We start from the raw sequence: 123,901 nt of genomic DNA, 5'->3' as shown, positions 1-123,901 counted from the left end.
AAACTAGCTGAATTGCCTTCCCTTGCCCTTTTTTTAGAAGGAGTGGTCTACCAGAAAATAGATCAGCATCTTTCCTCTTTCCCAAACTAGTCTGCCATGCTAGCCTTCTTCAATACAAGGCCTCTAAAGCCTACACTACCTCTATCACTTTTTAGGTTGTTTTAAACTACAGTACAATGAGTTATATTTCAAATCCTATCATAAATTATCACGTAACTTCTCTATCATATGTTTTTCTATGGGGACATAATATGGCGCAAACATAAAACGGTCATGGAATCTCGTCTCATAATCAAGTATAGTCATCTCGCCTTGTCTCAAAGCTAGGAACTCAAGTTTTGTCACCCTATAATGGTATGTGGAAAAAAATTGATTCTTAAACTCTGTTTTAAAAGAACCCTATATCCATAACTTTATGTCTCTCCTCAACTGTATCATCTCCCACCAAGATAATGCCTTGTCTAATAATAACTAAGTGGCACACTTTCACATCCTCTGGTACCATGAGATGACTTGAAGTATTTTCCACCTTCTTAATCCATTTTCCAACAACTTTTACATTTGTTTTCCCCAATATAGGCCCACAACCTCTCTCTCTCTCTCTCTCTCTCTCTCTCTCTCACACACACACACACACACACACATACTTTACATAATCCATACAAAGGCAACTATATTATCTATGGGTGTCATGATTGATGGGGTTGTAGGCACTACTGGAGCTATCAGGGCTACTAGGGTTACTGCACTAAACATTCCCTTAATTACATAGCCTGTCTAGAACTGGTGTCTTACTAGTGTCCAGATGACTCCCCAAGTCTTGACTGGTGAGAAACTACTGATACATGAAAGGCAGTATCCTTTAAGGGATCTTCTTTTGCCTCTCCTCAGATCTTATATATTCAATCCATCCTTGTGCTCGAGAGGGATTTGTCATATACCCTTCATTATATGAATCATCTTGAAATAATTCATCATATATTAATTTCCATCACAATTCCTAAACTTATACCAGGGCTCTGATACCAACTATAACAAACTTAATTTTTAGATGTAAATTTCTTTATAATTTCCTTTTCAATAATGTAAAAAACAAGATAATTTTTATTTACAATACACTGTCAATTTAATGGTTGACCGAATTAATTTGATCCAAAAATTTTATTAACCAACTTCTCTAATAGTTCTTAAATTTTTCTTACCGACTAATCAATAAGTGAACTTGTTCCATCGATTGATATAGACAGTAGATTTTAATTGTTCATTCCATCAAACAATCGATTAGATCAATTGGTAAATAAATTGGTCAACTAGTTTGAGCAGAATCATACATTTTCATTATTTTATCTTTTGAAATGTATTGTCTACTGAAATTTCAAAAGAGTTTACCTATAAGTTCAAGATACCAAATTATTGACATTGTGACCTGTAATACTACACTCAAAATTCACAAACAAAGTCCAACCATCTTAGACCTTCTCTTTTTATTCGACCAAAATTAACCACATATCATTTTTCATTCACATCACTATAATCAAAAGTATAATATAATGGAAGAAATAATTTGAATTATATTAAAGTATCATGCACCATCATGTAATTAAAAAGAAATAAAAAAAATAAGGAAATACATTTAATAACTAAAGACTTACTAATATTCCTAAACTTCCAACTTAATCAAACAAAGGTGAGATTAAGCTACATCTTAAAATCTTGCATTTATACAAATATCGTCCTAATACAAACAAAATAAAATAATAAGTTAAATTAAAAAAATTCCTTAAATACATTAATCCTCACTAAACAAAGAGGACACTAAGCATAGTTCTTTCTTCACTCTGGTTCATGAAAGACTTGACAATTTAAACCATTCATTACATTAGAAAATTTAAACAATAACTAGAATGAGTTCAAATACAAATTCATTATTTAATTTCTCATAAAAATCAACTTTGAAAATTTTACAAATCACATACTTATTCTCAAAAACACGAAAAGATTTAATATCCCGGTCATCAGGTGCTATGATGCTACTAATCCTTTTTTGGTCGACTAGTCTAAACAACTATTCTGGTCATCTTTCACACAGATGCCACTAGTCTCATTTATCCCAAACAAATATCTAGATCGTCTAAACATAGATGCCACTAGTCTTAGCAAGTCTAAACAATTTTCTCAATCGTTTAAAAATAGATGCCACTAGCCTCAGCTAGTCTAAGAGATTTTCCTAATCGTTTAAACATAGACGCCACTAGCCTAGCTAGTATAAACAATTTTCTTGGTTGTCTATACAAAAATGCCATTATTCCTTTTATTTATGAAAATGCCATTAATGAGTTCTTATCTAAGTTTTCTACCCAACTATTACAACCAAAACAGGTGCGTAACTGGCATATTCAGCTACTCCTATTAGAGGCACCCATCGTCTTTTCCTCCAACTGATCAAGCAATATGTTGCTCTCATCCATAGGGTTTTCCACTTCACTTCTCCTTGCAAGATTCCTTGCAATTTCACTTTTTATTTTTCCTCGCTCAGGTCCTTTCACTCCTCTTCTTTAGCTATCTCCAATGGTCTTTGACTAAACCACTAGAAGTTGTTAAATACCGACTTCTTGGTTTTTATATGGCTAATCAGTCATATATACAACAGTTATTCACAACATCTCATTGATCCCTTGCTAACCCTCCTACAATGGTTGAGCAAGATAGTTTCTACTAGAATCACTATAGTGAGATGTATCTGAGTGTTTTTATATGCGATAAAAGTTGCAGCCGCCTCTAAACTAATTATTCCAGTGAGGTTTGGAAATAATACCAACGTGAATATTCCTAAAGCAAATGTTTTGCTCTTTTTTTTAACAAATCTAGAGTAATTCTTCCTCCTTTCGAATACCTCTTCGATCATCTTCCATTTTAGGCAAGTAGCACTTTTCTCCAATATCTTATGGAGATCTGGAACTTTGATCAATCCAGCCAATTTAGTTAACACTTTGTCACGTCTTTGGTAGAAGTAAACTTCGTATAGATTTCGAGGGAATTCAGTAAGTAAACCATACTCTTCCAAATTAGGACACATGTCTATATTTTTAAAAGTGAAGCACCCATACTCGGGTTCCTAAAAATGCATCAAGGCTTTAATTGTTGAACTCTACACAGACATCTTTGTGATTTCCACTATCCTCCCATATTTCTTCAAAAACTCATCCTCGCAGATGCTATTCATGTGTGAGATAAGCTTCTTCAAGTCGTTTCTGGAGCAACTTATATTTTTTATGGGTAATATGGGTCTCTTGTTGTCCCATTTATTACCTTTATAAAGGTAATATGAGGCCTTAGTAGGTAGTGGGATGGTACGCATACCAATCATTATCAGTTCAAGCACTCAACAAAGTGTCAGATGGTTTCACGAACTTAAACCCTAAATGAAAGTCATATGGTAAGCCATTACTCCCCCACCTAACCTGAAGTTCCCATGTGCATTCCGAAGCGATATGTCATAAATAAACTAGTGATGCATAAAAACATTAATCCATATCCAACATATATACATGAGTGGGAAAAAACATGATAAAACATAAATAGGTAAAAAAAAGCAAGCCAAATACAAAAATTTAAACACATCAAATCATATAAACCGCATAAAACACACAAATCCTAGTCCAAAACTGTTAAAAACAGAAAATCACCAGTGGAGTCACCATTCTGTCGCACCTATGTGTGCAACTTTGTGATGTCGGGATCAAGGAGTCGCCACCTAGTTATTTGGTTCAGGGTCACTAAGAGACTAGGGTAGACTCGTCTTATATGAAATTCTAGAGTAAGGGATTGATTGTGACTAGGGAAGGTATTAGCACCCCTAGCGCTCCTTACCTAAGGTAAACTGCATTGTGTGGTCTAAATATGGGTTAAAGGTATTGATGGGTTCCTAATCGATTGTCTGTCTATGGCTTAGAATAAATATTATTCTCATAAATAAATCTGGCGTTTTGAATTCATTATGGACTCATATGCCCAAATAAATTCTTATGCGAAGAATCCATGTAAGTGTCCTAATAGCATAGTTTTGAAACCCGGACCGGCCCGGCGGGCCGACTAGGGACCTGGCCGACCCGGGCCCAGGACCGATCCGGGTCTAAGTAAAAACCCGCTGGGGAGTGGCCCGACAAAACCCGGTCGACCCGGGTAAACCTGGCTGAGACCCGACCTCTCTCTCTTTTTTTTTAATATATATGGACGTGAAACCACGTCGTTTTGGATTCTCATTTCCTATTTCTACATTTTTTTCATAAACCAAACTGAGGATATCAAAGAGCAGAGGATTTCAAAGTAAATCAAGAAACATTTAAGTACTAATCATTTAATAAAAAGATATCTTCGCACCAACAGAAAGAAATTGTAAAGCTCTTAAATTTCAATTCAAAGAAAATGAAAAGAAGAAAAAATCATAATTTTAAACAGGCATGAAAAACATATAAAATCTCTTCTTGAGCATCAAAAACTCTGTTTCGATGATCTCATGAAACATCAAAAGACTAGGATGATCATCATAATATTTTGAGACCCTTTCGATGCTCTTTTCCTTAATATTTTCTCAAGAAACAAACGGAACCCAGATGAGAACACCAATTTACCTTCAAGTCCAGGCGCTTTTCCCATCCACTTGGCACTTGCAAAACGAGGTCCAATTCTTAAGATTCGCTCTCTACAGAATCACCACAACGTTCCTACCATCCATGTATCCACCCAAAGCCTTACCAGAGAGCTCACCTCAGCTGCCATATTCACACAAAAAAGAGCTCCTTTTCTTCTTCTTCACAACAGCAGCAGCAGGGCACCCTTGCCTGAAAACGCGCTCTAGCAGCTTCTCCATCAAATGTGCCCTAATCTCGACCCTTATCCTTTCTTGGGGCTTGGGGTCTTTTGAATTCTTGTGGAGGATTTTGTCGAGGCTTCCATTGGAGCTAAAGAGACAGAGGGAGAGTGGGTGATTTGTGTTAAAATTTAACACCTGTTAATGTATATGATAGGGGAGTTAGAATATAAATAGAGGGATAGATATATGCCACGTTATGATAGGAAAAAAGCGCCTCTGTCTCTGACTCTCTCTTGCTCCTTTTTTTTTTGTTGACCCGGGTTAACCTGGGTCAACCCATCTGACCCGTGACCCGATCATTAGACTGGGTCGACCACCGAGTCGGGTTTCAAAACTATGCCTAATAGGGTTCACCTATCCTAGAAGGCGAAAGAGTTTTCCCAACTTGTATGTTGTGGTAAAAATTACTCTCAATTAAAATTCATGAATACTCAAAATAATTTTGAGAATTGTCAAGTTAACTGTTGGTATTTAAATGGCAGCCTACTTGCAGGGCCAACATTTATACCATATTATTGACCATTAATTCTCATGAATTAAAATTTTTAGGGGTTATTGAAATAATGGTCAAGTTCCTATAGATTCAATAAACTAGTTATTAAATCCAAAAATACATACAAAGATATTTTTTGAATTTTTATATACATATAAAAAATATTAAATCATACCATATGTTCATATATATATATATATATATATATATATATATATATATATATATATATAAACAAAATATGATTTTTATCTTTTGAGAGGCTTGGCCAAATGCACACCAAATAAAATACATTTTTGTATTTTTGAAATGAGAAATTGTTTTTAGGAATTTTTTAAATTTTTAAGATTTTGACGAAAAGCAGGTATTTTAATATCAGGTCAGTATCTTACATCATAAGTCTACAACCCCGATATTAAATAAAATTGCTAGAAAAATGTTTGAGGGACCCACAAAGAATTTTAAATTGGTCCTTGAATTTTTTTTAGAATTTTAGGAATTTATTTAGGGCGTGTTTGGAAAAAAAAACCATTTTTATTCAAAACAAAACTGTCAAAATAGGCCTAAAGGTGTGTTTGTCAAACAACCCTTTAGGTTAAAAATTCCGCAAAGAAAGCTACCTAACTCAAAACAAAATCAATCAAGTTGACTCGAAAACACTAGTTCAACCTTGAACTGAATTGAAAATCATTGTTTGACTAGAAATTAAAGCAAAACAAACAATTAAACCAAAAACATATCAAAACTCAAAAAAATACAAAAGCATAATTTTTTTTAATCTAAATGTATAAATATGTGTTACTAAAGCGTTTTAACCCTAAATTATTTGCTAAAATGACAAGCTAGCATGCTCATGCCAAGAATTAACCCAAAACAAGAGTCTAAGGCAAAGTTCATGCGAAGAACACGAACCTAAAATCTAGAAAATTTCCTGAAATTGAAGAACTACTGTCAAAACCCAGATTTGGCCTTCTAGACCTTTAAATGCACTGCTTTTGGTCCTTACAAACCACATTACCAATACCAAATATAGTTGAATTCAAATAACTAACAAATAACATAAAATCATCAATAACATGTATGAAGTTTTAATTCCTAAAACCACCAATCTTATCCAACCTACATATCTATGCAATTTGGATTCAAAATTAGTTTCCTAAACATATTTTGGTCAAGAACAAGCCATGTAAACCCAAGATAAACAATATTGCTTCAAAATGCATTAATCAAACAAAACAAAACAAACAAACATTGTTTTATCAAAACTAACCTAACTAGAAAGCTTTTGTTATATTAAAAACATCAAACACACCCTAAAAACAAACATCAAATTGTAGAATCAAAATCAATGCAACAACAAAAACAAAAACACAACCCTTACTCTTTAAGCATCACCCTATTTGCAAACATAAGTGTAGAACAATTGATAACCAAAATCTCCTTAAGCAAACCACATGAACACCACTTGTAGGTTAGAAAATATACCTTCAAAACCCTATAACAACTACTACTTTGAAAGGTTTTGCTTCAACAAACTTAGTGCCCTTTCAAAATTAAATAAATCTTTGTGCTAGGCTTATAAATCCTTACAACTAGGTTTTTTTCTCAATATTTGTTTCTCTTTTTTTTTCCTTTTCCTCAACTCTGATTTTCAGGGGTTACCCAACCAGCCAACCAAAATTTCCAAGAAAAAAGATGAACAATGGGTGAATGACATGTTGTCTAGGTTAAACCCTAGAAATTAGGGTTTTTTAATTTAGGATTTGGTCAAATTCAATTTGGTCCCTACTCTTCTAATTCCTTTTAATTGCACTAGTAATTGTCTCCTAACTTTTAATTGAATACAATTGCATCCCTGTCAAATTCAAATATCAGCCTCAAAGTTCAATGTCTTTTACAAATGAGTCCTTGGTTTTCAATTTTTTTTAATTTCATCTTTAATTGACCACCAAAATTTCATTTCCTTTTCAATATTGCCCTTGTTTTCACCAATTTCTACCCCCAAAATTATGCACCACTTACAAGTTGGTTTTTGGTCTTGGGAATCTGCAATTAAGTCCATAAATGGCCTCTAAACTTTAATGTTTTTCACAATTAAGCCTTTGATCTAACCAGTTAAACCTCTCAAAGTCTAATTTCAATCCCGAAACTTTAATTTCTTCTGATTAACACCCAAATTGACTCCAAAAACTGATTTTTCTTGCAATTAAGTCATCAATAAAATTAATTAAGCCTTCCAAAATTCTCACTGAGTTCTTACCCACCCAAATTTGTGTTTCTTTACCCCATATAAAAACATATTTTCACCATAGGGCTTTTGTTAATCAAAATTGGATTGCTAATTTTACCAATCTTATACATTTTAGTCCTCTAACTTTTTCATTTGTCATCTTAGTCCTCCACCACCAATCTTGGGCAATATTCTAGGCTTTATTAATGTATATCCTCTTGTATGTTTTAATTTTATATTATTTTTTATGTGTGGTTAAAAATGGGTAACAACTAATATATGTCTAATTGATTGCATAATCAGGGGTCTTATTTATGATTTCTAAATAATATTTTCGTATTACCTCTCCATTATATGCATACATTTAAAGGAAGAAATTTTATTTTCTTAATGCATAAGTTATTAATAAAGCGTGCTAATTATTTACATTGCTTAAAATGTGCTAAAATTTCTATATATTGCATTGCAAAAGATAGGGGGAGATATATTTTAATATCTAAGCAATCTATTTATTGTTATCATAAAAAAAAGGGAGAGATTGTTGACCTTTATAGGCACACATTCATGTTTTTTTATATTTTGATGATAACAATAAAATAGAAAAAATAATAATAATATGTTTGATTAAGAATATGCTTTAAACATGTTTTGTACGAAGAACATATCAACAAGCATGATAGATTTCATAAATAAATCAATCATAAAGTTTAAGAAAGAAGCAAAGTGAATACTTAGATTAAGTATTCATTTTAGTACTCAAATATAAATCTTTACATCTTACTTGATAACACAATTAAAATGAACTCACACATTTCACTCTACATGCATTAAAAGATTGATAATAAAATGTAAGATAGATGGTTCTTAAAATTTACCTAGGTTAAACTAATAAATCTGGAATTCTACATGAACCGGTCGACTGTTTGGTGTGACCAAATGAATCGATCAACCGTATGAAACGGTCAGTTGTTTACTCATTAGTGATGAACACTTGAAAATTTCACAAGACCCAATTGACCAATTGGCTTGACTAATCTGAACCAGTCGACCATTTTAGTTGTCAGTGAGATTATAACGGCTATAAACAACTAGTTATTCTTTGGAAAACACACACACACACACACACACACACACACACACACACACACACACATATATATATATATATATATATATATATAGTTTTTCTAATTGCAAAATTTAAAGGAGGATTCAAACATATATCATATTCAAACTATTCTAATAGCAAAAAAAAAAAACTACAAAATCATTGATCATTGATCATACTTTAATTTGTGCTATTAAACCTTCATATTCTAGCACAAGAGTATTCAATCTCATTCGCGCAACACTTAAATACCTTCAAATTCTATAAGTGCTATCTTGTGAGTTATATAGATATTAGAACTTAAATTGTATTATCCACTCTACAAAGAGAGTTGTTAAGAAAAACAAAATCATTTGTTTAAACCTTTAAGAGTTAGTAAAAAGTCTTGGTATTGGTGAGGAAATTTCACTAAAGAAAAAATCTTGAAGAAGACATTTCTTCAAGTGGAAAAAATCTTGAAGAAATGATCTCTTCAAGTGGTGTATAAAACTTGGTTTGGATTCATCAAGTGGTTATCATACTCTTAAACTTGGACTAGTGAAGGAATACAATACTCAAGTATGGTTTGGTACTTGAGGTGTGGATGTAGGCTTGCCAAACCACATTGAAAAAAATTTCGCAAATTCTCTCTCTTATCTCTTTACTTTAAGTACTTTAATTATATTGTTGGTTATTGTGTTTACTTGATGTAATTTGCATTAATTATCAAATTTAATGATACACCTAATTCACCTCCCCTCTTAAGTGTTCAGTTGCCATAATCCTAGAAAAACAATCTGGCCTGCACCATGCTTATTTGTTTTTAATGCATATATTAGTCGGATTACAGAAACCCGATGGATTTTCAAAACTTGATCAGGTCGGGTTTGAGTAACAAAAATAAATACCCGTTCAGGTTTGAGTTAGGTTCGGGTAGAATTTTTAGGTTCAAGTTGGATATGGATAGTACAAAACTAGACTAATAGATACTCATTATCATCCCTAGGAACACTTGTCAATATAATAAGAAAATGTTATGATCTTAGTAAAAAAAATTGAAAATTCAATGGTATTTAAAAAAAAATATCTCAAATTTATTTTTAACCAATCTATTTTAATGGATTGAAATAAAGATTAGGAAAAAAACATGTCAAGTGCACAACATGCATGCTTGGTCCATAAAGAAGAAGGTCTTGCTCACGCGTTAAACCTCCCTGTTTTTTTAACGTTAAAGTGTGGATGACATGTCATCCACTCTTATTTAAAAAAAAAATATAGACGATGCACCATCTTCTAGTTTAGATTTCAATTACTGAAGAGATCGCTGAAAGTTATTGCAATGATTTGTTTATCCAAAAACTCATTTTCAACCTATTTTTACCTAAAAAGACCCTTAGAACCTCAATAAATTAACCCTTCAACCCAAAACATCTCTAAAATAGTTTAAAAAATTAAATCAAGAATTTTTTTTCTTTCACAACCCAAAATTACTTTCTCTAAAAAATAAAGGGTAAGAAACAACTCAATGAAACTCCTCATCGAATGAAACTCGTAAACACCAAGAACGTATTATTTATCATTATAATTTAGATAACCAATGACTTTCTCTCTTCTCTTTTATTTTTCTAGTGACTCTCTTTGCTCCCTCAAACCTAAGGATCTAATCATAAATAAAATGAAGTTTTTGATCAAAATATATAATTTTCAAATTAAAGAGATCAAAATAGAAATTAAGAAAATAACCAATAGCTTTTTTTCCTAAAACAACGTTGATTGAACAACGCTAGGCCAAAAAGAGGATTCATTTTTCTCCCACTCTCAATTCTAATCCCCTCATTTTCAAATTTTATCAACAATAAAATCAAATTGTTTTCACAAAATCAAGCACCAAATAAGTGGCAAGATTTTTTTTATGGCATGAAAACTTGATATAAAGTAAAACAAAATAATTATCAAGCCTGGACCCTAACTAACATAACATATAAAGAAATTAAAAAAAAAAGGCGTTGTTGTTAACTATAATGTTTTCACTTAAATGCTATAGTGAAAACACTGCCACATGTTTTAGCTTTTGTTTTTTAATTTAATAATATAATATAATGGTTGGGCCTTCACAAAAATAAGATAGGACATTCCATGTTGGAACTGACAGTGAAAATAGTGGGAAAATTATAAGTTTATCCTTACTTAAATCAGTATGCACAAAAGATTTGAAGTGTATTTTATATCTTAGAAAAATGCACATGATACTAACATGTTGAAAGAGTAAATCCGTTAGTAATTCCATATATATGAAAGTAGTCTGTTAAATGATGATGATGATGATTAGAAAATATTACTTTAAAAATAGGTTTCAGAGTTAAAATGATAATAATAATGATAACAGTCACTACCAGAAAATCTACGAATACAAATGAAATCATCAACAAAAACATTTCGTCGGTATTTTGGGGTGATATTTACCGACCGATTTTATTCCATCGCTAACTCCATCGGTATTTACCGACAGAAATATTCCATCGATAAATACCGAAGGAATTACAATCAGAATAAAAAGAATTTTAAAAAACCAAAAATTAAGATGACGTGTATTTTTTTATGGATGCTTTTACCGATGGAATTACAGTTGGATTCAAACAGGGAAAGTCATACAATGACGTGTCACTTTTACCGACAGACTTGCTAATGGATTGACAGACAAAACCATTTTGTCGGTAAATCCATCAGTAATAGTTAATATATGAATTAGCCATTGACACTCCCCTTTCCTATTTCTCCTTCTTCCCCTCTGCAACAAAACAAACCCCCCCCCCAAAAAAAAAAATCTACAACTAACAGCCCTCCCACACCCCCCACATCACCCGCCATCCTTTCTTGACTTTTCCAATCACATCAGTAATTTTATTGTGAATTTTCTATTTTAAGTAAGTAAATTGACCATTTTTTTAATTTGAAAACAATTTTGAAATGTCAATTTTTTTGTTGCATATTTTTTTTAGTATATGTATTTTGATTTGATGGTTACTTGTTTTATTGTTTTTTCTCAAACAAACTTGATGTATAGATACATGGTTTTGTATATGTTATGGTTTGTTTTATATTTTGTAAAATTGTATTTATTTGTAAATTGTTGAAACGTATATCGAATTTCCGACTTAGGTGTGTTGCGATAATATAAATAATGGCTTGTTTAACGAGTTCGTTTTATATTTTGTCAATTTTATTGTTGAGTTGTAATTTTTGTAAATTAATACATACAAATTTGTATGTACGTAGATAATTGATAATGAATTAAGAGAAGTATGAAAGTAGGTTGATTATTTACTTAACATAGTTAATTAATACATATTGTCATCATTATTTGATATATATATATATATATATATATATATATATGTGTGTGTGTGTGTGTGTGTGTGTGTGTGTGTGTGTGTGTGTGTGTGTTCAATAGAAGTCATGAATGATCATTCAAGGATGTACAAGGATTCATCCCAAGGATTATAGAGGATGGATTATTGTAATGGAGTTCAGAGTTTTATTAATTACGCAACATTTATTCCGAGAAATATTAGTGTTCAATAGAAGTCATGAATGATCGTTCAAGGATGTACAAGGATTCATCCCAAGGATTATAGAGGATGGATTATTGTAATGGAGTTCGGAGTTTTATTAATTATGCAACATTTATTCCGAGAAATATTAGTGAAGGGGGTATTAGGTGTTCATGCAAGAGGTGTCAAAATAAAAAGTTTCTCCATCCAGATGTTGTAACGATGCATCTTCTACACAAAGAATTCATGGAGGAATACATATGTTGGTATGCAAATGGAGAACCATTTGTTCCTCACAAGACCATGGTAGAAAGGATGATTGGGTCAATTTCTAGTGCTAACAACGTGCATGGAGTTGAAACTGACAACAGTAATCCTTATAGGACTATGGTTATGGATGCGATGAAAATGAATCAAGGTCATGTAAATCAATATTGAATCATAGATGAAGAACCTAATGCATACTCGGCTAGGTTTTTTGATTTTTTGAAAGATATTGAAAAACCATTATGGGATGACTACACAAATCATAGTAAATTATCGGTCGTTGCACTGGTGTTTACCATCAAGTTGGATTTTGGGTTAAGTGAGGCCGATTGTGACAGAATCGTCGAATGGGCAAGAAGTATTTTACTTGAAGGGAACAGGATGAAAGAGAACTTCTATGTTGCTAAGTCCATGATGAAACCCCTCGGTTTAGGATACTAGAAAATTGACATGTGTCCAAACTTCTGTAAGATGTACTACCTTGAAAATGTTGAGCTGACTGAGTCCAGGACATGTGGGCATTCCTGTTATAAACCAAGAACTGGCAGGGGAAAGACTCTTATAGCACATAAAAAACTTAGATACTTCTCAATCACACATAGACTGCAGAGGTTATTCATGTCACCAAAGACTGCTGAGCACATGACATGGCACCAATCACATGATGCGGTTGATGGAGTGATGGTGCACCTTTACAACAATGAAGCATGGAAACACTTTAATAGTGTGCATCTTTACTTTTCACCTGAATCAAGAAACATTCGTCTTGGGCTATGTACAGACAGATTCAATCCATTCGGGTCATTTGTTGCTCCTTATTCTTGATGACCGATTATACTAACGGTTTTCAACTTGCCACCGGGGATGTGTATGAGGCCAAAGTTCATGTTTTTATCTACGGTCATACCCGATTCTAATAGTTTGGGCCAGAATATAGATGTTTGTCTTTGATCGTTGATTGATGAGTTGACGCAGTTGTGGTCCTCTTACGCGTTGACTTATGATGTATCGATAAAACATAATTTTCTTATGAGGGCAACTTTGATGTGGATTATCAATGATTTTCCAGCTTATAGAATGGTTTCTGGTTGGAGCACGCATGGAAAACTAGCATGTCCATACTACATGGAAAATAACAAGGCATTCACGCTAACAAATGGGGATAAAACATCTTTTTTTACTGTCACCGGCGTTTCTTGCCAACGGATCACAGGTACAGAAAGAACATAAAGGATTTTTTTATTGGCAAAGTTGAAAAGGATGTTGCACCCCCGTGTCTTTCTGGTGAAGAATTGTATGACGTGGTGTCTGAGTACGGTGACATTATGTTTGGTTTCCAATCCGGTAAGTAAAAGTTTCCTAGTTTTGGTTTGACCCACAACTAGGTAAAGCGAAGTATTTTCTGGGAGCTTCCTTATTGGAAGGCTAATCTCCTCCGCCATAACCTTGACATCATGCACATAGAAAAGAACATGTTTAAGAAAATTTTCAACACAGTCATGGATGTGAAAGGGAAGACAAAGGATAACATCAAGGGCTATAATGGATATAGCATTGTTTTGTCACCATAAAAATATAGAGTTAGTTTATACTAGGTCATGGGTCGCAAAGCCTAAAGCAACCTTTGCCTTAGACAAGAATGCATAACTATTAGTGTATTAATAGTTGAAGAGTCTGTGTTTTCCCAATGGACATGCCTCAAACATATCAAGGTTGGTTAATTTGGAGGATTGCAGATTGTATGGAATGAAGAACCATGACTACCATGTGTTTATGCAAACACTCATTCCATTAGCTTATCGTGATTTATTGTCAAAGGGGATATGGAATGCACTCATATAGATCAGTCATTTCTTTAGAGATATATGCTCCAGTAAGTTGCAGACACGGCATATTGAGAGGCTTGAAACAAATATCGTTGAGACAATATGCAAACTTGAGATGATATTCCCTCCATCATTTTTTAACTCTATAGAGCATCTACCCATACATTTACCGTATGAGGCAAAAGTTGGAGGCCCAATCTAGTATAGATAGATGTATACATTTGAGAGGTTAAAGATTACATATGCAATGTAATCTTCGATATTATTTTCATTGTTTTTTTAATTGAAAATATTCGTTTTAATCCATATAGGTACTTGTTCAACCTTAAGAAAAAGGTAAAAAAAAAACAAGGTGCATGTTGAGATATCGATATGTGAGGCCTGTATTTTTTAGGAGATATCAATATTTATCTCGTACTATTTCGAGCCTCATTTGAGAACAAGAATCAATCACGTACCAAGGCATAACAATGGTAGTGAAGTGCCTTCAGGTGGGAACTTGTCAATATTCTCTAAACTTGGACGACCCGTACCAAAAAATGTTGTCAAAGAAAGATATTTGTCAGAAATAGAATTCAGACAAGCACATAATTATGTGATGTTTAACTGCGATGAAATGAGACCTTTTATTCAATAAGTATACTACTTAAACTTTGTTATTAATGGACTGTTTCTTTCATGTAATATCACAAACTTATACATTGTTGAATACCTCGTAGGCAACATCATCAATATTTACTGTCTAATAACTCACAGCTGATCAAATCTCAAATCTTTCAATTACAAGATGAACAATTTACGACGTGGTTCATAACACATGTAAGTACTATCACATACTCATTATCTATTGGGATACTTAATTTTGTTACAGAATTCTCAATCACTATTCATTGTTGTACTTTATGTACAAGGTTTATAAAATGGGAATGAATGCTAGCGTTACATTGTCTCTACTAAGTCTGGGTCCTGAAAGAAAAGTGAAGTGCTACAACAAGTATTTTGTTAATGGGTATGTATTTTATATTGAAGAATATAAGCAGGGTAGAAAGATATATAACAATGGGGTTTGTGTTAAGGGATCAATTTCGAGTAAGTTTGAAGTTGACTATTATGGAAAATTAGAAGAGATAATTGAACTGTAATAATATAGCAAGCATAATAGAGTCTTTTTATTCAAATGTTATTGATATGACACCACTAACAGAGAAATTAGAGTAGATCTTCATCATGGTTTGGTCAAAATTAACTCAAAAGCTAGACTCCGCAATATTAACGATGTATTTGTTTTTGCCAAGCAATGCCAGCAAGTTTATTACACATACACCCCTTCCTATAGAAAGGATCGTTCAAGAGTTGATTGGTTATCCATATTGAAAACCAAACCCAGGGGTCGTGTCGAGGTTGTTCAGGATGAGAACGATGACTCAAATATCAGAGATTATGTATTTCAAGTAAGTTAGTTGGTTGAACCATATCGAGTTGATCTATCGATTGACTTGGAAGAAAATTCAAATTTTCATGTCTTTGATAATATTTTTATTAATGTTCACGTTGATGTGTTGTTCTAAAGTCCAGCGGATACAAGTCAATGAAGATGATGATAGCAATGTAGAAGATTGCGTTGGAGCTGACGACGAGTCAATTGAAGAAGAAGAAGACAATTTTGACTAATTATGAAAACACGAAAGTACTGTAATGCCACAAACGATAATGTAATATATAGTTATCGATGAAATTCTCAACAAATAAGTATTTATTTTATAATTGTTATATGAACTGATGTTATTGTGTTGTGCGTGCAGTTTTCAATTTAAGTATCTGTAGGATGGATAAATAGGGACTGCAAATACAATCTATCATTCAATATGCAAAACATCGATGGAAACACCTACGGTTTTTGTTTGTCGGTGTATTCCAGAGGCGAGAGGAACTATTCCCCTCTTCCAAGCACTGTTCACTGTGTAGTACACCGATGGAACACCGACGAACTCAAACCGTCAGTGTGTTCCAAAGGCGAGGGTAACTGTTCCCCACCCCAGACACTGTTCAATATGCAGTACACCGTTAGAAACACCGACGGTCTGTCTCATACCGTTAGTGTATTCCAAAGGCGAGGGGAACTGTTCCCCTCTTCCAGGAACTGTTCACTATGTAGTACACTGATGGAAACACTGACAGACTCAAACTGTTAGTGTATTTCAGAGGCGAGGGGAACTATTCCACACCCCAGACACTGTTCACTATGTAGTACACCGATAGAAACACCGACAGTCTAAAACCGTCGGTGTATTCCAGAGGCAAGGGGTACTATTCCCCTCCCCTAGGCATTGTTTATTATGCAGTACACCAATGAAAACACCGAAAGACTCAAACCTTTGGTGTATTCCAGAGGTGAGGGGAATTGTTCCCATTCTCATATCGATGATGGCAATTACTAAGTGCCAGGTTCCCAAGAGAATTACCGACGGAATGTGAATTTCAATGCCCTATTAATTAATGCATCTCTGACTGTGTACTGTTCATATTTTTTACTGATGGAATTGCGAACGGACCGCCAAAAATCTGAAGGGGTTTTTGAACATTTTAGTGCGAAATGAAAATTTCAAGGTGAATTTACAGAGGGAATCACCGATGGATTAATTTAAAATAATATTATTTAATATTTTGTCGGTGATTCCCTCAATAAATACGCAATATAAAACCCAGCAAGGTCGCTAGAAGTTCATTTTTTTTCTCTCATTTTCTCTCTTCTCTTGCACTCAAATCCTCTCTTAATAGTAATAGAACTTAAGGTTTTTACCATCAACACGATTAAAAGGTATGTGTGGTGAATCTTTTGAGTTATTTTCTTCTTATTTTTCTTGTTTTCTTTAGTTTGTTAACAATGTATTTTTGTTTTTTTATCACACGTAGATAAACTCTAAAATTAAAAACGTCATTAAGGTAAGCATTTTTCATTCCTAAAGCTTATATTTGCTTTCGTATTTTTTTTCTATTTTATTGTCTACATTGCAATAATGTTTTATTATGTTTGTTGAATTTTAATTGTTATTGTTAAATTTGTGGTATAAATGTTAATTGAATTTATAGGATTAAATTTTATTGTCTACATTGCAATAATGTTTTATTGTTTTGTTGAATTTTAATTGTTATTGTCAAATTTGTAGTATAAATGTTAGTTGAATATATAGGATTAAATTTAATTAAAAAAACATTCTTGTCAATTTAGGATTAAAAACATTATCACGTTGGTAGACATAAATTAAAATCAACTGGTTTGTGGCATATATTTTGTCTATTTGCTGGATTAAAAATTCTGGGTAGTCTCTAGTATAGAGGAGGTGCTGCCAAATGTTTTTAAAAATAATCGAACTTGATTGTGCAAATATTCATCAAATTGATGTAGATGCATAGGAAAAAATGAGCACATGATTGCAGCTAGTTGTTCTAGCAGCAATGATGACAACAACGTGTCATTGGATGCCGATTAAGAAGAGGCACCGACGTCGACTCACGACGCTGCCTCTTCTAGTGTTGTTCCACAACATAGAGGCGGTGTCCCTTTACAGAAGGATCCATTCACCCACAAGTACGAGGTGTATTGGAAGGACAACCTTTCAATGTAAGTTTGTTTTGCTTTGAGTTTGTTTGTGTTTAACAATTTATGAACAACTGGTATTTCATTAATTTTATCGATTTTTAGGTTCACAAACATTGAGGCCGCCCGGGTAATGACATTGATGTTTAAATCATCGATGGAGATTTCATTGTTTCAATGGAGTTAGGTTTCCAAACATCTTGATTGAAAACCTCATGTCGATGCATGGTTTTCAAAATTTAATGTTAGTGTTAACTTATAATTTTAACAATTTTTTATGAAAATTCATTTACTTTATTTAGAATATTGATTTATTTTTCAGAAATTATTAATGCAAGGGTAAATTTGAATAGGATAGAGAAAATAACAATGTTGCGAGAAGGGTTTGGGAGAATCACGCTGCAACTAGGTAACAACAAAAACAATATGATAATTATTTTTTATTTTAATTATTAAAATTTCATTTGTCATTAACTCATAGAATATGTTTGTATCATATAAGTTGCATGATTTTTCAAAAATGCTAAAAAATATGCCAGGGAAAACGCTCTGCCAGGTTGGAATGACGTGGCGGTTTGGAAGGATTTCAGACCGCCATACATCCTGGAGGATACATGGGCGGAATATATTCATGGGGTGATGTCCAAGCATTTCACACGATGCTCGTAGTTCGGTGCGGGGAACCAGAGCTGGCAAATTCACAGCTCAATTACCATGTGCATTGGCGGCTCCATTTCTTTTGTTTCGCATGTAAAATTAATTTTAATCACATCTATCTTTAATTAATTTGTTGTTATTTATAAATATATTTAACTTGCAACATTTTTTTCTTACAGGCTACGACTCTTGGACGTGAGCCGAGCCCAATGGAGCTTCTTGTGGAGACACATGTGCAGAGTGAAGACTGCCAAAAGAGTGTGCAACAGTTCATCGACAACCGCGCTCAACACTTTGTGGTATGTTTGTTTAACCATTTTCTTTCATAAGTTATTATTTTCTTGAATTTCATTTGATGTTTTTAGTTTTTATTTCCAGGAGACATATAACAACCAGTTGAGGGAGAGATACGAGGACGATCCTTCGACCCAACCAGATTTTGACCCAGATTCGTAGATGGAGACAGGATCATCTGGTGTACCTGATAGAAATCGGGTGTACGTACTCTGCAACACTACGGTCAAGAACTTGCGGATGACCCATAGTATCTCAATCGTTAGGAGCTCGCAATCAGTATCGAGCACCTAGTCTTAGGAGTTTGTGGCCTTGCAACAACATACGGCTCATCTCACCAAAAAATATGAGCAACTCTCAGCGGATTATGAACAATTCTGTCAAATAGTCATGGACATGAGATCATAGATGAGTAGTGCGTGTGTGCTCCCTTTTTGGCCATATAGTCCCGGGAACGACTAGCCTCCTCCTCCTCCTCCTCCAGCGCTGTCATTCTTCTAGTTTAATTTTTATTTGATCATATAAATTTGTAATGAATATTTGGATTTTATATTATTCAAATTTGTTTTTACATATTTCAATTTTATATCATTTTATTTTTTTTAATTATTTTCTTTTTTTTGGTTCAAAAAATTTTAAAAAATATATTTTTTAATTATTACAGACGGATATACTGATGGACACAATTCGTCGGTATATTCCAGAGAGTTTGAAACAATTTACTTCATATGCCACAACAACACTGTTACATCACCGACGGAATTATTCCGTCGGTATTTTATAGAGGGTTGGAATAAAATTACAATAAATGCCACTACAAATCACCGACGGAATAATCTCGTCAGTGTATTAAAGCGGGTAATTTTTTTTTGCACGTATTTTTCATCTATAAAATCATTGGTGTTTTTTTTTTTTGACAAAAATGACATTACCGACGAACGGTTTCCGTCTGTAAATCTGTCAGTAAAACTTTTGTCGACAGAATTTTAGTGTAAATACCAACATAAAAATTTATCGATAAACCTATTAAATCTAGTAGTGATTAATTAATTCTGATTGATAGAAAATATAGGAAAAGTTAAACGAAAAGGGCTTGAGAAAACACTAGACAGCCTAGATAATCTCCTACATGAAAAAAAGATAATAATCTTTTTATTAAAATTTTGATCAAAGTCTATCAAAAAAAATTAAACAATTCTGTTTATATTTAATCATATATATATCTAAATATTAATTTAAAGAAAAAAATCCTAACTTTAGGATTCCTCAATTGAATAGGAAAAAATAAAATTATTAACTTGATAAAAAAAAATATATTTATTTTAAAAAAACGAGATATCTCGAGTAATAAAAAAAAAAACCATTGTTGAATTTGGAGTAAGTGGGGATAGGATTTGGTGAGAGGGCTGGTAGTTCATAAAAGTTTCTAGGTTTAGTTCTTTGCAAGATTAGAGTTGTTACGAAAGGAGTGTCCATTGCAAGTCCTTAATTATATCACAAGTCTCCATCACCATCACAATTCACAAACGCGTATTGATTCTTAAATGGGATCCAAATTCCATCTCCTAAATAATGCATTAATGTTGTCGATTGCCTAGTCTTTTATCGTATATATCCCTATGAAACATCACTTACATTGTTGGCCCACGTATTGAGATAATGTTTTGTGGAGTTGTTTTTAAAATACTTTTTTATGTTTTAAAAATTATTTTTAAAATAATATATTTCTTTTATCGTTTATATCCCTATATTTTTTTATTTTTAAAACAATCTTAATAAAATAATTTTAAATAAAATAACTCAAATTTTTAACAAACATGCTGCCAGCCAAAGAGTTTCTAGACAAGAGGATTACTAGTAATATATAGACTCACAAATACGATGAGAAACTCTTAAATAATTAATTAATATTATCTTATTAAACACGAGACGATACGTTTCCTATATCACATGCTTGATTACACACAACTTCATTAATTGCTTCTGAAGCAAAGGTGATTCACTCGCCCTTCTTGTTGTTCCTTGTCGTCGAACTTATTCGCTACGCAAGTCAAAGGATCCATGCTCGAGCAAATTAAGTGTAATTTCCATAAAATGCTTTAAGCTCACCTTTCTATATTATTACATTGGACATGGAGGGGTTAGAAAGCGTACCTAAACCTAATTGTGGGGTTTCGCATATCTAAAATATAAATGAAAATATTTTGTAAATAATTAGGCAACTCTGTCGGCATGTTGGCCTAGCTAGACCCCCCCAAAAATAGGAAAAAATAACACAAGTGAAAGGGCCTTGAAAGGCACTCCTACCCTTTGTGACAAACACTAGCACTAACACCACCACCACCACCAAACTGCCATTATCGAAAAAGCAGCCTTAAAAGCTGGCCTTGCAATCGTTCTCTTCACAAAAATTTGTTTCTCATAAACATCTAAACACCATATCTTCAAGGATTCTTAGCATCAAAACTACCGATAATTAAGATGTGGCACAAGCTGGCCAGATTGAGGAGGAACGTGCAAAATATTAGGAAAAGCCCACGAGTAGCCGATGAGAGCATGTTTGGAGGCATGAATGGAGCCGAGTTTCCAATCCTTGTGCGTGATATGAACAGAGCACAAAGGTGGAATAGTCTTTCTGCTCTATTCAGAATTGTTCTTGCACCATTTTCAATTCTTTCTTGCTCCTCACAACCTCATGTCAATGGCGCTGATGGTCTTTGGGTGACTGGTGAGTTTGCTCAACTATCAGAGATGAATCACCTCATGGTAAATGACAGCATGCGCTATGCAATCTTGATGTAGACATGTAAGTTGGCATTATTTAATTAGTTGGCTTAGAGGGATTGTATATATGGAATGCAAATTTTGTCCACGTGCAGTTCTTGGCTTGGATTTTTAACAAAGTTTTTTTATATAGAGAATGTGATCCATGTAATTTTATTTTTATTTTGTCTTTTAATATGCTAATAGATATTGCTTGTTAGAGGAGAAGTACAGCTATGTATCCTTGTATGAATAATGTTATCAGCTGGTCTTGCCATGGCTTCCAGATCAAGTTTTGAGAAGCAATGAGAATCACAAATCCATTGATTAACTCATTATATGGAGTTTTTGTTTATTTGAATAAAACCAGTCATTTTGCAAACGGGCCATTAATTCAAGTACTTTAATTTGTCTAAATTAACCATAAGAATTTTAAAGTGGATTTTTTTAAGAAAAAAATAAATGAAACTGGTAGCTAGTGGAGTTTTGGTATAGTATCTTATAATAAACAAAAAACTTAGTAGTACTGATCCTCTTTTGACAGTCCTTGATTGTGCTTGTTGCGTTAATATTGTATAAGCTGGAATTGTGCTTGCCATCTGGGAAGTAGAAACATAATAGAGATTAGTCTAGCCACATTAATATATATATATATATATTCCCTCTCGGAGAAAATCATGCTTTAGGCCAATATACTAGATTGATTTGATGATTATAACTTCTGGGCGTTTAGGTCATGTCAATAGCGAAGGGAAAAGTATGATTCTTGGCTCTAACCTTAATTGCTTATCAGAGATATGGGAATAGGTTCCACGGAATACAACTTCCAAGCCACTACTTTATCCGAACCAGTAGTTATGGCCTTTACAACTTCATGGATTCCATGACACCAAGGTTGATAACTACTAAAGATATATAGCAGAAATTGGAGTGATTTTATGGCAGACAATATTATCCTGTCCCTTTCTTGAATGAAACATTGTTTCCACGTCTAAAAAGGAAAAATACATTGTACTCACTGCACAATATGGGTCCTCTCTTTAATTAAAACAGTTTTAACAGTTTTCCTGCCCATTTATCTCTTCTTCGAATAATAATAATATTGGTTGTCGTCTTCAAAACATGAAAATGTAATGCTTTTGGAGCAATCATGAGAGGAGCCTAGTGGGATTGTTGGAGTTACGACTTAGCCAAGTTTGTGTCCATGATTTAGTGCGACTTAAGAGCAAAATAAACAAGTCAACCTCTCCAACTTGTTGATAATTTTCATAATGGAAACACAGATGGTCATGAGCACTAGTGGTGGAGAGAGTGGGTGCGTAGAGAAACCACTAAAAGTGGTGGATGAAAATGAAATATTAAATATCTAAAACCAATTTGAAACAATAGTAAATTAATTGTACGGGTGGAGTACAAATGATTGGTTTACGTTATCTACAATAGTGTTTGTTTATCTCGGTCAAACTTTTAAGATAAAAAAACCACTTCATTTCAATAATTTAATTTGTTAGATAAAATTTCAGGATATAATATATATTATTTTTTAATATATTTTTTTAAGTAAAAGTTTTTTAAACTTGAAACTTATATAAACTCATATTACTTTATGTTTGATTTTTTATCAAATAAATAGAGATTGTGATATTCGAACCCGTGACCGCTTGATCATAAAACTCTGATATCATATTAAAGAACCATCTCAATCCAATAACTTAAACTAAATAAAATTTCAAAATATAATTTATATTATTATGTAACATCTTACCTTTATCTTATTATCATCACTCTTGACGTTTAATCTCAGTTTTTCTTGTGTAAAAATTCTTATACGCTCGTAATAGGGAGTTATAATTTGTATAGAGGTTGCATTTTGACTTCAGAAAAAAAAATAAAAAAATAAAAAGAAGCCTGACCGCCCTGCAGCCACACTAGGTAGTGAAACAAACAACAAATCCTAATTACAATATGGTTGTGGCAAAAACTATATACCGAATGGCTGTTTTTTTGTTTTTTCATAGCTCAGAAGATACAAAAAGAACACCATGGGAACAGTGGAGTAACCCATGCGAGAGAAAACCATGAGCTCAAGGGATAAGAACTAGGGGTGATCATTTCGGTTCGGTTCGGTTTTTACCTATAAAAAACAACCAAACCAGAAAAGAAAAAAAAAACTGAAACTGAACCGAAACCGGTCCAAACCGACCGGTTTCGGTTCAGTTTGGGTTCGGTTTTTTATGTCCAAAACAGAAAAAACCTATGTTCTTTTTTCAGGCTTTTCTTGGCTTTGTAATGGGTTTTTAATGGGCTTTGTAATGCGTTTTTAGTGTATTTCTGATGGGCTTATAATTGATGTTAATAATATCTAATTTTCTTAGAAGATTCCAAAGTATATTTAATTTTTTTGCCACTAAATATTCATTTGTATTAAGTTGTTATTGTCAATCTTGTGTTCAATATATTTTTTACCTTCCTAATTTTTTTTCTCCTGCTTCAAAAAAGTTTAAATAACACACAGTCACACACCAATAAGTTAAAATTCAAATTAATCCAAGTTACAAACTATTGCCTTCAAAGGGCTTAAAGAAAAAACAACAAATAACATTATCATAAAACACTCTAAGCCAAAAAAATAAATCTTCATTTGCACATCGTCTCAACAAAAAAGCACATCAAGAACATTGCACTTTGATACTTGAAATTCAAAATCTAGAATTATAATATGATAAATTAAATTAGAAGATATAAAAATAAAAAATAGTATTTTTACCATATGTTTTCAATAAATGCATCAATTTGTGAACTAATTATCATCCGTTGCTAGATGCAACTTTCTACCGAATTCTACAAATTAAAAAATTAAACATGTTAGAATAAAAATGCGTTAATTAATAAATCATAAAATAAAATGTGTAAGTTTATAAGAAAAATTATCTGATTCAAGGTTTTCGTAGGTTTCAAAATCATTCATCAAGGTTCTATTATCAGTTGGAATTGGTTCATGATGCAACCAATCTTAACAACAAATAAGTGCTTGAACTGTTGCTGAAGATAGAGAACTTTGAAATTGGTCGAGTATACGACCGCCTGTGCTAAAGGTTCATTCAGAAGCCACTGTGGATATAGGAATAGCCAGAACATGTTGTGCAACTTTTGAAAGTATCTTATATTTTGAAGCATTAATCTTCCACCAACCCACAATATCTAATTTATCATCATTAGGATCCTCACAACCATCAACCAAATACCTCTCAACATCATTTCTATTTTTTACACTATCTTCCCCTTGTAAGTGCCTTTTGAATTGAGCTAAAGTATTAACATCTACCTCTATGTCATCAATAGCATCATTAACATCTTGTTTATGACTATTATCATCCATCACTTCATCGGCTTTCAAATAAAACTCATACAAGCTCACCAAATTATCTTTCACCTTCTGTGTTAGCAATTGTGCTTTGTCATAATCATACAACTCACCAAAATAAAATTTCACATATTTCAACTGAAGACGTGGATCCAAAACATTAGCCACATACAATAAAAAAATTCTGATTTGCTTCACAACCCTAATACTTCTCAAACTTTAACATCATGTTCATCGTCATTCCACTTAAAATATCATCTCTACTTTTACACAATTGTAACAAGTTTGTATGCATGTAAATTAATTTTTTGAAGAAAGAATTTGATGTGAAATGCAATGAGCCAGAAAATCTCAATGTAACCATGTAAAATATCTTTAAAAACTTCAGCAAAGTTCTAGCATTTTCCCAATCCTCCAAACTAGGTGGCCCTATGTTTTTTTTATTCCCTTTTGAATCAACCTCCAAAAAGTAACTCATATACCTATATTCACTTTCACCTAACCTCACAAACACCTTTTCAAACTTTTCAGTAACTTCTAACATAAGATAAGTTGAATTCCATCGCGTTGCAATATCCAAACACAATGATTTCTTACACTCTATATGCAATTTTTCTGCACACTTTTTAAATGCAAGTTGCCTAGAAAGTGAAGATCTCACAAACCTAATTGCATTTCGAACTTAACAACCGAAACATTAATCTCTTTCAAGCCATCACACACAATGAGGTTTACAATATGTGCACAACATCTAACATGCAAATGCTTATTTGACAATATATTAGTTGGCCAATCTTTCATCACATTCTTTAAATATGAAATAGTAACACTATTAGAGCTTGCATTGTCTACTGTAACAGTTAAAAGTTTATCAATCCCCCAATCTAACAAACAATTCTCAATAACATAACCAATTGTCTCACTCATATGATTGGAAACTTGACAAAAATTCAGAATTCTTTTATGCAAATTCCACTCATTATCAATCCAATGAGCTGTTAAGGACATATAGTTAATGTTTTGGATTGATGTTCATGTATATGTTGTTAAGCATAATTGTTGACCCTTAAGAGCTCCCTTTAATCTTTCCTTCTCTTCAACATAAAGTTTCAAACAATCTCTCATAACAGTGAAACTAGAAGGAATGTCAAATCTAGATTGTACGGTCCTAGAAAATAATTTAAATCTTTTACCCTCCACAAAATTAAAAGGCAACTCATCAATTATAACCATTTTGACTAGTGTTTGTCTACATTCATCATAATCATAACATATTGCCTTGAGAGTTCTCACACTTCGATCTCCTGATTCACCCCCTGCTTTATTAGGTTCTAATACCAAAAATTTTCACTTCTTATCAACCACAAAAGGAAACTTTTTGTATATTCTTAAATAACTCCACATATTACTTGTCCCATAAATAATAGTATGACAAGCATAATCCTTTCCACAATAATTACAATAAGCTCTAAGGGTTGTTGGATCACCATCAAGTTTTGTAAAATGATCCCAAATTTGTGACTTTTTTTATCATCAACATTTCTTTTCCTTGATGTAAGGACTTGAAGTTGTTTACCTTTATTATCTGTGGTGAATCCTGCAGTAGTTGATGTTGGGTTAGTGTTTGAAGCTGGGGTATTGGTTGATGTTGGGGTAGTGCTAGTGGATGAAACATTTTGATTTTGAAGGTTTTCCATATGTAATTAACAATTGAAAACATGTTAATATTTATGCATGTTGAACTAAAAACAACAGCCAACAACAATGAAGAACTCAAAAGAACAATTAATTGCAATGCCATGATGCAACAGCCAACCACATGATGCAACAGTCATCAACAATGAAGAACTCAAAAGAACAATTAATGGCAATGCCATGATGCAACAGCCAACAACTTTGGGTAAAAGAACCCAAAAAATAGCAAAGCAATCAATTAGAAACATTCAAGGAAGAAAATAACAGACTTAAAAACCAAACTAAAAAGTCTGAAATTAAGACTGCACAAACCAAAAGAACATGAAAAAAAGGATTTAAACAATGAATCACATAAACAACAATGAATCTCGACAATGAAACACAACGAAACATACTTAACCACCCCATCTCTCATACAACGAAACAGACTTGACCAGAGCATGAAAAAAAGGATTTTAACAGCAACCCAATGCATGAAATCAGAGCAGGTTTTAACAGTCATCAAAGTAACAAATTGCTCTATATGTCCCCACTGATAATAAAGGTAAATTAAGTGAATGAGGATTGTTGATGTTTTAACAGTCATCTGTTTTAACAGTGTTAAGTTTTAACACAAATAGGTTAGAAGAATTTCTTGTTTTTTCAATCATTAAACTGTGTACAAGCTGTGTGAAATGTGAATACATATAACATCCGTGAGTAACTGAGAGCTATACAAAATTTTAAACCATGCTGACGTGTGTAACAGAAGCAGCAGAAAAAGATCTAAGATTATTAATTTGGCCTGATATTAAAAACTAAAAAGATCCTGAAACAGGAAGTACTGCAGAGAAAAAAATCGATAGGTACAACGAAACAGACTTACCCATAACATAATAATTTATATTATTATGTAACATCTTACCTTTATCTTATTATCATCACTCTTGACGTTTAATCTTAGTTTTTCTTGTGTAAAAATTCTTATACGCTAGTAACAGGTAGTTATAACTTGTACGGAGCATAGTTTTGAAACCCGGCCCGGCCCGGCGGGTCGACCCAAGACCCGGCCGACCCGGGGCTGGAATCAGGCCAGGTTGAAGAAACAACGGGGGGAAAAAAACGACGTCGTTTTGATTTTTTTTAAAAAAAAAAGAACTGACCCGGTCAAAACCTGGAACCCGGGTCTTGGACCGGGCCGGCCACCTGGACGGGTCTTAAAAGTACTATGGTACGAAGGTTGCATTTTGACTTCAGAAAAAGAAAAAATAAATAAAAAGAAGCCTGACCGCCCTGCTGCAGCCACGCTGGGTAGTGAAACAAACAACAAATCCTAATTACAATATGGTTGTAGCAAAAACTATATACCGAATGGCTGTTTTTTGTTTTTTCATAGCTTAGAAGATACAAAAAGAACACCACGGGAACAGAGGAGTCACCCGTGCAAGAGAAAAACTATGTAGCTCAAGGGATAAGAGCCTCAAAAGCATAGTTTTGAAACCCGACCCAATCATCGACCCGGTTAAGTGATCGGGTCACGGGTCAGATGGGTTGACCCAGGTCAACCCAAAAAAAAAACACATACCTAGTTACAATGCAACACTTACATAAACCAAATTTAAATTATAAACCAACAACATAAATTTAATTCAATATCCAAAATACAAACCAAATATAATTCTAAAATATTTAAAACAAAACATCCAACCACATAAATTCTAAAATATTTAAAACAAAACATCCAACAACATAAATTCTAAATCAACAACACATTCACTTTTGTTGAATGAACACATTAAGTTTTTCTGTGTCAATAGGAGCAAAATTTGGATCAAATATCGATGGAATTAAGCCAATCTCGTCAACACCTAATAAATCATCAGCATGCTCCTTTGAAACTTCATCGTCACAATCATCTTCAATATCATTAACATTTATGACATCTACATTTCAAACACAATTAATAAATAATTATTATGTGTTAAATAATAAAAAATAATCTAAAAATAATCAGTTTAATATATTTTTAAATAAAAACCTATTTTGATAAACATCTTTTACTGCAATTACACACGTTTTAAAACATATAAAGAGCCATGATTGTTTTTCAAAAAACAATTCGCTTGTAAATGTATTGAAATAATATTATTTTTAACTTTTTTTCACTCCAGAATATAAAAATATAAAAACATCAATAAAAATTAATTTAAAATAAAAAAATATTTTTTTTAAATAGTTTTAAAATATAAAAATAAACATGCTTGAAATAAATAGTGTTTTCTTGAATGACAGATAAATCAAGTGTGTGTTGAAGGATTGTTGATGATGGTGGGTGCGTGGATAACAAAGTTGTAAACAAGGACATGTGGCTGACATGGAAGTGCAACAACTAAACGAGCCATGACAACACAGCAGCAGACATAATCATCTTTAGGTTTTTGGCATTTTAGAAAGATAAAAACGACGTCGTTTAATGACAGTCAAAATAAAAAAAAATTGACCGAGTCTCACCTGGGTTTGACTGAGTGGACTGGGTCCCGGGTCGACCCGCCGGGTCGACTGGGTTTTCCCGGGCCAATTTCCGAGCGGGTTTTTGCCTCCACCCAGGCCGGGTCCCGGGTCGGCCCGCCAGGCTGGTCCGGGTTTTAAAACTCTACTCAAAAGTAAATGAAAGTAACCAAGCAAAAGGGACTCCAGCGAACAGACTGCCAAAGAACTGAAACAAATATTGCGAGGTTCACATCCGTGCTGTAAAGTTAGAAGAACGTCTTACTCCCTGCTTAGCCAGCAGGTTTGCCATGCTATTAGTGTTGGTGGGAGAGACAACCGGTAGGTTTTCAAACACTAAGGATAAATAAAATAATTTGTTTTATTCCATAAATAACAAACTTATATAAATTATAAATTCTTAAACTTACCTTTTTTTTCTTCTTTAGTGTTTCTCTATTTTATTTTCTATAATCAATAATATAAATTTAACTGTCTATTTATACACATAATAAAAACATGAAAAATCAAAGTTCCATGTGTGAAAGATAATGGCAAGTGGCAATGTGGAAACGGCTAGTGGTTGTGGTTGGTAACTGTCATCTTTGATCTTCTAGATTGAGTTTGCTACAACAAATTCCCCTTTTAAACTCAATCAAGGGATGTCCCAAGTATGATGAATTTTAATTTGATAAATGTCTCTCCCTCTAATAGCTTTGTAAAGATATTTGCAACTTGATCATTTGTTTTGCAAGATATCACTTCAACTTCTTTGTTCTTCACATGCTCTTGGATAAAGTGATGACGTGTTTACTTCTTTCATAACACACTGGGTTCTTTGCTAATGCAATCGCTGATCGATTATCAATATAATTCTTTATAGGATTTTCTTAAGGAAATCTTAAATGCTTCAACATTTTCCTTAACCATATTAAATGGCATAGAGTTGAGTTGGCAGCAACATACTCGGCTTCACAATTTGATAAACATTACTATCGATTGCTTCTTAGATGACCATGTGAAAGATATATCTCCCATAAAAATAAAAATAAAAATAAAAAGATAAATCTTATTGTGTTTTTCCTTTAATCCAGGTCTCTTCCCCAATCATTATCTAAGTATCTAACAAGATTGAGGTTTTTACTTGAAGTATAGAACATACCTCCAGTCATTGTTCCTTTCATATAGTGGAGAATTCTCTTGGCTGCATTCAAGTGAGACTGATCTAATGTCTCCATATATCTACTGATAAATTATACTCCATAGAGTATACCTGGTCTGGTACATGTCAAGATCAACATTTTCTACTTTACTCTTTCTCAATTTGACTCCATTTTCAACTACAGTTGATACCAAATTGCAGCTTTCCATCTTGAACTTTTCAAGAATATATTTGGCATAACCTTTTTAGGATATAAAAATTCTCTCTTCTTTTTGTATTACTTTTAGGCCAAGAAAGTGTGTCATTAGACTAATGTGTATCATCTCAAACTCTTGCACCATGCTTTTCTTGAAATCCCCAAATATGGTAGGATTGTTGCTGGTAAAAATCAGATCATCAACATATAAGCATGTAAATAGTGTGCTTTCATCATCTTCTTTCATTACATATATTGCATGTTCATGTGGATATTTTTCAAATCTATTTTCTTGAAAATACCTGTCAATTCTGGTATTCCAAGCATGTGGAGCTTGCTTCAAACCATAAAGGGCTTTCTTCAACTTGTATACTTTGTCATGATTATTAGCTTCAACATATCCAAGTGGTTGCTCAACACAGATCTTTTTTTTTAGAAAGTCATAAAGAAATGATGACTTCACTTCAAGTTGATAGATCTCTCATCTATGTTGTGCAGCTAGTGAGATCATTAGTCTAATTATCTCTAGCCAGGCTGCAGAAGCAAATACTTCTCCATAGTAAATGCCTTTTCTCTTATTGTAGCCTTTTGCAACTAATCTTCCTTTATATCTTTGTACTTTATCTTTTGTATTCTTTTTTGTCTTATAGACCTATTTGACACCAATTGTCTTTCTTATCAGTTTTCAGGTATCATTGTTTTCAATAGTATATATTTCTTCATCCATTGCTTCTATCCATTTCTCTTTTATTACAGTTTCATTGAAGCTAAGTGGGTCACTATCTACGAAGAAACAAAATAAACTTACATCTTCCATGACTTGAGTGGCATCATACAAATCTTCTAAATTTCTCATCCTTCTTGGTTCTTCTAATGAGGATGGTGATGGTGATGATGATGATGATCCTAATGTTGGTATGTTTCTCTTGATGAATACAGGGAATCTATGTACCAGAGTTTGTGGCTCATCTGCTTATATTATTGGACCTTCTGTAAGTACTATTAATACTTCCATTTCATCTTCAATGATCAAATCAATACTAATCCATTTAACTTTTTTTGGGTCCTTAATTCATTGTCAAGTTTTATCTTTTTCAAAGATAACATCTCTACTCATAATCACCTTCTTTATGATGGGATTATACAACTTGTATCTCATCCTTCTATCACCATATCCAATAAAGATGCATTTCTCACTTTTATCATTGAGTTTGGTCCTTCTTGTATCTAGGATTTTTGTATAGCCCACACAACCAAGGACTCGAAGATGAGTAACACTTGGTTTGTGACCACTTCATGCTTCTTCAGAAGTGATAGCTTGCAGACTTTTAGTTGGGCAACGATTTAGTAGACATATTGCACGTGACACAGCTTCAGCCTGGTATTGTTTGGGCAACTTCTTTGCTCTAAGAAGACTACTTGTCATATCAAGAATAGTTTGATTCTTCCTCTTAGCTACATCATTCAACTGTGGTGTATAAGATGGTGTTATGTGATGCCTAATGCCTTGTTGTGTACAAAAGGCTTTAAAGTCATTTGATGTATATTTTCTACCTTGATCATATCTTAGAGTTCTAATGTTATATCCATTTTGTTTTTCAACAGTTGCTTTAAAATCTTTAAAGCAATTAAATACTTATGATTTCCTTTTCAAAAAATATATTCATGTCTTTCTACTATAATCATCAAATAAAGTAAAGAAATACCTATTATGTATAGTTGACATTGGCTTTACAAGACCAGTCATGTTGGTGTGCACTAACTCAAGTGGCTTCTTTATTTTCCAGTTGACCTTTTTAGCAAAACTATCTCTATGGTTCTTGTTGAGGACACAGCTCTCACAAACTTCATCTAAATGATCAATATAAGGCATACCGTTGACCATCTTCTTGCTTACTAGAATTATTAGACTTGTGAAATTCAATGTTCAAACCTTAGGTGCCAAAGCCACTCTTCATTGTTGGTGATGGCACTCAAACACTTTGCTACATCATATTGAATGTTTAAAGGAAACATCATATTCTTGGACATTTTTACAAAGGCAATTAATCTCTCATTATAGTCCTTGACTATAAGATGACAATCCTTCATTAAAAGAGTATAACCTTTCTTTATAAGTTGGCCTACACTCAACATGTTGTGCTTTATGACTGGAATATAGTAAGCATCTATGATGTAGCTATGATCTTTATTTTTCAACCTGATTGGGATGTTGCCTTTACCTTATACCAGAACTTTTTAGGTATCTCTAAAAGTGACTTGTCCTTGTATAGTCTCATCTAAATCACCAAACATATCACATTGTCCACACATGTGGTTGTTGGCTCTAGAATCTAGATACCAAACATTCTCATTATTCTCGCCTAGTCCTTGTTGGACAAATAATGCAGCTAATCCTCTTATGATGGTATCTTCTTCTGCATAGTTGGCTTGTTCATGTACCTTTGATGGTTGACATTCAGTGCTATAGTGCCCAAACTAATTATAGTTATAACACTGGATATCCCTCTTGTCATAATTATTGTAACCGCCTCATCTTTCTCTTGGGGTAAATGTTTGTTGTCCTCGTCCTCCTTTAGTATTATTTCTAACACCTTTGCCTTTGAATCTTATATTCCAAGATCCTCTTCTTTAAAATTATTGAAATCTTCCTCGTCTTTGTTAACTTCTTCCTCGAGTGGTATATTCATTTGTTGAAGTCCCTCCTTATTCATATTTGTCTTCTTTGAGGGAAAATTTTGATTGCAAGGCATGTTTTATTTCCTTATCTCCATTTCTTTTCACAATGTTTTGTTCATGAGCTTATAAAAAACCCTATAAACTAATCCACCATCAACTTGTCTACTTATTTGGACTCTTCAATAGTGACAACAATAAAATCAAATCTTGGATCTAGGGATCTCAAAATTTCTCAGTATTCCAAGCATTTGTGAGGGCTTCTCTATTTCTTCTCATCTAATTAACTGTCACCATAATTCTTGTGTGATAATCAAAAATAAATTCTGAAGACTTCATTTTTAATGATTCAAATTCATCTCCCACATATTAGAGATGAATCTTCTTAATTCTGTCAGCATCTTTGTATTTTTATTGTAGAGCCTCTCATATTTCCTTTAAAAAAAATTTGGAAGCGATGATCTCAAATGTGGCTTCATCGAGACCTTGATAAATAATGGTCTTAGCTTTGTTGTCTTTCTTTTTATTGGCTTTGAGGACTTACTTATGTGCCTCTTGTAGAGAATCTTCTACTTCTTTGGAATATGGCTCATCATAACCATATTCCACGATCTCTATACACTTTTGTGAGCCAAAAAATGCCTTCGGTAAAATACACCAATTATCATAATTATCTTTGGTCAGCTTCGGGATGTGTGTTTGTACATTTTTTTTAATAGTCATTTTATTCTTTAAATGACTATATCACCTTTTGGGAGTTGAATTTGACAAAACAAACACTTCAAATGAATCCAAAATGGTCAAAATATTAGGGAATCGGTCTAACTTGGTTGAAAATGAGTCAAAAATAGGTTGAATTGGTCAAAAAACAATTCTAGATGTCAGTCGGTTTGTTGGGGTTGAATTAAGAATATTCTTCAACTGTTGGCTTGATGGCTCAGCTCGGTGCAGATCATAGCTCGGCTACATAGCTTGGAGTCTCAGCTTATGGCTTAGCTTAAATATGGTGTGCATGCACGTTAGTCGTCTTCTTCCTCTATGCGCGTGGGTTACGCGTGGTTGACAGGGGCAATGGCTTCAAGCAACACGTGTAGTGCACCCCTTGCTCCAATGAGTTTGATTTTTGCAGTGTTGAGTTCGTATTGAATAACCCTACATTATGGAATGATCAAAATGTATTTTTGACAACTTTGCAAATTCATAAATATCTTAAAGATCTTTAAAAATTGTGAGCTTGGAAGGTATAAAACATTCACTTATCTTGGTAGATGATGTCCATGAGGAATATCTCTAGCTTGTTCTTTCATGTTTTATGGTGTTTTTGAACATTTATTGCATTATATTGCTTTTAGCTTTGATTTTGAATGCACAAAATGTCGTTTCTTTTTCTTGTTTGATCCTGTTTAGAGTCGTCTGTTAATGTTGTTGGATGTTTAGAATATACTTGGATGTTTAGATTAAATGAAATAAAGTGATTTGGAAATTTGGCAGTAGGGTTATTGATGTTTTTTTCTTAGTTTGTTATTGTGTGTTCTTGGTTCCTAGGCATGGTTTGGGTTCCAAGTGTTTAAAGAGTTAGTTTTGATTTGAAATTTGATGTTTTTCGTAGGCTGTCATTGGGGATGCAGTTATGAAGTTGAAATTTAATGCATATTTGTGATGATTTGATATTGTTTGTTAGTTCTAAGGATTCAATTATGCTAGGTATTGGTAATGTGGTTTGTGAGGACCAAAAGCAATGTGTTTAGAGGCTTAAAAGGTCAAATCTAGGTTTTGGTATTAGTTCTTCAATTTCTAAAAAAAGTTTCAGATTCTGGGTTCATGTTCTTTGCATGAAATTTGCCTTAGCCTCTTGTTTTTTAGTTGTTTTGGGTTAATTATTAGCACAGACATATTAACTTGTCATCTTTAACAAATAATCTAAGGTTAAAATGTATCAATAACACGTATTCATGCATTAAGATTCTAGGGTTTTTTCAACTGTCCAAACACATATTGATCAAATCATGACTTTTAAGTGTTAATTGAATAAAATGGATGCTTAATTCTTAATCTATGCATGATTATGAATAAAACATTGACATTGATTGCAAAAAAACTTGTTTCGTTTGTGATTTGTACTTGCTGGGTTTCGGTTTGAATGTTCATTGTGTTCTTCATATTCTTAATGTTTGATCTGTTTTTATTAAAAAAAAAAATTAATGTTGTGTTTTTTTTAGTTTTGATTTGTTTTTAATTTAATTGATTGTTTTGCTTTAGTTTCGAGTCAAACCATGGTTTTCAATTCAATTCAGGGTTAAACCAGTATTTTCGAGTCAAACCGATTGGTTTTGTTTGGGGTCAGGTACTAAAGTTTTGTTTGGTTGATTACTTTTTTTGTTGAGGAATTTTTTGCCTAAGGGGTTCTTTGGCAAACACATCATTAGATCTATTTTGACAGTTTTGTTTTGAATAAAAATGTTTTTTTTTGCCTAACAAGCCCTAAATAAATTCCAAACAAATTCTAAAACATTTCAATGACCAATTTACAATTATTTGTGTCCTTTGCTTGTTTTTTCAGCAATTTTATTTAATATCCGGGTTATAGACTTATACTGTAAGATACTGACCTGGTATTAAAATACCAGTTTTTTGTCGAAATCTCAAAATTTTCCACAATTTCTAAAAAAAATTCTCTTTTCAAAAAAATACAAAAAAAATTATGTTTTATTTGGTGTGCTTACGGCCAAGTCTTCAAAAAATTAAAAAATAAACATAATTTAGCTTCAAAAAATAAAATATAAAAAATACATGGTATGATTTAGCATTTTTTTTATATATATACACAAGTTTTATTGAATCCATGAGAACTTAGCCAATATTTTGAAAACCTTAATTTTTTTCTGAGAATTAGTTGTCAACATTTTAATATAAATATAGGACCTATAAGTAGGCTAGTATTTAAATATTAGGAGTTGACTAGAAAAATCTCATAATTATTTTGAATATTCACCAATTTTAATTGGGAATATTTTTCACCATGATATACGAGTTGTGGAAAACTCTTTCACTTTTCAAGATAGGTGAATCCTGTCAGGGCACCTACATGTATTTTTTCCCACAAGATTTATTTGGGTATACGAGCCCATAATAAATTTAAAATACTAGATTTATTCATGAGCATAAATCTTTGTTTTAAACCATAGATAGACCATCAATTAAGAACCCATCAATACCTTTAAGCTACATTTAGACCATACAATTCAGATTACATTAGGTAAGGTGCGTTAGGGGTGTCAATACCTTCCCTAGCCACCACAAGTCTTTTATCCTTGAATTTCATATAAGACCAATCCATCTGGATCTCCTAGTAATTCTAAACCAAAAAACTAAGTGGTGACTCCTTGACCCTGACATCCCGCCACGCCACCCGCGCACGTGCAACATGTATTGTTAAAAGGGTTCTAGAAAAACAAATCAAATTCTTCTTTCAATGGACCAAACAAACTAATCGGTTGAAAGAAATAATTTTTCATAGAGAAGGCCCAAGTCTGAATTTCAGTTGACAAAAATTAATCTTTGGTCGCTCAAAATATTAATTTATAATGAACTCAAACCCAAAACTAGGCCCATGTCCGGCCTGAAACCTGAGCATGAGTTGGGTCAGGTCTGACCAACACGCTCATGTGAAAGGGTTTAAAAACAAAGTCCAATTTGCTTAAGACATTTCCCCTCTAAAAGTTTGGTTATTATTTGGGCCCAATTTTAACTTCTTAACTTTCCATTTTATAAACACCAAGAAAATTTTGTTTCTTTTTATGTGGGATAAAATTCATATGGAGAGTTTTGGGTTTCACCAAAGTATACCAACCAAGCATTCTTAGAGATCAGTTTCTTATTCACCCATAATTTTTTTAAAATCATATTAATGTTCCATATTAAAAAGTTTATGCTAAAGATTAAATTTCAATAAAGTTTTAACCCAAAAAGTGAGTAGAGCTCACTTTTAATTTGGCCTCAAATGTACCCATTAACCATGTTTTTTAATAAATTTTCTAAAAATCCCCCCACATGAATGTAAATTGTCTAACCAATTTAAAAACGACTTAAAGATATACTAATTTGGTAGATCACTACATCAAAAGAAATAGCTTTTGACTTTGAACATTCCTTATTGAAATACTATCAGATTTGCTTGCTAGATAATGAACGCAATGTCTTGAATTATTTAACTTTTATGTAAAACAAAACAATAGTACTCATATAGTTCTCTACATAGAGAATTTCTTTGGTTCTCACTATTATGTTTATTTTGGCCATAAACAACTCTCATATTTATATGTGCTTTAAAAATTCAACCTTTTTAAAATTCTCAAAGAAATGATCACATTTCTCACTCATATAGATGATCTTTTATTAAGACTATTATGTTATACTCTAATTGGTATACTAAGATATCAAAATCATTAAGATTATTTCTCACTCTTTATCATGTTGCATTTAGCACTTATTTCATCATAGAAATAAGCAGGAAATGAAAATTTTCAGGTACTACTAAAAATGTTATATGACTTAGTTTTTCATTTGAACTTAGAACTTGGGATCTCCAATCAACTAAGTGTGGTTACCATAATTACAATCTTTCATATTTAAAGGTTTTAAGTTCATTCTCCTCGATGAATTATACACAAACTCTCTTGATAAATCTTTGATTAGCATATCTGTAATAATTTCATTTTAACAACTCTCATATTTATATGTGCTTTAAAAATTCAACCTTTTTAAAATTCTCAAAGAAATGATCACATTTCTCACTCATATAGATGATCTTTTATTAAGACTATTATATTATACTCTAATTGGTATACTAAGAGATCAAAATCATTAAGATAATTTCTCACTCTTTATCATGTTGCAGTTAGCACTTATTTCATCATAGAAATAAGCAGGAAATGAAAATTTTCAGGTACTACTAAAAATGTTATATGACTTAGTTTTATTTGAACTTAGAACTTGGGATCTCCAATCAACTAAGTGTGGTTACCATGATTACAATCTTTCATATTTAAAGGTTTTAAGTTCATTCTCCTCGATGAATTATACACAAACTCTCTTGATAAATCTTTGATTAGCAGATCCGTAATAATTTCCTTTGACTTTACATATTCAATAAAAATAATTTCATTCAAGAACAAGTGTTTAACGATATTATATATATGATGTATATGTTTAAAACTATCATTATACTTATTACTTTATGTCAATCTCATTGTTGACTGATTGTTGTAATGGATACAAATAGCTCACATTGATTTTGGCCAACAAGAAATATCATATAAGAAATTTCAAAGTCATTCGGCTTCCTTTCCATTTTTATCAAGAGCAAAAAACTTTAATTACATCATGGATCTTGCAATACACATTTGTTTAGAGAGTTTTCATGACACAAATGCTCCACCAAGTATGAGGATATATCTACTTATAGATTTTGAATTCTTCATATTGGATATCTAATTAGCATATCATTATACCCTTCAAGTATCAACGAGTAACCAATATAGTGTATCTCATACTCTAGGGTGTACCTCAAATATTTAAGTATCCTTCATATTGCTTTCCAATGATCCACACTCGGATTACAAGTAAATCTAACCAGTTTGCTAACCGGCTAAGTAATATCAGGTATTGTGTAGGCATAACTACATCAAAGTTCCTGTTATCCAAGAATATTTCAATTGGTCTATTCCCTCCCGTGGAGGAAAAGGCCTTTCCAGACATTCTTGAAATCTACACACACGCCTTTATTTTTTTATAGATAGATATTTATGCTCATTGGTGTTTCCACAACGTTATTCTCACCTTTAGAAAGATTTTTAAGCATTTTCTCAACATAATAAGATTGAGACAATACCAATCCATCAGATATCTTAGAAATTTTTATTTATAGTATGACATCTACAACATCTAAATCTTTCATGTCAAACTTGTTAGTTAACATTTTCTTAGTAGATTGATCGTGTGATCATTACTGCCCAAAATTAGCATATCATCCATGTAGAGACGTACAATGACATGACCATTATTTATGCTTTTCACATAGACACATTTATAAACTTTGTTGATTTAAACTCATTTGACAACATAACCTTGTCAAATTTGTCATGCCATTGTTCAGGTGTTTATTTTACACTATTTGATGATTTGACAAGCTTACAGACTTTTGTTTTCCATTGACAACAAACCCCTTGGATTGTTCCATGTAAACCTTCTTATCAAGGTCACCATTTAAAAAAGTTGTTTTTACATCCATATTATGTATTTCAAGTTTGTTAATAGTTGATATGACTATTAACATTCTAATGAAAGTTATTCTTGATACTGATGAATATATGTTAAAATAGTCAACACCTTCTTATTGTCTAAAACATTTAACAAGTCTAGCTTTATATTTATCAATAGTGCCATCAATTTTCATCTTCTTTTTAAAGATTTATTTATGGCCTAATAGTTTACTTTTGAGAGGGAGATCCATCAGTTTTCATGTATGATTATTCATCAAAGATTCAATTTTACTATTGACTACCTATTTCCAATAGAAAGCTTTCGGACATGACATTGCCTTGGAGTAGGTTTGAGGTTCATTTTCTAATAAGTATGTTAGAAAATCAAGACCAAATATTTTGGTCATTTTTTTCCCTTTTAGTCCTTCTAAGCTTAACTTTATTGTTTTCTTATTGATGATGATTACATAAGTTATCCTTAATTGTTCTCTTAAGTGAACGATTTTCTCGTGCTTCCTTTCATAGAAACACATCTTCAAAGAATGTAACATTTCCCGATTCCATAATAAAATTATGATAAATATCTTTAATACTTGACTTCTGTATAAAAAATCGATATGCACTATTATTGTATGCATATTTGATAAATACACAATCTGTACAAAAAAATCAATATGCATTGTTATTGTATGCATATTTGATAAATACACAATCTATAGTTTTAAGTCCTATCACTTTTTTAGGATCAAGTGCTGCTACCTTTGCAAAACACCCCTACACTTTGAGGTATTTGTAAAAAGGTATTCTACTTTTTTATAATTCATATGGTGTTTTTTCTAACTTTTTATGGGGTGCTTTATTAAGTATATAATTGGAAGTTAGAATTGTCTCCCCTCCAAGTTATAAGATGTGCTCAAACCTTTTAACATGGCATTCATTATTTTTTTTAATATTCAATTCTTATGTTCCATAAGGTCATTTTGCAAGTTGAGTAAAGAGCTATAGTTTGGTAGATAATACTATTTTAGTATCATAATTAACCTAATGATGTTTTGTATTCTCCATCTCTATCACTTCTTATTACCTTTATTTTCTTATCAAGTTGATTTTCAACTTTATTCTTATAATATTTAAGCATTTCAAGAGCCTCATCTTTGCTTCTAAGCAAATAGATATAATAATACCTTGTGTAATCATTCATAAAAATAATGTAATTCTTTTTTTCACCTCTAGTTTGCATAAATTTTAAATCACAAATATCTGAGTGAATTAATTATAGAGGTTCAGTACTTCTTTTAATTAAATTAAAAAAAAAGTTTTTATGAATTTTGATTCTACACAAACTCACATTTATGATTTTTCTCAAAATCATAGTTGGTAATAAATTAAGATTTATAGAGTTATATTCACATGGCATAACATGTCATACCACATGTCACAAGACTCAAATAAATAAGAAAATAAGACATTATTATTACTCTTCTCAACCATGGTTTCAATGGTTATTATATTCATTTTAAAGAAACCATCACTAACAGACCCCTCTCCTATCAACATTTGATTTTTAGAGAGTACAAATTTGTCACTCTCAAAGACAGTTTAAAACCATTTTTTTCTCAATAATGAACCGTACATTAAGTTTATCTTGATATTAATAACACAAAGCATATTGTTGAGGGTCTGGAATTTTTTGAAAGTCATCTTCAATATGACCTTCACAACACCTAGTACCTTGAAGGTTGATGAATTCCTCATGTACAAGTGTCCATCAACCACTTCTTTGTAAGTGGAGAAGATTATTTTTTTGATGCATATATGTCTTGTTGCACCAATGTCAACCCTTCATTACTCATGATTTTTTATCAGGTTGACTTCAAAAACAACAACAATATTTTTGAAACTTCATCAATGAGATCATCAATCTTGTTGATATAGGCTTCAACAATTATTCCTTCTATTGGGTTACTCTGTTAAGCCCTATTTATACAACCTTTGGATAGGTGTCCTGTTTTGTTGTGAAAAAATGTTTTCCATTAAATATTTTATCAATATTTATCCCCTTCATAACAAGTTTTTTCTTGGGGACTATATCAAAAGAGATAGCTCTTTTTTAGATAACTTGTTTTCCTTTTCTACCCTTAGCCTTAAAACGAGGTCTTCAACTCCTGTTTTCTTACTCTTATGCTTAAAGTAATTCTTGAATTCTTTCCAAGATGGTGGCAATTTTCCAATAATTGCAACCATTTGGAAAGATGTTATAATCATATCTTTAGCATAACTATAATGAAAGGTGAGTTGAAACTCTTGAATTTGACTCATAATAATTATTGAATGAACTTTTTTAAAATCTAAGAATTTGTCAATTATAAACTTTTTCATAACAACAACGTCAACCTTGAACTTTTTATTCAAAGCTTTCCAAAGTGCTTTTGAGTCCATATATCCAAAGTTACCATAATAATGGAATCGAATTTATTATTTGACAAGAACTTAGCCAAGTTTAAGGTGGTTATATAAAGTAATATTTTATGTTGTCACCTCTTAAAGTTCAATCCATTAAACCTTTTAGATTTCTTATCATTCACCATAAAAAATAATGGTAGAATCTTCTCTATCAAAGTAGTAGTTGCCAAAGCAACATTAATTGGAACAACCAATTCTCAAGATAACATCATGATAAATAAATTTGAAATAATTTCCAAAATTATATAATAAAATTGGTTTCTCAACAAGTATAAAAAGATCAAACACAAAATTTTAACAAACCAAAATTTGATAAAATGTTATCACAAAACAAAAGCTAAACTTATATAATTTATTCAACCAAGCAAGATATTAAAAGCTATGTTGTTGTTGTTGTTGTGTAAATATACCAAAAATTTAACAAACCAACATTTGATTAAAAACAAACTACAACAACTATAAAAAGTTCAAATAAATACATTAACAAGGCAAGATCATAAAAACATGTTATGATAGATTGAGACATATAACATGCTTCAAACCAATAAATATTTGTATAACCAAAAACTAATAAGCCATGAACACAACATACAAGATTGCAATGAAATATATAAACTAAACAAAAAACATGCACATAGAAAACATAAAGCCTTAAGATTGTTGCCCAAAATTAACAAATAAAATTAAACAAGTGAGGAAAATATGTTTAGTATATAGACATGCAATATAATCATAATATGGCCATTTACAATCATAAAAGAAATACTTTATATAAAGATTCTAGCATGCAAACTAAGCATATATCAAACTTGCAATTGATATCAAAAAAGATGTTAGCATGCATACTAATCACACTATATATCTTTGTATAAATTAAAACAAAATCAAAGAAAGGTACTTACTTGTTGAAAGATTTTAAAATTAATCAAGCTTTGTTATTAACAAGGATCGATCCTTTATTCATAAAGCTTTATTGCTCTCCACTTCGTGTATAAGGACTTTCTTCAATAAATCTTTCAAGATTCCAACAACACCACCTTGTTTAGGTATACTCTTAAATAAAATCCAACAAACTAGTGAAATATTACTCAATGATCCATCTATAAAGAATGAACTTAAGCTCTAGATAATGAGAAAGTTTAGAGAGAAAACAAATGTTTAAAAACAAAAGAGCAATGGTAGAAAATTAGGTGAAGAAAAGTGTCAAATTCTGTCAAAATAATGTAGAACTAATCAACCCTAAATTTTAGCCCTTTTTATAGAGAATTTTAGCACCAAAAGCTGGTGGACTTCCTTTGGTCACAACTTTCATTACCCACCATAAAACCAGTATTAAACATGAACACTTTAGTATTTAAATCATTTGACTTTTGAGTTAATAAATTTATTCATGTACTCTTGAAAGAGTTCTAGAAAAAACTGATCATATTTTTTCTTCAATGGACTAGACAAATCAATAGGTTGAAAGAAATATTTTTTTTTATGGACAAGGCCCAAGTTCGAATATCAATTGGCAAAAAATAATCTCTTATGACCCAGAATATTTTTTTACAATAAACTCAAACTCATGCCCAAGCCTAGCTATAAGCCAGAGCATGAGTCGAGTCGGTGTGCATGTGTATGAATTTAAGTCTGAAGCTCACTTTGCTTAAGATCTCTCCCTTCTAAAAGTTTGGATGCCCTTTTGGATCCAATTTTAACTTCTCAACTACTTTATAAACACTAAAATAGTTTTGTTTCTTTTCAATATGGGATAAAGTTCTTTTAGAGAGTTTTGGGTTTCATCAAAATATATCAACTAAAGGTTCTTTGAAATTAATTTCTCATTCACTGATAATTTATTTAAATCATATTAATGTTTAATGTTAAAGAGCATATGTTAGAGATTAAATTTCTATAAAGTTTTAACCCAAAAAATAAGTGAATATGACTTTGAATTTGACCTTAAATATATCAATTAATCATGTTCTCAAACAAATTTTACAACATCAATTAGGCTGAAAACTTATTATGCATATAATACTCGTACGTAACAATTTGTTCTCATTTACGAGGATGTAATTAGGGATGAATTAGTTAAAATGCAAAGATGCATGAAAGATTTTACTATAAATAAGTAGGATAGTTAATATTTGGTGATCACTTAATTAATTACCATGTATAGCTATAAAATAATTAAATTAATTAATTATTACTGTGTAATGATAATTATTAGAAAACTTTTACCATTAAAATAGGCTAATAGGAATAGTACATGTTAGCTTAAGTTGAGCTTTCTAATTTAGTTTCCTTGTAAAATAGAAATTGATGTTAAACTAACTATTTCTAATTTAGAATTTTTTAATGTAACTAAGTAACTACTATATTGTAACAATATAAGATGTAAGTCCCTATATTAAGCTGCGTATTGTGCAATTGTATTTTATATTCTTAATTCTTTTTTATTTCAAAATTTAACATTATAGCAAGTTTGTTATTATGTTTTCAGGGTATGTTTGGGAACACGGTTGAAATCGTGTTTCTCAAAAATTTAAAATTTATTTTTGTTTAAAATTATTTTTTATATACTTTCAGATCATTTTGATATACTGATGTCAAAAATAATTTTAAAAAAATAAAATAATATTATTTTAATATATTTTAAAAAAAAACACTTTAAGCCAAATCTACTAATATATTCTAAAAGACACTTGTTTTTAACATTATATATATAGAAAACGGCAGCTGATGCTCCTATCTTGTTTGTCCCAGCCATGGCCACCGGTATGGTTTGTTGCAAGACTCTTCAAGGACACATTGGCAAGGTGTGTTCGTTGGATTGGCCCCCGAAAAGGAATATAATATTAAGTGTTTCTCAAGATGGGCGATGATTAGGCCTTTTAAATGAGCCATCAAGGCTAATTGAGAGCATGGTGGTAATTGGTCTTCATTCTAATTGTGATCTTCAGGCGTTTTAGAGGCAATATGGTCCCAGAAAGTCCGAAGGTTTTGAGATGTTGCAAGGCGCACTTGGTTGTCAAGATCAATCACATATAGAATATCCATTCTTGAGCCCTAGGTTTTGCTTGTTTATCCTTTAGAAAAATAGTTGCCACTTGAATACAAAGATCTTTGATCATTTTTCTTGCTGGAGGCCAAGAGGATCATCCAGTCGAGAGAACTTCCTCTGGGTAGGAGCACCTTCAACAAAGTGACCTGTCACTTATATTTCGATATTGCAGGTTGTTGATGATTCAACGTTGTACAAGTGTTGCTTGTTTTGTTAGTGCAACAGAGTATCTGGTGTGGTTTTCGCTGGTTGTTGTGTTTGCTACATTATTTTTTACCATATTGCAAGATTGTTATAGTCTAGCAAAATGATCCTGATTTGTAATTGTTGCCGCTGCATTTTGCTGTATTTTTTTTTTTTTTTTTTTTGGTTTAGCAATTTATCCCTAGACTATTGTTGTCCAATATGCCATTATTGATGTTTCCTTTTATGGGATGAGATCTTTAAAACTAGTTGATTGTTGTCGTGTTAAAAAACTAATTTAATTTGAAAATTTAAGTTGTTAGGTAATGTTTCAAGATATAATTTATATTATTCTCTAACACATTCTATCAAATAAAAGTCTTTGAACTTGAAACTTACACAGACTCATATTACCTTATACTTAATTTTTATCAAATAAATAAGAATACTGGGATTCAAACTCGTGACTGTTTGGTTATCAAGATTTTAATATCATATCAAGAATAATTTCAATCTAAAAATTTAAATTATTACATGTGTGTGTGTTATTACAACATGATTTAACTAACCTTGTAGAAATTGATCGCAATTTCATATATATGAGTATGTGAAAATTATAAAATATTTGGCTAATATTCTAACCAAGATTGTTGCTAGTGGAGCCTTGAGGGGGAGTGTTGACGTGATCTATTTAATATCCTTGTTAATAGGAATTTATGTTAAATCAACTATTTTATATTGTAGCTAAGTAACTATTATATTATAACAATATAAGAATAAATACAATAAGATATGTTCTGTGTATTTGCAACTTTATTTTCTATTGTTAATTTTTTTTTATTATTATTTTATTGTTATTTATCTTTAAATTATGACGGTGGTTGTTTTTTAAAGTATTTTTTACTTAAAAATACATTAAAATAAATATTTTTATTTTTAAAAAAATATTTTTAATATCAGTATATTAAAATAATTTAAAAATACTAAAACAAATTAATTTAAAAAAAAAAACACAAAAATAAAACTTGCTCAAGTAAATATATTGCTGCAAGGAGAGAATTGTCCTCTGACATTCTTAAAATAACAAAGCAGCCCTTCTGTCATGTGATGCAAAAAAAGAGTTTAGCAACCAAAGAAAACCTATATATATACACACACACACTATCTATCCTCATCCCAATTTCTTCTCCTCTTAGAACCCTGATCATCATCGTCATCATCAAATACAGGAAATTCTATAATTAACTGACGAAAGATCTACATCCATAATAATAAAAACTTGATTTCTGCAATATTGTAGCTGAATGTGTACCGAGCCATGAAGGGACTTTTCAAGCCAAAACCCCGGACGCCTGCGGAGCTTGTGCTCCAAGCACGGGACCTTCTCAAGTTTCTCGACCAGAATACCGAGACTCGCGAACGCAAACGCGAGGAAAAGGTGCGTACGTTTATATAAGCACCAGATGTTTTCTATATTGATTTATTGCAAGTATATATAATGCATGGGATATTAATTAATTGCAGATGTCTGAGCTGAGTAAAGTAATTCTGGAGATAAGGGTAGTTTTATTTGGGAATGGACAAGCAGAGCCGAATCCTGATGCTTGTGCACATTTGGCTCAGGACTTCTTTAAGCATGACACTTTCCGCCTTCTCATTCTTTCTCTCCCAAAACTCGACTTGGGGGTAACCTACCCCATCAACCAAATTTATGCTTTCTTTTTTTATGATTCAATTTTATTTTTATTTTTTGATTTTCATGACATCTTGCCCACCCTTTATTGATCCCAGGCACGTCAAAATGCTACTCATGTTATAGCAAATTTGCAGAGGCAACGAGTTAGCGGGCGCTTGATTGCTTCCGAGTATCTGGAAAATAATTTAGACCTTATGGATATTCTGCTGCCTGGGTTAGTAAATAAAATGAGTTTTTGCTGTCAAGAAGTCAGATTTCAGATTTATTTTTCTTTCTAATTTCCTGGTAATATGGTTAGTTATGAAGACGGTGAGATTGCTATAACATATGGTGCAATTTTGAGGGAGTGCATACGCCATCAGATTGTGGCAAGGTAATCATTACTAAGCTTTATATGATCTGGGAATTGCTTCTTTGACTCCGTAAAAGCATATCAGCAATTGTTAATCAATGATCATTAACCGTGTGTTTACTGCCTAAGGTTCAGATTTTGTTCCTGATCAGTGTATTCGGGGACAACGGTGGAAGGTTTATAGTTGAAATGAACGCAGGATTAATTCTTTGCTGTAGAGAACTTGAGTGCTAGTCTTGTTGTTGATTATTTTAAAAAGTATGACTGCGAGTTTCTGAGTTCCTAGGCATACTTGGCCCTCCTAAACGCATATTATCGTTTGGATTAAAATTCAAACTAGTAATTAGTATGTGGTTTTGTCTTACAATCATGCATATAAAAAACTTGGTTAAGAAAGCTCATGAAGATATGCAATGTCTCCAACATCGAACAGTAGGAGTTGCAGAACCTAGGAGGTAATTAATCACTAGCTTTTCTTACAGCATATATGTTTTACCAGTTGGAAAACTTGTACCAAAAGATTATGCTATGCATTTTGTGCGTCTTCCCTCAAATAGAGAAAGTTAAATAAATTTAAGATATCATAGGTGAATGCCAAGGTTGGATTTTCGTTTTTGCGTTTATATTGTGTATATAGCCAAACCAAGCTGGCTTCAGAATAGTCTAAAATGGCTTCCTGCATTAGCACAAATAACGTGATAGATCTTAATAACCTTTATTGATTTCTCAGGTATGTATTGGAAACAGAGCACCTGAAGAAAGTTTTAACTTATGTACAGATTCCAAATTTTGACATAGCGTCAGATGCTCTGGCAACTTTTAAAGTTAAGTATGTTTAATATCTCATTTTATTATTTATGTTCTTGCATCTAAAATTGATGTGCGTATCCTGCAGGCACACAACTCCTGCTTGAATTCTTCATAGGCTTAAGAAATTACCTATTTGCTGTGACATTTGATCCAGTAATGCATATTTGCTAATCCTTCTTGGAAGCCTTTGCTGCTACAGCTCTTACCAAAATAGTATTCACGTAGAAGATAAATTTGCAGGATTGGCAACTTCAGGATAAGTTTGTTTCAGGAACATGATTTCTACAATTGTTGATTGAGACCTGAGTAGGCAAAAAAAAAAACCTTAGATCTCCATAATAATCAATGTTTCTTCATTGTTTTAGTACTGTCTTCACTAGCTTCTTCCTGTGGGGTTGGGTTCATGCTTCTAGCTCAAATGTCCTACCATTTATCTATCCACCATCCTATGGCCTTGTCAGGTTTAACCAGAATAGTTTGTGTTTGGATCTCTAGACGTACACAATAACTTCTTTATCTACAATGCACACTCTAATTAAGATTTAGTATGCCAGTGCTATCATTGATATATCGTTATATTTTCCTAATGCTGTGCATGGAGCTTGTACTTTTGGTACTATTACGATATACATGTATTCTAAAGTTATCCTTCTTGTATCCATGTCATCCTTCGCTTTATGTTTCTAATTTTAAGAGTATTTTTACTGACCCACTGCCACATTTATACAGGAGCTCCTGACAAGGCATAAATCAACTGTTGCCGAATTTCTTTCTGTAAATTATGACTGGGTAAGTGGTGTCATCAGTATCTGCTTTCTAGTCCTGCATGGTTTTACCTACTTCCATATATTACAGCAACTCGTAATGTTTACTCTAAGAACATGAATAGTGGATGATGCAATACAGCTGACTGTAAGCTAGTTTTATCTTTAGAATCAACAGCATTATTTAAGGCATTGAACTGGAGGTAGATGCAAGAGATATATCATCATTATCGTCATTCATCCCTTGCATGTCCATAATAATGATCTTTTTAAACAATATTGTTCCTAGGATTAGAGGAACTTCATTAACAACTGATGTAAGCTTGTTAATTTTTATTTTTTTTTTCCTCTGGATTAGAAAGATATCCCTTCAACAATAATGGACCCAGCTAAAATTTTAACTGATAGAGTTAGTCAGCAAGAGCTTTTTAAGATTTCCATATGAAAAGGATGGCATCGTAGAAAGGAGGCTGCTGACTGCCAAGAACAGACTGTGCTTGATGCATTGGACTAGGCAGTTGTTGTAGTTCTATCATTCATCCCTATAGTAAATAGAGTAATGATTTGTAAAACAATTTTTTTAACGAAAACTCACATGAAAATAAATGATCAGAAAGTTGAGACTCAGAGTATCCCTGTTGCCACTGTCTGTGTTCGTAATGTTTTTGTTACAAAGATTTCATTGTGCTGAACATTATCGGTATACTATTGTTGCTAGGATCAATGGAACTTCATTAATAGCATCTGTAAAATTGTTTACTATTTATTTGTGGATCAAAGATCACCATTCTACAATTAAAAGTTCAACTGATTGAGTTATGTAGATGAGCTTCTTAAGTTCACTCATCTGAAAAAGGATGAAACTGTGAAAAAGAGGCTGCTGATTACTCACAACCGCGAGCATTAACAACAACTATGGGCATTGTTATAATTTATACTTGCAAAATACCTGTTTGAAGTGGTATCAATCAATCTGTAGAACAAGACCATTGTTGTTGGCATGTCACTTGGTGGTGATACTTATTCTGTGATATCGGTACATCTCCATGTTGATGGTGTGATTAAATATATCAACACTAAACACTAGGGGAATAGCTTTGATACTTAGTTACTTTCTTACATTTTTCTTTCCATTTTTGAATTACTACCAATATCTAATGTGCCTCCAAAATTTTCCCTTGTTCCAGTTTTTCCAAGAATACAATTCACAATTGCTTGAGTCTCCCAGTTACATAACCAGACGGCATGCTGTCAAGGTAATATAAATTTCACAGGAACAATCTACTCCTTGCATTATTTATTGTAGTTTTTCATTTGATAAAATCATCCTTTTTCCAAGTGTATTTATATACATTTTCTGTAAAAATGTTAAAAGTTGTAAATGCCTAAATCTCATTACTGGGAATTAATAAGTGCAACTGCTAGCACAAAAAGGTAAAATAAAGTGAAAGTAGGGAACTCCTTTATCAATTTTTCTTTTCTCTGAAGGGTTTTGCTTTATTTCTTCTCTCAAAAAATCAGAGATATTTGTTAAGGAGAAATAGAATACAATATATTTTCTGACAGCATATAATCTGCTTCAGCTATTGGGAAACATGCTACTTGACCGCTCAAACTCTGCTGTGATGGTTCGGTATGTGAGTTCATTGGACAACATGAGGATCTTGATGAATCTTTTCAGGGTCTCTCTCTCTCTCTCTCTCTCTGATTTACTATATTTGCTCACAGCATTTCCATGTGTTCTTATAAAAATCTTTTGTACTTGTATTCCACTATAAATTTTGGTTCATCCATTTCAGGATCCAAATAAGACAATGCAGCTGGAAACCTTTCATGTGTTCAAGGTAGGTAGTGTAGTAAGATATTTGGACATTTTTCTTCTTTTATTAATCTGTCTAATTTTAATCAACTTCTATTTTCCCTTAATTGGTAGTTATTTGTAGCAAATCAAAATAAACCTCCTGAGATCATCAGTGTACTGGTTACAAATAGAAGCAAGCTTCTTAGGTTTCTAGGCGACTTCAGCATTGATAAAGGTAAAAATGATATAATTAGACAGTGAAATTCTTGAGATTTTAGCCCTCATTGCTTTTATACTAGATTGCTAATGATATGCTGCTTCATTAATTTCAGGGGATGAACAATTTGAAGCTGACAAAGCTCAAGTCATCAAAGAGATTGCCACTCTAGAAATCAATGATCGTTCATGCACAGATGCACATGATTGCGAGGTTGAATCTTAAATTTCCCTTTGATTTACAACAGTTTTGCATTTGAAAACTGTTTAGAATCTAGTTTATGTTTATCAATGGTCTTTGTTATATCTGCTTGGAATTGTACAAGAGTTTTCCTATTTCATATCGATATACGTTGGTTCTGTTTAGATATAAAACGTCTTCCAAGTATTGCTCCTCAAGTCAGACTGCATTTCAGGTGCTATTGCTCTGTTTCTCCCCCTCGTTAAGTAACATGAAAAGATTGTAGCAAATGCCTTGGTCTGCATTTGGATGCATGAAGTTATATTGAGCTTACTGGCTTCTTGCTGTTTTTTATCATGTTCTTGTCAAATTGGTTTTCATGATGTTTTTCAATAACTAACTGGTTTTCCGAAATAAGTTTTACGGCATTTTTCAAAACGAAATTTGTTTTTTCACAGCTTTCGACCTTGTGCTTCAAATTTTGTTTGAAACTTTCTTCTATGCCGGCATGATAGTGCCCCGATCATAGCCAGATTTTCCATTGCATGACCCAGAGAATGACAAATGGCATCTAGAGCTCCTCTGGAGGAGGCCCTCTAAAAGGAGATACTCTTGCTCTTACAATTCATTCACTTGCTATTCGGCCATGGTGGACTTCGTTTTTAGGGCCATGACTAGGCCTACTAATTTTACATTCCCTGTACAGATATTACCTACAAAGCCCGGCATATCAATGGTTGCTTTTTGTTTACAAATATTTTAAAAAATTAATTTAAAAAAAATATTTTTTTAATAATGTTTTTCTACCACACAAAAGTAAATTGTGTGTTTTCGGATCAGTGATAAGTTTGATAATGAGTTGAGACAACCCAGGTATACAAATAATTCAAGTATTTCTCGAAAAAAGACTAACAGTAAGACTATTATAGTTGTAAAACACGACCAAATAACAGAAGTACAAGCATATATATATATATATATATATGTGAGATCGAAAACAACTAGCATCAATCATCGTATAACAAAATGCCAAAAGAATGAAAATAACAAGAAAAGCTCACTAATGGACATCTAACTATGTGTATAACATACAACACAGAGCCTGTCAATGCTAGATCATCAGCTACGCAGTCTGCTGTACCCTGGAACCATATCCATTAACTCCATTAACATGCTTATCAGAACTTGCTGTTTTCTTTCTCTTGATGACTATCAGCCAAGTAACTGCTTCCAATACAACAGCAACAGATCCAAGAAATATGAGAACACCAATATAGGCCTTTTTCCAGTTCTTCTCGCGGTCCAAAGCTTCAAATCCCTCAAAGATGTTAACAATGCTCAGAATCACGGTAGTATATCCAATGGTGTGGTGGTATATGTTCCAATACAGTCTGTATTTGTGGTCTGGCTTGGGCCTCAAAAGCAAGGCCAACACCTGCAAACAGGGCATTGCATTATTTGTTAGAAGACTTTTCACATTACTTGTCTAGAGATCACATCAGTTTTTGTGGTCGAGGAGAGAGCTAGAAAAAAATAATCTTTTTCGATTCAGTTTTTTGTCTTTTGAAAAGACTGCGAGGCTGGACGGTTCGAGTGACGATGAAGGGAAGAAAGAACTTGCAAACAGGTTCCCTTCTAGATGCCGCCCGCAGTTGATGACTTGGAAAGATCCCACATTAAAAGAATTGCGTGTGCTCGATAACAAAATCAAGATTCAACGGGACACAAATGCTGACTTTTTAGGCATTAAAGACTTTCCTTAGGCATCCTTTGATGTGGAAAGAAATCTAAGAATCCCATGGCAGCAAAAAAATCCAAGGGTTTTTAATGATGGTTTTTCAGGTCTCTCTTATTCGAAGTCAAATGAAGAACTGTGTGGTGACATTTTAACTACTGTTTCGAAATCAAAAGTTTTCTGGGCTTTTGAATATATTACACAAGGCAATTATATTCTCAAAAATGAATACTTTTTTCAACAAATATGAAAAAGAGTCACCAACTAACAATCAAGACCCAATTAATTGCTGTTTAGGTAAATAAAAAGTGAAAATACCTGAAGGGTTCCAAGGGCAAAGATGGTTATGCCAAGCTTTCTATGGGTGTTGTAGGTGATTCCAGGACTATCGCTGCCCAGTTTAATACCAGTTGCCCATCCAGCAACCCCAACTGCGTAACCAGAAGTTTGGCAAATAGCATGCAGGTAAAACCATGCTGGGCCTGCTGACTTGAACACCTTAAGGTACCTAGCTATAATGATTCCCACGGGCATAAGGATTCCCCAACTCACTGCGTTTAACACTCCATGAACCTGAAAAAATCAATTTCATTCACCTTTAGAATAATTATTTAAGCTGAATTCATGTCTAGCAAGCATCCTATACCAACAAATACTGCATAATTAATTGACCATCCACTTACATTTCTCTTGCGGGCTTTTGAGCTAGTTCCTCCTCCAGTTGAAGTTGCTGTTCCAGAAACAAAATTCACAGTCCCCACTGATTGCATATTTGGTCCAGTGGTAGAATGTGGACTAGGACTACCTCCACTCAGAGGACCTTCTTGCCAAACTTGGTTGGTCGACACCAAGCTAGCAGAAAGCTGAAGTGTTGCAAAAATTATCATATCCCGTCCTGTGTACTCTGCACTAATATTGCGAACCCCAAAACTCAAGCTAGCAGGTTGCATACTTCCGGATGCATCTACTTGGGTTGTGTAAAAACGCATGGTGCTATTGGATTGTTGGTAAGCTACAAGAGCCTGTGAACCAGCCATTCCTTGCCTAGTGGGATTTAGAGCCCATGCAATCCAATTAGTTGTTGATGCTCCAGTTTTGCGAAATGCAATATCAGCTGTCATGTTTGATGGGTGGTAGGTCCAGTGAAGGGAACAGTTCAATTGAGAAAGGTCATTACAGGCGCTGTATTCTTGGCTGTTAGAGAAAGAGTAGTTACCGCAACTTTGAGCTAAAGATGAGACAGGCAAGGAGATCAACAGGAAGCAAGAAAACAACAAAGTTGTTGTTAAGGATTTATCCATGATTGTTTGCTTGGTACTTGTAGAAGCAGGGATGATGAGATATGACTATAGAGAAATTATGAGCCCTTTTTCTTTCCTTCTTTCAAGGACAAGCAAGTTCTCAGTGTTTGGCTATGGCGCACCAAAAATAGCACAAAGTACTGAAACTGTTTCCCCTGATGAGGTTCTGGTTTCTCTGAAAGGGTTGCACAGAGTTTTAGATCCAGAAACTTGAGATTTATAGGATTCTTCTTGTAAGAAGAGAGAGAGGTCCTTCGAGGAACTGTCAACAAGGGGGAGTGGGCCCCCTTACACATTGTTGGATTTTGGAATGGTCGAGGTTTCTTGACTAATTCTTCCAAGAATAGTTCTGTATATTGTTTTAAACTCTTAACATGTGTGAACATAAAATAAAAATCTCCTAAGAACAAAATGAGAATCAAGTCAAAAGAATAGAAAAGGTCTCGGAAAAAACCTCAATTTAATCCCTAATGTATTATTTATTATCAAGATTAGCATCAAAACTTTTGATTTCATCAATCTTACCCTAAACATATTTGATATTTTAGATGATGTCACCTCTAAGTCCCAAAAAATTTAAATTTTTTTTTTTTTTGCTAAAATTTAATATGGTTTGCATGTTTTGGATTGTTTTGATGTGCTGATGTCAAAAATAATTTTTAAAAAATAAAAAAATATCATTGGCATGTATTTCGGCACAAAAGGTTATTTGAAAAGCAACCGCTACCACACTGCCAAGCACCCTCTAAATCCATCTACGATCGGTTATAGTTAAATACTAGCTTATTAGTCCGCGCTACACAATGGATCGTAATAAAAAAATATCAAGTATATTTAAGTGTTAGACACCGTTTGTTTTGTATATGTTTTCGATCGTTTTGATGTGCTGATATCAAAAATAATTTTTAAAAAATGAAAAAAATCATTGGCATGCATTTCGGCACGAAAAGATATTTGAAAAGCAACCGCAACCGCAACCACACTGCCAAACTGGCTTTTAGTAAAGTATTTTCTAAATAAAATAAATTGTAGCCATGAATCGAATCATACTTCAATCTAATACTGAGATGGAAACAAATTGAAAAACTTAATCATAAATTAACTGAATATTAAAATATCAAATTAGAAAATTTTAAGAACTTGACTATTTCAATCTATAATAATTTATGAACAGTAAAAACGATGCCGTCCTTGGATGTATAACAAATTGCGCCACATGCTGCTTTGGTTAGGAGGGTGTGTTGTATATTTCAAACTCTTGGAAGTTTCTTCCAACTACTCTCCATGTTCACACGCGCTTTTCTGGACCCATAAACTTCCAAGAAGCTTGCAGGAAGCCCTCGTAATTATTTGCAAAGTCAATTCCAAGTTCTCAACATTTCACCAACCTTCCGTGGAAAAATTCCATTAAAAACAAAAGACGAAAGAGCATAGACCGCGCCAATTTTTTTTTAGGTTAGTCTGATTACGGTTACTTTTTAAATTTTTGTAAAATATTTTTTATTTAAAAATATATTAAAATAATAATTTTTATCTTTTAAAATTTTACATATATAAATATATAAAAAATTAATATGAAAACATAAAAAATATTTTAAATTAAAAAATTAAAAAATATTTTAAAAAGATACTTTTAAAATATAAAAATAATCACTCTCAGTTGTCTTCACATGGGATTTTCTTTTTCTTTTTCTTTTTTGAATTATAAACAAAACTCTCCGTCATTCGCCGGCTTGCGATGAAGTTACATCATCTATGACCTCAAAATGTACGACTACTTTGTGATATAATGAACAATGCATGTTCAAAGACATTTTAGACCCACAAATACAGGATCTCGATTTTTATAATAATGATTTAATGATTTCTATGTGATTTTAATTTGGATTTTTCATTGTTTTTTATTTTTTTAAGAGACACGTGTCAGATTTATATTGGTTTAGTTCCTGATAAAATAAAAACAATTAAGATTCCGAGATTATAAAAACAAAAAAAATATATTAAGAAGTATTTGCCATTTTTTTATTTATTTACCACTAGCAAAATATATATATTATTAAGAAGTCAAGACTCAAATAAAAAAATGAATATTTTCCTATTTATTTTTGTTATCACCAACTAGGTAGCGAATACTATAATAATTATTTGGGCCTTGTAAATCAATAGAAGTTCTAGTAATCAAATCTAGCATGAATGAATGAAAAGTTAGCTAGAAAAAATGAAAATTGTTATAAAAAAAAATAGAAAAAAAAATTAAGGATGAATAAGTTAATTATTAGCCAAAACATTAATCATTTTTTTATTTTATTTTTTTAAATAAAGAAAAAAACTATATATGTAAATAAAAATTAAAAAAAAAACTCTAGTTATGTACAATTAAAAATATAGAAGCATTTGGTGAATTATTTTTTCAGTTTTTTTATATTCTTACAAATTTTTTTTTGAGATTTTAATTAGTTTATGTTTTTTTTTAAATTGATCTAATAGTAATAGAACTCTTACACTTTTCCCTCCTCTCATTTTAAAAGTCAAAATTAATGGAAAATCAGCTTAATTCACTCTGGATAAAAAGGTCTTTACTGTCCAACAAATCAAACCAAAAAAATGTGATTGTTCGAATTAAGATCAAAGAGGTGTTTTATATATAAAAAATAAAAAAGAAATTTCTAGTAACATCAATAAACCCTTAATAAAAAAACAATTTTTAAAAAAACAGCTAGCTGATACAAAATCTACGGGAATTTTTTTTTATTTTTTTGGAATAATCATATATAGAACCTCAAGTATGTAATAGTTGTCAATCCTTGCATTCACAAGGACAGTGCTAGGAATTATTTTTTATTTGATTTGGTTTTTATTAAAAAAAATAATCAAATCAAAATTAAAAAAAAAAAATTTGAAACCGGTTCAAACCGACCAGTTTCGGTTCGGTTCTGTTTTTTAGAAGAAAAATCGGTTCAAACCGGTTTGGCTCGGTTTTTTTCGGTTCGGTTCGGTTTTTTCGGTTTCAGTCTTATAAAACCGAAACCAAACTGATCGGTATTTTCAAAATTTTAATCCGGTTTTTTTCACGGTTTGGTTTTTTTTATTATTTATTTTTCTAGTTTTCTCGGTTTAATCAATTTTTTGGTTTTTTTCTCCCTCCTAACATAAACTAACTTAAATATCTATATTAATAAATAAATAAATAAATAAATAAATAAAAAACAAGCAAGTTACATCCAAGCCACGTTCACATTCATGCAAAGAAGATAAGCAAGATTAGGGTCCATGAAAACACAAACCGACTTAAATATCTATATTAATAAATAAATAAATAAAAAGCAAGCAATTTCCATCCAAGCCACGTTCACATGCCCACCTGCCCCAGGATAAGGCGACGTGGGCATGTGTTGCTGTTAAAAGTTAGAAGAATAGAAAAATATATAAAAAATGTTGCTGACATCTTGTTTTATTTATGTTGACTTGAAATGAAAAAAGAAAATCCGTTGATTTTTTAGATCGATTGGAGTCTATTAGTGTTTAATATTATGCATGCGTTCCTAGCTAGAGCAAATGTTAATATGTTTTTTTAATATATTTTATTTTCTATAATTAAATGCGTTTAAAAAGAAAGTGTCAAACAATTGACCAATACATAAGATTTGATTAGTGATTAATCATGTTTTGACTACCATAATAAAAATTATTGAGTCTAATGATATTTTCATAAGCATATATATCTTCATAAAAATAATATATATATATATATATATATATATATATATATAATATGATTATGGCATTTCATTGTGTGATAATAATGGGCATTTAACCTTGTTACAAAGTATTCATGATAATAAATATATAAATAATTTATTTTTCTAGGACTTCTAAATCAAAACAAAAACAAATGTGTGATAATTTATTAAATGAATATGACAATTCTAATTAATTTACAATATTAGTGTCAAATTTTTTTATTTTTTCATTCAAAATATTGTATTTATTTTAATTAAATATACACACGTGTTTAGTAAAAAGTTAAATATATTCATTAAATTTCTAAGTATTATTTATTATTTAAATTTAAAATAAGAGAATAAAAACTATATGGTTGTATAGCTTTGAATTCTCACATCATGACTTTTGAACAAAACAAATAAAAATGTGGTGGAAAATGTGACAATTTGTGAACAATCGTTTGCCCCACCGAACCTCGTGTTTCCGGTGACGTTGCGTGAGGTTGGTGGGTTGACCATGAAAGATTCAAACTTGCCGTGTGGTCCGGCTTTCCCGAGCATAAGCATGACTCGGATCTTACGGCATCGTCCACGCGCGGCCGTACAAGGCAACTCCGGTCGACATCTAGGATCTACAAAGTACAAACCATCACCCATCCGGATATGCAATAACTTCTATTTCGCATGGAAAATATAAAATGAAAACAGACGAGCCGAAATCATGCACGTAGAAAGGTTGCAGAAACACCAAGCTTTAGAAAATCTTACATTGTAGTCCTAAAATCTTTAAATCTTTCTGTTTCACCCTTCGATTTAAAGTTTCTTTTATATTTAATACATGTTTTGCACAAAAAATATATTATTTGTCGTAACTCATTTTCAACCTCCATTTTCCAACATATTTTAAAAAATACAAAGATTTCCAAAATATTTCTTTTCTATGCAATTAAATCAATTTATGGTATTTTTGGCACTTTTGCTTATTTTATCATGTGACAATCTTTTTATAACATGGAATAAAAAATCAGATACTCTTGCAAAAAGTCTACTCAGCTAAAAACCTAGCAAACAAAAAAAAAGACAAGAAGAGAAGATTAAGAAAAAAAAATCTAGACATCAAAGTCTTCAAGTTGCCAATCTCCACCTTAGCAACTACACCACCACTACCCTCGACCGATGGCCACCCACTTTAATCGTCCCACTCCTAACCGCATCTGCAAGCCAGCCGTTCGTGGTAGATCTAACAAATTGTTTGATTTAGAAAATGCAATAGAAGACCAGTTTTTATAATAACAAAATCCATCTTTCTCGTTCTAATCTCTCTACATAGTTAGAGGTAGTCGACACCTCTCGCATCAAAAGGGAAGAGGAAGGAGTTATTCACTTGATAGAGTGGCCCGTGCACCTTTGCCACTCATTGGAGCATTAAATGATGCCCTGCAAATTGATTAGTTCTTCATCGTGTGAACTGTATGCACCGCCACTATATGTCCAAGTTCCAACAGTCTCTTATCGACTTCAACAGTTCTTAAATGTCGCCTCTAAACCCTAACACCTTTATTTTGTTTACTTTTTAAATGATTTGTAAAATTGTTTATTTTTTTAATATTGGTAAATAATTGAGTTATGGTTACACGGCGACCTCGAGGATATGAAGCCACCGGGGAATTGATATTTTGGTTGAGGTGGAATAAGGATGGGTTTGAATTAATCCATTATTATGTGTTAGATTTTTCTTGTATGTTTGTAGTGTATATTCACTTAAACAAGGATTAGGCTACTTATTATTAATTTTTTATCCGTGGATGTTGACTATGAGGTAATAGAATTGATTGGTATGCATTCATATATTATTTCAATATTTTTGTTTTTTTTTTATGTGCATGTGATGTCATATATGTTAAGAGCTTAACCTAGGGTTAGATGACTTATTCCCGACTTATATTTTTGAAGGTTGACTATTAGATATTTGAAATGGCAACTAACTCAGCCCAAGATTAGGTTACCTTTTCTTGGCCACTGTCATTGGGTGTTGATTATTAGGTAATGAAATTGATGGGTGCATTTTCATGTTTCTTAGTATATTATTTTGATATTTTTATTTATTGCGGCGTGTTAGCCGTCATATATACCCAAAGCTTATCTCAAGATTAGATGACACATTCTCAACTTCTATCTTTGAAGGTTGATTATCAAATATTTAAATTAGAAACTACAAGTTTATGGTAGGTCCAATGCCTCTCTTTTAACAAAGTGTAGATTAGGTCATCTTCGGGTCCAAATCCAAAACCACTCTTTAATTTAAATTTATAAGAAAGATGTTAGGTTTTGGTGATATCTAAGCATAACAAACACATGCCATTTTAAAATAAATAATTATGTAGCTTATCTTAAGTAGGATAAATATGGTGATTATATCTTCCCTATTACATAACCAACCCTTTACTCAAAACTTTTGAAAGACTAGTTAGGGTTTCTAGTTATCATAAAACTATGTGGCAACTCTTATTTTAAATTCTACCCTTAATTCACTGAGATTTCTTTTACAATAATATTAACCAAGTGGATTTTTTTTGTTATCTTATTTTTAACTTTCCCTTTATTTTCTCATTTTAACCCTTTAATCCTTTAATTTCTTATTTTATCTCTAAATAAAGGGTAAGATTGATAAATAGAGCACAAGATAAATATGATATAAATAGATTAAAAGACATTGTTGGTAGAGATCTTGATATTTGGATGATAGTGACAATTGGTATAATTGTTTTCTTAATTTGATTAAAAAGGCAAATTTTATAGAGAGAATGTGTCTGATAGGAAAAATAACACTTTTAGAATTATTCATTTGATGTTATAAAATTAAGTGTTAGAGTACTTTAAAAAAGTTGGGGGCACTTTAATAAAAATATTTAGAGCATGGACACTTAAATCGATAAAAATAAATATAAATAATAATTTTGTAGTTACCTATAAAAGTACACTAAGAAAAATAACAAATATTTAAAATTTGAGGAGCACATACATTTGATCCTTCATTATCTTTTTATAACATTTGGTCAAAGGCTATTTTCTTTATTTCATATAATTTTAATTTGATTTATGTTATTATGATTTGAATATGTTAATGTCTAAATCAATTCAACTACAATCTTTACTTTGATTAGACTTTAGATTACTAGGTTTCCACATCAACATACCAACTTGGCTAGTTATGGTCTGAACTACAAAACTTGGTACCTCTAGGTTCATTGTTTAATCTTCAATACATTAGGTATGTCATCTTATTTATATCTAAAATAAATAGCACATGTCAATCATAGAGAACAATGGTTGTTTATCATATAATAGGGAAAAGAGTTGACATTGATCATGAATCAAAAGAATTAACTTGGTTGAAAGAATCCTTGATCAACCAGAATAGTTGAAGAAGCAATTGACTAAGTGACTAGAAGTCACAATTGGCTAAAAGAAAGTAATCAACCAATAAAGTTTGAATGGGCATCGATAACCAGAAGATATAGTCATATTTAGAATGGCAGTTCTTAATAGAATGGATGATCAAAAGTTATAGATTAGTCCAAGATTCAAGTGTGTATCAATAAAAGAGAAATTTAGTTTGTATTAAGATTTAATAAACATTTTTATCTTATATCAATATTTGTATAGGATTAGAATTATCTATCTAAATAGGATTCAAACTTTGTAACAGTATAAATAGGACAAATACTACTATAAACGATACTAGCTCCATATATTTTCTTGTAATTTAATCTTTTTTTCCCTTGTAGGGTTTTATTGTTTTTTTTCTTTCTTGCTTGCTTTTATTCACAACATTCCTATATAGATTCATGTAGTTTCTGACTCTTTAAAATCATGTCATTTTCTGCACGGTGGTGTTTCTTAGAACAAATATGTATTTTTTAATATAGGATTGGAAATGCATGGACCTGCACATATAAAAAGCATATCCCATGAAATTTTACAATAACAAGCACTCCAATAAGGGTGTTTGAAACAAGAATGTCTAATATTGGAGGGTATTTCCTAGTGTATCAGACATAATAACAAACACAACCTAATTGAGCGTGATATCCCTTAAAATATTATTCTTTCTTTATGAATAAATACAACCACATGCCAACTATTTAGCCTTAAAAAACTTTTATCCCACTCCACAACCTACTACTAGGTAATTATATACCATATAGATTGTGACACAACAAGGAAATCTCAAGCCCCTTGCATAACAATTCTTTCTTATTAACTAGCAATAGAAGGGAGGAATGATAGAGTTGAACTAGCCCAATACTTAAGATAGATTAGGCTAAAAGTAGGACAAACAATAAGACTTGCTTACAATTGTCATAACTCAAAATAGATTTATAAGTTGCACGTGATCTTTAGAAGAATAAAAATTACTGATTTGAAGTAATTTTTTGATGAGGATAACCAATTAATAAGGGAACATATTGCCAAGTTTACTAATTAATATGGTAATGGTAGAACCACTTCTTTCATAAATTAAGGTTGTTTGGTTCATCATTAGCTAAAACAGCTTTCCACTAGTTCTCCACATTGCCATCCCAGCTCAATCGATACTTGGAAACAGATGGAAACTCATTTTCATGAACACTTTTACATGACATAACTAGAGTTCGCATTGGTTGACTTAGCTAGAGTACTCTAAGATCTAGGTGAGGCTATAAAAAGTCATGACATAAGGTTTAGGACAATGAAAACTAAGTTTACTATAGTTATAATTGAGTAGAAGTGCTTAAATTTAATGTTATAGGGAATGTAGTGGAACATAAAAAAGAGGTATGTGAGAACAATTACTAAGAGATCTACACCCTTACTAATAATGTTGCTCATAATAAAAAGATACTAGCAAAATAGGTAAACAAAAAAGCTATTAAAGGGAGCATATCTTGTTGTGTATTAAATAATATGTTAATGCACACTCATTGACTGATTTAGATTTTGATAAGGAATTTGACGAGGTCTAATATAGCTTATATTGGTCATAGAAATTATAGATATAAGACTATTTGAGATCATGGTATTAAAAAACACAAAGAGGATACTAAACCAAGTAACAAAAATGTAAATGTTATCAAAATAGTCTAAGATAGAAAGTATTCTATTAACATCAAAATAGTGGAAGAAATATTAGACTAGTTGATGCATATAAGGCAAATTAAGCTCTTTGACAATTACATTATCCATATTGTTGATAAAAATTAAAAGATATAAATATTGTAAGTGTATGAATCTTGGAAACATGATATTAATAGTTGTGTAGTTTTCAAAAACCAAATCTAGAAAGCTTTAAAATGTAGATGCATCTATTTTTTGGACAAGAAGATAAAAGTGGATGATGATCCATTTCTAAAAATCATTGCAGCAATAGTTACCCAAAAAGCTTGTTGGGCAACTTTAAAATTGAGAGTTATATAAGATAAAGGTTGATCAACCATAACAAAAGTTTGATCTAGTCACATATGCTAGTACTTTCAAAAAGTATATAGATCATGAAAAAGCTAAAGGGATGGTTCAACAAGCCCAAGATATACCTTATAGTGAGGTGTATAGGTGCCCCACTTACCTATGATTTTTTTCAAAAGATGAAGACTTTAAGGGATAATATTGAACAAGTAATGCCTCAATGATGGACTAAAACATTCAGGACTAAAAGACCATATGATGGCACAAATATGAATCATAATATAAATTATTCAATCCTAATGATAAGGAGGATGATGAATTGTTTTAGCTATCATCAATACCTTCTAGATATAGAAAGGAGATTGAGATAGAAAATAGTTATACAAAGCCTGATTTAAAAGAATGTAATGCCTAAATATCTTGGTAAGGGGAGAGGATACATAGTCATACACCTTACCTAAAAAACAAGTTTTTGATGTTGTACAGACCAACAAGGTGATTAATAGCAAATAGTCTCAAACACCAATTATGTTTTTTATAAAAGGTATATTAGAATGATCAATATTGGATAGGATCTCACCTACTCTTATTTAAAATAGCAATATTGATCATAAGTTGATCTCTGTTAAGGATAAAATTACTAAATAGCAATAAACCTTAGTAAAAAAAAAAAGGTGAAAAGAGTTTGCGTCTCTGTACCACCATCATCTTAAAAGATTGAAATAAACCATGATCTCTAAAAGATAAATATAACTAAAGAAATCTCTAAAAATACATAAAGTTATCACTAAGATGGTGAAAAAAAGTATGAAAAGTAGTTAACCTCAAACTTAAAAGGCAACATATGCTATTAAGATAAAGATAAAGATCAATCAACAACCATAATGACATGACTAACTTATCTAAAATGTTAGGCTAACACCCTTAAAGATTGAATAAAAAAAGAAAAGCATCATAAGATTGGTACAAATCATTAATTATTATGCAACAAGAGAATAAGATAACATTAGCTCTTAAACAAAAGAAATAAGAAAATGCTATCAAAAAATTCACTCCAATAAAAGAAAAACATATACCTTTTACATAAAAGATAACACCGATAATGCTCAAAAATAGCAAAATTATCCAAACTCTAAATAAGTCCATGAGCTATAAAGAGACTTTAATAGATGACCTCGTCTAAATATAAGACTAATTAGATAAATAAAATGATTTATAATGGATTCCTAGATGATAGCATGATGGATGAAGGTTTAGAAACTCTTTATGATGACAATACATGATAGGACGAGGCAGAACAACCATAATTCTCAGTCCTAATGAAACATATAGGTGAACAAAGTGCTTTAAATGATGAGGAACTGAAAAAACCTTCTAATACAAAAGTGGTCAACCATCAGAAAATCATATCAATCAACATGGTGTTCACACTTCTATATTCCTTTAAAACCAAGACTGTCAATAACCTTTTTTGGATAATGATTATGAAGACAATGTAGAAAAAAAAAATATTATTATGGTTAACTAGTCAGAGCCAAATCTTTGAGCAAGATTCATAAATCATATTTCCTAAGCCAACATTGGCTATAAGTCGCCATTTGAAACCCATGTACATCATTAATAACTTTAACGATGTATAGAGGGTCTTCATCAATAATAGTGTCTCACTCAATATTAGGGGTGTTCACGGTCCGGTTCGGTCCGGTTTTAACATAAAAATTCAACCGAACCGGAAAATACTATTCCTTGTTAATATAACCCGAACCGAACCGAGAACCGGTTCAAACCGAACCGGTTTTTTTCGGTTCGAGTCGATTTTTTAGCCTTATAAACCAGAAAAACCGAAACCAATTAAATAAGAGAAAACTTGGCCGAATCACAATCACTTGACAAACTTGGCTGAATCACATTCAAAAAAATCATTGTTGAAAACTTTGAATCCAAGCCCTTCGGTTGAGATCTGAAAGACGAATCACAATCAGTAGATCTATCCAAGCAAGCACAACTACATGTTAACAAAGATTTCAATAGCATCCCGCAAACTACCGAGACCTCGCTAACACAACTACATGTTAATAAAACCAGAAACAAGGATTTTATCCAAGTTTTCTGCCATAAAGTACAACAAAGAGTAGAAAGGCAACAATATGAGAGAAAATTAGTTGCTTTAAGCCTTTCTTGTGTACAGAGGAGAGAGAGAGAGAGGGAAGGGTGGGGTGACTGGAAAGGGAGAAAGGGGAAGGGAGGAGAGAGAGAGCGGGGAGGGAGGGATAGGTGGGGTGGCTGCCTGGCTGGAATGGAAAGGGGGAAAAGGGAAAGGGAAGGGGGGGAGCAGGGAGGGGGGGATAGGTGGGGTGGCTGGAATGGAAAGGGGGAAAAGGGAAAGGGAAGGGGGGGCGGCTGGAAAGGTGGGGGGTTGGAAATGTAGGGTTAGGTTAGGGTATTTATTATTTAGGTTTAGGATGTTTCCTTTTATATTTTTTTTTAGATTCAAATAAATCGGTTCGGTTTGGTCTGGTTTAAGCCTTTTTAAACCGGAACCGAACCGGACCAGGTGATTTTTATTTTTTTTAATCAGTTTATTCGGTTTTTTCTATCGATTCGGTTTTTTCGGTAAATTTTTTCTTAGTTTTTTCGGTTTAATCAGTTGGTCGGTTTTTTTGAACACCCCTACTCAATATTATGCCCCAGTATTTGATCACTAAGGTTGGTCATAACAAGGCTGATATGACCTCGTTAAAAATGGTTATGTTAGATTTTATAGGTGTATAAGAGATATTATGTAGGTATTTCCAAGAAAACCTAATTATTGGGTCTAAAACCTTTAGTACAACTTTTTCTATGGTAGAAACAAGGTCAAACTACAATGTTTTTCTTAGACGAGACTGGATAGATGATAACATGTGTATGTCATCTTTTTTACACTAAGCTTTGATAATTTCACTACTAAATAGATCAATCAAAATAGTTAAAGCAGATAATAAACCATTTGTGGTTAATTCAATGATGAAAGTTGTATGGTTAGACAACAATGATATCGATCTAATCTAGTTCATGAGCATTGATAACATGGGTCCCATTAACTTCTTAGTTAGTAAAAATATAGCATGAATAGAACAACTCAAAACAACTTTTAATAGGCCAAATAACTCATAATAAAAGGAAAATGACCAAGAATTTAAAACATGAGATTAGATGAGTTATTATGACCTAATAGTATGTTTTGAGGCTTTTAATGAAGCCTGTCATTATATGGGGTACCATAATAGAATTTATTTAATAGAATCAATCAAGATGTAAAATTAATCTTGATCGATATGATAAGTCTTGCTTCAGCACCAGCAAAGATGGATGATAGATATGCTGAAGTCCAAGACATGTTAATTGAAGACAAGCCTAAACTAACCTTTATAAGTGTAAATATATAAAAGAAGTTCAAAGTGAAATGATAGTATTGTTACACATTTATAAAGACTATTTTACGTAAGATTATGATGAAATATCTAGTTTAGACAAAGTTTTGGTAAAAGGATCCTCTACCAATCGAGCCTATGTTTAAGCCACACAAATAACCTTCACGAAGAATGGCTCTAAACACGATCGATAATGTGAAGGAAGAAGTTAAACAACTCCTAGAAGCTAGATTTATTAAGTCAATAAGAATGGCAAATTAAAGGTATACATAGATTTCAAATATTTAAATCATACAACTTTAAAAGATATTATCTAATGTCAATGGTTAATATGCTAACCAATAAAGCATTTATTAATAAAATACTTAGCTTCATGAATGGCAACTCTAGTTACAACTAAATTTTTATTATATAAGAAGATGTTTTCGAGATTGTATTCAGATGTCTTAGTTCTTATACCAAAGAGCAATTGACTTAATCTTCTATAATATTGATCATATTGTGATAAAGTCAAAATCAAAATATACTTACCTAGATAAACTGCATCCTACCTTTAAATGAATGAGGATGCATGACATAATAATAAGCCATTTAAAATGTACATATGGAGTGTAAGCATGTAATTTTCTAGGATATTTATTGCATTAACAAGGCTTAGAGATTAAAAAAATAAAGCACAAGCAATCATAAAAGCACAACCTTCTCATAATAAGAAGGAACTTCAAAGCCTTATTGGCATGATTGATTTTGTAGGGAGGTTCATTTCAGATATTGTAGGGAGTATTAGACCCTTTACTGAGTTAATGAAAGGGAAAAGCTCTGATAAGTTTTAACAAACTGAAAGCAACAATTTCATTTGAAGTCGTAAAAGCTTATTTAGTTAAATCTCCATTATTGACCCTATCAAGGCTTGGGAAGCCTTTAACACTATATATTTCAATAGTGGAAGGACCGGTTGGCAGCATGCTAGCATAAGAAACAACTCTGAACATGAACATGTTGTGTATTATCTTAGTTGTGCACTCATAGTCAGAGTTTTGAAACCCGGCCCGGCGGGTCGACCCGAGGCTGAAACCGAGCCAAGTTTAAGAAAAAATAAGGAAAAGCAAAACCCGGGGTGACCCAGCGATCTGGCAAGCCCCGATCAAAAACTCGGTTGCAATCATTTGACTTTTATTTTTTTTACTAAAACGAAGTCGTTTTGATTTTCAAAAAAAAAAAAGAATTGACCTGGGCGACCCGGTGACCCAGTCAAAACTCGGAACCCAGGCCTTGGACCGGGCCGGCCACCAGGCCGGGTTTAAAAATTATGCTCATAGTGGTTAAAAAAATACATTGATAGAGAAATTGTGTATATCTTTGATTTCATCTTTGTTAAATTACCTTAGTATATATTACTAGTTATCATAATTGTAAAACAAATTTAATTAAATATATGCTATCAAAATATTTTTTAAGAGGTCATATTGATAAATGGACATTGGCATCGTTTAAATTTAATTTACATTATATGTCATAAAAGGTAGCTAGAGGTTAAGCTTTGGTTGATTTCTTAGTTGATCACACGTGCATCGGTATCGATCATGAATTTAAATAGGATATCAACATTATTATAGCAGAACATGTTCCATGACCATTATGGTTTGATGCATCCAAGACCAGGAACAAAGTCAGCACATATGTAGTTATAATGTTGATGTCTCTAATAAGTCATAAAATGACATTATCCATTTAGCTTGATTTTTGTTTCACAAACAATCAAGCTAAATATGAGGTTTTAATTATATGTCTAGAAATGTTCTTGGAGTTAGGAGAGATTCATTACTTATTATAAACCAGTTATTTGAAGAATATAAGTGTGAGCACTCAACTCTAACTCTATACCATACTATATCCATAAACCTTATTAAATGGTCTTCTTATTTTATTTTTGTTTTTTCAGTGAGAGGAAATAATATTGAAGCCAATAACTTAGTTCAACATGGAACAAGATACAAGATGGTCTTTAATAACCTTGGAATAATCTCTGTTAAAATCATTGATTGATCAGTCATGGCTGGCTAATATCCAACAAGAATGTCATTACAAACCATGCAATGCAGATTTCATGGTCGAAATTGCAAAAGTTAATTTTTCTTCCAAGTTTATATAATCTATTTATTCCTAAAATTAATTAAGTAATTTAATTCATTATTTTATATACTAATCCATATTATTTTTCTCGATTTGGCATGGATCCAAATTGTACATCAAATGGAGTGGTGATAGGCTTCATCTAGCACTATAGGCTCTATGCAAGGATGGACATAGCCTAGGTATTGTGACGTGGACAATGTCCAGGTTTTATCTTTGAGATATATATTAAGGAAATTGACTTGGTGGGCTTGGAGCTAAAGAAGGCTCAATTGTTACCTTCTTTATTTTTTGCTTGTAAGCTGAAGTAGTTTAGCTAAAAGACACTCTTTTTTTTCCTCTTGTACAGTCCAAGCATGGATTATGTTATGCAGTTTCAATAGCCAAGACCACCCTCCTTCCCGTATAAATAGCAGCCTCATAACATTATGAGAGGATTTACAATCTTCCATCTTTTTGACATTTTTGAAGTCTTTGATCTCTTGCTATCCAAAACTCTCACGCCATGCAGTTTTCAAAGCTTCTTCAGTCTCTAGATTTTGATCCTTTGCCCGGCATGCCATTCACTTGTTGTTGCTAGGACTACCAGCTCTTTCTCCCTACTTGTTTCCATCTTTCTTGATTGATAGACCGTTGATCACAGCATTAATTAATTAGTTCTCGATATCTTAACCGGCCTGCTGACAAATCATTTGGCATATTCTCAAGAACCTTCACACACACGCCACGATGAATTATAATTTAAGACTTTTAGTATTTGAGCACGCTTCATCTCTCTTGAAAAGAAAAGTTGTGATGATTAAAGATGAAAAACTCGTGCTGATCGAATTAGGATGAATTAAGTGATTCAACACGCTAATTGTATCAGTAAAATTTAAAGGGCTGCCGGCGCTCCATGCCGAACTTGCACTACGCGTCTTTGTTTCTGATCAATCTTGTGTTTCTTTCATTTGCTCTTCTATGTAAAGTAAAAGCAGACAAGGATATTAAGGAATCCAATGGCTTTTCAGTCCACCTTCGAGGACTTGTTGACCCTTTTGTGTAAAAGAAATCTCCTCGTTTTATAATTAGTTAGATAAGCTTGGGTGATGGATGCCATTAAACATTAAACAAAGCAATCAAGACCTCTTGTTCTAAATTAAACTCCATGAGTAAGTGGCAGTTCACCGACCTCCACCTTGTATATAACCAACCAGGAGGCCGGAAGTATGTCAGAAAAATCTTGATCATTCTTAGAGGAATCCCAACGTCCCAGTTCAAGGAATTAGATGAGACGACTATAATCTTCCATGCATGATCTCAGATGAGAGGAATTAGATGACCATATCGGCAGTCTTTCTAGACTTTTAGTTGATGACACGCTTTACTTGATCGATTTTTTGTTAACTCCATCCATGACACAAGACTCTGCCGTGAGTGATAAAATTATCTTACTGGATATAATAAATAATAAATAATAAAAATTCAAGTATACCCGCCCACCTACTTTACTTTTTTCTGCTGACCTAACCTTTCCAGCCATTATATTTTCTTGACAGAAAACATCATCTGATGACTTCCTCCTCGTATGCAGGTATTAATCGAAACACCAGGTCTCTCCTTGTACGAACCTACTCTCTTTTGATCTCTTCCAAGCTTCTAGCTCTCCACATAATGCTAGTTTTAAATCACTAAGCCCCATACACTTCTAGCTTCCTTGGCAAATTAGCTAAGAACAAGTCAACTTTGATTTATGGTGGAGAGGAGAATTGTTTTTCCAATGATGGCTGATCCATTCAGGAAACTCTCTTCAAGTCTGTGATGTTCCTCCCTTGCACATACTCTCTTTTAAGCCATGCATTTATAGCTCTTTTTGGTACTCGGCAACAGTTTTCCTGTTAATTTCTGGTAGGTTTATTGCTACGGCTTATTGAGTTAGTACTCGCCATTAATTGGGTTGGAAATTGAACTGTTACAGAACAGAAGCAAGGAGATATTATCATGCAAGAAGAAATAATATCTTTGAAATTCTTTTGAGGGTATTGAAATGGAATTCAAATTATAAAAAATAAAGACGAGTAAATCAGAGAGCAGAGACCCTCTGATTTGCAAATCAATTACTCTTTGAAATAGCACTGAAAATACGATTTCAAAAATACCCAATCCCATCTTCTTCTGTCCCAACATTGTAAGCGCGCGGCTCGAGAAACTCCATTCCTGTGAGAATCTCTGTTGTTCCATGCATAACATGCTTGACAGGTTGTTGACGCTGTGCAAATTCTTGGGATCAAACACAAGGTAAGAATATTCAACTTCAGGATTTGGCTTCCCCGGCCTCCATCAAAGCTTCCACGGTCCTAGTTAATGCCAGCTGTCTATCATAGCCCTCGTTAATAACTTTCCTTTCCAGTACTGTTGAATTAAATTAAATTATGATATAGAATTAAATTTCATTCCACATATAATTTGATTCCAAACAAGCTGTTAGTCCTCTCAAGATTTGTTTGATGTTTGATAATAAGGGGAAGATGGACGGATAAACTCAATATCCATATTAATATCAATGATATTAATAAATAATAAGAGTTAAAAAGGATGTCCATGTCGATCATTCATGGATTTGAACCTAGACAGACAGGTAATAATTAACATGACTTGCCAGGTTTGATGTGTTGGTTTTCGAACTTGAATAAAGATAAAGAAGCAAAGTCAAATTCGGCAGTCCAAGTTTAACCTAAGCTCATGAATTGATCTAAGGGATATTACAATTATCTTGAACCCTAATTGGAACTCAACTCAAGACAACCCAAATTTGGTCGAATAAAATCATTTGTTATGGCTTTTTATATATATCCTTTCATAAAGCAATGGTACAATATTATGATATTGTTCAAAAAGCTTCAGATATTTTTTAAAAGCTTTCACTTGGAGTAACAGACCACAATTGATTACTATTTTTATTTTTATAGAATAATATAAATTATATTTTAAGATTTTATTTAATAATTTAAATTTTTAAATTAAATTAATTTTTTAATATAATATCAGAGACAAAGAGATAAATTATTCGTGTCTTTTATTCATCTCACAAGGTTTTCTGTTTTGTATTCCAATCATCCAGTAACAATGATAGATTCCGCTTGAATTAGATATTACTAGCAATTATATAATGTTTCGAGGATGAGATCACTTTTTTTCATTAAAAAAAACACATTTGAATGTTGCAAAAGTTTTTTTAATAAAAAAATAATTATAAATTCAAAATATAACAGCATATGAGACAGCGACATCTCTTTGAAATATTAATAAGATAATATATTGAATCAATTTGGGTTAATTTGTCAAATTTACAATTTGAGTCATGAGACTGTAATGATCCTATAAAAAGCAAATCAAAATAAATCATAAAGACCAACTCTTGATTAATTTAATATTAAATAGTGAAATTTAAAAAAAAATCAAATTAAAAAAAAAACTATCCAAATCAACTCAAATTAACCTATCAATCATGTATAATCTAAGTTGTGGAGTCGAGATAAACCCATAAAAATTAGAAATTCATGAATTTCAATTTAGAAAAAAATGTTAACCTCATCATAGAAAGAGAGAATAAAATTAAAAAAATAATAATTAGAAAAAAGCAGGGGGGGAAAGAGAGTAAAGTGATGCTCGCAGTCCCGAGCTCCAGGCAAGGGATTGCTGAACCAAGATTTTCACGTATGTTGGCTTAGCTTCAAAGCCAAAGCCAAGCACCACAATATATCGAGGCCCCTCTGGGAAAAGTAATCAAGAAAATGATAGTAACTCGACATGCTGGCACAGTGACAGACTCACCATCATGCATGTATGTATCCACTACTCATAAACAAACAAGTTCTTGACGTTCTTTTCTTATCCACCGAATTAACACTTGAAATTGCCTTTCCTTCAAAGTTAAGCACAGAAATATGCTCATGGAGTGTTACTAATCATGATAACCTTCTGTCACTCTTCCACCAAAATAAAACATCATTCACCTAACACACAAATGTTAACAAAAGCTTGCTAGCTAGCTGCCTGCCTCCTCCAAGCCTGTGCCATCCTTCAGTACTCTAATTATTCCGTCAACTTTTTACTAAAATGCCTCTCCTGTTCGTCCTCCTCTTCCTCTCCTCGTATGTTCGGACTGCATTTTCTGCCCATTGCAGCACCACCACGCCCACTAAGACTTTCGAAAAATGCATGGCACTCCCTACCCAGCAAGCCTCGATGGCTTGGACATTTCATGCCCACAATGCCACCCTAGACCTCGTGTTTTTTGGTACCTTCATTTCACCTTCCGGTTGGGTGGGGTGGGGGATCAATCCTTCCTCGGCCGAAATGACCGGCACTCGTGCTCTGGTTGCCTTTCCAGACCCCAATTCAGGCCTGTTAGTCCTGTTACCTTTTATTTTAGACCCAGCAGTAAAGCTCCAAAAATCGCCACCCCTCTCTCGCCCCCTAGATATCCAGCTTCTATCCTCCTCCGCCACCCTCTACGGTGGCAAAATGGCCACTATACACAATGGCGCGGCCGTCCAAATTTATGCCACTTTCAAACTTGTAAGGAATAAGACCAAAATTCACTTGGTGTGGAACCGTGGCCTATACGTTCAAGGTTACTCCCCAGCTATCCATCCCACAACCTCCAGTGACTTATCTTCCATTGCCACCATCGATGTCTTGTATGGTTTCAGTGCTGCCCATAAAGATGATACCAGAACATTAAAGACGGTGCATGGGATCCTAAATGCTGTCTCATGGGGAGTCTTACTCCCAATTGGAGCTGTCACTGCAAGATATTTGAGGCACATACAAGCACTAGGGCCAGCATGGTTTTATGCTCATGCAGGGATACAACTCTCTGCTCTTTTCATAGGAACGGTAGGATTTGCCATTGGAATTAGACTTGGGGAATTATCACCAGGAGTGGTTTATGGCCTACATAGGAAGCTTGGTTTCGCCGCATTTTCCTTCGGAGCTTTGCAAACACTAGCACTGTTGTTTAGGCCTAAGACCACTAACAAGTTCAGAAAGTACTGGAAATCTTATCACCATTTTGTGGGGTATGCTTGTGTGGTGCTAGGAGTTGTAAATGTTTTTCAAGGACTTGAAGTTATGGGAGAGAGCAGGTCTTATGCTAAGTTAGGATATTGTCTGTGCCTCTCTACATTGATAGGAGCTTGTATAGCATTGGAAGTGAATTCTTGGGTGGTTTTTTGCAGAAAATCGAAAGAAGAGAAGCTGAGAAGAGAAAGGTTGATTGGAGGAGGGTCTGACAAGGACAGTGGGAGCCATGGTTAAGAAGTTAACCTGTGATCAGTTCCATAGAAGAAGGAGAAGAAAAATATAAAACTGGTGCGACTGGGATTTTGCATGGTGCTTTTTGTAGGCCAAGAAATTTGTTCGTTCTTCTTTTTGCATCATCTAGTTGTTAATTAATTATTTTCAGGTCTGTAAGGATGTTCTACAGAGAAATCTCTATAACTATCTATCTCAACGCCTTCCTTAAAAAAAATAGGTTTATTAAAGTGTCGCATGTAAGTCGTCGTTTCTTTAGGCTTCAGCCCCTTCTTGTACTCACGAAAAAGAAAAAGGAAGAGACACTCCCTCTCTCGACAGGTCATATCATTAAAGGCCGTTTCCAGTCCCTCTTTTCGACTTTGGGCCATTAGAAATCTCCATCTCTTCTCACCTTCATCAGTTTGGTCAGATCAAACGCACCAAAACCGAGTAATTGAGTGTTGAGGGCAACATAAAAATGGCGGTTCTAAACATGGCGTTGATTGTCTACTTTAACAGAAATACCATCCACCCGCCAAGTTATTTATCTTTTATGATCGCTGACACGCCATAAAGCCACAGGGACACTGACAAAAAAGCATAGCATCAATGAACCATTTATTAATGATAAGTTGAAAACGTTGATACAGAAGAGTTTTCTTGAGAAGCACTTTTATCTCATTATCCAAGCTTAGGTGACAAAACTGACACAAGTCCGACCAAGAGAAAAACGTACAAGACCAACATAAAAAGACCTGCCGGATTTCATGGTAGAAAGCATTCGACCAAGAAAGAATCCGACTGAATCCAGATCAAAAGCATTGCTAATGGCTCGAAATAGCCACAGGTGAATAAGATTGTACTGTGCCTGCAAAACTGATGGCTCGATAGCCACAATGTCGAGGTCAGGAATTCGATCTTCGGTTTTCTCTATGAGCATGAAGGCCATTAGACAGCATTAGAGGAATAAATCATTGTTCATTTACAGAGAACTGAAAGGGACGATCAAGCTTGAAGTGATGGGAAATGGGCAAAGAACAGTCAAAACTTAAACAAAAAACAAAAGACTATCCCAGATGAAAACGAATGGGATATCATATGATGCATGCAAGTCCATAAGCCAGGGATTGGAAAGCAAGGCATGTATGGAAACTCGGAAACATTGGGAAGCAAACGAAATAACAAGACTGACTTAAGCATAATGAGGAGACGAGAATCGGAAAATACTATTGTCTTAGCAGGAAATAATATGCAAATTGCTGTTGAAAAACTAGGAGGATCCCACTGCTGACCACTCTGAATGCACGCAATACTGCAACCACTAATTAGAATCTCATCAAAACAACGTAATCGATTGAACACTAGATAGATATCCAGTCATCAATATAACTTGGTCTAAAATGTGGCAAGACAATTTACGTATTCAGATCAAATACCAAGTTTTTTTTTTTTCAACTGTTAGCTTACAAAATATAGAAATGGAAAAAGAATAATATTATGTTGCTAACTTATTCATGGGGGACCCTAGATGGGTATCCCTTGAACGTATCACACTAGTAAAATAAACAAGAATCTGGGGGGTACAATCTGCTGAAAAATAATCCCCATTAATGGGAAGTAGGAAAAACAAGAAGACATAACTGAAAAATCCACAACTTAGCCAGAAATTACAGGGCGTAAAAAACTAGGGGGTAAAAAAAGTCTAAATCTTTTTGTATCGCCGGCCTCACCAGAGATGCATGATACAGTTCGACTATATCCCGCAAGCTGATTTTACATCTCAATCAAAGAACAGAAACAAAAAAACCTAAATTGTAACTCAAAACTCAACCCTTAACACAAAACCTTATAACTTCTATCTCTAAATTTAATTCTTCGAGCACTCCAGTTAGCTCTAGATAACCAATTTGTTTTAACTGAAATATACTAAAGAGAGGATGCATGAAATTCACAATTCACCTGAGTCACCGGAATATCTCCACTTAATATATCATGATAACTGAAATGATCCAGCTAGGCAGCAATTCCTGAAAAAAATTAGAAGAAAATCCCTCAAAATCTAAAGGTTGAGGCACAATTAAATCAATTCATCAAATTGTACCATGTAAATTTCCCTGGAATTAGTTGTCAACAAATTAAAATGGCTATGCTTTGTGCAAAAAATTTCAGTTCAAAAATTGCAGGCGAAAAAATTAAATTACACAAGGAAAACCATTGACATCAGCATGAATACTAGTGAGGCAAATCAAAGAATTTTGCGTTGTACATAATAATCATACAGATACTTGGAACGCACTCATTTCTTAGCTAAATGGATGGTACAGTACAACATAAGCAGTTCAGTCAACAACAAGATGTAGAACCACATATTTAATAGATATTTGTAACACAATGATAAAGAAAGATGCTCCAACCTAATGAATAAATGCAAAATTGTATTCATGTGAGTGGATTGTGTTACCTTTGCAACCCATCCCTCACAAATTGGTGAACTTATAATCCAGGAATTAAACTTCAAAATCAGTGAGCTTGTAATCTAGGAATTATTATTTAGAAAAGAAACCTCCTTGCTTCACTGAAAAATTTATTCTTTGAAACATCACTGACTTCCGTCTGTCTTTGTTATTCAATCTTCTTATAGGTCCCTAATCGCAGGAATTCCCAGGCCCACCATTCCCAATTTCATAATCTTCCTTATCCTTTTTACATCTTATCAATAAGCATACAAACTACAATCAATCAACAAATGTCACGTGCTCAGAACTAAAGAATGTTTTTATTTACACAATTTGATCCCTTACAACTAGTTTTTTTATTCACCTAGGTTTAATATGAAATACTATCATAGGAAGCCTCCAGGACAACATGATTACCTAAACTTGCAAATGCAGCAACTTAAGTGTGATAAATTAGTCATTTAGTCTGTTATCATTACTTGCACACATTCCAGGCCTTCTACACCATTCTATCTGAATCTTTATTTGCAAAGCATATGGTTGAACTTCTAATTCAAAATCCTCAAACCAAAATCCTCAAAATGTGGACTGGGTCAGATTCACAGGTGAAAACACCTTAGTTCATGAAACAGTTGGGTCAAAAGGGGAACCAATTGACACAAAATTCCAAGTAGACAGAAGATCTCAATATGGTATTTTTCAAGCCAACAAAGCATAAAAGAAGATTAATGCCACAATACAAGTTCATATTTAGAAGCAAGGACAACATGGTAGGAAAGCACATGAGGAATCGAGCAAGTTCTCCCTTCAATGCACAGTCATAGTGGAAATTTGAATTAACATCCAATCTTGATAAGCCTACGCTAGAGGCCAACACTGGGATCTGCCTTTTATTTTCGACATTGGCTATAAACTAACTTCCGAGGTATAATCCCACTGTTAAGATGATAATACTAGGATCGTTGAAAAATCCAAACTGAAACAGATCACTGCAAAACTTAAAGGTCTAAAATGCTAAGAAATACGAGGAAAACTATGGAGATTACAGATGCAAAATAAAAGCAATTGGAGACAAAAATAATATCGTTTAATATAACATAAAACATATGCATATTTGAAACCAATTTCCTATCCAGCATGAAACTATTGTTGTGAAAGAGAATATTATGGGAGGAAAAATAATTACACCATTTGAATTCTTTTTACTGACAAAAATTAGCAGGCACTTCAAAACAGAATGGTAAACAAAATGGAATGGAGGGAGTACAGTATGTGTAATAGTGCATAAATAATAGTGGAGAAAATTCATGGTTTTACATCATGTAAAAATCAACCACAAAGACAAAAGACTTGAAGAGGCAGAAAAAAGTTTTGTGCTAATCACTGGTGCTTTATCAATCGAGAAAAACATTTCTTGACACAGGGATATAAATTAAATCAATATCAACAAAGATACTATAGAATAGAACTAAACCTTGCTAGGTAAACATCAACTATCTACATCTCAACAATGGGAATGAGGCAAACTTGCAATAAATGCACCAGAAAGAATGAGCAATTTAATGGCAATTCACAAAGTCACGAACACATGACAAATGAAGGGAGAACATGCAACTGAAGCGAGAAATCATGCAGACAACTAAACAAAAATCAATGTTGTGTCTACTTGAGTAAAGTTTTTCAGTTTTCTTGAAAGATTTTCTAAGAAATAGAAACTAAAGAAAAGGCGTTTTCTAGTTAAGAATAAAAATTGTTTTCTTGGACGTGTTTTCTATCTCTCTATTCCTTCAGAAAACTGAAAAACATCAAAAAGTTGTTTTCCAAATTCTCTCTCATTAGAGATAAGGGCATTGTTCAGCTCACCTAATTTTTTAAGCCCCTTTCTTTTATTATTTTCAATGCAAGCCAAAAAGGACCTTATTTTATATTTTGAAAATTTTGTATTTGTAAACACATTTCCTTAATTTTCCAAGAAGAAGTCTTTTTAGAATAAATTAAGAAAACTAGAAATGGAAACTAAAAAGTATTCTAAAAGTAAACACAGCCTAAGCTTTTCTAGCCTCATTTTCCAATCAATATATGCACAGAGAACATCTTCTTTTTTCACTTTTCATATGACAATTGTGACGATAGTTTGGATTGCTCCTCTGAACCTCAAGACCAAGAATGTTAATTCATGAAAATGGAAAATGGTGATATTGAGCTCTCAGCATTATTAATAACTAAATATTCTGCACAGGGTGTGGGGGTGCCCATCCCAAAATTGTGATTAGCCCATGGTTTCTAATGAATCTACAACATAGACAAGAATTTGAGACATTTCATGTATGTATGGCGTACAAGATCATGTTCCTCACAGCACATTGAATTATTAATTACTCAGTCAACTATTGCACCAACCATGAGGTTATGTAAATTTCTACTAATCAATTGTTTGCTACATTTCATGAACTGCAAAATTAAGTTCAGACATTTGAAACTAGACACTTGAACATTATTCCTCTTACATACTGTAAAAAAGAACAAATAATGTGGCAGTTCAATGATTTGGGTTAAAGCAACACTTTCAACAATAGAAATCAACTCGTTGTTGTAGGAAGACTCCCACATCCAGCGAGTGCAAGATGAGAATCCGTGTAGTGAACAAAACGAGACATGCTATAATAGCTACCTGTTTCAAATTGATTTCTTCATGTTTCAAAAATTACAAAGGTTTTGTGTAAATCATTTGTAATTTTTTCATATCTGTACATATGCGCATATATATAGATAATGAAAAGAAAATGAAAAGAAAATGTAGACTAATCGCTTATGCTACTACTGGTTATGAAGCATACTTATCTCTCAGAACATTAGGAGCAACTTTAATGATTCAGTATGGATTTATTTGGTAATATTGAGAAAGAACTTTCAAAGAACCAGAGCAAGCAGTTGAATGGATGTACTAGACTAGGAGCTCTTACCTCTATTTGACTGTCTCTTATTAACACTATAACCATCAGCATAACCAGGAGAGTTCTGTACTGGAACATCAGAGGTGGTATTGCCGAGGCCATAACCAAAAGAACCAGATCCATCTCGCTCGGAATTTGACGGCTGCCAAGTGGGGTACCTGTAATCTGAATTACCACCATAAAGATCAGCAAATGCTCCATCAAAGCTACCATTTGATGCAGCATATGATGATGTTGGGGCCCCATTATTCCCACTATTTCTTGCATAACTACCCATGCCCTGACCAAAACTATTTTCACCACTTCCATGCCCAAAATTCAGACTGCTATTAGAAACATTATTTCCTCCACCTTGACCTGAAAGAGATGAAGAACCCCAATTAGCTCCACTGTTGCCAAAGGTGCTTCCTCCAAGGCTTCCAGTTCCAGATCCCATGTATGCATTTGAACTTGTAGAGTTGGTGTTATAATTGAGCCCCCCGTTTCCCCACAGATTTCTCGTTGCCGAGCTGAAAAATGAAGTATTTCCTCCATTACCTCCATCATATCCTACAGGTCTAGCAAGGTTATTGGTATTACCAATGTAGTAAGGACTCATTCCTCGACCATAGCTGAGATTGCTATTAAAATTTGCATCCCCCCCATAACTAGGGCTCAATGCTGGCTCAAAATTCAAACCCATTCCATAACCAGAACCAAATGGAGGGAAACCACTTCGACCACCAGCAACCAGACTGAACCTATCATCCATTCTAAGTCCATAACCTCCAACTGCACCTGGAGTATATCCCTGAGTGTAGCCATTAAGGAGGCTATTAACCCTATTTAGGCCATAGTTATATCCACCAAGTGGGCTGCGACTGGGACCGGGTGATAACTCTTTGGGAACAGCTCGCTTAACCTCAACCATTTTGCCATTCAGTTCATGAAAAGTCTTCATCAAAACTTTGTCCACTGCCTCCTCAGAATCATAAGTGATGAACCCAAATCCCCTTGGCCTCTGTGTGTTATGATCATACATCACCACAACATCTGTGATGAGCCCAAACTGGTCAAAATATTTCCTAAAGTCACTTTCTGTAACAGTGGATGCTAAGCCTCCTACAAAGATCTTTTTTGTACGCCCTGGACCAGGAGAACCATGGATGCTACCGCCACTGTTTCTGCTCAGCATGTTCTGATCATCCCTGGGAACAGCCTTTTTTGCTTCAACCTGGTGATAAACGCACAATTAGAAAACCAAGCTTAGACAGTGGGAATCTGTCAACACTTAAAGCTTAACTTCAATACATAAAAAAAAACACAAATTTGGATGATTAGCAAAACTAACACCATCAAAAAAAATAAACAGAGAGAAGGCAAGCTTTTACTCTTGGCTTGATTTGATATCTAGTTTAACACAGGAAAAGAATTTAAAAAAAAAATTCTTCAGTTAGAACACTGGACACGTGACTCGGACACGGAAATGAATTCTCCACTTTGCATGGTGCAGTATATAGTAAACTTTCTGAAAAGCATTAGCACATTGCACACAAACTTAAAGGGTCACTTTAAGGTTAATATAGTTTACCATTCTGCCATCAATGCTGTGTTTTTCTTTAATGACTCTCTCTGCAATAGATGGGTCAGAGAAGACAACAAAGCCAAATCCACGGGCACGCCCTGTGGTGCGATCCTTCATTATCACAGCCTCTACTACCTCCCCAAAAGATTGAAAATAGTCCTTGAGCCTTTCTTCATTGGTGTCCCATGAAATTCCACCAATGAATAGCTTGCCACTGTCAGATTGCATTTTTTGTTTTTCTCTTTAATCTCTACAATACAAAATATTTTTCTTAGTGAACACGAAGCCCAGAACTTCACAGATACAAATCACACTACTAATCAAATCAATAAAAAAAGGCAAACCTTTTTACACAATCGAAAGCCCGCTTCAACTCAGTAAACGTGTTTTACACTGGATCCAATCAACATCAACACGATTAACATACAATTCAATAGCAAATCAAAACCAACAAAGACCATTAACACTAAGCAGAAAATGAATGAAAGTTGTCACTATATTGAATAAGAATGCAATTCAGATTTTGGCAATACCTTTATTTAGACAATTAAGAAAAAGCACACAACAGAACTCCAATGTTTGTGTTTGACACAAAAACCAAAAACTTATCAGATCCTTCAACGATCAATCAGCCAACCAACAATCTAGAATCAATCAAGCCTGAAACAAGAGAGAAAAAACAGAAGAACCCAGAAACATCCTGGAATTCAATAAAGGTCCAAAATTTAGAAAGATCCGAATCCAAAAAAATTAAAAAAAATTATATAGCCCACCGATTAAAGAAAAGCCCAGATGGTAAATCTCATCAAAATTGATAATTTAAGATCTGAGAGGAGGCATAATGAGAATACAAATAGAGGGCATGCTCAACCTCCTCTACAATATGCCCTCCTCCTCTTCTTCTTTTGCTTCGTCTTCTACTACTTGTTTTAATTTGTGTTTATGATTTTTTATCAGCTAATGCAAATTCAGTTACCAAACAAAATTGCAAATTTATTTATACACGCATAAATTCTAGTGAGAGAAAAGGGTTATTTTTGTTTCAGAGAGGGGTTGAGGGGGAGAGAGAGAGAAGGCTATGCGGAGTCTGGTGTGAGGAATATATATAGGGAGAGGCTCAGAATGGAAGGGGGCTGATTTTCTTTTCTGTTTTTATATTTTTTAATAAAAATATTTTGAATTTTTCTGGGTTTTTTTATTATTATAATTATTTTTTACTCCTAGCCCTTTACAGTGAAAGGCAAAAATGCCTTCTTCTTCCTCAACAACCCCCCCATCCTGTAGGTTGCCCCTCTGCACTTCTACGCACTTCTACTTCTACACGCTTTGCATGCATTGGATTTTGCGGTGGGAAGATATTGTAGCGTTATTTTTTTTAGAAGTATTTTTTATTTAAAAATATATTAAAATAATAATTTTTTATTTAAAAAATTATTTTTAATATTAATAGATCAAAACATATATAAAAATACTAAAATTAATTTTAATTTAAAATATATAAAAAAATTAATTTTTTTCAAAAACTTTTTAAAAATATAAAAACAAACATTCTCTTCATCTCTATTATCGTTGTATCATCAGCCGTTTATTTTTCTGACTTTTCCAAATGCCAGAGACTAGTAAATTTTTTGACGGTTGTGATCCGTTGATGCTGGTGATGGTTGTGTTTACAAGGCATATTTTTTACCTCCTCGAGGTCAGAAGAAAAATGGAGGTGCTTAACTTTATTGGTAATTAGGCCCCTGATTTTTCTTTTAATTGTCATTTTCATTGCTTTTAGAACACACGACACATCAGCACCTTTTTTTGGGGGTAATCAAAACAGTTACCAGCCAATAACTTTTCTCTCAATTGGGTCCCCGGCTTAATTTTTTACCTTATTAAGTAAGTCCTCAACATGTCCAGGAATCCTTGTTTTGATCCCTCCATCAACAAATATACCTGGCATCATCCACAGATTGCGTGCCCAATTGAGAAAAGGTTTAGGCACATTCGTTGATGAAAGGATCCAATGAACGATTCTTGTGTACGACAGGGACTCGATTGATCAGAAACATAGATTGGGGATCCAATTGGAAATATGGTTATTTGTTGCTGACCAATATGAGGTTACTTTTTCTTTCATGTATTTTCAAGTCTTATGATGAAATTTGATTTCCGTTTAGGTACCTTTTGGGTTGCCGTTCAACTGGTTTTTTTTTTTAATTTAAAAAAAAAACATTTACTTTTGAATTAAATTTTTTTAATATTTTTAAATTATGTTGATATATTAATATTAAAAATAAATTTTTAAAAAATATATATATATTATTTTAATATATTTTTAAATAAAATATATTTTAAAAACTAATATCTCAACCAGGATATAAATAAAAAATTCACCTAGAGCGTTTAAATTTCTATTTAAATTATCAAACATTGTTCGATCTCGTACTATTAGTGACTTTTATCTGGTAAATTAATTACCATCCACAAAATATCTTTTATATATAGATTTTTTTTTCTTGAGAATATCTCATTTTTATTGATTGAGATAATTACATGAGTGTTTGGAAACGCGGTTATACTCGTATTTTTAAAAATTTAAAAAAAAAATTATTAAAAATTATTTTTTTGTGTTTTGGATCGTTTTGATGCGCTGATTTCTAAAATAATTTTAAAAAAATAAAAAAAATATCATTTTGATGCATTTCAGCACGAAAAATACTTTAAAAAACAATCGCAACCATACTTCTAAACAAACATTCAGTATGATTGTTTTTTCTTTTATATATATATGCAAATGTGATTGATTATTTTTTTTATTGAAAAGGTGATCGATTATTCTTTTTATAAGTGGTCCATCGATCTTCATATATTGTTTGGTTTCCCACATGAATTTGTCGATGCATATTTTCATTATTTCTTTGATAATCTTCCTATTAATATGTTTATTGCTTTTAAATTTTACCAACTGCCTAACCAAGCTACAGTTACCGACTAGACCGGTGTCCGTACACGGAAATGCATTATTTTCCTATTAAAATATTTAGATGATAGAAACATGTTATTAAAAAAACAAATCAACCAATAAGTTGGTTTTATTTGTGCAGGATTGCATTATTTTTCTAGTAAAATATTTAGGTGTTGGAAATTTATTTTTAAAAAACAATCAATCAATTAAATAAGTTGATTTTATTTGAATTATATTAAAAAAAAAACAATGATAGCAAATAAGAAAATATATATAAAAAAAGGGTCATGATAACACGGATAGAAAACCTTTTTTCAATAATAAAAAACAGGTTATTTACCTGATTGTGTTTAATAAATTTATTTACTAAAATTAATTTGTAATAGAAATCGATACACACATGAAATTTATTGAGTAAAAAAATAAAAAAATATATACAAGACTGTACATATTAAAAGTATTTTAAAAAATAAAGATTTAATCTATATAAAATATTAAAAAAATACAAATGAATCATAAAAAAAATTAAACCCACCCAATATAATTAAAAAATAATTGTTATTTTAAAAAGGTTAAGAAATCTAAAAACATAGAATAGATATTAAGTAAATCATAAATTTAAAAGTTATTTAAGAAAAAAAAAGGTATTAATAAAAAAGAAAAGATTCAAAAAAAAAAGGAAAAAATTTTGGTATAAAAAATGAATTTTGAAAAATTAGAGGGACCATTACCTAATAGCCAAAAAAGATGGGCACTAGAATGAACTTTGCAAACAAATTTCAAAGTCACTACATATTTTACCTGTTCTTTTCACTTAAGTTCTTTGTCTTTCAATTCAACCATCCCTCCCAAAAAAACATGCAATAAAGTGCTAATTTGAGTTTCAATTGTTTAATTATACAAATAAAAGTTCAAGGATCAAAATGAATTTTTTTAAAAAAAATCATAATTTAGATCCACGGTGATATGCAGTAAAATTGATACAATAAAACTTCAATATTAGAGTGTTTCAAGTTACACGAGAGACTTATTTTTCCAGAAGTTCATAGAGACGAGCTGAGCCCAATTCACATGTTTTAGTCTAGTTTTACAGCACACAGTAAAATGTCAGATTTCTATACGAAGTTTTCTTACGAATTCATCAGTTACAAGCTCAGGCCACTGTGAATTTCCAAGGTTCTGATGGTCTGGTGGTGGATCCTCACGTCTGAAGTTTATGCCCCGTATCAAATTAGGGTTTTTATTTATTTATTTATTTATTTATTTTGCAAACAAATGAGGATCGATGCTCGAGAACTAATGTTGCGAGCTCATGTGTGAACTTAGCCAAGATATTTCAATTATTTTATTCCCACCTTGATGCCCATTTGTTTTTCTTTTTCCATCGGTATCATCAACTGCTATTCCGACGTGGAATAACATATCATCTTAGCAATGCAAATTTGTTTGTTATTATTTCTTTAAACTATCAATCGATCAAGTTCCACCATTGGTTTTTTTTTTTTTAATGTATATAAACAATATTTTATATGACAAAGGTGTACAAGAAACCGGATAAACATGGAATTAAAAAAAAAAAAAAACATGAACAGGGAAATATTAGGTATTTGACTCGCGCTTTGCTAGTCACGGGTCGGATATTTTTTTCAACAAAATAAAATTAAATAGGTATGCATTTAATTAAATAAATTGAGAATCATATATATATCAACAAATTTTTTTAAAAAAAGTCATTGTGTATAACTAAAAACAAAAATAAACAAAGTTGGTATATGCAGATATTTGATCTCGCAATACGAGTTATATACTTAATTGTGTTCAACAACTTTATTTATTAAATTAATTTTTATTTAATCAGACGATAATAGAAATAAAAACATAAAATTGATTGAATAAAATCAATTAGAAAACAATATTATGCAAGGTTGCACGTATTATAAATATTATACAAACATAATTATTTTTCATTTTTAAAAATAAATTTCATTATATAAAACATAAAACAAAATTATAAATTACTTGGAATAATCTCTTTAGAAATTGAATACATAAAAAATAATTAAAAGAAAACCACTATTTAAAAAAGTCTTCATGAACAAATAAAAATTAAGAGAAAATGGGTATTAATTTGAATATAACTTCTAAAAAATCATGTTAACAAAATGTGTTAATTTTTTTTAAAAAAAATTATATAATTTTTTTTTGAAAGATATCAAGTGTTGTTAGGCTCTGCAAGCTAGGGCAGCGTTGGTGGCCCGTTTAAAAAGGATCCTAATTGTTTTTTTTTTAAAAAAAAAAACTTAGATGACTCATCGTTTGTTTTTCTCATATTCTGACCACTTTAGTGGCTAGAAAAACAGGGTTAACTGATTTTTTACCTATAAACACAATTTTCAACCCATTTTTGACTCAAAAAATCTTAGACACCTTGATAAATCCATAAATAACCTTAAAAACACATATTTAAACCTGAGATCAGTCTGAAACCAAAACTCTTCCCAAGCTTAGATCTGGTTTCTTAGGCAATTTGAAGGTGAAAAAATATCTAAGTAAAACTCCACTCATCAAATGAAATTTGTTAACACCATGATCGACCATTTTGGTGGCTAGAATCAGTGTCAATGCTGATTTTCTCTATCTAACACTGAAAATTGACAACTCTTTTTTCTCTCAAATCGTAAACTTAAAAATATAAAAAATAAAGTTTTGAACTAAAATTGATTTTTTAAAAAAATTTAAAAATTAAAAGGACATGATATTTATAGTTTAGAAAATATAAGGACTAGATATTGTACATTTTACCCAAAGGTTGAGAACCCCACCAAATTCCTCCGTGTTTTACACTTTGATCTCGTGTCTCTTGTTTTCTCGATATAAATTAACCTAAATTTACTTATAATTTGGTGGCTACATCCAAAAAAAATATATATATATAGTGGAAAGACTACACCTTTTAGATTTACTTGTAATATAATAATTAGGCATTAAACGAGTTAAAAATAATCGCTTTTATATATATTAGACCCGTGTAAAAGTTATATATGGAGCGTAAATATAATATTGTTGGGTTGATGTTCCTACTTTTCTAGTGGCACCCTATCCTGCTTCATGTGCACATTGATGGTCTTCCCCAGTCATGTCGCATATCTAACGCTGATAAACAATTCCGTTATAATTATTAAATTTATTTTTTTATTTTATCTTCACAAGTTATATTTGATATCATTTTACATCTTGATATTTGTTTTTCTTTGGAAGCTTTTACACATGTGACGTGGTTTTGAATATTTCAATGTTAAAGTAAAGATTTATATTACAAAATAAAATTTTAGGTTATAATTTAAAAGAGCAAGGATATTTTTTTTTCATTTTAATTGTTTAAAAGGCACAAAAAACTTCAATTTAAATTTTAAGTCTAAAAGGCACAAAAAACTTGAAGTTTAAATTTACGTATTTTTGGTATTTTTTTATTTTAAGTTTCAATTCATAAACTTTTTTTTTCCATGTTTCAGACATTAATATTAAAAAAAAAAAAAAAGTTTGTTCATTCATAAAAAAAAATATCGATTTAAAAGTCAATAGATTCGTCTTAAGAGAGAAGTTTATTGGAGCTATAATTTTGAAACTCAATCCGGCCCGCCGGGTCGACCCGGGGCTGGAACCGAGTCGGGTTGAAGAAAAAACAAGGGAAGAAAAAACCCAGTGTGACCCGGATGACCCCGCGGGTTGACCCAGAAAAACCCGTTTGCAAACCCATTGACTTTTATTTTTTTACTAAAACGACGTCGTTTTGAATTTTTTTAAAAAAAAATTGACTTGGCTGACCCGGTCAAAACTCGAAACCCAGACCTTGGACCGGGCCGGCCACCGAGCCGGGTCTTAAAACTATAATTCGAGCTGTTGTTTTCTTCAAACATGTTTAAAAAAAAGTAAATTGGTTAGGAATTGGTTATGTTTTTTTCTCTAAAGTAATTAGAGGATGTTTTAAAATTAAATTAATTTTGTTGAAGTTTCTTTGATTTTTTGAGGTATGTTTTTGGATAAAATAATTTAAAATTTTAATTTTTTGAATCTAAAAGCTCAAATCAGTGGACAACATGTCGCTTCCCATCCTATTAAAAAAAGAAAAAGAAAAAGAAAGGCAGGTGTGTAGGCCTGACTAATAGTTCTAGGTGCGCATGAGCTTTTTGCTTTTTAGAATAGCTGCGCGCGCAGGCATGGTCTTCAAGCCCAGCAGCTACTTCCATGTTTTTCTGAATGAGATTTTGACCCGCCAACCATTTACAAAATTTCTTACCTATTTTCTTTTAATTAATTGTTTTGTTTTTCAGAAGATTTCTTCAAATAAAATTATTTATATAATATTTACAAAATTATCCAGCTATACTATAATTTTTAAATAAGATTATAGCTTTCACCATATTATTATTAGCAATTATTTTATGAGTCTAATATGAAAAAAAATAAAAAGTTTATCCATGAATATTTAACGAGAATAAAATATTAATTTTATTATTATTAATTTTTTATATAGTTATCTTAAATTAATCATTCTTTTATTTTTGTATACATTCACTTAAAAATATCTAGGCTTGATTTTTAATTTTGATAAGTTCTCACTAAAAAAAACTTTGTTTATGATAAAAAAATGTGTACATGTTTTTGTTAAAAAAAAAAGAAATAGATGAATAAAAAAATAACTTAAAAAATACATTTTTACATTATTATAATTATTAGGAATATTTATTTTAATTATCATAAAATTATATAAAAATAGTTTTCGAGAATTGCCCCGCGACAATTGTGCGGGGAGAAAATCTAGTGTCTTCTATATTAAACCTTAAAATTCACTTGGTATATAGTTGAGCGCTGATGGTCGTGTCATGTGAGAACGACACGTGTGCAACCCTGATCTCGACAGCGTGAAGCCTAACATGAATTTTGTGTCTGACATACAGAAACCTTGAACTAAAATTGGAATCGTGGAAAGTATATGCAAAGTTGTTCTTATCAATTACTAACATTTTTGTTCGTGCACCCCACGAAAGGAACTTTGGTCTTTTCACTAGCTAAATAACCTTTATTTTTTAAATTTAAATTTTTTTAATTTTTAAATTGTTTTAATATACTGATATTAAAAATAATTTTAAAAAAATAAAAAAAATATTATTTTAATGCATTTCCGATTAAAAAAACACTTTAAAAAATAACTACTATCAAACTCTCAAACATCCCCATAAAAAAAAGATGTATAAACAAAAAATAACCATTTTAATTTTCATGTTCAAGTGTTTCAAATTGTTCCATACAAAAATAAATTTATTTCTTAATATTTTTCTTTAGCTTTATTTTATTTTTAAAAAATATATAGTCTAAATAAATAAATAAAATCAACAAAATATATTATAATTAATTTACTTTATTTTTCAAAAATGAAATAAAAAACTACCCAATTTAATAAAAAAATAGTTAACGTAGATATTTTTATTTTTTATTTTTTAATCTTTCTTTTCTTTTCAAAACCATAGCCAATAAAAATCCAAAGCATGTTTTCCCATCCCATCCAAGTCAAAATTAGGTTGACATTAGAATTGAATGAAGAGACAAACAGTGTCTTAAAATCAAAATGTCAAGTATCCAATTATCAAAATTGAGACTACATTTACTATGTTTGTGTGAGTGTAAAAACATCCACTATCTCATATATCCTGAGAGTAGATAGGTGACCTATCCAATTTTGTTTCAATGTTAAAAAAAATATCAAGGCTACACAAGCATTTCCAAAATAACAAAAAAAATATATGAGACTTAGATTATTGATGTGACCGGGTTTAATAAACTTGATTAATTTAAATAATTTGAATAAAAAAAATGCAATGATGATAAATAAACTAGAAAAAAGTTTGACAACGATAAAACGGTAAGAAAAAAGCCAGCATGAGCCCATCCGAGTTAGCATGTCAAATCTACGACCTGATTGTGATACCAGGGTAATCCTGTTGAAAACAAACTGAATAAAATTATGAAGCTCGGTTACTAAACAACCCAGCGTTGAAGGGTAAAAACCGAAAAAAAAACTTAAAAAATAAAAAAAAATAGATACGAGTCAAATCGAGTTAACCTGTAAACCATGTGACCACATATATAAGATTGAGATAACCCCATCGAAATAAAAATGAAAAAAAAAAGCTTGAAGACCAATTCCCAATCAATTAAATATTGGATGATAAAATAAAAAAAACAATTTAAAAAAAATCAAATGTTGAAGGATCTTATTTGACAACAAATCATGATAATCTCATAGAAAGTAGAATGAAAAAAAAAATCAAAGCTCAATTTATAACAAATAAAATGTTGAATGATGAAGTTGAACAGAAAAAATATAATTAAAAAAAGGTAAAAAAAAAAACCTGACTCGATCCGACCCAGGTCTGCATGCAAAATCTGCGACTTGGACATGATATCGAGGTAACCATGTCGAAAAAAATTAAATAAAATTATGAAACTTAATTATTAAATAATCTAATATTGAAGGACAAAACTAGAACAAATTAATTTTAAAACGGCAATAAAAATTATTTGAGTCGACTCGAGTTAACCCGCTAAACTCGCGACCATGGGCATAAAATTGAGATAACTTCATAGAAAGAAAAGTAAGAAAAAAGCATGAAAACCACTTTCCGATAAATCAAATATTGAATGATGAAATTTAAAAACAATTAATTTTAAAAAATAACCTAAAAAAAACTATAATCAACCCGTGTTAACCTTCAATACTCATGACCCTGATCGTGAACCAAAGATTGATCTTATAAAAGGCAAACCCTAAAACATGGTGAAACAAAATTCTTAATCAACAAGATATCCAGGGATGAATTGAAAAACACATACAATAAAAAATAATCCAAAATAAAAAAATAACAATAAAAAAATGAACACCGAATTTGACATAAAAATAAATGAAAATTAAATGCTAAGGGATGAAATTGAAAACAAAATTTAATTAGAAAAATGATAAAAAAAAATCAAACATCAATAAAAAGAATGAAGACCAAACTAGACTTAGAAACTAAATAAAACAAATGATAATGAATGGAATTGAAGAAACAAATTAAATCATAAAAAAGATAAAAGAAAACATATAGCAATAAAACAAATAAAAACTAAATTGGACAAAAAAAACAAATCATAAAACACCTTTATATTTTGATAAGAAAAAGAAAGAAAAGAAAAGAAAAATTCACCATAACCCAACTGTTGTGTTGTCGTGCACATGTGCTATTGTGGAAAGCAATATTTGGCAGTCGGTTGACACTTGCGAATCATTTTTTTAAAAAATATATTTTATATTTATTAAAATATTAAATTAAAATGAGCATATATCCCCCAAAAGCAACTTAAATAACATTTTGGTTTTGCTTTAATAGTGTTTAATTTTTTTTAAAAAAACTATTCTACCCCTGTAAATTTAAAAACTAATATTACGAAGTAGCTACGGTGTGAACCCTGGAATTTCCATAACCATCTAATTACAAATTATTAATTGTATAGCGTGGAACAAAACATCCAATAGAATTAACAAATTGCAATCCCTATTCAGGAAAAAGTGAAAAAAAAAATATTAATGTTCAAGCATGCACTGTAATTTTTTTAATCCTAAAATGTAGGAATTAATTATAACTTAGTCCCTGTATTGTAACACGACTAGATTATTAGTCCTCATATTTTTAGAAAATGTACATTTAATCCTTATATTCTTAAATCTGTTTATAGCTTAATTCTTTTTGTCAATTTCATGTTCTTTTATGATTTTTTTTTAAGAAATAGAAAAAAAGTAAATAAGATGGAGAGAATTTACAAGAAAAGAATGCATTTTCTGGGGAAAAAAAAATACTATATCAAGCAAAGTCGACATTCATGGAGGGACTATGTAATAATTTTTAACACTAGAGATATTAAATGATACATACTGATAAACTATGAGAATTAAATTATGATTAATGCTAACAACTAAAATAGAATGGGTTTTTGAACAGTGTTGAATACTGTTCATGCAAAGACATTAGCATGTTAATCCCACTGTTCATGCACCAATTTTTTCTTTCAGTCCCTAAAGTTATTTTTCACTTTGGTTATTGAACTTCATTTCTTTGCAATTTCATCCTTGTAAAGTTATTCTAGCATGGTTTTATATGTTGGGGTTTGTTTTATTTTGCATTCTCTCGCATGTGCAAAATGTCCGATAATTTCAATGTTAGATTAAAGATTAATATTAAAAGATAGATTTTAGGTTATAGTTTTTTAAAAAAATTAAAAGGACTAAAATCAATATAAAAAAGTTTTTTTTTTAGTTTCATTGTTTAAAGGGCATGGAACACTTCTAGGTCTCTCAAATCTTAAATTATGCATATTTGATCCATGTTGTGTTTAAGTATTTTTACTTGGTCAAAACTCCATTTTAGTTCCTTAATGTTGAGGAAGGAGATAAAAACTCATCAAGAAAGAAAAATAAAAGAAAATATTTGGCCGGCCATAAAAAAAACCGATTTTAATGTCAATGAATTCGTCTTAAAGATAAAAGTTTACAAGAGATGGTTTTGTCTTTTAATCATGCTATAAAAAGTAGATCGAGACTCGTAAATTTTATTTTATTTTATTTTTTATTTTTAAATTGATTAGAGGGTGTTTTAGAGTTAAATATGTCTTTATTGATGTTTATGTGATGATTTTTAAGGTATTTTTAAATATAAACAATTTAAAAATTAAGTTTTGAGTGTCTAAGAACTCAAACTCTGATCCAATAATAAAAAATAAATCATCATATAACATGTTATTTGTTTTTTTAAAAAAACAAATTAAAAGCAAAATGTATGGATTTGACCTGTTAAGCTTAGTAATGATCAGTCTCTCTCTTAATTTTCAATTTATTTTTTAATCAACAACATGTATCATTTTCTAAAATGTTTATTTTATTTTTTTAATAGTAATTAATCTTTTGAATTATTTATGTAATTTCATAATACTTCGAATAAATTATTATAATTTATTAAAACAAAAATGATATGTATAAAGCGATCAAAGTTAACCTTTAAAATAAATAAAAGAAAACATATAAAATGAAAAGGATGGTTCAGGTAAAATAAGTATGTAGTTATCAAAATTAAATTTAAATATAAAAGTAAAATTATTAAATAAAAAGGATATTTGAGGTAATTATTTCCATGTACATCTATTTTTATTTTTTATAAAAATAATTAACTTACTGCTTTAGTTTTTAATTAATATTAATAATTTTTTTATATAATTTATTAGTTTATATATTTTTCAATTTATACATTGTCTTTTCATTCTTAGTTAAAAATATCATAATACTGATATTTTTTAATTTAAAATTCTGTTCACGGTGGAATGTGCCTCTACAGGTTAGTTAATTCTAAAAACGGCACTGATGGGCTGATGGCCTAATGCATTCTGAAAACAAAAAGGGCAAAAAAAAACAATGGTGGGCCCAAATGAATTGGACAATCAAAGTGGGCCCAATGAGCCTAACCCCACATAATCAAAATTTCTTCGGTGCATATTTTAGTAGTTTGTTTTTTGATTTGACTTAAAAATATATTTTTTAAAATATATTTTAATATTAATATATCAAAATTATATAAAAATATAAATAAATTAATTTAAAATAAAAAATAAAATTTAATATTTTTTAAAAACACTTTTAAAACGTAAAATAAATCAGCGTAAAAATAGTCTTGAAAACAATTGAATTTATTTATTTTTTTTGAATATTTTTTATATATTTTTAAATTATTTTAAAAAATAAAAAAAAATATTATTTTAATATATTTCTAATTTAAAAAAAATCCTATACCAAAATTTTAAAATATCTAACAAATACACGACGAAAGATACGTACAGCTCAGCCAGCACCGACCAGGTCGGCCATCAGAGAGTCAGAGTCACATGACTCATGCACGAGTGCTGAATTTAAAAAAGGAAAAAGAAAAGAAAAGAAATTCATATTTCAACTTCCCTCCAATTCTTTTCCCTCCAAAACCATTCAAAATCAAAACCAGCCTTCTTTTATTTATTTTTATTTCCAAACAGAACATCAATCTCTCCCCATTTCCCATCTTCTCACCTCCCAATTCCCAAATTCTTCCCCCCCACTTCCAGCTTATTACTCTCCCATGGCTGCTTTGACTTCGATTAACGGTGGCCGCTGTGAGGCCGGTGAAGTACATGTCATCATTGGCCCCATGTTTGCTGGCAAAACCACCGATTTACTCCGTCGTATCGAATCTGAGAGCAGCAGTGGCAGGTTCTTCTTCTTCTTTTTTTGGGGAGGGTTATGATCTGGTATTAGATACGCGAAAGGAAAGTTCTAATTTTGATTTTTGAAAATAATGATCTTGAATATTATTTTTAATGTAGAAATGTGGCAATGATAAAATCAAGCAAGGACACAAGATATGCAAACGATTCGGTGGTCACACATGATGGCTTGAAATTTCCTTGCTGGTCTTTGCCAGATCTCACCTCTTTCCATCACAAGCTTGGAGATGATGAATATCACAAGGTTTCTTTTTTAGCGTTTTGAATCGTTTATTTCACAATCAGATCTAAACAGGGTCTATTATTGTTGCTGCTGCTGCCGCTGATTAATGGGTTTCGGAGAGAAAAGGAAAATAAGATTTTCTTTCCTTTCCTTTTCTTTTTACGAGTTTGAAAGAAGGCTTGCTAAAAAGAAAATGTTGTGATTGGTTTGATGATTTTACTGCAATTCATATTTTCTTTCTCCTCCACTTCTCATGATCTATGTTTATTGACAGCTTGACGTGATTGGCATTGATGAGGCTCAATTTTTTGAAGATCTTTATGAATTCTGTTGCAAGGCTGCTGATCATGATGGGAAAACTATAATTGTAGCTGGCCTTGATGGGGATTATTTGAGGTGTTGCTCAATGTCTTTCTTAGTAATTTAATTTGGTTTGACAAATGTTGCTGTTCGACTTTAGGAGCTCTTTCATTGTAAATTGGCATCTGATTTATATTACCTTTGTTTGGTAGGAGGAGCTTCGGATCTGTGCTTGATGTAATACCTCTTGCTGATACGGTAACAAAGCTGACTGCAAGGTGTGAACTTTGTGGCAAGCGAGCCTTCTTTACCTTGAGGAAGACAGCAGAGACCCAGACAGAATTGATTGGAGGATCTGATGTCTACATGCCTGTTTGCCGCCAGCACTATGTCAGTGGGCAAGCAGTCATAGAATCAACAAGGAACGTCCTTGAATCCTATAAGGTTTCCCACTGACTCCCATATTGAGGTAGCTGCAGTCATGTAATGTGCTGACTGGGAGCCCACGCGTGGCTTTCCCATTAGTTATCTTTTTTATCTGCAGATTGCAGTTTATGTACAATGCTGAATTGGGGGCTTCCATGGTTCCAGATAAGTTGAAAACATCAATGTACTGATCATAATATATAGTATGGAATGAGATTTCTTACATAAAATCTTTGTTCATTTACTGGTAAATTCAAACATTTTTCACTGGAGAAGTTCATTATTGGCACTTGATATAGAATGAAGTAGCTGAATCCTCACCAATTAATGATATCCCTGGCAAATTATAGAGCGAGTGAAGTTTTCAATTCATAGAATGTGGGCTTGTTTGAGAGTACAATAAACATTACCTTTTAAAATTATGTGAATGTATGATATTTTCTTTCTTCGCAATTCCACGAAAGACCAAAAACTTAGGATGTATAAAGTTGAATTGTATTTTAGAATTTAGCTTCTATGGATTTAGCAATGTTTTATTTTGTTTCATTTACCAATATCAACCTTGTATTTATAAAAATGCCTATTTTTCTAGTTTTTTTAACCCTTTATTTTCCGCTCAAAAACAAGAGAGACATGACTTATGACGAGAAATAAAAGCTTAGTACAAATCTTCAGAGCCTACCTTCAGAGAAACCGGACAACATTGCACAGGCAATATAAAAGAGGAGTTCATCACTCTCCCAACATGATGATGGGAGCTGGATAGGTCTGTTACCAACTATATGAAGAGTTTAAGCAAGAATAAGAGAAAAGCTGAACTTGCCATTCAACAGAAGGTAAAGCCCTCGACTGCATTTCTCAGGGTTGAGCATATTTAGGAATTTGTGGTTACTAAATATTAATTGATATTTGGTTGCAGGTCTCAACACTAGTTGTTAGGCTGTTATTCACACATTGGAAAGTGAATTCTCTGGATGGGTAAACCTCTTCTTATTCGAGCAAGAAACTAACACCATCCAGTGTTCAAGATCCAGATCTCTATCGAGATTGTTGAGCCTGGTGAGATGATTTGATAACATGGGATTCTTGGATACAATTGAATTCAAGATGATGGCTAGGGTTCATGTTTGGAAAAGAGATGATCTGATCACATTTATTTTCTTTTTTTAATATAACAATATACATTTTGAATAACGGTTGTATTTTATTTTTAATGATTAGCACAATCACCGAGTAATCAATTGGATTACTTGATGATAAGTTAAACTATATATTACGATATAATAAATATAAATGTTTTATAGTATATGGCTTGAAGTTACTTTAGTAATTGTATAAATTGTATGAAACCTGATAAAAAAAACAATTGAGATAATTACGAAGGTTCAATGCATTGGTTCATAGAGTCATTTACTTGAGGAAATAATTTAGGTTTGATGAAGAGTTCAAGATAGGCTTATACTTATTTTTATTCATTTTTGAAACAGAAAATATAAATAATTTTATATAATATTATATTATTGCATGTGTCACATTGTATTAGTTTGGATTAGTTTAGACGCATATCAATTATCAAGAGTTTTAATTATAAAAAAATATGTAATTAATATTGTAAGATTCTATGTATATAAGAGTTAATGTATATTTAAGTATATGTTTTACATTGATGTTTTAAACTAACATAAGAAGAATAATGCATTGGTTCATAACAAAAAATTATATAAATTGTTTGAAAACCTAACAAAAAATTTAATTAAGATAATTATGAAAGTTCAATGCATTGCTTTATAGAATCATTTATATGAGGAAATAATTTAGGTTTGATGAAGAGTTCAAAATATGCTTATACTTATTTTTATTCATTTTTTAAACAAAAAATATAAATATTTTTATATAATATTATATCATTGCTTGCATCATATTGTATTAGTTTGGATGCACACCAATTATCTAAGGTTTTGATTATAAAAAAAATGTAATTAATATTGTATGACTATGATAATAACATAATATAAGAGTAATATTGTTTAATGTATATTTAAATATATGTTTTACATTGATATCTTAAATTAATATAAGAATGCTTTGATCGACTTTATTTGTTGCATTAATATGCTTATATGAAAGATGCATTAATGCTTAAATTTATTTGAGTGCTTGTATGAAAATATATTACTTGTATTTGTATGTTGCACATGCTTGGTGATGATTGGTACAGGATTCAAGAGTATAGAATCATTTAAGAAAATCATCAAAGAAGCAAGGCATGAATACATAAAATAACACAATAATGGTTTTCATCTTCAAACATGAAACACGATGCATAACAACTTTCAACTTCAAAGATCAAGATCTTGTATAGAGAGTTTATCAAATAACTTTTAATTTGTTTAGGAACCATTTTCCACTCCTATAAAACCTAAACAGACTTAAAAAAACATAATCTAAATTAGTTTAGTTGATTTAAAAAAAAAATCACCTTTTTGAGAAATGGTTTGATCGGTTTGGAAAATGGTTTAACTATTTTATGAAAATTTCAGAATTTGTCCAACATCTTTAAACAGTTTAAACTGTTTTATCAATGATCTAATCGATTTTTTAATAAACATAAATTTTTGGAAGAGTATGCCTAATGACTAGCTTGATCTTTTACCCCTATGAATATTCCCCTCTTCAGCAAAATAAAAAATAACATCCAAGGTAAAATTTTAATCATATTTTTAGTCTCATACAACTTTTTACAACCTTTGTTATACTTTTAATTTATCAAAAAATAAGGTTAAAGTGTTTTTGACAAAACTCTTTCAAGTGCTCCATTTGTATTCCATTTAACTCTATTAAGAAAGTAATATTATGGAAATGTAAGTGACACTTAAAAGACTTGAAAAAGACTTCTAAATGCTATTTACATGGCTTGATACTTGTACATTTACAAGTATTAGTGAGGAAGGATTTTCTACTCTTGTACATTTACAAGTATTACATGGCTATTTAGCAGTGTTATTAAACCTGGACCGGCCTGACGGGTCAACTCGGGACCCAGTGGCTGGACTGGTCTGGGTAAGATAAAAGACCGTCCAATGCAACAATCTAGCAAAACCCGGTCGATCTGGCGAGTCGACCTATGACCCGGGTGAACCCTAACGAGACTCAATTTTTTTTTCAAATGTAGTTTTTCTCCTATACTCTTTTTTTTCATATTTTTTTAGTTGGTTATTAACACTTTTTAAAGTTTACTATATAAATACTAGAAAAATATTTTATTTTTTCAATGTAGGATTTAAAACTCTTTAATATATATACTCTATGCTCCCAAGAAAAAAAGTTAATTTTTCAATATAGGATTTGAAGCCCTTTCATATATATACTCTATGTTCATAAGAAAAAAGTTAAGTTTTTTCAATGTGGGATAAAAAACTTTTTGGTTTAAATACTTCAACTTAAAAAGGATAACATAATATCTTTTCAATGTGGGATTTGAAGCCCTTTAATATATATACTCTATGTTCACAAGAAAAAAGTTACGTTTTTTCAATGTGGAATAAAAAACTTTTTAAAATATTCTTTTAAACTTTATTATTTACAACATGTATAGCCTATATTCACATGAATTGTTTCTTAATTTTTCATATGAAATATTAAAACTTTAAATATTTTTTTTGTAATTTTTCTGGGTTGACCCATGAAACCCGGAACCCGGCCCCTTGGTTGGGTTAACTTCCGAGTTGGGTTTGATAACTATGTAGATTAGGTGGAAGGTTTGATCTTTAACATGTGTAAGAGGATTGGTTTTCAACTCAAGCTCGTAAAAGGATTGGATTAAATCTTGAAACTGGAAAAGGATTGAGAAATGTTTTTAATCTTGATTCTCTAAACAGATTGTGATAGGTTTGATCTTGGGCCAGTAAAATGATTGAGTTTAATGTTGAGCCCATAAAAAAATTAGGTTAAATCCTGAACCCGAAAAAGGATTGGAAGAGGTTTTCAATCTTTTACACGTGAAAAACATTGTGTAAAGTTTTGGTCTCCCCCTTTAAGAATACCGTGTATGATAGTAAACTGTTGAACAATGGTTAAAAAAAAGAGTAGATGATTGTCCGAACTTGTATAAAAATCCCGATGCATGCTCTTTTAACTCTATCTACTGTCTTATTATGTTGATTGTTTTGGTGCATTTTTAAGTTTGCTTCTATTATTATTTTGAGATTATTTGTATAATCATTAGTTTGTGCTATATATTATTTTAAGTTATCAAAAAGCTTTTTAATTGGCAGCTTAATTCATCATCTTTTTAGGTTCATCTAAACTTTCATACCTGGGGTAATATAATATTTTTTTTTAATATAAGAAAAAAATATCCAGGTGTTGCTGACATGTTTTCTAGTAAAAACAAAAATTCTAATTATGAATTCAAAATCCGAGGCGTATTGGACATCATGTTTTTAAATACTAAGATAGTGACATATTGAACATCTTTTTTTTTATATAAAAAATTTATTAAGATGACAAATTGACAACATTTTAGATCGATTCGGGTCAAATCAAGTTAATTTGCTAAACTCGAAACCTGGGTCATGAGACCTTAATAACCCTTTAAAAATCAAAATCAAAATAGATTATGAAACCCAATTCCCAACCAATCCAATGTTGAAGAATGAGATTGAAAAAAAATTTAATTAAAAAAAAGATAAAAAAAACAGAGTGAACCCGTCAAACTCGTGGTCTGAGTCATGCACCCAATTAGGTTTAATTACTTTATTTTTTTCTCAAATTATTTCATATTTTAATTACCTGATAACAAAAATTAACACTCGCAAAATTAGGTGGCAACTAAATATGAGAAAATTGGTTTGAGAGTATGATAATTCTATAAAAAATTAATAAAAAAAATCACAAAATTTAATTCAAAAACAACTAAATATTAATGAATAAAATTAATAATAATAACAAAATTCTTCTTGATAATTTTAATGGGTGGTTAAGTTGGCCCATTCAAGAAACAGTAGATAGCCCAAACATATCATTAAAAAATGGGGCTACGCCCAGACTACTGAAAAAGTGACACGTGTATAAGGACACGCGTTTAACCCAAAACGAGAGGCTGGTTTAGTTGTAGGTTTTGATATCACGTCGCTTCGATGCTTAACCCGTCGTTTTGTTTTCGAAGCAGTTCCTTCCTGGTCGTAGCGGGAGATAAATCAGAACTCTTTCTCCGTCGTCGTTTTGCTAAAAATTTATCCCAGTCTCCTTTTTCAGGTTCGTCATTCCTTTATCCCCTATTCCTCCTCCTCCTTGTTTTTTCATTTTCCCGGAAGCTGCAGCCAGAGCTAGTTAATACAACTACGGTGTTGATTTTTCTTAGTTTTAATTTTTGTAAATTATCTATTAGCCAATAGGAACAATAATCTAGGTTTAAAGCAAATTAAAAATTGGATATCCATGGAAGATTTCGATTCAAGTCTAATTCATTATTATCATTACAAAATAATAATAATAACTGCAAGCTAGTTGTTGAAAGAGGCGTTTTGGATGGTTAATAATGGAGTTGTTGCAGTTGCTTACGTTGGTGGTGGTGGTGGTGGTGGGAAGCAGTGAATGGATACGAATCCCGGACCCATTGATGGTAGTGTACTGTATGATCAAGACAAGCATGTCTCCTCTGCAGTTTGGGATGGCCAGGTTGGTGTTTGTGTGGAAACATAGTGTCTTACTTTTCATGATCATTACATTAAAGCACATGCATTGTTTGTGTTCTACTAAGACTTTGTTTATGTGGTGGTGTTCAGGAGCGTGGTGCGCTAAGATGCCATGAACACACCTCGAAGCTGGGTGAATGGAAGCTAACTCCTAAACAAATTGAGTTGGTGGAGAAAGCTGGATTTGGTTACTTGAGAAAGATTCCGGCTATTAGTCTTGACAATCCTCTAATCTCAGCTCTTGTTGAGAGGTGGAGGAGAGAGACCAACACGTTTCACTTCACTGTTGGTGAAATGACTGTTACTCTCCAAGATGTTGCATTGTTGCTCGGACTTGCGATTGATGGGAAGCCTGTTATTGGAATAACACACACCACTTGTGCCTCGGTTTGTGAAGGGCTTCTAGGGAAAGCACCAGACTCTAGCTACGCGAGTGGCGGGATGGTGAAGTTAAGTTGGTTGAAGGAGTTCTTTTCTCATTGTTCTGAAGATGCACCTATTGAAGAAGTTGAGCATTGCACTCGTGCTTATCTTCTGTACCTTGTGGGCAGTACAATATTTTCCACTACCACTGGGAATAAGGTTCCAGTAATGTACCTTCCTTTGTTTGCGTATTTTGAAGAAGCTGGGGAGTATGCCTGGGGAGCAGCAGCATTAGCTTTCTTGTATAGAGCACTCGGCAATGCATGTGTTAAATCTCAAAGTACCATTTGTGGTTGCTTAACACTACTGCAGGTTATTTATGTTTTAACTATAGCTATCCATTGATCATCTTGGAGATTGGTGTGTCCTTTATTTATTTATTTTTCTTTGTCAGGATGCGTGCTGCAAGGATTTCTTTCAGCAACTAATTTCATCCTAGGATATATAATATTGGTATTGACTGGTTCTTGCTTTCTGTAGTGTTGGAGCTACTTTCACCTAAATGTGGGCCGACCAAAGCTTAATCGGGACCCCATCCACGATCATTTTCCATTTGTACTTAGATGGAAGGGAAAACAAAGCGGGCCAACAACAAACCGTGATGTTGTTTTCTACCGCAAGGCACTGGACTCATTGAAAACAACTGATGTAGGTTTTTACTGCTTTCAGTTCAGTTCTTATTCCACTTACCGAATAAAAAAAATTCTAATTCAACTGGTGTGGTGTTGACACATAGGTGGAGTGGCTTCCTTACAAAATTATGGACAGTACTGTAATACCAAAAGATATAAAAAATACTTTGATTTTAGGGAGATCAAAGACAATGCTCATATGCTTCGACAAGGCAGAAAGACACCTTCCTGACCGTTGCCTAAGGCAATATGGCATGCTTCAACCAATCCCAGAAGATGTGGAGCGGTGGCTGAGAAAGAGTCGAGGAGTTGATGGTGGGGTCGACTTGTCTGGGAAAATGGAGTCGGAGCTTAATGAATGGATGGATCGTCAACTCCATATTGTGGATGGGGATGATGGTGTAGATGAAAGCGACTACATGCAATGGTACTGGAAAATGACTCGTAAAGTTGTTGGAAGGCCAATCTCTCTCTCATCCGAGTTCCAAAGGACGGTAGGACTATGCTCAAACTTCAATTTTGCTATTACATTTACTTTTTATAATAATCTTTAATGGTCTATTCTTTAACTGTCACAGATCTCTGGTCTAAGGGAAATTGCTTATTTAGCGGATTCATTCTCAACAAAAGGGTTGGATGGACAGCAATTTGAGTCAATTTCAAGGATCAGGTTTATTGCGCAGGACTGTTTAAGGGACCAGATTGAATGTCCAGCCACACCTTCAGTCCCCCCACAAATTGAACTAGGAAAAAGGTCAAGGGGGAAGGAGAGGATAAGAAGGAAAGGTATTGGGAAACGCAGGAGAAAGGGTGATCTAATGGAATATCAGGAAGCAAGTGAGGATGACCAGCCTCAGTTTTATGGTACAATTATCGAGGCTGATCAGTTGCACTTGCATCAGGCAGATGGCGAGGTTGGTCAGTTGCTGTTATGCCAGGCAACTGATAATTTTGATCCTCAACAGCTATCTCATGCAGCTGGCGAGGGTGACAGTGAAGAGCTGCCAAATGTGGTTAATAAGGAAGATGGTGCGAAGCTTAGCAATGCTACAAAGGACATCATTGACTCTCAATCTTGTAGAGACTCTGACAGTGTGAATGACTCTCAGCCTTCTCATGCAACTATTGAGGTCAACGACAGAAAAATATATGGTGAGGCAAGTAAAGTGTTTGATGATTCCCAGTCCCGTGAGCCAACAAATAAGATGAATGACTCACAAACTTGTCAGGCAACAATAAGTGATCATGATTCTCAGCTTCCTGATGCATCGGACAAGGTCAATGACTCAGGACTCTTTGATGCAACAATTAATGAGGTTCAGCCCAATGGTGCTATTGATGAGATCAACGATCTGCATATTTCTGATGCAACAAATGGGCTCAAAGCCTCGCAGCTTCCTGACACGAATGAAAGGCTCAAAGCCTCGCAGCTTCCTTATACAACCCAAGAGGAAAATGATTCGCTCCCCCCAGACGCAACTGCAGAGATCAATGACTTGCAGCTTCCAGATGCAATTAAAGAAGCCGATGACTTGCTGCTCCCTGATACAATTGAAGAGGCAAAAGACTTGCAGCTTCCTGATACAAAAGATGAGGCCAGTGATTCAACTCTCTTGGATGCTGCTGACAAGATTGATCAACCAAAAGCCAAAGCTACAATAGAGGATGTTCCAATATCTCTTGATACTGTTGAGGATGCTGCAAAGCAGGGTGATAACAGTGTTGGAGCATGAAAAGAAGGCCTTGCCATGATAATTCTTCTGTAGGTACTTTTAATATGCTTGCTGTTTTCTACCTCGTGTTCATTAATCTTTAAGCAAAACATTTTGATGTTTGCCATGCATTTCATTGCAGATTAATAAGCAGTAAAATGTTCATTTTATTCTGGCAGCAGCTCAAGAGCAACACCATAAGTGTCTGAAAATGGGGGACAACCAGTAGTTGTAGAAGAATACTCGCACCATTATCGTTTGAAGACTCTAATATTCATGATACCATGTAGCTTATAGAATTAGGTCATTAATATAGGGATGTTGAAAGTTATTTTCCAATTGAGAAATTCACATTATATTTCGAAGATGCTCATCTAATACTTCACTAAATTAGATTCATGCTTATGGTTGGGCGTGATCTGGCTTTTATATGCATGGTGATGTGCTGTTGATAAAATTCAGTGTTGCCCACGTTGCAGGTTCTGTGTGTCTACTTCTCTTGATTAGATTGCACTTTCATTCTGATTATTTAAGTTAGAGAAGCATCTGATATAAATATTTTCGATCATGTCTGGGATTATAGAATTCAACTCCACCTTTTATGTGAGTTGTTATTGCTTGTGTTTAGGCTATATCAGAGAACGTCGTGGTATTGTACAGTAGAAACTCCTGCTTTTGATGCGAGGCATCTATTAACCACTACTTTATTCATTTTTCAAGTCTTAATGCCTTTATGAATTGAGTGACTTAGCACTTATTTGACAGAGGAGGCGCAGTGCTCCCTACTGTCTTTTTGGGTTCTATTGTATTCTATGTATGCGTAGGCACAAGCAGTATGACTCTTCGGTAAGATGTGCTGTACCTTTTTTTTAACAGTTCCTTTCTTTTGGTCGGGAAAGTTCATGGAAGCATCCAAGTGGTTTAATTATGTGTGTCGAAGATGATATGCAGGCTTTGTTTGGACAGGGGAGGGCAAATCATTAGAAAGAGCTAAGGATTTGGGTTCCCCCCTTTTTAATTATTTCAATCAGTCTTTTTTCCCCTTGTTCTTTCTGAGTTTTGCTCGACATGCGATACTTCTTATTTTTCCCCATCATCTCTTGCAATAAATGGTTTTCAACAACTAAGCTGCTGTGAACTTAAATGTTTTGTAATTTAAATGGCGAACATTAGCTGATTAGATCTAGTGATGACAATGAATATCATGAATCGAGTTTCTCGAACCTGAACCTAAACCTGATTAGGTTTTGAGTATTCATAATCCGAAACTAACCCGAACCCAAACCTAAATGCTATAATTTAGTACATAATTAACTTGATATATAAGGTTATTATTTTTTTTTGAGTTGGTTTCAGCTTGGGTTTGGGTTGAGTAGACTAGTTAGTATCTATACCCTACATGAAAACCTGATTTTTTTCCTTGAGGTTTTACATTCCTAATCAGATTCTGTCATATAAAACCATTCTGACGACCAATCTTCACCGTTCAAAAGCGCACTGGTCTGGGGTGTGGCAAAACCTCCTGCAGAAGAGAAATTTCAAGTCATGTCTAGTCTACGATGGTTTCTGTAACCCAATTAATTGAAGTCGAGGTTTATTTCAAATTTCCAACTTTTTTAAATTAATAAGCAAAAATATTACACCTTTTATATAATATCACAGGGAACAATTTCTAGTCCTGGCATAGCTTCATAATAATTGAATGGTGTGAATAATAATAATAATAATAATTCTGTAAAGCTCCCCACCAACTAAAAGGAACCTAGAAATAACTGAAGGTGTGAAGAACATGATTCCGAGCAAGATTTGAGCAGTGATTAATTACCTACCTGGCCAATACTGTTCCCATTGACATAAATGTTGCTGCGATTCAAATCTCTGTGAAAGAGGCCTGCAATCATGCAAATGAAGAAATTCCAACCACTCTCAAGCCTGCTCAGACCACATCTTCAACGCTTTCAAATTGAGGGAGCTAAGCAATGATGTGCTTGTTCTTGTCCACTGATCTCAGCAACTGAACCTCCGAGTGAAGCCGATTGATGAGTAGAAAACAAAAATCTCATCCTTAGCATGGAATACACAGAGTATATATTTTATTCTGGCTTGTTCTCTATAATCAAACAAACAGAGATTTAATTTGTATTCCTGACTCTAGACGTATCTGCGCTTAAAGCAATGGAGTTTGAGCATGTTCACTGTCCTCTTTCATGGGTTACCCGTGCTTGCCTCCAATGCCCTATAACTGAAACATTGAATCTCGGCATCACTTTCTAAAACCATCCTGCTACTTGTTGCTTGTCCAGCAGAAGGACTAAATCATGGAGTGCCGATGGTGGTCAAGATATATAAACTGTGATTGACAACATGTTATCTCAATTGGACCTTCACCTGACAAGCCCCTGGTCACCGGAAAAGTACATTGCCTCTGGATTCCACTAAAATAAGTATGGCCATCACCATCCATTAAAGAAGAGGAAGAGACCTAAATCACGGAGATTCTTCCTACCCTCCTTTTGTTTGTTTTAGACACCTCTTCAATAAAAAGAAAGAGAAAAACATCACAATGGTAGCATTTGGCCCAGAAGATGATAACCAAGTCGCTTACCATGGTGACATTCCAGAACTAAAAGGAAAGGATTGCTCCAGCCAGTCGACCACATTTCAACGATGGCGCACAAACAGAGGGTCTAAGTAAAGAAGTTACTAGTTGTTCATAATAATCTCTGCTTAACTAATAAACTTCTATAATAATGTCTTCTTATTATGAACATCGAGCACTGCAGTCCATTAACAATGAAATCATTTTCTATATTTATTATCATCTGCAGCACCCTGTTTGCTAACACTGTAATGAGTGAAGCATAAACATGGCAGCAGCCTTGTAATCTGAGAATCATATTAATAATCCCAATGGATTATTGTTTGAATTCAAGGGGTTATAGAATATGAAGTACTTTGTTTTGCATTTCAGAAGCACCTTTCATATTGGCCAGACTACCCTAACAATCAAAATGAATTTATTGACTTCTATCAAGCAACCTACTAACTAGAACAATAAGTTGATCCAACATGAGGATCCAATTAGATGTCCTCAAGAAATTTAAATTGCACATCAAATAATTCAATGTTTTCTGCCATCCTCACACTTATTCAGCATAGCCAAAACTGAGAATTGACAATGTCTGACCGGCTTACCAAAACAGCGAACTTGAATCCTAGACATCTTTCCTTCAAACCACACATACACAAAAATAAAAAATAAAAATGGAACCCTTAAATTGGAAGAGCAGTTATTGAATACTAATTTCCCGCATGACACATCCTTCATAATTTCTTCTTTTCATTAAACCCACAAGTTATATAGAAACAGAGGAAAAAAGAAAACAAAGGCGATGGTACATGGTTCCTTAAAAACAAAAGGCATCATTTATAGCTAATAAATGCTGCCATTAAACAAATGCTTGGCAGAATATAACACTATTGAAAAGATTACAGTTTACCAAGGAGGATTAGAATTCTCCCTTACAGAAGGTGACCTGGAACTTATGCTCCCATCTCTTCCAAACCTCGAGATACTCCTTCCACTCTTAGGAGTACCAACTCCTGGACTTGCCCCTCTATAACTGGCACGGAGGGTTTCATCTACAGAGGATGAAGACCTGGAAATTGCATTCCTCACAAACTTCTGTGCAGCAGGAGAGAGCGTCCGCACACTTGGACTAGCGCTCCCCCCTCTACTTGGAGAGGGCAGCGGTGGCTTTTGAAACATCTTTGACTTCTCCCTCAACCTTCGCGAAGCCTCCCTCGACAATGAATGGGCCTTCACATCCCGTGCAGGTGGATTAGGGATTTTAAAATGCGGCCCATTGCCACTACCACCAATATCAATCGGGGTATCCTCAGGTTCCAACCTCATTGGTGTCCCTTCAATCTCACCCCAAGTAATAAATGGCGACTCATCAACTCCAGGAGCCGGTGATGGTGTCCTAACAAAACTATACCCATCATCTGCCTTCTTCCCTGATTCCACATAAAACCTATCTGGTGTCCTCCTCAAATCCTCCAAATCATACTTCTTTGCCTTATCCCCGTCCCTATCATACATAGGAAGTGGAGTAGCCCCAGCTACAGGAGTATAAAGCACCTCAACAACACCATCATCTCTTGGCCTAGTATCCAACATCTTACCATGAAAACGTGTGCTGGACCTATTGATTTCTTTAGTCAAACCCTTCAATCTAACAGCCTGTTCCTCCTCAGTCAATGGAGCCTCACCCCTATCAGCCGGATGATACATCAGCAAATTCTTCGCTGTGTACTTCCATCCTTCCAATGTGCTCGGTGGCTGATCAGAAGTTCCAAAACCATCTGTAATCCTATCCCTCTTCGCATCCCCAATGAATTTAACATCCTCCTTTTCACCTTCTAACAAATGCTCATATCTCTCCTTCCTTTTCCTATTCACTTTCTCTAATATCTTTGAAAAGCTATCGTTATCCTCACTCGTATATCTCCTAAAAAATTCGTCTAAACTCAAATTCTTATCAACAGCAACTTCATTCTCATTAGACTCTGCATTACTAGATAATCCCCTATCCATAACAACGCCAGGTGTTTGAATCCTGCTATCAAATTCATCAAATGGAGTAAGACTACGCATAAAAGTAGAACCTGGGGTTTGGGTTCGATTTCTACTCCGAAAGCTGCCGTCGGAGCTGGGATTGTTTACCTTTTTGCCACGGCGCTCCATAATCTTCAACTGGGCATCTCGAATTTGGATCGGATCGCCCGATTTCATAGCTTCGAGCCAATCAAGACGGTCACGTAGCTTCGAGATATCAGGGAAGAAGTCGCGCTCGATGATTTTCTCGATGGTGGCCACATAGGTGTCCTCGTCAAGAACTGTGGGGTGTTTACTAGGGTTTATCGGGGTGTTGTTGATCGAGGAGGAATTGCTGGAGATCTGGAGGGTATTTTCGGAATTTGAATATGGTGACGGAGATGAAAGGTGGCGTGGTGAGTGTCCTGGAGAGAGTAGCATGATGGTTTAGAATAAATTAGGGTTAGTCTTTCCACAAGCAATTGATTTGAGTGATGGAAATTGGGAAATTTTGAAGGTTAGGGTTAGGGTTCTTTAAGCTTTTGAAGATCGGAGACGGAGAATGGATGCGCGAAAACCGTGTGCGAGTGACGTGATTAGGATTTGTGTCCCTTTATTTATTATTTATTATTTATCATTATCATTATTATTATTATTATTATTATTAATGGTGTTGGAAGAGAGTAGGAAACGACGGCGATCTAACGGTCATGATGAAATCCTTATTAAATAGCCGACATGTCCAATCGCTCCTCACATGTTAAAGAGTGTTATTATTATTATTACCAGTAACTCTAAAACGCGTGGGGCCACGTGTTATTCTTTTAGTTTTTGTTTTTTTTCTTTACATGTTTTTTTTTTAAAATTGATATTTTTGTTTTTGTTTTCTTTTTAAAATTAACTTTACTAATTTTTTTAAATATTAAACTGATTGAAAATTTAGCTATGTAGTTTTTTTCTTTATATAGATTGTTATAATATTTCTCTACATGATTTTTTTTTCTTTTTATGATTTTTTTCTTCTTTCTTAAACTGGTCTTTATCGATTTTATTTTTTTCATATTGAGTTAGTTGAGAATTTAACTTCGTAGTTTTTTTAAAAATAACATTGTGGATTATTACAGTATTTCCTCAAAATGGGTTTTGTTTTGCTGTAGTGTTTCCCCCACATGTTGTTTTTTTAAATTATCTTTGTTGAATTTATTTTTTCAATGTTGAGCTTTGAGCTTTAGCTTTCCCCATATATATTTTTTTCTATTTTTTTTTCCCAAAATTGTCCTCTTTTTTTTTTGTTTTATTTTATTTTTTTTAATTTGTTTTCAAAATTATTTTTGTCGATTTTTTTTTTTACTATTGAGCTGGTTGAAAATTTAGTTTTTTAGTTTTTTTCTTTAAAACACTGTGGATTGCTATAGTGTTTCCCCACAAGGTTTTTTTTAATGATTTTTTTGTTTTTTTTTTTAGAATTATCTTTGTCGATTTTTTTTATATTGAGCTGATTGAGATTTTAGTTTTGTAGTTCTTTAAAACACTGTGGATTGCTACAGTGTTTCCCCACATGATTTTTGCCTTGCTACAGTGTTTCCCCACATGTTTTGTTTAATCGAATTTTTTTTCAAAATTGTCTTTATCGAATTTATTTTTTTCATACTGAGCTAGTTGAAAATTTAGCTTTGTAGTTTTTTTTTCTTTAAAACACAATTGCTACAATTTTTCCCCACATGATTTTTTTTGTTATGATTTTTTTCAAAATTATCTTTATCGATTTTATTATTTTTAATATTGAGCTGGTTGAAAATTACAACTGGAGATTTTCTCATGAAATACTATAGATTGCTACAGTGTTTCCCTGCACGATTTTTTTTCCTTTTGTTTTTTTTTTGTGTGATATTTTCCAAAATTATCTTTGTTGATCTTATTTTTTTAATATTGAGCTGATTGAGAATTACAATTGTATATTTCCTCACAGAACACTATAGACTTCTACAGTGTTTTCCTAAATGATTTTAATATTGAGCTGGTTGAGAATTTAGTTTTAACTTTCCCCACATGTTTTTTTTTTCATTTTTTTTATTAATTTTTTTCCTTTTTTTTCTCCAAAATTGTCTTTTTTTTTGTGTTGTTTTTTTCAGAATTGTTTTTGTCGATTTTTTTTTAATATTGAACTGGTTGAGAATTTAGCTTTGTAGTTTTTTCCTTTAAAACACTATGGAGTACTACAGTGTTTCCCCACATGGTTTTTTTTTTTCCTTTTTTTATGATTTTTTTTAGAATTGTCTTTGTTGATTTTATTTTTCTCATATTGAGCTGGTTGAGAATTTAGCTTCGTAGTTTTTTTCTTTAAAACACTGTGGATTGCTACAGTATTCCCCCACATGAATTTTTTTTTGTTATGATATTTTTCAAAATTTTCTTTATCGATTTTATTATTTTTAATATTGAGCTGGTTGAGAATTATAACTTTAGAATTCCTTATGAAACACTATAGATTGCTACAGTGTTTTCCTGCTTGGTTTTTTTTCCCTTTCGTTTTTTGTTTCTGATTTTTTTTAAAATTATCTTTGTTGATTTTATTTTTTTAATTTTAAGCTGGTTGAGAATTTAACTTTGTAGTTTTTTCCTTGAAAATATTATGGATTACAACAATTTTTCTCCATATGATTTTTTTCACAAACCCATGACAACATACAATCCTGCGACATCGCGCGGGTATGACATCTAGTGTGTGTGTGTGTGTGTGTGTGTGTATCACGATGATAGAGTATTATGGAAGCCCCGAGTATCTACTATGAGGTCTTAAAATTAATTTCTAACCATGTCAATTTGATGTAATCACTTACTCGTTAAAAACACTTGTCATAATAAAAGATTACATAAAACTTACATGTCAATTGACTCTTCATATCCTATCACAGTGGTTGCATTTATTATAAGATTGGTCAATATAGTAACATCCTAAAAGTATGAGTGTCATCTCAGCAACACATAGATAAAATGTGTGTGTCTCATGCCTCCATCGCTCAACCAAAGCTACAATCAATACATGGTTAAGATGTATGCCACACTGTTGACTAATCTCCTAAAAACGAGCATCGAAAACAAATAAGAGGACATGCTCATGTAACTTCATTAAGGTATGATGTTGAGGTATCACATGATCACCACCTTAAGAATCAAACAATTTAGTTATTTAAACAATTAAAATCTTTAAGATTTTAATAATTTATAATGCTTAATTAAAATGCTATTAATATAAAGATCTAACCTCTCTACTCCAAATATCATTAGAACGATGCTGATCTTGCATATATAAAACCAACCTATCATCAAAACCAGCCTCAACAACTAGGTGGTCCTATCTATCGGCACTCCTAGAAGTAGTGAAACCTCCTATAGTCTACACCATGTCTCTCTTGAAGTTCTATATAACAAATTATTAGTCTTTACAATACAATTAAACATCAAAATAGTTGAATTAAAAACAATAATTGAAGTTTACATAATTTAAAAGAAATACAAAAAAATAACATACGTTGTCTAGTTTCACAAGTTTTTCTGTTATGACCCCTTTGACCGCATATGCCATATCTATTCAATAAGTGCCTCTCTCTAGCATCCATTTTATCATGTAGACAAGTGGATTTTCTTCGACTCTTATTCGTTCACCATCTAGTTTGACATCCATATACATCTGGACTAGTGTATGCAGGCTACAATGACGTATATGGTAAGGGTTGAAAATGAAGAATATATGCATTTTTTTTTATAACAAGTTAGAGTAGAAATCATCAACAAATTGCACATAGTTCACATTTTATAAAGTGCAACATGCAATTAAGTGTGAACATGGTCAATGATATAGTTGCCATTTGCTACAAGTACATGTTACTTCATTGATGTTAATCGTTTCCTGCACTTTTCTTGCAACACTAGCTGTTAGAGGTGTCTGAAAATGAAATATCCCGCCTCCAAGATCAAATAGAGATATCAAGTGTGATCTAGAAGTTGTCGCATCGACAAGTATTTCTGATAGGATTTTTTTAAGGCCATAATACATCACAACTAAAAAAATCTTTAATTTTTTCTCTACGCTCTACAAAATATTCATTACACCTAAAAAAATATTATATACACTATAACTGATACAAGCAAGCCATGGATAATTTTTAAAATATTATTAAAAATATCTAATAAATTCTTAGTCATATTTCCATAACAATGACCACTTAAATCATACGACAATGCCCATTTTTCTTTAGGTTCAACTTTTAGCCATGCTCTGATCGTATCATCAGTCTCCACTAAATCCTCATATAAAATGTCAAACTCTTGTTTAGAAGGATTTGTACATATCCTATGCAACATATTTTTCAAGGCGACATTTTTTAACTTAGTGATGAAGTTAATTACAAAATGTTGTGAACAATATCGATGATATCTAATAGGTTTGGGAAAAATTCATGCCATATAATTCTTAATCATTGTATGTCTATATGATATAATACATAATCCAGTTTGACTGTCAATCATATATCGACGAGGAAAATCTAAAAAACAACTCCAATTATTATTCGTCTCTTCTTCAACAATAGCAAAATACAACGGATAAACTCCACTATTCATATTATAAGCAACTACAACTAATAACTTTACCTTGTACTTACCATAAATATGAGTACTGTCAATAATAATCAAAGGATAACAATATTGAAACTCATCAATTGAAGCACAAAGTGCCCAAAATGCTACCCCAAATATTGTCTTATTACCATCAATCATTTTATGATCCTAAGTGACAATTGTTTCTGAATTTAAGTCTTTGATGACCAGTAGCATTCTAGGTAGGTTTTGAAATGACTCTTCATGTGTACCAAATAACCGCTTTAATATTTTTTATTTATCCATCCATACCTTCCAATAGGAGACTTCATGCTTATAATCCATCTCTGCAATACCTTAAATTGTTGCAACACTTGTACTTAAATCCCTCATCATAATTGTCAACATCACCTTAACAATTAGATCTGAGTCAATATGACGATGGTGTTGCAAAACAAGAGGGTTCTGACATGTGTGTAGCCCTTTCAATTTTGGAATTTCCCATTAAATTATAACTTTGATGATATCCTCCACGCAAATACCATCTACATATTGGTTCCTAAACATATTACAACTGAACACAATTTTTAGTTGAATAACAGACCTTCTGCTGCAATGAATTCTTTATACGCCACCGCTTTATTGCATTAATACATTCATACTTGTATGTGAATTTTTTTTTCAATTTCCAATTCATCAACTGACAAGGCTGAATGCTTACAACTATAAGCCAAATCATTGCATTCATATTGGTCATCCACACTCGTAACCTTAAATTCAAGAGTAAGAGGAGCTATGTATTGATTAACAGGCTTAACTAACTCAGTATCCCCATCTTTCTCCTCAACCTCAATTCTATTAATATGACGATCATCTTCGCCATCAATTGGTTTATATTCTTCATAGCAATATAGAGTAGATGTTATACTCAACCAAGGTTCTATATTAAAAATTTCCTGCACCAATACTTATTTATTTGCATTACCACCAAACCTTGATGGACTAGTTTCTCATGATGTCTGTGTGGTTCTTTGAGAGTTACCTGGAACCCGAGTCAACTCCATACTAGAAGAGTTTTCTCATCTTGGTCTACTATTCAAGTAGAGCTCTAGCATAATAATCTCATTAATCCTCACAAACCCAAACATTGAATTCACACTCCTATCACTATAGATTAGTACACCAACATAACGAGCTTAACTGATCCTGATTTGTTACATCCTCTAGGTAATTTTAACTTCTATTTCAAACATATTCTAGCCAAGTTGATCATATAATCTTCTAGACAACCTATGCATATGGGACATGTCTAATGTAGCAGCTAGGAATTCATGGCTTTCTCCATAATAAGTGATACCATTGTTGTTATTGATAATGATACCACCATGAAAGTATAATATTCCTAAACTACCAGACATTCTATTAAACAACACAACACAACACAACACAATTCTAATTTATTAATATCTTGGAGTTAATCAAAGTGCATAATTGATCAATAAAACCATAAAGGTAATATAATCGGTTAAAACCTAAAATTATCAAATTAATCGGTGAACACCTTTATCAAATTTTGCTACCATAACAAAATTATCAATTAAATTCATGTATTTCATATCTAATATTATAATTATTTTATATGTAATTCGATATAATCCACTATTTAACCTAAATTAACATGAACTCTTCCAAAATAATTTTGTTAATTCATAATCAACAACTACCCAAAATCATTGATTATTTTACAAAACAACATATTATCAACTCAAATTATATCTAACTAATATAATCTCTAATTCAAAACCCTAACATTTTATAAAATTAAATTAATACACATTAACATAAATCACATCAAATTGATAGAGGAGAAGTGTTCAATTACAAAATAAAAAACTAAATCAGCTCAGTTATTTATTGTGCTTTGTGAGTGAAAACACTGTGGATTTAGACAGTGTATTGGCCCTTTTGCGCTTTATTGCACTTACCAATTGCCTTGGCAGTGAGGGTAAAGTCATATTTTCCATGGGATCCCAAATGTCATTTGAGAATTGATCGAGGACAAAGTAGTCGTTCTGTGTTTTTTATGTGCAGTAAAAATACTATGTTGCCCTTGGGAGCTAAAAAAATAGCCTTTGGTCTAGGGACTTTTGTGTCTTTACAAATTGATTTATACAGTTAAATAAAGTCTGTACCCTTCGGGCCTAAAAAATATTAGCCTTTAAAAGAGGTTTTTTTTTTTTTTTGTCTATGCACATTTTATGTACAATCAAATTTCAGTTTATCCTTTGACTTCAAAAAATCATATACGACCTTGGGAGGGTATTTTCATATTTACATCCATGTTTTTTTTTTCGTAATATTCATATGTCCGTAGAGCCTTTTTAGTAATTTGCATTATTATAATATCAATAAACAAATATAATAGGCCTACGCGTGCCACACACACGTAAGCGCATCATCACCCTCCACGCCATTTTAGTGGCCTATAGGGGCCATTATGGTGGTCAAAAAAGGCTGATCGCTTACTCACCTAACGTGGAAGGTGGCGACACATATGTTAAGGTGGCGTGTTTTGTCATTTGAGCGACAGTTCGACAAAGATTAGTCTTTTTCCTCATCCCTTTTCTTTTTCTCTTATGGGCCTTGGTATTCGTGCAAAGCTTTTAAAAATTCAGTTGTATCCTCCAGTTTATATTTGTTTTGGGTTTGGTCCTCATTCGTTTGATTTCTATTTTTTTTTTAGATTTGATGCCTCTTTAAGTTTATTTTGTTTTTAATTTCGTCCCTCATCATTTAATCTTATTAGATTTTTTTTATCCAATCTGATCCTCATTATTTTGATTGCTATTTTTTATGCTTTGGATTTTTTTTTTAATTTTGTCCTTAGTAGTTTAATTTGATTTTATTTGGTTTCCAATTTTGGTCCTAGTTTTTTTTATTGCTCTTTTTTTTTTTTATCTTTTTCTTCATTTATTTTGTTTTTTCATTTAATCCCTGATTAGTTTCTTTCAATTATTTGTGTGCATGATTTAGTCCTTATTGTTTTAATTTTAGTTATTTTTTTATGATTTGAAGTTTTTCTTTTTGATTTTCTCGTGTTTGCCTTTTATAGGGTAATCCCAGTCTCATGACTCGGTCTACAAGTTTCGATGATGCACCCGGTTTAAGTTCGGTCTTTTTTAAATTTGTTTTTAAAAATTATTTTTTTTCATTCTCATTTTCATCATTTGACATTGAATTATTAAGTCTTGAGTTTTGTGATATATTCTGCTTTCCTTTTTGTTGGGTTATCCCTACCTCATATCTCGGATAACAAGTTAGTTGAGTTAACCTGAGTTGACTTGTTTTTTTTTTCAGTTGACTTTTTTTAATTTTATCCTTTGCCATTGAATTATTGACCATAGATCATGTTTTATTAAATATTATTTAAAATAGTTGCACGCGTCAGTTCGTGATGAGTTATCCCGAGTGTGAGGTGGTAAAGTTAACCCGAGTTAACTTGCATTTTCTTATTAAGTTTTTTTATTTAACTTTGGTATTTTTTTTTCTAAGTGCTTCTTTTGGAAGTCTGATTTTTTCCTCAATTTTTTATGAGTTTTTTTTTCAATTTCATCATTTTGCATGAAATAATTTGCCCCAGAGCTTTGTCAGTTTTTTGCTTTTCTTTCTATTTGGTTATTACGATGGTGGGTTGGTAAAGATAACCTAAGTTAGCTCAAGTTTTTTTTTTGAACTTTGTTTTTTTGCTAGGTACTTCTTTTGAATTTCATTTTGTTTATCCTGATCTTATATCACAGGTTGCAGGTTTATAAAGTTAGGCCAAGTTGACTCGGGTTTTCTTCTTCAGTATTATATATATATTTTTCATTTTTGACATTAGGTTATTAGGTCTTGAACTTTATGATTTTTTTTCACTTTCCTTTCTACGAGTTGTTTCGGTCTTATATCCTCAGTCGTGCTTTAGTGAATTTAACTCGATTTGTGGATTATCATCGTTTAAATATTATTTTCTTGTGTTAAAAAAATATGAACCGACTCACGGCGTAGCACGAGCCACCTATCTAGTATACCTCTAAATTTAGAATGTGGGTAGTGATGGTGACTTGTGGTGGTTATTTTGGCTAGAAAATGGATGAGCCGTTGTGGAGGGGGGGGGAGAGAGAGATGGTCGGTGATCTAGGGCTGGAGAGAGATGGGTGATCTTGTGCTGTTGTGGGTGTGTTTCGCGGTAGGGGGAGAGAGAGAGAGAGAGGAAGGTTGTTGATGGTGGTGAAAGAAGCAGGGTGGGTGGATATGGGGAGAGAGAGAGAGGAGGAAAGGAGAGAAATGGTCTATGGGTTTAAATTTCGAATGAAATCACAGGTGCTATTTGTAACTCACGTGTTGCAAATGACAAATATAAAATAAGAGTCGTAGATGATATCTGTGACTCGCGTGTCGCAGTTGTTATTTGCAACTCGTAAAACTGTGCTATATCCCTAAATATTTTCTCAATTGTGTTAATTTTTTTAATTGTGCTAAAAAACAAAAAACTCTATCACGATGACTAAATTTCTTCTTCATCTTGTTTTTTTTATTTATCAAAATAGCATAGTTAAAAATCATTTTTTTTTTAAAAAAATATAGATTGTTGGAATGCACATGTACAATCTTTAAATTTAAGAAAATATATTTAAAGATTACACATGTATTACTTGTACAACCTTAAATTTGGATGTGTATTTGACAAATAAACATCTCAATAAATTATGCTATTTTAATGAATAAACTTCTAGCTATCCTATTTTGAAATTGTTTTTTGCTAGTTGGCTAATTAAAAAAAAAAAACTCCAACAATTAATATCCAAGATCATTTTTGCTTTTTTATGCTTTGACTCTTATAATTGAAAAGTTTTCAGTCTTATCCTTATTATTGAAAAATGTTAATATTATCTCTCACAAATTAACAAACTCTAATGGTGATGGGGAGCATGCCGATTGAATGTTGCAATGCATTGTTTTCGTGTTAATAAACTAAATGATTTTGCAATACATTGTTATTAGATGCATATACTTTTATAATACGCATGTTGATAAGAGGATCAAAAGAAGAAAAAAATGGCAGTTCAAAACTTTGAATTCAAAATAGCAATACCAAGCTCATTACTAATATACATTAAAACCTATAATTAAATCTCTGGTTTTCTTGATATCCTCATTGCATGAATTTTTTTTTTAAATAAAATATTTTCATCACTTTATATGTAAAAAATAAGTTATCAATTGCTACAATGATGAAAATGTTGCTTTCTTGTATGAATGTCATCCCTAATCATCATAGTTTAAATTCTTTACAATTTGCATAAAGATTTATATATATTTTTTCTAGCCATAAAATCATCACATATATTGACAATTAATAATTTTGTTGCTCTTTATATTTATATGTGTTTTTAATTGTAACTGTAGTGTTAAATACTACTAGATGACAAAATCTAAAAGGCATCACACTTTTTGAATTTATTTTTTTAGATTTTCAAGTATTTTATAGGGTTGGAAAAAGAAATATAAGTTTAAAATATGAGGAAAAGAAAGAAAGAAGGCTTCTGTCATATTTGATAGCTGTTTGGTCATTAAGATTTATATTAGATACTAGCCTACATCAGGTAAGGCAGATAGGTTTGATAACATTGATATGCTTATTAACACTGTCATCTACTATTCTAACTGATAAATTATTGTATACACATTTATCCAAAATCATCAAAGGCTTAAAAAAGGATTGAGGAACCACATTTACTAGGTTTAGGGGTGTTCAAAAAGACCGATCAATCGAGAAAACCAAAAAAATTGAAGAAAAATTAACTGAGAAAACTGAATAAAGATGAAAAACCAATTAAATCAATTTTCAAAACCATAAAATCTGGTCGGTTCGGTTCGGTTTTCAGTTTTAAAACTGAAATTGATGAACCAAACTGAACCAACCAAAAAACAAGAGGGGTATAAATACTGCAGTTAACCTTACCCTAACAATAACATAACTGATAACACAAAAAGCCGTTGCTTAGAGAAAAGTTTTCTCATTCTTCCTTTCCCTTTCATCTACTGTGCTCTGCGTTTGTCTTCACTCTCCATCTCAAAACTCAAAAGCTAAGCCACCCACCCACATTAAGTCCCACATTATCTAGCCGAAAAAAAACCCACATCTCCATCTCAAAACTCAAAAACTAAGCCACCCACCCACAACAAGTCCCACATTATCTAGCCAAACAAAAACCCACATCTCCATCTCCTTGGCTACTCTTTACTTTTGTGCAAGCCGTCGTGAGGATCTGGTTTGTCTTTTTGTTAAAGGGGTAACTTTCATAGCGAAAACTGATGATAATTTTATATGTGCAACTTTAGATTGGCGGCCTAGTGAAAAGTGCGATTACAACCAATGCCCATTGGAGAAGGCTGGCCTCCTTAATCTAGTTTGTCTTTTTTTTTTTTTGTAAATTTCTTTACCAATGAATTTTCTTATTAATCAGGATGCTAAAAATTTCGGTATATATATAGTAGCTTCATCTGAGCTTTGTTTTGGCTTTATTGGAAGCTCTGTTAGTCTCAAGTTGAGGTGTTTATTGGTGAGGTTTAATTGTATTTTTGTAGTTTCTTTCAAATAAAGTTGTTGTTTTTTTTCAAGAATTTAAATTTCATGTTGATGTTGTTTTTTTAATTTCAGATGGATAATCTAAAGAAAAGATTCATGTTACTGTTGTTATTTTAATTTTAGATGGATAATCGGGAAGATTCTACACCAAATGAATCAAGTCCTTTAAGTTTGGAACCCAATTCTTCGCCTATTCCAGTTCCAGTTCTAGTTCCAGTCACTACCTCTAGTATAGATAGCAACACTAAAGGTAATCCACCTTCTAAATGTAATAAAAGAAAAACATCTCGAATTTGGGATCACTTTAAAAAACTAGATAGTAATCCTAAAGCTCTTAGAGCTGCATGTATGTATTGTGGAAAAGACTATACATGTCGTACTATATTTAATGGGACTAGTAACATGTGGAGTCATCTTGGTGTATGCAAAAAATTTTCTTTTGTGATTGACCGAAAACAAAAAACTTTAGTTTTAGAACCTAAGCCTATAATAGAAAGGGGTGATAATGGAGAGGAAAATCTAGCAATTATTAAGGCAGTAAATTATAATTATGAAGAGTGTAGGAAAGCCCTAGAAAAATTGATTATACTTGATGAGATACCTTTTAACTTTGTAGAAAACCAAGGATTTCAATCATTTTGTCAAGTAATGCAACCTAGATTTAATGTTCCTTCTCGTTTGATGAATTAGAGAGATTGTTTGAAAATTTATGTAGATGAGAAGGACAAATTAAATAAAGCTCTTAAGGGTCAATGTTTATATTTGACAACCGATACTTAGACATCAATCAAGATATTAATTATATATGTTTGACTGCCCATTGGATTGATGAAGGTTGGAAATTGAATAAAAAAATTCTGAACTTTTGTCAAGTTTCTAATCATAAAGATGAAACAATTGGTCAAATGATTGAGAGTTGTTTATTGGAATGGGGAATTGATAACATTTTAACAGTTACAGTAGACAATGCAAGTTTAAATAATTTAACAATAAAATATCTGAAGAAAGTAACAAGTGGTTGGGTAACTTATATATTGTCAAATGACTTCATGCATGTTAGATGTTGTGCACATATTATTAATCTTATTGTATGTGCGGGATTGAAAGATATTAATGATTAAGTGGTTAAGATTAGGAATGCAGTAAGGTTTGTTAGATCTTCTCCTTCAAGACAACTTGTTTTTAACCAATGTGCGGAGAGGTTGAAAATTAGGAGTAAAAAATCTATTTACTTGGATGTTGTAACTATATGGAACTCTCTATATATGATGCTAGATGTTGCTGCTAAATTTGATGTGGTTTTTGTTGCGATGTCGCGGTCGCACAAATTAATTACCCTAGCTTCAAACACAACACATAAGATAGTATAGAGCAAGCAAGGGTTCGATCCCACGAGGAAGTTTCAAGTCAGATTCTTATGTTGTACGTTATGTAATTGGGGGGATTTGGTTTGTGATTATCTAAACTATGACAGCAATTAAACTAGCAAACAAAATCAATTAAAACCGAAACTTATCAAGAAAACAAACCTTGGTCGCAAGCACACATCCACCAACGGAAATTAGAATCGATCCTTGAAACGAAAATTGCAGTTTATGTTCTGAAATTTTATCTTTTCTTAACGTTGATTAATTAACGGATCCGCCGTATAACTAATCCTAACCAACAAACAATCAAAGTGTCCGCACTAATGATTCAATTTAATGGTAGCTTTAAAAACTAGATAATTTCATCAAGATTAACATACAAGCTGTCCGCAGCTTGTGTCACTTTGTTCAAATGTTCTCCCTAAGTTCAATAACGTAGTTCCGCCACAATTATCAAGCTTAGTTGCTTCACAAGTTCATATATCACAACTCCTGGTTTTGATATTAAACTTAGCAATAGATTGTTCACAACAATAACTTAGAGTCCGCTCTAGCAATCATCAACAACAATCATAGGAAATATGCATAGGAAAACAATTATACTCATTCATAACATGAACTGAAAATAAAAGGAAGAATAAATCTCACGGTTCTTGAAATCCGAAGGTTTGTTGTGTCCTTGCAACCAAGAAAAGAGCTTAGCCTTGCATAACTATTGAACTACTACTTCTAAAGAATGAAAAGAGCATGATTTTTGGGTTTGTAGAGGAGAGAATTTGTGTTTATTCTCTGCTGGCTACTGCCTCCTTCTGCTCTCCCTCTTTTCTGCTGGCTGCTAGCCCCTTCTCTCTTTCTTTTTATATGCTAAGAAATCCTAGTCTCTATTTTACAAAATAGTCCTCCCTTAAGTTGCAGTTTACATTTAAGTACTTCAATAACTATTTTCTCTAAAAAGGAGAAATAGCCTTGCATGAAATCTTCAAGCTCTGACTTAGAGGAGCTAAATTGCTGATATAAAACTTGGATGTCGGTTTAGATGCTTCGGAATGTAATTTGGACTTGTTTCTTCACGAAACCTGTTTGCTGGCAGAATTCAGTTGTCCTCTTTGAAAAATCATATCTCCCTCATATGACATCGTTTTTGGCTGAAATTTGGAGCGTGGATAGGTCTTTGAATTAGGCATCCAAGAAAATTGATTTTGCATCAATTGGATTTCTGTAGCTCCAGATATTAAATTGTGAATGGCCAAAGGTCAACACTGGCAGAATGCGAGATTTGACTTTGCAGGATGTGATTTCCATAATCTTTCTCTTTTTATTTTTCTTGCATTACACTTCCAGAAAGGTATGGATGTTAGCTTTTTAGTGCCACTAGAATCACTTCATTTCGATCTCTAGAACTCACGCTCTGCACAAAACATCGACTGAACATCAAATCTGCCAATTATCTCCAATTTACTCCTTTTTGCATCTTTCATCCAAAAGTACCTTCAAAACATAAAACAAAGAATATCAAGACATTTTATATATAAAACATTGACAAAACATTAGGTAGATGTGGGTGAAACTATCAAATAATATGGTTGCATCAGTTTTTATGAGGTTAGAAGAAACTGATCCTAGGTATTTGAGTTACTTTGAGGTTGATTCAAAAAGGAAACAAAAAAAGACTTAGGTCCTTCTATTTTAGAAGATTGGAAAAAAACTAGATCTTTTGTGAAGTTCTTGAAACTATTTTACATGGTCACATTAAAATTTTCTGGCTCCTTGAATGTGACATCTAATTCTTTCTTCCATGAATTGATTTCCATGCACACAACATATCTCAACTTTGTAGAAGTGAAGATGTTTATGTAAGTATAATGACCAAGAATATGATGACAAAGTATAAAAAATATTAGGGGGATCAAGATACACAAAACTTTATGTTGTATGTGGTTGTTGTGTTAGATCCACGTTTTAAATTGAAGTATATGAGATTTTGTTTTGGGAGATTATATGATGTTGAAGAGGCTGAAAATTTTACAATGAAGGTTAAAGATACTTTGCTAAGGTTGTTCGAGAATTATATGAATGTTGATGATGATGTTGAAGTTGTTCATAGTGTTGGAACTAGTATAAATGAAGATGTTAATGTTGATTTAATGGTGGTCGATGATATGTTAGATGACTTAGCTTCTTAATTTAAAAAATATTTAGAGGAAAAAGGTGGTGTAGAAAGAAAAAATGAAGTTGAGAGGTATTTGAGTGATAATTTGGAGGATCCTAATGAATTTAAATTAGATGTTTTGGGTTGGTAGAGGTGTAATGCTACAAAATACAAGATTCTTTCTAAGGTGGCACAACATGTATAAGTTATCCCGGTATCTACGGTTGTTTCTGAAGCAGCTTTCAGTATTGGTGATCGTATATTAAATCCATTTCGAAGCTTTCTAGCTTCATCGACAGTGCAAGCACTTGTTTGTTGTCAAAATTGATTGTGTTTAGCACCAATTCCAATCAACATTAGAACTTTCATGGATTATATTAAAAATTTCAAGATGATTGAGTCAAGTAATTTCTCTTACAAATTTAAATGCTGTTATTTTATAATATCGTTTTTTTTTTTTATGTTTAATCTAACATTTTAATTTATGATTTTGTAGAATTTAGTGAAAGTTTGAAAATCTCAATTGATTGTAAATAGTATTGATGATGTTGGTGCAATCCTGGAATATAAATGTTTTACTTTACCTTGTTAATTCCCTTTAAAATTCTGCATTGTTAATTCTTTTAATAGTCGAACTCTAATATGTTGCTAATTTGCTAGTGTTTCTTTATAGCATTATCCTTGCTGGATCTTTTGGCTTTTGCTGTTGGTGGAAGTTTTGGATGCTGTTGTTGTTGAATTTTTTTCTTCAAACCATGCTGGATCTTTATGATAATTTATTGTTGGTTGCTAATGTATTTGTTTGCTAATGTTAACTTTTCTAGTGTGAACACCTCTTTTAATTTGAGGTGCCTAAATTTGATCATGCATCTTGCA

The 123,901-nt window shown here is 32.4% G+C and overlaps 8 protein-coding genes across 16 annotated transcripts; 5 read left to right on the top strand and 3 right to left on the bottom strand.

Annotated features, from left to right (window-relative positions):
- Positions 1–21,183: 21,183 nt before the first annotated feature.
- LOC7458265 (uncharacterized) lies at positions 21,184–21,977 on the top strand. Its single transcript, XM_024596241.2, has one exon. It carries the CDS (start codon positions 21,358–21,360, stop codon positions 21,676–21,678), a length of 321 nt encoding a protein of 106 aa, XP_024452009.1. The 5' UTR covers positions 21,184–21,357; the 3' UTR covers positions 21,679–21,977.
- A 24,331-nt stretch (positions 21,978–46,308) lies between these two features.
- Positions 46,309–51,263, top strand: LOC7489864 (putative MO25-like protein At5g47540). Its single transcript, XM_002302807.4, has 11 exons — positions 46,309–46,591; positions 46,678–46,839; positions 46,945–47,063; positions 47,148–47,222; positions 47,932–48,025; positions 48,741–48,800; positions 49,963–50,031; positions 50,359–50,457; positions 50,575–50,619; positions 50,709–50,811; positions 50,909–51,263. The coding sequence occupies exons 1-11, from the start codon at positions 46,472–46,474 to the stop codon at positions 51,016–51,018; spliced, it is 1,056 nt and encodes a 351-aa protein (XP_002302843.2). The 5' UTR covers positions 46,309–46,471; the 3' UTR covers positions 51,019–51,263.
- A 603-nt stretch (positions 51,264–51,866) lies between these two features.
- On the bottom strand, positions 51,867–54,216 carry LOC7458264 (cytochrome b561 and DOMON domain-containing protein At5g35735). Its single transcript, XM_002301551.4, has 3 exons — positions 53,392–54,216; positions 53,027–53,281; positions 51,867–52,408 (listed from the first exon to the last, which is right to left on the bottom strand). The coding sequence occupies exons 1-3, from the start codon at positions 54,007–54,009 to the stop codon at positions 52,097–52,099; spliced, it is 1,185 nt and encodes a 394-aa protein (XP_002301587.1). The 5' UTR covers positions 54,010–54,216; the 3' UTR covers positions 51,867–52,096.
- Positions 54,217–72,446: 18,230 nt separating this feature from the next.
- On the top strand, positions 72,447–74,366 carry LOC7489863 (cytochrome b561 and DOMON domain-containing protein At2g04850). Its single transcript, XM_002302806.4, has one exon. It carries the CDS (start codon positions 72,821–72,823, stop codon positions 74,021–74,023), a length of 1,203 nt encoding a protein of 400 aa, XP_002302842.2. The 5' UTR covers positions 72,447–72,820; the 3' UTR covers positions 74,024–74,366.
- A 237-nt stretch (positions 74,367–74,603) lies between these two features.
- Positions 74,604–82,067, bottom strand: LOC7458263 (heterogeneous nuclear ribonucleoprotein 1). Of its 5 annotated transcripts, none has more exons than XR_002980318.2 (7): positions 81,750–82,067; positions 81,510–81,636; positions 81,321–81,369; positions 80,983–81,226; positions 79,422–80,625; positions 75,962–76,029; positions 74,604–74,932 (listed from the first exon to the last, which is right to left on the bottom strand). XR_002980318.2 is itself a non-coding variant. In XM_002301549.4 (6 exons), the coding sequence occupies exons 4-6, from the start codon at positions 81,202–81,204 to the stop codon at positions 76,016–76,018; spliced, it is 1,440 nt and encodes a 479-aa protein (XP_002301585.2). In that variant the 5' UTR covers positions 81,205–81,226; positions 81,321–81,369; positions 81,510–81,636; positions 81,750–82,067; the 3' UTR covers positions 75,478–76,015. The 5 variants fall into 5 exon arrangements, 2 of the variants coding, with proteins under 2 accessions (XP_002301585.2, XP_052306374.1); XR_002980319.2 differs by having other exon boundaries at positions 74,604–74,878; XR_002980320.2 differs by lacking the exon at positions 74,604–74,932 and adding an exon at positions 74,961–75,314.
- An 11,968-nt stretch (positions 82,068–94,035) lies between these two features.
- On the top strand, positions 94,036–96,522 carry LOC7458262 (thymidine kinase a). The gene is made up of 5 exons (XM_002302805.4): positions 94,036–94,253; positions 94,367–94,511; positions 94,765–94,886; positions 95,003–96,052; positions 96,136–96,522. Exons 1-4 carry the CDS (start codon positions 94,123–94,125, stop codon positions 95,244–95,246), a joined length of 642 nt encoding a protein of 213 aa, XP_002302841.3. The 5' UTR covers positions 94,036–94,122; the 3' UTR covers positions 95,247–96,052; positions 96,136–96,522.
- Positions 96,523–100,306: 3,784 nt separating this feature from the next.
- LOC7489861 (protein MAIN-LIKE 2) lies at positions 100,307–104,136 on the top strand. 5 transcript variants are annotated; one of them, XM_024595704.2, is made up of 7 exons: positions 100,307–100,472; positions 100,771–100,895; positions 101,003–101,647; positions 101,816–101,983; positions 102,072–102,461; positions 102,546–103,729; positions 103,859–104,136. In XM_024595704.2, the coding sequence occupies exons 2-6, from the start codon at positions 100,812–100,814 to the stop codon at positions 103,698–103,700; spliced, it is 2,442 nt and encodes an 813-aa protein (XP_024451472.2). In that variant the 5' UTR covers positions 100,307–100,472; positions 100,771–100,811; the 3' UTR covers positions 103,701–103,729; positions 103,859–104,136. The 5 variants fall into 5 exon arrangements, with proteins under 5 accessions (XP_024451472.2, XP_024451473.2, XP_002302840.3 ...); XM_024595705.2 differs by having other exon boundaries at positions 102,546–103,733; XM_002302804.4 differs by having other exon boundaries at positions 102,546–103,733; positions 103,822–104,136.
- A 2,863-nt stretch (positions 104,137–106,999) lies between these two features.
- On the bottom strand, positions 107,000–108,893 carry LOC7458261 (uncharacterized). The gene has a single exon (XM_002301548.3). The coding sequence runs from the start codon at positions 108,718–108,720 to the stop codon at positions 107,176–107,178; it is 1,545 nt and encodes a 514-aa protein (XP_002301584.1). The 5' UTR covers positions 108,721–108,893; the 3' UTR covers positions 107,000–107,175.
- Between the last annotated feature and the right edge of the window lie 15,008 nt (positions 108,894–123,901).

Source organism: Populus trichocarpa, chromosome 2, assembly GCF_000002775.5.
Source record: "Populus trichocarpa isolate Nisqually-1 chromosome 2, P.trichocarpa_v4.1, whole genome shotgun sequence".
NCBI classification, from domain to species: domain Eukaryota; kingdom Viridiplantae; phylum Streptophyta; class Magnoliopsida; order Malpighiales; family Salicaceae; genus Populus; species Populus trichocarpa.
The sequence above is the reverse complement of the archived record's forward strand: the minus strand, read 5'-3'. Positions and strand labels throughout refer to the sequence as shown.

Excerpts from the sequence above, each read along its gene's own strand:
- LOC7458261 (XM_002301548.3), bottom strand. The coding sequence starts at position 108,720 with ATGCTACTCTCTCCAGGACACTCACCACGCCACCTTTCATCTCCGTCA.
- LOC7458263 (XM_002301549.4), bottom strand. The coding sequence starts at position 81,204 with ATGCAATCTGACAGTGGCAAGCTATTCATTGGTGGAATTTCATGGGAC. Across the intron at positions 80,626-80,982 it reads ACAGCATTGATGGCAGAATG|GTTGAAGCAAAAAAGGCTGT; the intron begins GTAAACTATATT and ends GTTTATCACCAG.
- LOC7489864 (XM_002302807.4), top strand. The coding sequence starts at position 46,472 with ATGAAGGGACTTTTCAAGCCAAAACCCCGGACGCCTGCGGAGCTTGTG. Across the intron at positions 48,801-49,962 it reads TTTCTGTAAATTATGACTGG|TTTTTCCAAGAATACAATTC; the intron begins GTAAGTGGTGTC and ends CCCTTGTTCCAG. Across the intron at positions 50,458-50,574 it reads TCTTGATGAATCTTTTCAGG|GATCCAAATAAGACAATGCA; the intron begins GTCTCTCTCTCT and ends CATCCATTTCAG.
- LOC7458265 (XM_024596241.2), top strand. The coding sequence starts at position 21,358 with ATGTGGCACAAGCTGGCCAGATTGAGGAGGAACGTGCAAAATATTAGG.
- LOC7489861 (XM_024595704.2), top strand. The coding sequence starts at position 100,812 with ATGGATACGAATCCCGGACCCATTGATGGTAGTGTACTGTATGATCAA. Across the intron at positions 100,896-101,002 it reads CTGCAGTTTGGGATGGCCAG|GAGCGTGGTGCGCTAAGATG; the intron begins GTTGGTGTTTGT and ends GGTGGTGTTCAG. Across the intron at positions 102,462-102,545 it reads CATCCGAGTTCCAAAGGACG|ATCTCTGGTCTAAGGGAAAT; the intron begins GTAGGACTATGC and ends TAACTGTCACAG.
- LOC7458262 (XM_002302805.4), top strand. The coding sequence starts at position 94,123 with ATGGCTGCTTTGACTTCGATTAACGGTGGCCGCTGTGAGGCCGGTGAA. Across the intron at positions 94,254-94,366 it reads TCTGAGAGCAGCAGTGGCAG|AAATGTGGCAATGATAAAAT; the intron begins GTTCTTCTTCTT and ends TTTTTAATGTAG. Across the intron at positions 94,512-94,764 it reads GAGATGATGAATATCACAAG|CTTGACGTGATTGGCATTGA; the intron begins GTTTCTTTTTTA and ends GTTTATTGACAG.
- LOC7458264 (XM_002301551.4), bottom strand. The coding sequence starts at position 54,009 with ATGGATAAATCCTTAACAACAACTTTGTTGTTTTCTTGCTTCCTGTTG. Across the intron at positions 53,282-53,391 it reads CAAAAGCCCGCAAGAGAAAT|GTTCATGGAGTGTTAAACGC; the intron begins GTAAGTGGATGG and ends TGATTTTTTCAG. Across the intron at positions 52,409-53,026 it reads TTGCCCTTGGAACCCTTCAG|GTGTTGGCCTTGCTTTTGAG; the intron begins GTATTTTCACTT and ends CCCTGTTTGCAG.
- LOC7489863 (XM_002302806.4), top strand. The coding sequence starts at position 72,821 with ATGCCTCTCCTGTTCGTCCTCCTCTTCCTCTCCTCGTATGTTCGGACT.